At 40.4% G+C, this 144,179-nt stretch overlaps 4 protein-coding genes across 6 annotated transcripts; 2 read left to right on the top strand and 2 right to left on the bottom strand.

Moving 5' to 3' along the window:
- Positions 1-30,505: 30,505 nt before the first annotated feature.
- Positions 30,506-34,388, bottom strand: LOC147575573 (uncharacterized). Its single transcript, XM_086682854.1, has 3 exons — positions 34,271-34,388; positions 33,503-34,172; positions 30,506-31,529 (listed from the first exon to the last, which is right to left on the bottom strand). Exons 1-3 carry the CDS (start codon positions 34,386-34,388, stop codon positions 31,502-31,504), a joined length of 816 nt encoding a protein of 271 aa, XP_086538980.1. The 3' UTR covers positions 30,506-31,501.
- On the top strand, positions 33,697-103,150 carry B4GALT6 (beta-1,4-galactosyltransferase 6). 3 transcript variants are annotated; one of them, XM_025931240.2, is made up of 9 exons: positions 33,697-34,889; positions 57,757-57,873; positions 65,044-65,157; positions 82,241-82,365; positions 88,857-88,973; positions 94,221-94,408; positions 97,777-97,899; positions 98,602-98,703; positions 99,730-103,150. In XM_025931240.2, exons 1-9 carry the CDS (start codon positions 34,775-34,777, stop codon positions 99,875-99,877), a joined length of 1,149 nt encoding a protein of 382 aa, XP_025787025.1. In that variant the 5' UTR covers positions 33,697-34,774; the 3' UTR covers positions 99,878-103,150. The 3 variants fall into 3 exon arrangements, with proteins under 3 accessions (XP_025787025.1, XP_086538807.1, XP_086538806.1); XM_086682680.1 differs by lacking the exons at positions 33,697-34,889; positions 57,757-57,873; positions 65,044-65,157 and adding an exon at positions 80,903-81,310; XM_086682681.1 differs by lacking the exons at positions 33,697-34,889; positions 57,757-57,873; positions 82,241-82,365 and having other exon boundaries at positions 65,051-65,157.
- A 14,604-nt stretch (positions 103,151-117,754) lies between these two features.
- Positions 117,755-134,066, top strand: LOC147575572 (uncharacterized). The gene is made up of 2 exons (XM_086683329.1): positions 117,755-118,560; positions 133,518-134,066. The coding sequence occupies exons 1-2, from the start codon at positions 117,958-117,960 to the stop codon at positions 133,551-133,553; spliced, it is 639 nt and encodes a 212-aa protein (XP_086539455.1). The 5' UTR covers positions 117,755-117,957; the 3' UTR covers positions 133,554-134,066.
- A 997-nt stretch (positions 134,067-135,063) lies between these two features.
- Positions 135,064-142,490, bottom strand: TTR (transthyretin). Its single transcript, XM_025931375.2, has 4 exons — positions 142,340-142,490; positions 141,305-141,435; positions 138,574-138,709; positions 135,064-135,304 (listed from the first exon to the last, which is right to left on the bottom strand). Exons 1-4 carry the CDS (start codon positions 142,403-142,405, stop codon positions 135,197-135,199), a joined length of 441 nt encoding a protein of 146 aa, XP_025787160.1. The 5' UTR covers positions 142,406-142,490; the 3' UTR covers positions 135,064-135,196.
- Positions 142,491-144,179: the final 1,689 nt, after the last annotated feature.

The following is a 144,179-nucleotide window of genomic DNA, read 5'->3' as shown; positions in this document are numbered from 1 at the left end:
TGACCTCTTAGGGAAGACTTTTAAAAGTTGTGAATACTTGCATTGACATAAAACTTTTTATTGCACAACAACAAACTTATTCGAGCCAATTTCATGGTTTCAGTTAACCTTATTAACATTGTCAAACTTTTTGTATTTTGAAATTGTCAATAATGAGAATGCCATCATTGTCTAATCAGAAAAAAAACATTTTAGTTTTTTTAAAAAATTAGTTGGAAGCAAATATGAAAACTATTGACAGGAACTGTGTGGTGGCAGAAATATGTGTTTGTCATATTGTTAGATTACATATTTAAATTTCAAAAAAAATAAAAAGTTTAAAATTGGTTTATTTTTCCAAATTTAATTATTCAATTACAGTCTGCAGTGAGAATATGGGGTGTGTCAGAATTTCAAATCCAACACCATGGGTATTATGCAATTCATTTATATGTCAAAGGCTACCCTTATGAATATAAATGAATAATGATTCTACAATTTTATTTTCTAGTTTTATATCTTTGACCAAAATCGAATAATAAAGAAGTATCAGTGTTTCATTAGTGACTGAAGACCTACCCTCCATTCTGTTTTAATATGTGTGAGTCGTTCCTAAGAGACTTCAGGAGAGCTGTGGTTCATTCAAGTCCTGACTCTTCCTACTGAAATAGCCACTGAATTCCAGCGTTGTGGAAATCACTGCTGCCAGCTGAAATGGAGGCTCATAGCCAGGGGAAAACCATCCTGGGAGCACCCCTCCCTGTGCTGATGATGGAGGCTGGCTGATGAGGGGTTCACCACTGTCATGGCAAGTTCTCAAAATAGCCTCTAGAGGGCAGAGAAATCACAAGCCCGCGAGAAATTCTGTGTTGATAGCTACCCAGGATTCTGCATCCTTTCTTTAAAAATATTATGTGCTGTGCCCTTTTATTTCAAATTGATTTGTTTTCATGATACATGGTACCAAATTTCAGAGTTATAGAAGGGGTATTGTTATTCCCCAGAAACAGCCAATAGAACTCAGTATTACCATTTCCTTATACACTAAAACCTTGGATTGTGAGTAACTTGTTCTGTGAGTGTTCCACAAGACGAGCAAACATTTCTAATAAATTTTAAATTGATAAACAAGTGATGTCTTGCCATATTCATAGTTTGTGATGCTGAACATCACATGATCACAACTGAGCCAATGGTTCTTGAAATTTGCTTTGAAATACAAATGCTTTGGATTACAAGCATGTTTCCAGAATGAATTATGCTCGCAAACCCAGGTTTTACTGTATATCCTTCCAGAGACCACGTGTGTGAATATTACCCTCCTTCCTCCCTCCTTTTATATAAATGGTGGCATCTGCACATCCTATTCTGTGCCTTCACTTTTTTCAATTAATATTATCTTGGACAAAAATTCAATGCAAGAATGCAGAGAGCTTTCTTGTTTATGACTGCAAATTATCCTAGCTATGGGTGTGCCATAATTTTTCAAGCAATACTTTGGTAAAGGGCATTTAGTTGTTTCTGCAGTAGTACAGAAACTTGTACATGCATAATTTCACTTGTGCGTTGATTACATCTGTAGGTTAAAAACGGCATTGCCTCATGCAATTATGGGGACTGGCAAGTCTGAAGTCTCACGGCAGGCCGGCAGACTGGGAACTCAGGCGATAGGTGGTGGTAGTTTTGAGTTTGAAATCTGTAGAGCATCTAGCAGGCTGGGAAGTCAGGAAGGATTAAAAAAATTATATGCTTAATTTATCCATATATTCACTTTTTTTAAGTTTATTTATTGTGTGAGAGAGAGAGTGCTGAAGGGCGGGGGGGGGGGGGCAGGAGAGAGAGAGAGAGAGAGAATCTCAGGCAGGCTCTGCACCATCAGTGCAGAATCTGATGTGCGGCTCAAACTCACGAACCACGAGATCATGACCTGAGCCAAAATCAAGAGTCGGCCGCTTAACTGACAGAGCCACCCAGGAGCCCCTAGACATTCACTTTTAATTCAGTCCACAAATCTTTAACATGTTCCAGGCTCTGTGCTAGGTGCAGCATATACAATGCGAACAAACACAGACCAGATTCAGGCCTGTTCTTGAGGTGCTTTCATATGCTTTTCACAAATCTGTCACACTTCTGGTAGTTGCTGTATTTTCCCTTTCTGAACCAATGAGACACTTGCTTCCTCTCTCCCAACCCTTACTGACTCCAAATTATTTCCCACTGCTCTAGTCCTGCCTGCAATCCTGTTTAGAATGGCTTAGGTGTGTCCCCCACCCCCACCCGCCCCTTCTTACTCCCTCTCAGCAGCTTTCATCAATGGACAGGGCTGCTGGCTGGGTTCTCCGCTCAGGGGCCTCTGCAAACAGGAACGCAGTCCGCCAAGATCTAACTACTGGTTCCTATAAGCTCCGCCCCTTCCTCTGTCTCCGACGCCCAGTGGTCCAGCCCTGCAGATTTCCTCCAGTGATTCTGTGAAATGAGCTCCAAGTGTGTCTCCCAGGAAGGGTCTTGAAATGTTGGAGAAGTTAGATGTCCACCTTGGGACCCCTTTTTCCCACTGGAGAAACCATACACTGAAGGGGCCTTCTTGGTGTGGCTCTATGCTGGCCTAGGGGAAGGGCCATCTGGTCAAAGTGAAATTGTACCTCTTGCCCTTCCATTGTGGTTTTTCTCAGTCTCTGTGGCCCACAGGGGGGCTTCAGCCTTCCCCTTGGGTTCTGGGATTTTCACAATGGCATCTTGCTTATGGGTAGTTGCTAGGTGGTCTTTTTGTGAGGGGGACTAAAATCAAGAATGACCTATATTGGCATCTTGATGACATCACTCTCCAGGAAGGATTTCTGCTACAGTCTTGAAGCAGAATTCCTTCTACTCTGGGAAACCTGTTTTTTGCTCTTAAGGTCTCAAGGGACTGGGTGAATTCCATCCACAATATCAAGGGCAATCTCTTTTACTTTAAGTCAACTGATTGCAGATGTTAATCATGTCTACAAAATACCTTCAGCAACATCAAATGTTTGACCAGATAACGGGGTACTCTAGCCTAGCCAAGTTAACACCTAAAATCATATCAAGTTACTCTCTGCAGATGCGGTACCGATTTTCTCTCTTACCTAGAATGTTTAAGAGTGGCACGCCCAAGGATCAAACCCCACGTCAGGCTTGGTGCTGAGCATGGAAACTGCTTGGGACTCTCTCTCTCCCTTTCTCTTTGCCCCTCCCCTGCTGGTTCTCTCTCTCTCTCTCTCTCTCTCTCTCTCTCTCTCTCTGTCTCTCTCTCTCTCTCTCTCAAAATAAATAAATAAATAAACATTAAAAGAAAAAAAAAAGAGTAGCATGCCCAAGGTAGCATTAGAAGATTATCAAAGCATTTTGAAAGAGGTTCTGGTTTGCTTCTTAAACCACCTTGTGCCATTAGATTAGTAGCAGCAATAGCTCCGCCTGGGTCATCACTTACAAAGTTCTAAAGGCTGTTCTTAATTTTGCTGGTGAAGGTGGGGAAAACGATATTGTACTGGATTTTTTGTTCCCTTTAAATTCCCTCTGAAAACAATGTCTCTCCTAAAGAAACCTTTCCCACTCGGACACTTCTTCCTCTGCCAGCTTCTCAAGGAGAAGTCTAAGTATCTTCTTTGCCCTTGTTTGTCTCTTCCAGATCATTTTACCTCCTCCTTAAACACCCAATTTTGAATCTCATGTCACTAGGCTTTCAACCACTTCTCTTCAGTGTTGGTGTTCGTTACCAACCCCCAGATCACATTCCCTGATTTCTCTGTGTTTTCTAGTGCCTGGACCACTGTTTGTTTCTTCTGTCTCATTCAACTATATTTCTGTCTCCATATCTACATTTTGATATCTGCATAGGTGAAGCTTTCACATTTTGCTCTGCTCGAACTGGGATTTTAAGGGTAAGGATCCAGGCAAACAAGGTGGGAAAGGTCGTTTTAGCTAGATAAGGGCGTTTATATAAAAGCAAGAATGTGAAATTAAGGTTTGTGGATAGGGAACTACAGAGTGAGATTCTAATTAACTAGGGACAAGATTAGGACCAATCATTATTATCATAATTTATTTAGACTATTGAGTAGATAATGAGAGTTCTGAAAGATTCTAAGGGTAGGAGTAATAAGCTAAAATTTGTGATTATAAGTGTAAATCAGATAAGTCTGATTGTAGAAGGTAGATGGGAGAAAAGTGTTGCTAAGAAGGAATATCTCTTGGTGGCACATTATTTCTTAGACTGTTTATTTGTTCAGTGTGGCACATCCTGGATTTGGGAGGCCAAGATAAATATCTCCTGACTGGCATGGTCACCGATGTCTCCTCAGTATGCCCACTGGTAAAATTTCTCCAGGGTACCCAAAAGAAGTTAGATAGTTGGAGCAAAATAGGCCTGTGGGTCCTCTCCTTAAACTGAGTAGGACTATGGGAGAATGTCACTTTAATTTCTCTGAAGACAGGGGCTGAGAAATATAATGTGTGCAGTGCTGGGGCTGGAAAGCCTGGGTTTGAATCTGAGGTTTATTTTCTGTTGGCTGTTTGATCTTAAGCAGCTGCCAAATCTCTAGATGCCCTCTTCCTCATATAAAATATAAAAATGGGAATAAAAATCGTAACTTTGCTACAGGGTTATCACCCAAAGTACCCTTAAAGCAGTGCCTAGCATATCTTAAATAAATACCTTTACCTCTATTTATATCATTTTGTAGTAAGACTAACGCTTTGGGAAAAATCCTTTTTTGGTATTTCAAACTCCTATTTGAAAGCGTAAGTGAAAAAAATCATTTTAGTATATTGCTACAAAAATTAAAGAAGAGGCAGAATATAATGTTGCAATAAAATAATAAAATCACATTTATATAAGCTTTTTTTTTTAGCTTTATCACATAAAGTAAAATGTTTGTTTCATTTATGTGTGTGTGTGTGTGTGTGTGTGTGTGTGTGTGTGTGTGTGTGTGAACTGGATCATCAGGTAAAATGCATTTTTACTCTAACTCCCATCAAGAAAAAATGTAAAACACTATTTCAAAAGAAGCAATGAGGCTAAAAACCCTTAGACACTGTCAAAACAGGAGACTCCCAAATGTTGTTAACTCATTCTACCTTAGGAAGAAGAGGAAAATTCTTAATACCTACATCTCTACCATTTTGCTGGAGGACCTTCCTGGGATCCTTGACTGATCAGCAGAATGTAAAGGGGAGATCTTTCTCCTTCTTCTGTATTGGCTCACTAGGCACGCCTGAATTCCCAGGACTTGTACCAACAGAAAGGCCAGTGTTTATCTCCAGCAGATACTGGGGCCTCTATACTCAGAGGTTTCTAAAAGCCCTCCCTCCTTTCCCTTCTGTCCCCATTCCTGAATGTACTATTTTGCACCAGTCCTGGAGGTCTGGCTCTCACTCTCCTGTGCACATGCTCTTTGTTACCTAGCAACCTTGACTGCCAAGCCTGAGACCATTATTATTATTGTTACAATACCAGAATAAATCCAGTGGGAAATATTTCTCAAAAGAGAAAACATACTTGCTATTTTGTTTCAATACCATTTTATGCTGATCGAGGGGTAAGAACACATTGTTGTTTAAATGTTTTATTTTGGTAAGTATACATTTGCGACTGTAATATGAATCTGGAAGAGTCTGGAAATAACTCGTGAGGCCATCTGATCTTTAACCCTATTGTTTCTATGTAAATCAGCCAAGACATAAATCATAGACTCTATTTTTATCAACTCTGATGTCTTCTTAAATGCAAGAGCCTGATGTTTTAAGCCTGCCTAGTCCAAAGAATTCTTTGGGGTGCCTGGTTGGCTCAGTCAGAAGAGAGTGAGACCCCTGATCTTGAGTTTGTGAGTTCGAGCTCTATGTTGTGTGCAGAGATTACTAAATTAAAAAAAAATAGTTAATTAAAAAAACCAGAAAATAATTTTTTAGGTTGCTTTCCCTGGTCAAAAGGAAAATAATACTTTAGGCTTATTGTGCCTGAAATTATTCGTACGCTTACAAATTCTCAATCTCATTACCATGAAAGGGTAATGAGGAAAGATGATACCAAATCTAAGGATTTGGTGCATTTTTCCATGCAATATAATGCTATTATATATTATTCAGGAGTTCTGTTCAAGTGTTTTTGAGGTGAATAGAGTAAGTTACTTCCAAGATGACTTTGTATCTGAGGTTTTCTCATGGGGGTCAAATGTCTATAACAATAATTCATTTGCTCTGCTACAACTTAAGAAGGATGAATTGTTTAGTTATAGGAATATTAATTGCATTACAACGTGATGGTGAGCATATGCTCTCATCCCATGCATCTGGAGTGGGTACCTTTCAATCAACTGTCAGGATTCAGGGATATTATAATGTTCAGTATATTAATAGCTCATAGAAAAGATTAAACTTGTACTAAAATGGACATGTACCAAAATGGGCAGATGGGGCTATAACTCCTCTACTTGTTTTGGAAATTCACTTTACTAGGTGTATTTTTTAGAGTTGAATGAGTTTTTTTCTGGTAGCATGCTGATGTTCTGTGTAGTTGTGCATGTATGATGACTTGGGGCACTTTCAGGGAATTGCTCTCAACAGCAAAGGGCTTAAGGAGATGGGCTCAGAGGCTGCTCAGTATCTGCCATCGCCCCTGGCAATCAGGTGGGGAAGGGTGGTCATCTCTCCTCAGGAGTCTAAGAGCCTAGATATGTGGTTTTTCTCCACTTCCTCTCTTTCTCTACCAGTGACCCATCTCTGACCCTGTTCACTGCAGCACCGTCTGTGGGATCAGATCAGGTGCTGAGCTACTGTGAAGAAATTCCAGAGTATATACTTGGCGGTTGAGGTAAATTACTGGTATAGTATCTCATTACTCAGTTTAACAACAGTTTTGAGCATAAAACATTCTTTCAGGCATTCTCTGTCATCACTCTCATTACCAGCCCCAAAGCCAATTTCTGCACTATTTTGGTTCTATCACCCAGTTCTGACCTCTCTCTCAGACCCCTAAGTACCTAAGTTCAGGTACATTCTTTACCCGAAACTGAAATTTAACTGAGAATTTTGTATTTTTACTTGTTAATCTCATGAGCAACCAGCTTTTGAAACTACTGACCCAGATCCTGAGTGGGGCCTGCCATTAAATGAGGGAAATGAGCTGAGTGCCTGTAAGACAGGATTTTAGATGCTCCAGGGAGATGATCATGGTCTTTTCCTATAAGAAATCCTGGGGCACCTGGGTGGCTCAGTCGGTTAAGTGTCCCACTCTTGATTTCAACTCAGGTCATGATCTCACAGTTCGTGAGTTTGAGCCCTGAATCAGGATCCTCACTGACAGTGCAGAGCCTGCTTAGAGTTCTGCCTCTCCCTCTCTCTCGGATCCTCCCTAATTCTCTCTCTCTTTCAAAATAAATCGATAAACATTAAAAAAAAAAAAAAAGGGAATAAGAAATCCTGCCTTACCATCTTCTCGGGGCTTACATTTGACTCTTAGAGTTTTATATATTGTAAATATCCTAGGGAAGGGTAGAAACTTCAAGTAAGTATCCATTATTTACACTTAATTGTAGTTGAACAACATAAAAAATAAGTTTTTGAGAGTGAATAAAGAGCATATGAGGCCCTAATCTCTGTGGAAAGGGCAAGATAGTGGCCTGACTTGTAATTCCAGAGCTGGGATGTGGAAGAGGCTAAGGACACACTTTGCCTAGTCCCTAGGCCTGTCCTGGAGCTGACCTGTTCTCAGTTACAGTGATGCCCAGCCAGATGGGTGGCCTTTGAAGCCTCTCTCTACTCAGTACGTGTAAGAGAAATGGTAGGAATGGGCTGGCGGAAGAGTTAACTTTAGCACTACAGTACCAGTTGGCAATCAGTTGGGGATCATGACAGATGACAGAAAAGCAGCCCAGATTTTCTTGTTTTCTACTTCAGTGCTGTCCAACAGAACTTTCTACAATCATGGAAATGCTCTGCACTGTCCATTACATGAGCCACAAGCTACATGTTGCCACTCAACACTAAAATGTTATTAGTGCAGCTAAAGAGCTGAAGTGTAGGGGCACCTGGGTGGCTCAGTCAGTTGAGTGTCTGACTTCAGCTCAGGTCATGACCTCATGGTTCTGTGAGTTCGAGCCCCACATCGGGCTCACTGCTGTCAGGGCAGAGCCTGCTTCACATCTTCTGTCCTCCTCTTTCTCTGCCCCCCCCCCCCTCTCTGGCCCTCCCCCGCTCACGCTCTCTCAAAAATAAATAAAAGATTTAAAAAAAAAAAGAACTGAAGTGCAAATTTTATTTTAATTGATATTAAAATTAAAATAGCTGCCTGTGGCTAGTGGCTACCATATTGGACATGTGGTTTACAGACCAACATGAGCCTATAGTAGAGTCATTCACCAGCCAGCAGCTCGTGGGCCATGTAGACACATTTAGTTTGCACAGTGAGAGAAACAAAAAGACCCGATTTAGTTGCTAACATTTAATAACAGGCAGATTTTAAGTGAAAACCTGAATTCCTGGCTTCCTTGGAAAATGACAAGATATCTGGCAAACAAGTCAACAGTCCTAAAGGCACCAATTAACTTGAGCTTATCAGGGGCTATTTTGCTTTTGTTTTATTTTATACCCCACCTGCTTTCTTCATCTATTTAATCTACCTAGTTGCCACAGGCATTTGATTTTAGGATCCCTGTTTGAAAAACATTCAAGTTTCACCTTTATGAAAATAAATTAACTAAACACCTAACTTTGAGATGCCTTTTACAAATATTAATTAGAAGGTGCTTCTGACTAACAAAGAGGCCCGGGAACAGGAAAGCAGGAACTTCACACTCTGTCAGAGTAGGACATGTTGGAATCATCATGTTCTAAGCAGACAACTTTGGCCTCATCCTTTTGTCTCTGAGAAACTCTATCTATCCACCTGGAACTTAAGCCAATTATAGTACGTTCCTTGTAGTATCCTTATGGGGCTTTACAATAATGAAGTGTATAAAGCACTTAAGATCTATGCTTAATAATAAACTTAAAATTTTAAAAGTAACATTTTCCGAGCACCTGGATGGCTCAGTAGGTTAAGTGTCCGACTTCAGCTCAAGTCATTATCTCGAGGTTCATGAGTTTGAGCCCTACATCAAGCTCTCTGCTGTCAGCACAGAGCCTGCTTTGGATCCTCTGTCTCCCTCTCTCTCTGCCCCTACCCTGCTTATTCTATCTTTCTCTCTCTCTCTTAATCATAAATTTTAAAAAAATTTTAAATAAAAGTAACATTTTTATCTGAATTAACATTTTTATATTCAAAAAATTTTTTAATGTTTATTTATTTTTGAGAGAGAGAAAAACAGTGTGTGAATGGGGAAGGGGCAGAGAGAGAGGGAGACACAGAATCCAAAGCAGGCTCTAGGTTCTGAGCTGTCAGCACAGAGCATGATATGGGGCTTGTACTCACGGACTGTGAGATTGTGACCTGAGCCAAAGTCGGACACTTAACTGAGCCACCCAGGCACCCCTCATTTTTATGTTTAGATAAGAATGTCAATTTTGAAAGAATCCGAGGAGAACAAAATAGTGCATGGAAAAAATGCACTTTTTTGCTAATAAATAAAAAATAAAGTGCTACAGCCTACGTAGAGGAAATAAAAGAAAAGTTTCTTTTCATATGTTTTTGGGCTTAAACTCATTGATCATAATCTAATATATCCTACAAAATAATAACTGCATTTTGAGCCTATCAAGATGAAATTGGCTTATTAACATGCTTTTCCCTGCATAGTGGCAAAGTTAATTTGGAATGGAAAGGAGCCAAAAATAGAAAAAGAAATCAAATTCAGATGAAACATAACATCACCAAAAGTCCTTAAAAATAGGGCAGTGAATGCAAATGTGAGCATAACAAAGGGAATTAGGAAGGGGAAAGTGAAAGTGATTTTCCTGAAAGATGGTATGTCAGGAAAGTAAAAGGAAAGAGGATGTATCATAGAGGTACAAAAATAATGGCAACCACAAACTATTTCAGAAATCCAATGGTAGATATGAAAAAGACTTCATGATATAGCCTATGTCTACATCATCAGTAGAAGTAATGATCAGCAGAACTTGTTTTTTTTTAATAAACATTATTTTATTTTATTTTATTTGAGAGAGAGAGAGACAGAGAGAGAGAGAGAGAGAGAATCCCAAGTGGGATCCATGCTCAGTGTGGAACCTGACACAGGACTTGATCTCACAATCCTGGGATCATAACCTGAGCCGAAATCAAGAGTCCAATGCCCAAAAGACTGAGCCACCTAGGCACCCCTGCCAGCAGAACTTATAAGACTTTTAATGTTACTGATTTTGGAAAATGGCAAGTGTTTAAACTTAAGTGATTATAATCCTTATAGGGTATTTGGTTATGAGAAAAAAAACACTTAGGAAACAAACATTTGAGCATGAGCTAAATTCAGGACAATGGGAACAACCAATCAGGGTTCTCCTGTCAAAGAGCTATTATCAAGCTGGGGAGATATAGGTGAGAAAAGAGGCTAATGTGGGAGATAGATGATGACTGGTAAATTTTGGAGGGGCATTATATAGTCTTTACTTTTTGATAATCCCATTTATTTCATTTTGAAATGTGTTTTGAAAGATAAATAGATGAATAATAGTTTACCTGGTGGACAAGAAGAGAAAGTGATTCTAAGCATAAGGTCCTGCATGTTCAAAGGCTCAGAAATTTAAAATAGTGAAAAAAGATGGAAATAATTTTATTCCCCAGGATATGGTACACAGAGAGTGTTGGTGGGATGGCTTATATCAGTAGCAGAGTTGTGTATAAGTATTTGGAATTTCGGAAAGGAGAGGGTAACATGAGGGAAAAATTGAACATGATGGTGAAGTTGTGGGTTATGTGTATGACATAATCTTTCCTCTGTGCTACTCCCAAACTTCAGGAATCTTCCTAGGCTTAAGAGATGCTTGATATTTGGGAATTATTTGTGGATACCAGTCTTGGAGAAGAGTTGAGACTATGGGACCAGGGGCAAGAGGACAGACAAAAAGAACCACCAAGACCACTGCTGATGTTATGTCATTTTTGTACAAATTTTACAAAGATTATCTCTTTGGGACTGGGTCGCTGATTTGTGCGAAAAAGGAGGCCTTGCACGACCAAGGCAATTGGGGATATCCTTTTAATCTTCCCACAGCAGGGTGCACAGCTTTGAGGGCAGAGCGCTGGTGGACTGCAGCCCTCATGCACCTCCCTGGCTAGATGACCTGCAATACACAGCCTGCACAACGTGACATGGCAGCGCTGACCATGAGGAACTAAGCATGGAAGGGAATTCACAGGATGCCAGGGGGATGGTCTTTGCCTGTTATAGGTCATGGAAGTGGGCTTAGGCCAACATCACCTAATCTGTAAAGGATTTGGGAACTATATTATATGTACATGTGTACAGTGTGTTCAGAGAACTCTGAGATCAGTATTTTTGGAAACTACAGTTGACCCTTGAACAAGAGGGGTTTGAACCACACAGGTCCACTCATACGTGGATGTGTTTGATAAACACAGGACCATAAAATATTTTCTCTTCCCAATGATTTTCTCAACAACAGTTTCTTTTCTTTAGCTTACTTCATTGTAAGAATACAGTATATAATACATAAGATATAGAAAATATGTGTTAATTGGCTATTATGTTATTAGTAATTCTTCCAGTCAATGTTGACATAGGCTATTAGCAGTTAAGTTTTCGATTTTTCTTATGTTTATTTATTTTTGAGAGAGTGCAAGAGAGACAGAGTGTGAGCGGGGGAAAGGCAGAGAGAGAGGGAGACACAGAATCTGAAGCAGGCTCCAGGCTCTGAGCTGTCAGCACAGAGCCCCATGCGGGGCTAAAACTCATGAACCGCAAGATCAAGACCTGAGCCAAAGTCAGATGCTTGACTGACTGAGCCACCCAGAGCCCTAAAGTTTTGGGGGAGTCAAAAGCTATATGCAGATTTTCAACTGCATGGGGGGTCAGCACTCCTAACCCCTGTGCTGTTCAAGGGACACTTGTGTATTTTTAAAGGGGTGTGTTTGTTTCCTAAGGCTGCTGTCACACCTTGTCATAAACTAGATGGCTTAAAACAACAAAAATTTATTTTCTCACAGTTCTGGAGGCCATAAATGCAGAAGCCTGAAATCAAGCTGTCAGCTGGGGTGGCTCCCCCCTCCCATGGCTTGGAGGAAGTATCCATTCAATGGATGCTCATTTCCTTCCTGGTGACTGCTAACAATCCTTGCATTATAGACACCACTCCATCTCTGCCCCTATCTTCACATCATCTTTTCTTCTGTGATAAGCACACTTCATTGGATTTAGAACAATGCACGTTACATTTCCAAAAATGTTTTTTGCAAATAGGGTCACATTCACGAGTTCTGGGAGGGCATATCTTTGGGGGGCCACCATTCAACCCACTAGAAGGGGAGTTGTGGTAAGACATTAAGCAGGTGAGTAGGCAGGACTTCCCATCTGATATTGTGAGATCACAGCATTGCTTGTTTATAACAGTTTATGGTTCACTGATATTCAAATATTTGTCACTTACTTGATGTTTATTTCAGTCTATGCAGTCTTTCCTCATTTTATACTTGTGTGGTTTGGTTTTGTCCTGACAAGACAAGTCAATTGTTTTATTTTATTATTATTTTTTAATGTTTATTATTTATTTATTTAGTTTTTAATTTTAATGTTTATTTTTGAGAGAGACAGAGCATGAGCAGGGGAGGGGCAGAGAGGGAGACACAGAATCTGAAGCAGGCTCCAGGCTCTGAGCTGTCAGCACAGAGCCCAACGTGGGGCTTGAACTTGAGAACAGCAAGACCATGACCTGGGCTGAAGTCTGATGCTCTACGGACTAAGCCACCAAGGCGCCCCAAGGCAATTGTTTTAATCAGAAAAGCACACTTTCCTTTACACATTTCTTTCTTTCTTTTTTTTTTTTAAAGTTTACTTATTTTGAAAGAGAGAAAGGGTAATCAAGGAAGGGGCAGAGAGCGAAGGGGAGAGAGAGAATCCCAAGCAGATCCCGCACTGTCAGCACAGAGCCCTCTGCAGGGCTTGAACTCATGAACTATGAGATCGTGACCTTGAGCCTAAACCAAGAGTCAGCTACTTAACCAACTGAGCCACCCAGGTGCCCCAAACATTTCTTACCTCTTAAAGATGAAAAGTCCCTGAGTTGCTGTTGGTAGTCTTTGAGTTTGAACCTAAATTTTTCTACTTGCCTAGAACTTGTTCTAAATTGTTGATATCTAGAGACATCATTTTCCTACTAATGTCTTTGTGGATTGATTTTCATTGAAGTATTAAAACCCTTCTATAATTAATGAATTCTCTTTGGCCCTCTGTGTTTCAGAATGACAAATAGTATCTAATGTACCTTAGATGAGAAAGATTCCAGTGGGATGTATATTTACAGGCTGTTAATGCTCATTGTCACATATCCCAGAGCCCATGGGTTTTTAAATTAGAATAAAGAAAAGGCTCTTTTTCTGAAATGGGGTTAATGACAAAATGAAATAAATTGCTCTCTCATGGAATTAAAGAATATTAGAGGTGAAGGTTTCTGTTGATTAATCTAATCTAGCTCATACATTTTACAAGCTAGGAAGCTGATGCAAGAGAGACTGACTTGTCAAAGACCACCCAGCCAGAGAGTAAAGCGAGAGCACTAGATCTAGGGATCATCCCATTCACCTTTACTGGTTAAAGGTAAATTTGCAACAGTTTTGCAGATTAGTACATAGGTAGAAACCCTGATGAAATGAAAATTGTATTTAAAATAGGAGTTCCTATTTCATAATGATGCATCTAGAATGACAAACCTGATCTTATCCTTCTTCAGTTGCTTATTCCCAAACCAGAGGATGGCTTCTCTTCCACCACCATTTTGCATCTTTCTAATTAAATATATTAATTGAATAAATGCATCCTTTGCATTCTGATATTATTTTGTATTTCCTTCTGCCAATATCTCCCAATATCTTCTACTGAACTCCTTTCTTGTCATAGTTTCTCTTAACTTTTTATTTTTTCCCCAAAACTCTATTTAATATGTTTACTATTTTCCTTCCATGGAATAAGTGGGAAGGTCAGAGGTTGGGGTGGAATGAAGAAGAAATGTGGAAAAGAATAAAGAGAGAGAGAGAGAGAAAGATTTCTTTCTAACTTTCTATTTCTTTTGTTTTCAGGTGTCATTTTTTCCCAATGTTTTGCATAAACAAATGTGCATCAATAAGAAACTTATGAACTAAGTGTTTCTCAAAATTTGGCTTGTATCAGAATCTCCTCTGAACACTCTTAAAAATATGGTGAGTCCCATGCTGGGCCTTATGAATCTAAATATGTATAAGCTGGACATTGGCAGCAGGGTAATTACTAAATTTACATGAGCGTAAGTAATGTAAACTGAAATTTGCTTAGTGCATTAAAGCACTTTATGATAAATCTGTGTGAAGGAGTACTATATAGCCATCAAAATGTAGAGTGATATTAATTGACATTGACAAATGCCCATAATCTGGGGCATGAAGGTTACGGACAAGCTGGTGCCACTGGTGAAGGTCTCTCTGCTCATCAAGGTTACCTGAAACCTTGGGCAGAAGAGGAAAGGAGGATAGCAGCTGAGGAGAAAAAGCAGGACGAATGGAAACGGAATGAGAGAAAACTGGCAGACGCCCAAGATGACAGCATGCTAAAGTGAGCCTGCCTTTGTCTGGAAGAGTGTGCATGAATAAAGTTTTCCATGTTATGTGATGCTTTCCAAAAAAAAAAAAATCCCATCATCTGTTGAGTGAAAGGTCAAGTTAAAGCATGATCAGGTTTAATATGATCTCATTTATTTTAATGCATATCATATATGTAATATAATATATAGCATATATGCTATGTAGAATATTATATTACATGTATGCATATAAGTATAATGTCTGATAAACTACAGAGCCGGTATACTGTTGTATTGGAGACTCAATACAGTTCTGTTTTCAAATTTTCATAATGCGTCTATTATGAACCATGCATAATTGGGGGAAAATATTAAAATAAGAAGCTGCCTAAAGCTCCTGTCCTTAAATGACAATGTCAAGGAAACTTCTGAGGAGGCTTAAATTAATTAATACCATTTAAATAATTTACTACTGTGAAAAATGTTTTATTCATTTCTTTCCCGAGCTTACTCTTTTCAAACATTCTAAATTACAGGCGGAACATGTTTAACTTAGCTCATAAATTAACCTCTTCATCTAGAACAGGGAGGAATACAAATTTCTGTGCCCACATTTTTTATTGTGGTCAAAGCTGTAACTCTTAATGAGGCCAGTTGATCAACATCTATGAGTGAGAAATTAATAAAATGATCATCGTTCAAGCCAGAAACCTTGTTTGGGTTATAGGTACTAGTGAAATATTTTACTAAGTTCTAACACTATGGTGTCTTGGAACATCAGTGAATATTTTATTAAAGAGGAAAAACAGATTCTGGTTTCCTCAGTGGCATTAACTATTTAAAAACAAGAAATGTAAAAATAAATCCATTAACTATTTCTCACAGATAAGGGTCTGGTTAATCATTTTGGGTCCCTGAGTAAAAAGTTCAGAAAAAAAAAGGACTTTAAGATTCTTATTGGCAAGGAAAGTGGTTTCCTAGATACTGTGCTATGCAGCCACTCTTACAAAGAGAAAAAAAAACACAGACAAGCAGTGACTGTTTATGTTTCTCTGTGTTTTCCTTCTTCCTTTCTTCCACCTCCCCGGTATATACCAAGGTGCACGAAGAAGTGTCCACTCAACATAGATGTTAATCGATAGGCAACTCTTGCAATTTAAGCATGTGAACATGGTTAATGTTTTAGAGTTCTCACGGAACACCCAGAAAGCTTCTCCTCCCGCATTAGTAGAGTCCTCAGATTTATCTTAATGATGCTGCTATTGTTTCTCACTAGGTCTGTTTATGTACTTTCAGCTAAGGGATACTAAGCCTAAAACAGGCGTGAGCATATTGTTATTGGTTATTACCATTAAAGTTTCTAGAAGACATTAATGTGAGTAATAGGAAATATGGAAATATACAGAGATTCTTTTGAAGTTGCATAAGGTTCTTGATAGTAAATGTGTTATGTATATGATATATACATTAATTTTATACATATAATTCATGTACATATATGTGTATATATACATCTAATACATTTATACACACATCTGTGTGTTTCCCCTGTGAACAGCATTATATTTTTTATAAGGTTGGAGGAATTAGGATGTGAACTTCATGAAATCTAATGTTATTGAGCATTTACTGTATTCTATACTTGTCTTATTTAATCATTGTTACTACCTGTCTCTGTATATTTCAAGGAACTAAAAACATGATTCTCATTCCAATATAGAATGAATATATGCTAAAGATTTATTAACTCATTAATGAGCAAATCAACAACACAATAAAGCTGTTCAAAAAGCATTTTGAGGAACTGGGTATTTACAGACACATAAGACAACAGAATAAGACTGATCTCAAGGGCAGTAAAAAAATATCTTTTCTTTGGAGCTATCTTTTCCACCTGACAGAAATTACTTGCAGTTCCATTGTGTCTACCTTCAAATTAACATACCACTTCACAGAGTCTAAGATCTTAATTTATGTACAAGTCAAACACAAAGGTCTGTATGAAAATCAAACAAAGAAATGTTACCTTAGCTCACGAAATAATCCGTGGATAGGCTGGCTAAACAATGCCCAGTAAGATACTGAAAGTGTACCTTCACTTTCCCTGCCTTAGGGCCAAGTTTTAGATAACTTTTAATGTACTCTAATGTGTAAGTACTTTCATTATCCTCATTAATTTGTTAGGAGTTAAGAAAAAATATCAGACTCAAATATGCTAAGTCACATATATTTTACAAGGTAGTAAAAAGATTGGAGTTTGAGGTCAGCTCAACTTTATATTCCCATCTATAAACTAAGAAAAGCTATATTCATATAGGACCATATTTATTACTTGACTTTTGTCTTATTTATCTTATTTGACTGATTTGGTATTGTGTTGTATCATGAATTTTAAATGACAGTCTATGGCCAATTCTTTTGGTAGGGGAATAGAATATTAATATAGTGTTATAACTATGAAGATTTAACTTTGTATGCCTACGTACATTTCTCTATACATCTCTTATACCTCTTTCAAATGGCAAATTAATTACTAATCATGTGACTCTTTTCATGTCCCCAAAACTGTGGGCCAGTCAGCCCACTTGATTATTGTATGTGACAAATGAGGTCATTAGGGGTTGCTTAGCTTTAATATGGAAAACACAAACAAACAAACAAAACAGAAAAAAACCCTCTTCAATGGCCACGGCCTGCGTCCCTAAACCAACTGGTTAAGTCACAAATATGTTGGTCAGGAGAGAGCAAAAGCCTACACATTATGTCTTCTAAAGATGCTATCTGTCATCAGTCTTAGAAAAACAAATCCAGTTTTGTTAATCATATGTTTTGTTAGTTTTTGTAAATATCCTACATCCACTTGAAAAAATGTTTCACTTTTTTTTGGCACTTATGTGGTGTATATATTTCAATAATGCAATTTATTAAAAAAAAAGAAGGCCATATCCAAATACCTATTTATGAGTACAAATATTTGGAAAAGGCATAACAACAACTGTACTGAGAATATATACAGGACTTTGAAAGAAAAAAAGATGTTCTGTGCTGTTTTATGAAAGATCTTGGGTTTGCTTAACCGATTCTATTATTTGTCTGTATCTTGAAGCCCTTTAAATTCTTCAGATTAGTAATTAATTGTAAAATTATCATGAATTATTATTATTATGTGTACTTGATAGTCTATGTATCATTTACCCCAAGAATTTTCTAGGGCCAGCTTTCTACATTCAGTTTTTGTTGCTGTCATTAATGTTGTTTTTGCAGAAAATAGAAACAACAAAGAAGGATTAAAATTCCAGGCCTGGCTATATGATTTATTATGATGGAAAAAGTCTGATAGCCTCTTCTGAATCACAACACACTGGCTATCAATTCCCAGAATATTGAAACCTCTTAACCCTGCTGATATGAAAAAGAGCCAATGCAAAGCAGTTGAGCTCAGAGCTTTACATATTCCTCCATATGAATTCTTAGACATTTGTGGAATACCTGAGTCAGACCTGTCCTTGAATACATTTATTTGCCTCTCCTCGAGTTCTATATATATCACACAGCTCCCCAGGCATCCTAGAGCTCTAGCTGTTTAGGCTCACTCTTTTCTTAACATTGGCTTGGTCTCTGACCTCAAATATGGCAAAAATCAGCATCCCTCCTACATTGCTGAAGACTTTCTAGGGGCTTATGCTTTTCCAAGTCAGATTCTGTCCCAATTTCCGGCTTTGGATGAAATGCATTTTTTGTGTGTCTGTCCAACTGTAATTCTTCTTTATTCTCGGTCCTAAAACAGCCCAAACAGGAAACAGAGTCCTATCCCTTTAATCTCTCCCACCCACTCTAACCACATACCATAAGTACAAGCGGTGAATATGGCTTGTTTTTCTGAAGAATTGGGGTAATACAAAACTGGGTATTAGAGAGCATGTTCTTAGAGTTCTGTGTCATTCTGGTCCTTTTTTCTCCTTAGGTCTTAGCTATCCAGCATTTCCTGTGTCCCTTGTATCTTTCCTCAAATTTTTCACTTCTTTGGGGCACCTGGCTGGCTCACTCAGTCGAGCATGTACTGTTGATCTCAGGGTTGTGAGTTTGAGCGCTATGTTAGGGGTAGAGCTTATTAAAAAAAAAAAAAAATCCTCACTTCCTGCTTTCTACTCATTGCTGGGTTCCCTCACTCTCTTCAAATTATTCTTCAAATTCTTTCTCTCTCTCTTTTGCTTCTCAGACCTCTTTTTCTTCAGCTAGAATGACTTACCAAGATGTTTGCTAAACAAGCGTATTCTCCCTAAAAGAATTTCTGCCACCAGCTGCTTTTTAAATCAAAAAAATAATACACGCATAAGGTTACAAAAATTTCAACAGTTAAATAAACACTCCAGAGAAAATCTGATTTCTTTCCACCTCATATTGCAAAGATCTCCATTCCCATGGCTCTCTTTCTCAAAGGCCCCTCATGCCAGATTCTTGCGTACGTAAGTATGAGTATACTCTCTTTCCAAAACATAGAGTGCTATGTCTCACCCATTTCCCAGATACACTCTCTACCTCTCTTTCCCTGCTCAGAGCTCCATTAGGGATTAATCCACAGACTTGCTCACCTCTGGCTTCATGTGGGAAGATCTAAGGGGGAGAAGAGAGAGGTGGGGCCTCAGTCTGCCTTCCTAAGTTCCCATTGGTGACTCTCCAACTACTCTATCATTCCAATTCTGGTAACTGTGCCTTTCTTTCATCTTTCCAAGTCTATGGTTACCATGCCTTGCATTATCTCTAGAGGTTTCTCTACCCCACCCACATGAATTTATAAACAGTGTCCTTTGAAAACTCAGATTATCCAGTTTGAATGTGGCCTGGTGGAATCCTAAAGATATAAATGAGAGCAGCATTTATGCAATTTTCTGGAGGTTAGATGTCAGGATCTCAGCTCACATGAAATCTACCTTAGGTCTTTATAAATGTAATTTTCAATCACACCTGCTGTAATTTATTTACCTGTTCCTTAATGTTGGCAGTTAGGTTTTTTTCCTGTTTATGACACTGATGCAAACATATACCTTGTGTTTATATCTTTGCACGTATTTGTAAGTAAAAGCGTGGAACAAGTTTTAAAAAATAGTAATTGCCAGGGGCGCCTGGGTGGCTCAGTGGGCTGGGCGTCCGACTTAGGCCCAGGCCATCATATCACTGTCCAGTCTGTGAGTTGGAGCCCCATGTCTGGCTCTGTGCTGACAGCTCGGAGCCTGGAGCCTGCTTCTGATTCTGTCTCCCTCTTTCCCTACCTCTCCCGACTCGTGCTCTGTCTCTGTCTCTCTCAAAAATAAATAAACATTAAAAAAAAATAGTAACTGCTGTACCAAAGACTATAGACACTTAAAATATTAGCCAATTGTATTAATTTATACTGCCTGTGATAGTATCTTGCCAATACAGTTAATTCCTTACCAAACCCATAAGTGAAAGATGGTATTTCATTGTCATTTTAACTTGCATCTTAAAAATTTTGAGTAAAAGCTTAACAACTTTCTATTTTTTTAAACTATTTTTTCCCAGAAAGTTCCTTTTTTCCATCTCTTATTAATATGTGAGCACTTATATATTAAAGAAATTAATCCTTTGTCTCTTTCATGCATTTCAGATACTTGTTTTCAGATTGTCATTGATTTTTAACTTTGCTATGGAATATTCCCAATGAAGAAAATGTATATTTGCTTGGTAACAGTTCTCAATCATTTCTTTTAACGTCTTTGTTAGGAATATCCTCCCCATTCTGAGACAGTCAAGAGATTTGTCTTGTTTTCTTCTAGTATTTTTGCAATGTCAGTTCTTATATTTTCATGTTTAAAGCTTCGAACCCTGGACATTTTTAGTGTAAAAAATTAAGCAGATCTAGTTCCTTCCAGATGTTAGTATTGTTCCTTCACCATTTAATGACTAATCTTGCCCATTCTTATGATTTCAAAAGAGCACTTTAACATATATATTGAATTCCTATATTCATTTAGTTCTGAATTTATATTCTGTTCCATTGTTTTGGTAATGGAGTTTATTAGTTGATAGTAGTCTGCATTGACTCAATGATTACATCATTCCTTTACTGTCATTTCTTTATTCAGTTCTTTGCTAGCTGAAATTCTCTGTACAGAAGGTTTTTCAAGAAGGGGTTCATGGGAAGCATACTATTTGACTTCTTCCATGTTTGAAAGTATCTGTTGCTTTATGCTAAGCAATAATTTCTTTGGATATAAAATTATTGCATGATATTTTTTCTCCCTGGTGACTTCTGGAAATTAATGTAGAATTCAACACCACTGTGGAGAAGTCTGGATCCAGTTAATTGTTTTCCTTGTTGTAATGATTTGATCTTTTTTGCTTGGATGTCCAGAAGAGACTCTTTCTTTTTTGCTGTGTACTGAGTATACTGATCAGTGTTGATTAGTCTGTATTTATTTGCCTTCTGGGACATGGCATGCACTTTGAACATGTTGACTTAAGCCTTCAACCTCCTGTACGATGGTCTCTGAGTTCACAAGACAGGGGCGTCCCTTCCATTGTAAACACATTGAAAAGATCAATAAGAAGAACAGAGAAGCAATGCAATAACTGAATTGAGTATTGCTGAGGCTCTAACTCAGAGATGAAGAGATGGAAAACCACAGGAGAAATTAAAAGACAAGCAGGGGGAATGGGAAGATTCAACATATGCCAAACAGAATTCCTGAAGAAGCACATAGGGAGGATGGGGAATAAGCAATACTCAGAGAACTGATGACTGCAAATTTTTCATAATTTAAGAAAGGCATTACACACTGATTCCCTAGCAGTCTAAATAAAAACATATTTCAAACACATAATAATGAAACCACAGAACATCCCCAAAGAGAGAAAATTGTAACGGTGATGGAGGGAAAATTATCTAGTAAAGAATGATAATCAGTCAAATAGCAACCATAGGTACCATAAGACAATGACACAATTCCTTCAAAGGCTGAAGGAAGAATAATTGTCAACCTATAATTCTATGCCAGGCTAGTAATCATTTAGTACTGAGGGCAAAATAAAGTCATATTTATACACACAATGATTGAGGGTTTAAGACCACAGACTCTTGCTGTCAGAACTATAAAGGATGTATTTGAGCAAGAAGGAAAATGAACTTAGATGAAACAGCTGATGTAAGAAGCCATGGTAAGTAGAGAAATGGATAAAACATCTTAGAAAAAAATACAGAAGTATTAATCCTAAAAGCTGCAGCAACTATAATTTTTTAAAAAAAGAATTTGGATACCGTATGATTTCACTCATATGTGGAATTTAGGAAACAAAACAGATGAACATATGGAAAGGGAAAAAAGAGAGAGAGAGAGAGAGAGAGAGAGAGAGAGAGAGAGAGAGAGAGAAACCATAAGAGACTCTTAATGATAGAGAACAAACTGAGGGTTGCTGGAGGGGAGGTGGGTGATGGGATGGGCTAAATGGGTGATGGGTACTAAGAAGGGCACTTCTTGGGAGGAGCACTGGCTGCTGTATGTAAGTGATGAATCACTAAATTCTACACCTGAAACCAATATTACACTATATGTTAACTAGCTAGAATTTAAATGAGAATTTGAAAAAAAAAAAAAAAAACAAAGAAATTTGATGGGGTTTAAAGCAATAAAAATAAAATGGTAGGCATGGCATATTATATGGAATGTAGGCTGTTTGGAGAAAAGTTAAATTGCTTTGGATCTTTGAGGAGACACTGATAATTTTAGAATTACTTAATAATAAAAATTTGGGGGCGCCTGGGTAGCTTAGTCATTGGAGTGTTCGACTCTTGATTTAGGCTCAGGTGATGATCCCAGGGTGGTGGGATTGAACCCCATGTTGGGATCCGTGCTGAGTGTGGAGCCTGATTGGAATTCTCTGTCTTTCCCTCTGCCACTTCTCTGCTCTCTCTCTCTTTCCCTCTCCCTCTCAAAATAAATATTTAAAACAATAATAAAAATTTTAATATGCATGTTAAAAATTTGAGGATAATCAATAAAGTAATGGAAATAGAATGTAGGAAACAGTAAAGGAGAAAAGGCAATGAAATCAAACTTGATTAACCAAATGCAAGACTTGATAGGAATAAACAAAGCCAAAAAAATCTATAATGAATAGAGATATTCTTTGTTTTTAGTTTGTTCAACTATATTTTTCAATTTTTTTTCTGTTGCATTTATTCTGTTTTCTTCTTCAGCAATACCAAATACCTGATGAATTCTGCTGGCATCTTTTTTTTTTAATATTAGCTTTATTGAGGTTTAATTAACAGAATTATAGTATCTTTAACGTGTATATCATGGTGGTTTGACATATGCATACATGAAAGGAATCCCCCATCTAAACTAACACATCTATCACCTGTCTTTCACATCTACTTTTTCATTTATTATTTCACTTTGCTCAGTTTTCTCAAGCCTGTTATCTCACACCTCTGATTGTATTTTCACCAATATCTGTTATTCATTTATTTCTGCTCTCCATATGGATATTTTTGTGATGGTATTATTCTTCTCTTTCATTTTTCTCCTGAGCTCTGCCGGTTTATTTTGCACCTGCTTCCTTGAGCTCTTGTAAAACCCTCTACACTTATCCCAGATAAGTGTGTATGTGTGTATAAAAATTCTTTGGAATTAAAAAAAATCTATATTGATCTCATTTATGGTATAATTTTTCTGGTGTGTGGTTATCTGCCTACCTTACATCATGTCCTTTTTCCTCTTGTTTTTCTTGTGTTTTATGGCGGCCCCTTCTTGACTATTTCTGTTTGGAATGGAGTTATTCCCAGTGGAGTAGCAGGTAAGGGCCAGGGAGCGCCCCCGCGGAACGGCTGCATTACAAGATGCTGCCTGAGAAAGTGTTTACCACTTTGCCCTGTGGCGTAATTCTTATCCAGCTTAGCAGTTGCACTGGTTTTTCACGAATCTCTATATGATACAATTTTCCAGGATGTTTCCCTTTGCCTTAGCTTTCACAACTGTGCAGTTTCTAGAAAATGGCAGATCAGGGTTGCAGGTCATCCAGGGTTTTGCTTGATACATCCATGATACACTGCTTCTTAGGGACGTAGTGTGTCTGTGCTTTGCTGGTTGGACACTTCCCCTGCCACACGACAGAAGAGGTGAGAGAAGCCCCTCAGGCAGCCTAGCCATCACCTCTCCTTCCAACGGCTCCAAGAGCTCTGTCCCAAATGGTCTGAGTAGGGATCCTCTTCCAGCATTCTCCATGACAATATTCCCAGGCTTCCTTCATATGTAACTGTTCAGAATCTTAGGTGTTTTCTTGCATCATTGAAGATTTTTCTTGTATTACTCTTATTTTCAGTTGATTTCAGGAGGAAGAGGTGACAGAGCTATTTTTTTTTTATGTTTATTTATTTTTGAGAGAGAGAGAGAGAGAGAGAGAGAGAGAGAGAGAGAGAGGCAGAGAGAGGAAGAGAATCCCAAGCAGGTTCCTTGTGCTGTGAGTGCAGAGCCTGATGTGGGGCTTGAACTCACCAACCGTGAGATCATGACCTGAGTGGAAACCAGGAGTCTGACACTTAACCCTGACTGAGCTGCCCAGGCGCCCCAGAAGAGCTATTTTTATTTCATTCGGTTAAACTGGAAATCACCTTTTGCCAGCCTAGCCTTTTTATAACAAGTTACCTCCTGCTACATGTCTACTTTTACTGTTTTAGCCCCTTTCTCTGTGGGAGTGGAGAAGGGCTTACCAGAAAGGTTTTTCTTAGAAGTAGGAAAAATGTCATTCCCACCTTATTTTAATGAGACTTCTATTTCATCAGATCAATATTCCCTCTCCACTGCATAGCATGGTTCTTCAGAACTGCCATACATGATAAAGGCTCCCAAGAGATTTTAAGGTTATTTTACAAGCAGACCCAGAACTCAATCAGGAATGTTTAAAATTAAATGTCTTTATTAATCACAACGCAATTCATATTGCTAAGATTATTCTACCATTAACCGTTTAAAGACATATGGGGTCTGGGGATGACCGGTATGTCAAATGTGGTGGAGTAAAATTTATTTGTTGTTTTGTACTATCAGTTTCACAGTTAATGCATATTGTTTTGGTAAGGTGGGATTTTAAGCTATCTATCATACAGCAAAAATAAGGACTTTTTAAAATGGAAGTTATTTGAAGAAAATTCACAGCAGGACCAGAAGCAAAACGAATTATAACTCAGTAATAATTGCCAGTTGCTGCAAATTATGTGAACAAAAGCCCGACAGATGCTTTTCATTTGACCAGGGGGGAAGATCGTATAGCCAAGGACTCTACCTGAAGTCACTTCATATCCTCTCCTTAGTACACTGGCTCTCCCAAGTCGCTGTGGAGCCTGGAGAGACACTGAACAATCATTCCCTATCTAGTACACGTAGTCCTGAGGAGGTCAGTGTGTTCAAAGGTGTCTAGTATTGTCTGTACACATCTGTGCTCTGGGTAAGCAAAGGGGTATCACGCCGAGTACAAGCATTTCCACCTAGGAAGGCAAGTCTTGCTTATGAGAGCTGACCTTCTCCACCTCAGACGCTTTAGCTGATTAGTCTGGAAATACTTCCTGTTTACCTTACCTCTTCCTGAAGAAACACTTCATTTATTTAAGGATAGGTTAATCTTTTTTCTCACCTTGACAATAACCATATTTTTCATGCTTGTCAGATGAAGAATGCTAGGAACATAATTGGTTATATGTATAGACATATATAGATAGGGAGTTGTCCTTTGCTTTGGAAGCACGTTTACTGCTGTGTGTCCTGTCTCAAACCATTTATTTTTGGGATAAGTGACTGTAACTCTTTAACTTGGTCATTCTCCAGCATTCACGGTCACCTTTGGGGAGAGTCCACATCATTGTAATACTGAATTCGTCCATCCTTCCCATATATATATATACACACACACACATATACATACACATATGTATATATATATACACATATGCACACACATGTGTGCACACACACATATTTATTTATTTAAGTTTATTTATTTTGAGAGAGAGAGAAAGCATGAGTAGGGGAGGAACAAGTGAAAAGAGAGAGTGAGAATCCCAAGCGGGCCCCCGCTACAACACGGGGCTCAAACCCACAATCTATGAGAACATGACCTGAACTGAAGTTGGCCGCTTAACTGACTGAGCCACCCAGGCGCCACCATCCATTCCATTTCTCATTTCTTTTGGGTCTCCATTTTTCTGGAAGCAAATTATTTATTTATCTATCTATTTATTTATTTAATGTTTATTTTTGAGAGAGAGAGAGAGAGAGAGAGACAGATTGCAAGTGGGGACTGGTCAGAGAGAGAGAGGGAGACACAGAATCTGAAGTGGGCTCCAGGCTCTGAGCTTGTCAGCACAGAGCCCGATGCGGGGCTTGAACTTGAGAACAGCAAGATCATGACCTGAGCTGAAGTCTGATGCTCAACGGACTAAACACCAAGGCGCCCCAAGGCAATTGTTTTAATCAGAAAAGGGCACTTTCCTTTACACATTTCTTACTTTTTTTTTTTAAGTTTATTTACTTATTTTGAGAGAGAGGTAAACTCTTCATGTACGGTTTATAATCAGTGTGTAGATATCCATAAAACAACCTGCTGGGATTTTTATTGGGATTGCACTGAATCTATAGATCAATTTGGGAACTTGATAGATCAACTGACGTCTTAGGCTGGAACTGGTTATTTCTCTTAGCCCACATGGAAGGCTAGAGCTGACTGGAATTTGGTATTCCCTCTCCCCTAGGTCAGTTAGGCTCTGATAATGCCCCAGCTAGTTGGGCTGTGGTTAACTCACAGGTTAATATTTGGGATGAGTTGATTGAATTTTATCCATTTTGTAATATAGTTAGGTACATTACATTTCCCATTTGCTATTTGTCCTTATGATATTTTCAAAGATAGAATATGCTATATGAATAACAGTACATTTACATATTCAATAATATATCATATTGCCCTGTTAATAGGCTTTTTCTCTATGCTCTGAGTGCCATCACATGCTCAGCCCATGAGGTTCTAGTGGACTACCTGCTACCAAACATAACCATTGAGTGATGTCCCAGCCCTCCTGAGATGAGTGTTTCTACAATGGGTGTTGTTTTCTCTGCTTTAACCTCTCCTGCATTTTGAGCTCAGTAAATAATTTTGACATAAACCGACTAACAAAGTTATGGTGCTACACAGTGCTTTATCTACTACAAAGGAAAAAGGAGGACCAGAAGCTAGGTTAGAAGACAGATTTTCTGGAAACTTGTGATACTTTCAAGGAACTGCTTGAGGAAGCAGAAAATTAGAGGATTGGTAGGAGTTTTTTCTTTTGACATTTTGAAGGACATCTTAAATATTGCTAAAAGTTGTCAGGATTGAAAAATTGCTTCAGTACAATACTTAAAATACTTCTCCATAGGAACTATAGAACTTCATATAACTAAGTTCAGTTAGAGCTCTGATTCCTAGGAATTAATCTCCATGCTGAACTGGGTAAGTGTGCATATATTGTTTTCATCGGCTCTTTACTGATCTATCCTATTAGAAGAAACAGGTTTTCCAGTTAGTACTTTCTGGTAGTCACAAACCTATGAATAACAATAATTTTTCTCACTTTCTTTCCACTACTTTTACCTCTTCGTATTCTCATCCAAGTGCATTGCTTAATTCTTGCCAGTCCATGTCTTTTTCATGATTTGAATGAGAATAATTCTATATTAATCATACTGATGCTTCTTGGTCTTTTAAAAATAAGAACATTTCTGTTTATCCCTATTTTATGAAGAGTTTTAACATCAGAAATTGCTTAATTGTATCAAATGTTTTTCTAGCCTCTATATAAGATATTGTATGCCAATAAATTTATGACAAATTGCTCAATCTTTTTGGTAGTCCTTAGGAAAGTGCAAATTAAAACCAAGATGAGGCATCACTACATTCTATCTGGAATGCTAATATTTATAGGGTTGATTACACCAAGTGTTGGTGAGAACATGAGGAACTTGAGCTCTCAAACCCTACTAGTGGGAATGTAAATTGATAGAACCATTTTGGGGAAATAGTTGCCATTATTTGTGAAATCTGAGCACACTCATATCATGAAGCAAGAATTCTGACTAGTAGGAATATAGCCAACAGAAATGCACAAATTTGTGTGCGTTATAATAGTTTATAATGTGTGCATTATACTAGTTTTATTTGTAATTGGATCCAATAGCAAAGCAATGTTCATTCACAAATAATAGGATAGGTAATCAAATTGTAGTATATTTATACAATCACCTACTTAAAAATATACTAAATTTCTTTTCTTTGGCCTAATATGTTGGGTTATGCTAATAACTTGCCTAGGTTTTTGCATTTCTGGGGCATTCCTTATTGGTCATGGTGAATTGGTGTTATTCATATTTTTTAACCTTAAAAGACTGGCTTCTTTGTTTGTTTTAAGTTTTTAATTTATTTTGAGAGAGAGAGAGCAAGCATAAGCAGGGGAGGGACAGAGAGAGAGAGAGAGAGAGAGAGAGAGAGAGAGAATTCCAAGCAGGCACTACACTGTCAGTGAGGAGCCCAAGCACAGATGGAACTCACAAACCACGAGATCATGACCTGAGCCTAGCCGAAGTCAGACTCTCAACAGATTGAGTCACCCTGGTGCCCCAAGACTGGCTTCTTTCTTTTGGTTAGCTCTGATATATTTAAACTTAGGTTTTTACATCCCTTGGGTTTTTTTTTTTTTTAGTGTTTTACCATGATTATTTTATTTATTTTTTTACATCCCTTGTATGGTAACTTAAATCCTTCCTGTGACTATGAACATGTGAATTTTAATTTAAGTCAGGACCTCAGTATTCCAAAATTCTCTTCTCAGGCACAGAAGCACTGAAATCCTTTATCAAATTTACCTGAATCCTCTTTCTCACTTCAACATTTATCCATTTAAACTCTAAAATTATGTTAGTCACTAAAAGAATAGATGAGTTAGTCACTAAAAGAATAGATGGAGAAAATCCTGTGAGCCCTATGATGTCACATAGGATAAAAAAAATGGATAAAAAATTGCCTATGAATGTCCTTCATTAAAAGTTTATTCTGTATTTTAAATTCTATATTTTTGATTGCTTTTGGCTGCCACAGGTTATATGATTCTTGATATGATAGAAGAACATTTTAATAATATCCTAGCTTTTATCTATGGATTTTATCTTCTACTTTTATGATTCATTCACCTATGAAAATGGCTCTTTTGATAAAATGCTCCTGGTAAATTAAGGTGAACTAACTTGTACTCCTTGTTACACTACTCAAAGGAATATATGTAAAAGGTTAAAAGTAATGTTGATTGATTCATTCAATAATTATTTATTGCCTTGTTTTTGTACAAGGTTCTGGGGTACTACTGTATGTCATCAAAATAGAATCATGTACAGGAAATGATTTTTTAAAAAATTCAATGAACTGTGTCAAGTAATGAGTGTTTTTTTCTTCCTTCTTTTTAACGTGTGTGTATGTGTGTATCGATAAGAAAGATATCTCTCAAAGTTACCCAGGACTAACTGCTGTTTAGAATTCAAGGTGGCTCTGGGAATGTGGTTATTGCTTTGTGTGTTTAGTAGCCAGGTTTATGGACCCTCTGTCTAGGGTGGGATTGATCAGCTGGTATGTATAATGCCCACTTGTCCTCTGCATCTGTTTCTATGTGTGCTGATACTGTGATTTCCCTCAGCTTTCTGGGAACCTGGGTGGTGGAAGCCTCAAACAGGAAGAGGAAACCTACATTTCACCCTGGTGGGTGCTTAAATAACACCCTTTCCCTTGGAAGGCACAAGGCACTACCTTTTATGTGACCCAGCTGCTCTCTGTCTCTCGTCTTTGCTTTTCATTGTCTGTTCCTCCACCTCCAACCTCAAGTTTTCTGAACACATTCTTATTTCATCTGCCATGGGGAGGTTTTTTTTTTTTCTAGGCAGCCTAGGGGCTAGTTAGGGGCATTGGCTGGCAGCTCAGATTCTCTTTAAAGCAAAACTAGCAATCTGTTGAATAAACCAACATTATGCTGAGGAAAAAAAAAATGGATAAAGCAAACACAATCTATTAATTTTTCATTTTGACCTATCAATTGATTGAACTAGACAGATGGGCCTTAACTTTATGCTTCATACTATAAACTATAAACATAATTTATATGCTTTGTGACACAGATATGAGACGAAATTAGTAAAGATAGTTTGAAAGATTTCTAGAAAAAAATTTTTAAAAATACACTAAATAAAACATTTGCCCCCATAGACAACGTAATCCCTGTGAAAACTGGAGCAGGTGTGGTTTGTGGAAAGGGCACTGAATGAGGCTGATAACATCTTGGCTCTCTGCCCAGCTCTGCTACCTTATTACCATGTGACCTCAGGCCAGATATTGTACCTTACTGAGCTTTAGTGACATAATAATACTTGCCAAACGTACCCCAAAGGGATGTTGTGAAAATGATAGAAAGGTGGTTTGAATACTTGAAAACGCTATAGGGCATTCTTATGATGGGAAAGAATGATTTTGGATTTAGGATGAAAGGGTTAAGGTAATTTGAAAGGAGTATGAAATTTGGGTCAACTGCTGAAGTAGAGATTGTTATTACTACGATGGTTTTCCTTTTAAATGTTAACCACAATACAGTATCACCTTACAGCTTGTATTTTTTTCATATATATAAGATTATTAAAATCTGCCTTTAAAGTGATTGTTTGCTTTCAAATGTAAGGCACTTATTTTAATATTTATTTAATACAACCTAAATAAGATATAGAAAAATCTGCTGATTTTTCTCAGCAGAACTCTGACTGTATTTATAATGAAAATCAGTGGGGAAAACGGGCTTTATTTAAGAGAAGCGTCTGTGCCACAACAATATCTTAGAATACATATTCCATTTCATAAATCACACCAAAGTCTAACTCTTATACAATCTACACCCCAATAATGTAAGTAAAGAATTCAAGTGTCTAAGCATAATTCATCAACCCAACAATTTTCTTTAACTGAATATCAGATGCTGAGACCATGTGTTTAAATATATAAAATTACCATATTTAATCAGTGATTGTAATATAGAGGTCTGAACCTTAACCAACCATAAAAGTAAGATTCTATGTGCTTTCATGCATTCCTCCACCACCACCCCCACCCAGTTTAGAGGAAAAAAACAAAAAACAAAAAAACTTACAGATTTTTATGCTACCAAGGTTGTGAGCAAATCCCAAACCCTTAATGGATATTGTTTATCCTCACTCAGCACAGACCAAGTAAAATGTCACCCACCTCATCAAACAAGTACATTTTTCTATTCTGTTGTAATCACAATCTCAGTAATATATTTCTGATTAATATAAATAGAAAACCATTAGTTTTAACTTACTCAGTTTGACATGCAGATATTTAAGAGCAGGGGGCTCTCATAAACAGAAAATAATAGAAGGAATACTTGGTAGTAATAAATGTAAAACAAAGCAGTTAAATGAAATTTACTTATGTCTTACTATTGTTAAGTTTTGTCTTATTATAAGTTTAAAGTCTTACTGATGTTATAAAATTAAACCTTGATATTATAAAATTAAACTTTCTGCAAGGTCATTCCTCTGCTGTGGGCTTTACCTGGCTCCTGAGGAAGTATCAGTGGATAATCTGGGCTTGAAAAGGTTTGGTTAGCATTTCTTCAGTTCTAAGTATTTCATCGATTATTGCTTTAGAAATGAGCTGAGACCCTGAGGCATCCTTCAGACTACTGGAAACTTAATGGATGACTCAGTAGGAAATTTGGTATTTAAACAGGAAGAGACCGGCATCACTCTTTACTGTTGGCAGAGTGTGATCTAAAAGATAAAAAAAAAACAACCAAATTTAACAAATATTCTAGTCGTGCTTAGTAGGTACCAGGCTCCCCAAAGCTCTTTAGAGGCATTAGCTCATTTAATTTAATCCTTACAACAACCCTAATAGGCAGTATGATTATCTTCTTTAGCTGATGAGGAAATGAAGGCACAGGGAGCTTAAGTAAACTTCAAGGTCACTTGATCAGTGATTGGGATTTGACTCCAGGCTCCCTGGCTCCAGAGGCTTGGCTGCTGACGATCTTTGTGAGTGGTGATAAAAGAGGTAACAGGCACACCAACTAAGCTGATTTTCTGGTACGCTGCTTTACTCCAGAGGAGAATCAACCAGTCTTTTTCTTTTTAGAACTAGTCTTTTTTTTTTTTTTTTTAATTTTTCTATAATGGACTTTTTTTCTTATTGATGTACAGTTGACATACAATCTTATATTACTTACAGGTACAAAGAATGATTCGATATATGTATACTCTACAAAATGATCGCCACAATAAGTCTGGTTACCATCTGTCACCATGCATAAATACAAATTTTCTTTTTCTTGTGATGTGAGCCTTTTAAGATTTACTCTCTTAGCAACCAGTTTTAACAAGTACTGTAGTGAACCTGAAAGAGATACCAGTGGCAGTAATCCATGCCAGCCAGGCACATCTATACATAGACGTCAGATTTCTTAAAATAAGATTCATAATCAATTTCTAAGATGTTAATACTTCCCTCTTCGTTTTATGATAAAGTTTCCTAATAAAAAGCCAACCTCACCTGAGACCCGGCCGTTGCTAAGCCAGCAGTTGAACTGGTGCAAATAAGATGAAAAGTCAGCAGGATCTGAGAAACTACAACTTTGCTTCCTCAACATTCATGGATTTCTTTCGTTTGCAAAGGTATTTTTTTAAGCGAGTTTTATCTTGTATTTAATGGGGCACCATTTGTATTTCACATTTCCCTTAAGCATCTAAAAATGTTACAGAATCGTGTCATTTCCTTTCACATTAAATATCCAATCAACCAGAGAAGTTGAGTAACTTGTAAGTATCCCAAAAAACAAAATGTTAAAAAATGAATTTGAACTTGGCGATTTCATTCAGTCAAGCGTCCAATGGGATGTGAGGGAATCTCTTATGTGCCAGACATCGTCCTTGGCATTTTACAGTTATCTGGTTTAACCCCACAGCCTTGCAAGGTCACACCCATCATCGGGGGGCCGAGAAAAGAGGCTTGCAGAGGGTAGTAGCTTGCTATGAATTTCACAGTTAATAAAAGGCCTTAGTGAATTATAAACTCAGGTGTTTCAGGCTCCACGGAGCATAGTACTATTTAAGAGACGATCCAAGGCCTGGGTATCTTGCTAAGAAGGTACCAAATTTGCTGGCAATCAAATGATGGTTCAATACCACCGCATCTGTAAATAGTGAGCAAATCATGGCGGTAGGATGCATCCAACCACTTCCTACATGATTGGTTGAAATAGAAACACCTTCACATACGTTGCAAAAATGTGACATAGCTAAGGATCCGGACTTCTTCACTTAGCCAGCAGGAAGAAGCAGCTTTTGAACAAAAGGGAGACCACGGCCTGGGGGGGGGGGGGGAATAAAACAATTTGCCTACTGAAGCTGGTTGGTGCTGCAGTACTCAAGGGCCAGTTGGCTGCACGGAAGTCTTTTCCGCCACGCCTGAATGGTTATAGCTACCGTAGGACCACCCAGTGCTCACCTTCAGATGAGAGGGCAAGTCCCATTACAAGGGATATACACAGATCCATAACACATCCTGACAATATGTTTCTATAAGAAGTGCGAGATGGAAGGTTTCATTAATCTGGGACTGGAAAAAACCTTGTTCCCGGAGCGTGGTATTTTGGGAGGAAATTACACCATTGAAGTCCCCTCCTTGAGATACCCTTTTCCCTCCAGGTACATCATCCTTCTTTATCGATCTCCAGGGAGAGGCGTACCCGAAGCTCAAGACCAGTCCCTCAGCCCGGAGCAGCGCGGGGTCCCCGGGCTCGCGGGGGCGGCCGTGACGCAGGAGGCAGCGGCGGCCCAGGTCGCGGCGCGAGGTGGGGGCAGGTTGCTCCGCGCGGTGCGGCGCCAGCCAATCAGGAGGCGCGGTGTTTCGGGCGAAGGGAGGAGAGAGGGTGGGTGGGGGCCTCCAGGTTTCCTCCGGTGCCCGGGCAGCGCCGCCTGCAGTTTCGAGCCCGAGCGCGGAGCCCCGCAGGGGTCTCCGGGTGCGCCCGCCGGTCCCGGTTTTCCGCCTCTTCCCCGCCCTTTCGGGCCCGCCCCCTCCTGCGATCCAGACGCGGCTCCGACGGCGGCCGGCCTCCTCCTCTTCGGGCCCCCGGCTCTGCCCGCAGCGCGAGTCTCCCGGTCGCTCTACGCCTGGTGTCCGGGGGCGGAGTGGGGGGGCGGCGCCGGCGGGGGCGCCTGACCCCGGGCGGGCGGCGGTAATGTTGCTGCGGTTGCCGCCCTTGCGGCCGGGCGGGCAGCTGGCGGTGGCAGGAGCCGGGGTCGGAGCGCGCTCGCCGCTAGCCGGGACGCCGCCCTCGCCTGCGCTCGGCTCCCGCGGCCGCCGCGGGGCGCCGGGGCCCGGCGCGGCATGAGGAGGTGGCTGCGCGTCCGCGAGCGCTCAGCTCCTCGGCCCCCAGGGCCCCCGCGGGCCCCCGCGCGTCGCGCGCGCCGGCTGCGGCCCCGGCGCCCACGCTAGCCCCGCGCAGGCACGAGACGCCGCGGCCCGGACGAGGCGGCGGCGCAGGCCTGCCGAGCGCAGGCGGGCAGCCTCCGGAGCGCGGGGGCTTCGCGTCCCGCACCCCGGCGAACGCGGGTAGCCCGGGCGTGCTGCATTTTGCTGTCCCTCTCCGCAGGGGCGCCGCGGCGTGCAGCCCGCGCTTCTCCCCACCTGCAGCCCCTCCTCCCGCCGCTGCCGGGGGGGATAAAGCGCACGTCCTTGCCCTTCCTCGGCCTCTTCAGGTCCTGCTGTCCCCGGCCCCCACCCCCGCCTTGCCAACCTCCCCCCCTCCCCTCCCCCGACTCTCCGGCCTCCCATTCATTCCGTGCGCTGCCTCCCTCCCCTTTCCTCTTTCCCGCCCCGGCCCTCCCCCAGAGCCTCCCCACGCGGACCCCGTTGCAGTCTCGCTATTCTTAGCCCATTCGTGGAAGTTTAGGGCCTGGATGGTGCCCCCAAGTCCGGCCTGAGAACGCAGCCCGAGCTGCTGGCCGGGAACAGGAAGATGTCTGTGCTCAAGCGGATGATGCGGGTCTCCAATCGCTCCCTCCTTGCCTTCATCTTCTTCTTCTCCCTCTCCTCGTCCTGCCTCTACTTCGTCTATGTGGCTCCAGGCATCGGTAAGCACCGAGACACACCCTCACTTCTCTCGGTCACGCCGAAGGAAACGCAGGATGTTCACTTCTGGGATTTGGAAGGCGTGCGAACAGGGGCCCGGCAGAAAGCGTTTTATTTGAAATATGATTTCAGGAGTGTCAGATAAACTGCTTGGGGGGCATGGCTTTGGTACGTGAGTGAGTTTCGTTTGTGCACGTTTGAATAACTTAAAGACTGCATTAAACGGACACAGCAAAATTAGGTGTGGTGACCCCAGATGCCCTGGTTGCTTTCTTGAGTATTCCTGACAGCGTTATTCACTTAATATAGGGTCCTTTAAGCTTAAACTCAGTGCTTAATCGTAGTTTTATTCACACACTCTCAGATATAATAGCTGATTGTAAAAATATGATGGAGAAACCAACACCAGCGAGTGTGATTGAGTTCAAGAATGTATGTTTTCAAATGTTCTAGGTCACTTTTTTAGAATGGGGTCAGTGAACATTTGTGCCACACACTTCAGGAATTTTTAGGCGATGAGTTTTCTTATGAAAACAATGCTCCATTATTTAGTCTGCTTTTCAAGGGTAGGTAGATTCGGCTACCTGTTAGGATGACTCCTGAGATAAAATAACAATTAAAACAACAATTTTGTGGGATAGTTTGTAGTTTAACTTTATCCTACTTATCATTTTTTGGGCCTTTGGCCTAAATACCCTTCTTAATAATCTACTTGAATTGGCTTATTATATATTCTAATTACTCAGCCCCCTTTGGTTGAAAAGGTGCCAATGTGGCATTCTAGTGACTAAAACCTAGGAACCTCATATGGGATTAAAACACATCGTGTCTCCCAAACTTTTTCTGGGTTTTTCCTGGTTATTATGTAGTTAATGTTAAATATTTATGGTATGTATTTAATGTTAGTGTATTTAGTGTGAAATATGAGTTTAATGTTAACTTAGTATTAATGTGGATCTCCTATTATTTCTCTTTAGACACTGGTAGGCTTTTGAGCCAGTGCCATTTCTCCCTGGTTCAGGCAAAAATGAATGGCCTCTTATACAGTGAAAACAACTGCAAAATTTTGAGATGGAATGGTTATCAGGATATTGTCCTGTGCAATAGTAGATTATATTAATGACTTTCAGGGGAGAGGGAAGAAGCAAACCTTATTGAGACGGTTTTATTTCCTAAAACAGAATCACAGTATGATTTTTTTTCTTGATTAAATTTTTGGATTCAAGTAAGATGTTTAAACTCAGATAATGATGCTTGAGAAGACATAAGTTGTTGAAACCTTGATGTATCCCAAAATAGAAGTTTAGGTTAAAGTTTGAAGAGGTGTGAATATTTTAAAATATTATTTTCCTTTAATGCAGTTTTTTCCTTAGGCTGAATAAAGTCCCTTGGAAACCTGTAGAAGAAATGACAGCGATAGCTCGGTGGATTTGAGAGTAGTTAACCAAAATATTTGGTGGCTGTTCTTAAAATCTTCTGCCATTTTGGAAGTCTTATAAATTAACTCTTAACGGGGCGCCTGATGGCTCAGTAGGTGAAGTGTAGCTGAATCCTGATTTCAGCTCAGGTCATGATCTCACAGTTTGTAGGATCGAGCCCTGCGTCAAGCTCTGCACTGACAGCACAGAGCCTGCTTGGGATTCTCTCTCTCCCTCTCTGTCTGCTCCTCCCCCGTGCATGCATGCTCTCAAAATAAATTTAAGAAATAATAAATTAACTCTTCATTCTATAGCAATTTTTACTTTGTCATGTAGCTCTCTCTTTAAAGGTTGGAAAACTTTGGGTGATGTTATTTTATCAGATATTTAACTTTGAGAGGTTTTGTAGAAAAAAGTTTTTTTGCACTTAGGCAACAGTTTTGTTTCTTGGTATTTTGAGTAACTTGTTGAACTTAGGTTACTCAAAAAGCTAACCAAAGGAAATAAATTCCAGCTGTTGCTTCTTAGTCATCCCTTTTTCTTGGTGCACTGAATCTGTAGATTCTTAGAATTCAGTTGATGTGATATACCAATAGATTTTTGTCACTTACATACTTAATGTTTGCCATAACATGATATGTCATAAAAAATTTGGCAATTTTCATACAGACAATTAGGCTGACACAGTTTAAACTACTGTTCTTGTGGGTCTTATAATTTATAACTTAAAAAAGTTGATTAAAGCCAGTTAAGAATGAAAATCAAAACTTACAAAGTACTATCAATTTATTATATCGTCTATTTCCCAAACCAAGTATTATTTAGCAGGAAAAAAAAAAGTCTTATTTTTCTTTTAAGTGTTGGGAAGCAGTTTTCCAAAATTCACATTTTTGCCTGAAAGCTCAAATTTTACCATTGGCAACAAATACTGTCAGTTTTTTTTTTTTTTTTTTGAAGTGTCCGGCTCACTTTGTTCATTTTTGGGAAAATGTAGGTCAAACACAGGAATCTAACCATAGTTTGTCAGTTCTCTAAAATAAAAATGATAGTTTATGTAAAATGTGGCTAGTTCAGCTCACAATGCAGCAGTCAGTGCGCAAGTTGATTTTTAAGATAACCATGGTACTTTGGTATGCTACAGAGATGCTTATGAACACTTCCCATTTCATGACGCGTTTCTTATTAATGAGATGTACCCCAAACTAATTAGGTTCTTATAACTAACTAATTTGCATGAGGTGTACAGAGAATCTTCTTGAAATAATTCATATTTAATTATTTTTAAGTTTTTTAAATTCATTTTGAGAGACAGAAAAAGAGGGGACAAGAGGACCAGAGGGAGAGGGAGGGAAAATCCCAAGCAGGCTCTGCACTGTCAGCGGGGAGCTGGATGCGGGACTCGAACCCACAAACTGTGAGATCATGACCTGAGCCGAAATCAAGAGTTGGACGCTCACGTAACTGACTGAGCCACCCAGATGCCCCGAAATAATTAATCTCTTAGCCTGAATTACATCTTGGGGCAAAATTTTCATGTGACTAAAATATATGTTGTGTAAGAGGGTGCTTTTTGTTGATCTTAAATAAATGTTTCAAATCTCTTCTGTTAAAAAGTCCAGGGGCGCCTGGGTGGCGCAGTCGGTTAAGCGTCCGACTTCAGCCAGGTCACGATCTCACGGTCCGTGAGTTCGAGCCCCGCGTCAGGCTCTGGGCTGATGGCTCGGAGCCTGGAGCCTGTTTCCGATTCTGTGTCTCCCTCTCTCTCTGCCCCTCCCTCGTTCATGCTCTGTCTCTCTCTGTCCCAAAAATAAATAAACGTTGAAAAAAAAAAAATTTAAAAAAAAAAAAAAAAAAAAGTCCATATTATTCCTATCCACACCAACCTGTTGAGTAGACATTAATTATATTTTCCAGCCTTTTATGTCCAGAGACCTATTTTTGTCATGCGCCTTCCCCCAGGCAATCGGTCTGCCATTTTTAGTTCCTCTTCCTCAGTCTTCTTTACCTGTGTTTCTCCCTCCCTGCCTCTCTTCCCTCTGTGTAGTACCACACAGTTGTAGACAGCCTGATCTGTTTTGTTTCCAGTGTTTTCTGGTGTTCAACAATTTTTTTGGCTAATGGGTGTTAAGCTACAATGAGTTCCATCAAACTCTAAGCTCATTATTCTTGAGAATATTTTGAAACATTTTCCTTGAAATTTCTAATTCATGCTGGAAATACAGGGATAGTCTTTATATCATGAACTTTAGTACCAAGGGAAATTGGTCTGCAGACTCCCCCCCCCCCCCCCCCCCCGGAAGTCCATAGACCGCTTCCCCTAGCCCACCTGGTAGAGTCAGGAACCATTAATTATTTCTCATTCTCTTTCTGCTGTTGTGCAGGATTGCAAAAAGATGAGTGCAGTTTCCCCCCAAGGTCTTGACCTGGCTGGATTGCCAGTGAAATTCCATTTAGCATGAAACAGTTTCCATTGTGATTTCCAACACAACATACTTCTATTTTCCTGCTATAGTATCAAAGGAGAAGATGAGCTGACTTCCAAGTTCATTCAGCAAACACAAGTGGAGTATCTCACATAGGCTGGACATTGTTTGAGGCATAGAAGATAGATGACTAAGACACAGTTACTTCCCTCATGCTACAATGGGATGAACATCAGGAAAGAGCTATAGCCAGTCCTTGGAAAGCATGCCTTGTGGAGTGTGGGCTAGTTAAGGATTTCCAGAAGGTGCTGGTGGTTGGAGCAGGCCATTGAGAGTTTTCCGGACTAAGCAATGGGACAGCATGGGCAAAGGTACTTAAAAACAGAAGTATTTCCACCTGGCTACCACTTAGGATGTGGAGTGGCAGGTCAGCCAGTATTTTGGGGTCGAGGACCCAAAAATTCCTGGCAGAGAGAAGCTGGACTTGACTCGCACAGGTTTATTGAAGCTGTCTATGATTAAGAAAAAGAGTTGATGTGCCTATAATTAATGGGGTAGTATGGCGGAGAAGATTGCATAACTCCTTTGGGAATGGGGTTTCACTGTCTATTTGACTCACCAGAGCTTCTGACCTTTCCTAGACATGCTGACAGGCTGTTTTATTCTTTGAGTAGAGGTGGAATCTGGTTGGGGCACTTTGGTCTGAATTCCTATGGGCCCTTTAAAGAATTACCCGGCAAGTGCTTTGTTAGTTCGGGCCTCTGGGCTGTTTGAGCTCTGCTACTTCTGGTGTAGCTGATGGGTGGTCAGAGTGTGGGGGTCTGTGTGCAGGGGTATGCGTTATGGGAGACGGTGGCTTAGTTAGGTCGTTGCTGAGAGCCCCCTGACATTTTTTTTCTAAATTTTTATAGATTACTTTCACAGTTTTTTTTTTCCATATGAAATCGTCTCAGTTGTTTCTTACAATGATATCCATTTTCAAAGCTTTTATACATTTATCCTGTAGTTGTATTTCTACTGATTTTTCCTGAATGTTTAACATTGATGCCCGTTTAATTTTTTTTTTTTTCCTTGCCTGAGTTCCTCTTGGCTAGCTCAGAAGGTGGCAAGTTGCCCTGCAGCTTTCTTATCATAGCCCTTTAGCCTCCTGGCCCTGGCTGTGTGAGTCTGGTTGTGTTCTTTTTGAGCTGTTGAAGTTTGCTTTGTGTGTCAAAAGTCCACTGGTGTTTTCCTTACCAAGTTCTCTGACCTACATGGCTCCTTTTAGGGTTTCTTTTGATTTGGGTCTTGGTGTCAGTGGTTTCTTTCCTCTGGGCCTTTCTTTTCTGGTCACTCATCCCAGGCTCAAATTTTTGTCCTGGGGGTAGCAGGAAACATCAGAAGTTTTGAAAAGGGGAATGATGCAATCCTTTGTTTTAGAGCATTTCTTTTAGCATGGAGCATGATTGATAAAGGGCAGAACCAGTGACAGAGAGACCAGGTAGGAAGTTATTTCAGTAGCTCAGAAAGTAGAATATTAGAACCTGATCAAGGTCATAGTTGGATCCAGACAGAGTTGAGAGGATGTGAGTAGTGACATTGAAGGAAAGAGAGAGGCTTTAGGAGGATGCTGGTATTCCAGCTTAGACAGCTAGGTGGCTGGTAGGAGGTATAGACAGGCATGTGCTTTGAGGGAGCTATTTTGGTTTTAGAGAGAGTGAGTTAGGGTATCCCAACTCTTTAGAGAGAGTGTGGGATATCCAGGAAGAACATGTCAGTAGGTAGGAAGATGCAAATAAGAACTTAGAGCCTAGGAGAGACGTCTAACGAGAGAGATCTGGCTGTCTTCAGCATATACATAAGTGGTACTTACCTATTTCTCCCCCAACACACCTGAGTGATAAAACTAACTCCTGCAAGTAGAAGTAACTCATCATGTCAGTTACTGGTAAACATGGGGTGCTAAGGATTAAATCAAAATATGGAGGAGGCCTAAGTGTAGTTTGAAAAGTTTCCCAAAAGGCTCTGTTACCCTATTCATTCCCCAGTCTCACATAGGCAGTCAGTGTGGTTGACATCATGGGAAGTTTGGATGGCCACTCAAGGAGAGCTTGTGGAAGCTGAAGAGAAGATAGCCATGGATGGAATCTAACAACTTAGGGCAAGTGGAGAAATAGGAACAGGAAAATGAAGGGAGAGAGAGAGATCATATGAATGAAGTGAGGCCTTTGTGAGTGAGTGAATGAATGAATGAAAAATGATGATTAGCAAGACAAGTGTTGCAATGGGTTAATGCTTAGAAGAATTCCCGATTTGGTAAGTAGGAGGTAAGTAGAGAACGGATTATAACATGTGATCTAGGAAGACTTCATACTGCAAATGTTTGTCTCTACAGGACACTGTGGTTCAGCATTGAACAGGATCCACAGGTCCTTGTCTTCATAGACCATATAACCAGTGAGAAATCCTCACAACTGAAGAATAACTATTCTAGAGTAGAATGAAATGCCATTTGTTGTGGATGCACCGGTTGTGGGGTGGCACTAAACTAATTTAGGCATTATGGAGAAGACAAAGATGAAGCTGCGGCCAGAAGCTTAAATTAGGTACTTAAACGATTGGCTTGGGGGAAAAATATTTCGTGCTAGATTGGAATATTTGAAAGCTAAGAGGTGAGGGGGAAATGGAAAGTTAAAAAAAAAAAAGTTAGGGGCTAAAGCATAGAGTACAGAGAGGAGTGTGGGCTGGAGCCAGAGAGATACACATGGGTCCAGTCGGAGTGATCCTTGTAAACTGGGTATGAGAATTTGGACGCTAGCCTGAGGACAATGTCAAACCATTGAGCTTAAATTTTAAGTAGGAGAGTGACGCAATCAGATTTGCATTTCAGAAATATTTAGGCGGTACCACTATGAATGGATTAAAGGAATTAGAGCAGGTAGAGTGGGATAAAGCTTATAGGTACATTAGTTTTGGAGATGGGAGAAGAGAGGACATAAAGATGTTTGCTGTAGCAAAAAATTAGAGGAATATGGAGAAGGAGGTTGAGGGAGTTCATACTAGATTAGGTAGGTGTTTGAGTTATCTGTTTAGAGTGAGGGGCTCAGTTTATTTGATCAAATCTAAGTATAGAGTGAACTGTTTCCTAAACTAAGTTAAGAGATTTGGTTTCTGCCTTGGGCACATGCTAGAGGCTTACTAAAGAATTGTTGAGTGGCTGAATGTTTCTAATTCAGTCCCTTCTGTTGGTAGGGCGGCTCCTTTGTTCTCTTACCAGCTGACTAATCAATACCATTGGGATGTTGGATGTTAGACACCTTGGGAGTTTATGGAGGGTTGGGCTGGGAATTAGGAACAGTAGAGAAAATTGGATTGGTCAGCATATTAGTTATCTATAACTTTGTGAATTACCCCAAAATGTAGGAGCTTAAAAGAACACATATGTATTATCTCATAGTTGCTATGGGCCAGGAATGTGGACATGGTGTGGCTGCATGCCTGTGGTTCAAGTTCTCTCACGAGGCTACAGAGTATTGAGGGTTGATCAGGGTTGTGGGTGAAGGCTCCACGGGGGAGCCTTCCAAGTTCACCCATGTAGGTTTGGGCAGAATTCAGTTCTTTGAGGGCTGTTGGAGTGAGGGCCTCAGTTCTCTGCAGGTTGTTAGTTGGAGGCTTCCCTCACTTCTGGCCACATGGGCCTCTCTACAGGGCAGCTCACAAAACCTCATCACTTTTGCCGTGTTTTCTCAGAAAAGAGCCACTCAGTTTGGTCTACAATCAAGGGACTAGGAGGCATTCTTAGAGACTGCCTACCACAGTCAGATTGCCATCCTTGGACAGCATACGTAACTCCACTATGTTGTTTCAGTATATGTGAATCTAAATCCTAGGGGCCTGTGGGAATTAGGTTTTTTTTTTTAATTTTTAAATATTTATTGTTGAAAGAGAGACACAGAGACAGAGTGTGAGTGGGGGAGGGGCAGAGAGCGAGAGAGACAGAATCTGAAGCAGGCTTCAGGCTCTGAGCTGTCAGCACAGAGCCCAATGTGGGGCTCTAACCCACAAACCACAAGATCGTGACCTGAGCCGGAGTCGGACACAAGCAACTGAGCCACCCAGGCACCCCGAAATTAGGTATTTTTGAAGAGAAAATTTATTCATTGAAATCTGACAATGCTAAATACCATTCTTCATGTTATTCTTTCATGAATACATTTGAGGTCTGTTAATGTGGCAGAACGAGGTAAGTGATGTATTTATTCTGCAGCAGTGTTTACCATTACTGCCTTTTAATGTTTATTGAAGGTAAAAATAGCCACGTCTGTGGATACTTTTAAAAGGGAAACTCCTAATCTAGGTTGTAGTCTCTGTGTGGCAGGTATTCCAAATACCAGTTGGAATTTAGCTGGGAACAGGATGGATTTTTCTCTTGAGGCAGTGTTATTATATACAGTGGGTAGTTTCCTAGCCCATCGTGTGGCCAGCCTGTTTATCAGAGGATATACTACAAGGCTTATCAGGACACTTGGCTTTGTAGGCCTTAGGCTCTCTGGTGGTCAGAGCTATGGCTGCCTGTTTCCCCACTGGAGCCTCTAGGTTTGCTCCTCTGTTCAAGGGCCGGGGCCATGGGAACCTTGGACCCAGAGGCCTTGGTGTCTCTGGAGCCAAATCTTTGTGCAAAGAAAGAAGTTACAGGAGAAAGATCCCAAATGTAGCCCACTGCTTCACTGTTGGAGCTTCATAGAGTTGTCCTTGCCACACCCCTGGCCCCATGCTAATGGAATAGTCTTGTAAAGAAAGAGAAGGCAAGACTGGCTCCCAAAGATTGTCACCTGTCCGAAGTCTCACACGTTGTTGTTGGAAGAGCTGAAGTAGTTTTCTGGCAGAGCTGAAATGTACATCTTGGGGTATCTGACTCTTCCACTGTGCGTGAGTTGAAGGACCTGATCATTGTTGCCCTGGAAGATGGTTTGGGGGAAATATGAGCTCTGTCTTCTTCAGCTTAAAGGGAGACCATGTAGAAGAGAGACGAAACTTTTTTGGATAGCGTCAGATAGCCATAAAGGTAGTTTAGTTACAAAGAGGCAGATTAAAAAAATTTTTTTAATGTTTATTTTTGAGGCACAGAGCATGAGTGGGGGAGAGGGGACAGAGTCTGAAGCAGGCTCCAGGCTCTGAGCCATCAGCACGAGCCCAATGCAGGGCTCGAACGCACGAACCGTGAGATCATGACCTGAGCCGAAGTCGGACACTTAACTGACTCGGCCACCCAGGTGCCCCATGAAGCAGATTTTAAGAAACCACAGCATTCTGAGTTGTCAGTAAACAATGAAATAAGTGCTTCATAAGCATGTTTTTAATCCGGGGGTAGATGACCACCTGTTAAGGCTGGAGAAGGTGCTTTGCTTGGGAGACTGGTCAGACTTCTAATAGCCTCTTACACTCAGTTATGCTATGCTAACCTCCACAGCACCCTTGCTCACCCAGCCTAGGGGCAGACCTGTTCCTCCTCCTGTCCCCCCACCCCCACATTGCCTTTTATGACTTCCTTTCCCTTTCAAGCCTGCGTTTCATGTTTGTCTTAAGTAAGTGTGGGGGTGGATGGGGAGACTGCAGGGAGACAGTGGAAAGAGGTACATTGCAGTGATTTTTCTAGAGGTTGGATTTCCTAGGTCACTTTTGGGAATTCCCAAGAGCATTGATTTGTGCACTATTCTCCTGGTCAATTTTCCTGGCTGCTTTAGACCGAGCTGGCTGTTGTTACCACTGCCTCAGACTGCAGTTTACCAGTTTAATCAGAACAGCCTGTCCCTGTCATCTGTCATCCTTTTTACCCCTTTTCCCTCTGTATCTGTTTTCCTTTCCTTTTCTTTTCTTTTCTTTTCTTTTCTTTTCTTTTCTTTTCTTTTCTTTTCTTTTCTTTTCTTTTCTTTTCTTTTCTCTTCTCTTCTCTTCTCTTCTCTTCTCTTCTCTTCTCTTCTCTTTCCTCTTTTTAATTCCTGGAGGACACAGTGATTTAATATTTAAAAGACTATTTTTTTCCATTTCTGCCTTTTGTCAGAATAGTAGCAAAGAGAGTACTATACAGGTAATATTGTGATTTATGGTGAAAATCAGGCTGATTCAAGGTTGAAAGTAGGTTTTCCGAGGATACCTACACCACCATTAACACGCCTTTGCAAAATTAAGACTTTACTCCAGTTAGTACTGGACGTTTTTATCTCATGTCTTGGATTCACTGGGCAATTTCAGGTAACACCCCAATTTTATTTTTCTCTAGTATATAAATCCTGTAGTGAGCCAACTTGATTTGTTATGTTTCATCAGCATACTTGTTTTTAGTCATATCAAAACTTGGCAAAGTTTAGTTTAAAGCCACAGCAAAAACCCTCAGTTAAAATAGGAAAGATAGCTTAAAGGGTGTTCATCAGCAGTTATATTTTTGGCTGCGTGGCGTGGTGAAATGTTTAGGAAAACATACTTAGTAATTTTAAATCTGAAATTTGTAATTAACTTGTTTTTTTCTCCAGAGGCATAATAAATATGGCTTTTTGCTTGCATCTGTGTTTTCATGATTAATTACTCGAGTGTGTGAAAGTCTCTGGTTCGACCAAATCATCGTATGATACCATTATACTGGGAGGTAAACTTAGATTCTTCCATGTCTGAATGAGCTGTGCATGAATTAGAAAGCTGTGTAAAGAGGATTTATTTAATATAATTAAACTGATGTAAAAGGACGTTCTAATTTTTTGCTTGTTACAAATGTTATTTTTAAAGAGTTACTACAAGCAGTGGTTTTCAAACATGAATGTGCTTAAGGTGGTTTGCATAAACAAACTTATTTCCTACGTTTTATCACCTGAGATTCTGATTCTGATTCTGGTTCATTTTTAATACACATCTTAGGTAATTCTGGACCCTGGGAACTTTATTTCTGACAAATACCCCAACTGGTGGGTGAAAAAAAGTTAAGTGCTTGACAGGTTTACCTCTCTAAATTAATCATCTTATATCATTTGATCTTTCATAGAAGAAATCTTACTTTTTAAATTTTTTTTTTTTTCAACGTTTATTTATTTTTGGGACAGAGAGAGACAGAGCATGAATGGGGGAGGGGCAGATAGAGAGGGAGACACAGAATCGGAAACAGGCTCCAGGCTCTGAGCCATCAGCCCAGAGCCTGACGCGGTGCTCGAACTCCCGGACCGCGAGATCGTGACCTGGCTGAAGTCGGACGCTTAACCGACTGCGCCACCCAGGCGCCCCGAAGAAATCTTACTTTTTAAAAACTAGATTAACTTGTTTATAGCATCATGTTTTACTGGAGCGGAGATGGCTGTCATGGTGAAGAATTTTTTTCCTCCAGAATAGAAATGGACAGAATGGACAAATACATCCTTTAAGACAACCAGGATCATGTGTTTCTTTGTGAGTCTGCACTGACTATGTGACTGAGTTATAGGTTGATCTGAAATTTGTTAGTGTTTTTAATTATTAGAAAGATACATTGTAATTTACTTAATCAGATCAGTAAAAGGGATTAAAGCAGATAACCTTGCATGTTAGCCAATGATTTAAAAACATTTTATATAGCATTTTTCTAGAAAAGTCTCTTTGTAATATTGTTACACTTAAGTAGGTATATGAAACTTGGTGCTATAATCTCGATTGAAATATTGGGTCTTGTTTTATTTTTAAATATTTGAGGTTTGCTAGTGTTAATGTGACCTTATTGAAACCATGTTATATATATTGCTTTCCTGATAATTATGTTAATACCTCAGAAATTATGATTTATGCAATTTCTAGTTTGACTCAGAGGAAGAGAAATTGGACTTTATTTTTATTTGAATCAAGAGACCTAAAGGAGAGAATTATAAGGTGCCTTGTTTATTGATTTGAAAATATGCTCTAGCTTTGGAAATCTTTGAAATTCATTTCCCACAGTGTTTCCTCTTCTCCTGCTTGTTACAGAATCATTTTCCTTTCATAAATAAGTTGAAATTTCAAAAGGTATTTTAATTGTGAAAACACAAGGAAATTGGGGATAATTATAAAACATATAGTTCAAATACTTTTCACCTTTTTTCCTCATGAGAGAATTAAAAAAAAATTACTTATTTTGAGCAAGAGAGTGCATGAGCAGAAGAGGGGCAGTGAGAGGGAGAGAGAGAATCTCAAGCACGCTCCGTGCTGTCAGTGCGGAGCCGTAAGATCACGACTGGAACTGAAATCAAAAGTTGGACACCTAACCAACTGAGTCACCCGGGCGCCCCACATGATAGAATTCTTCAGTAAAGATTCATTTCACATTCACCTTATGTGTTCTGAAATCATTAATTTTCAAAAATTTAATAATGTTGCCTGGCTGTTTATTTATGGTTTGATCTTTTAGTCTGTAATTTCATTAGATAAGTTTCCTTACCGATTAGGTTAAAAAATCTATTTAATTGGCTACATTCTTTCTTCCCTGATTCCCTCATTTCCTCCTAATTTTCCTTTCCTACAATGTGGTGCATAATGCTTAACTTTTGTTTGTGCTTTAAAGAAATGTGTGTCTATTTTAAGTGAACAACAGTCAACTAAGAAATGTCAGTGCAGATTGATATCTTGTGTTAGTGTTTTCATATTGCTAGGTTCAGAGTCTATTTTTAGAATTATCAGCTGAGTTTAAACGAGGCTTCACTGATGATCTGCAAAAGTACTTCTGATGTTTTAGGTAGTTTATGCTGCTTTAGGATTTTGGTTTTTACAAAGGAACCTCCCTGACCCCTTAATTTCTGGTACTGCTTGGCAAATGGTAAGCGTTCAGTAAATATGTGTTGAACAAACACATGTCTCCACCCTGAACGTCTTTAAGACTGTTGGAAAAGTCCAATTTTATTTAAAAATATTTAATTTTGATCAGTATTCAAACAGAAATAATCTCCAGAAATAACTTAAGACTGCTAAATTGCAGAGTGGAAGTGGTAAAAGCACTAGTTGTAAAGAATTTCTTGTTAATTTTTAGTGTCTGCATCAGCAAAGCTGTAGCTGTTGGCTAAGATCTGAAATAGATCTGTACCTTGTCTAACCACCGAATTCATTATTCCTTGATAAAATGGGATTCTGAATGCAGAAGAAGTCTTTCATTCTCTTTATTCGTTAGTCAGCCTATGACTCACTTGAAAGATGGGGAGGAAGTTATTGTAGGTTGGTAATTATTTGCACTACAGATTTCCTTGAGCCCATACCTGGCTTTGAATTATCATCACCATGGTGAGGTACTCTGCTTAAATAGTACCTTGACATAAAGTGAATTGTTTGTCTCACAGCCTGGCACAGCCTAGAAATTTGTTACTTTTTTGTTTTTAACCCAGGCAGTACTTTGGTCCTAGACAAAGTATGAACAATATTTCACATATTATCTGGCCTAATTCTGGGGTTTACAACATTATTAACAGAGATAATATGTTTAGCTTTACCATCTTGGATGAGTAATTTCTGGGAATTTGTTGAATAAGGGCTAGATGTGGGAAGAAGAAAACCTTTAAGCATCTGAAATAGATACTTAGAAGATTATTGTCAGTTCTTAGAAATTCAGAGCTATCTGATTCAGATATCTGTACTAATATCAAGGGGTGTAATATAAGCAGTATTTTTCTTTTTTCCACATTGTGTTCTGTAGATAATATGGGAAACTATAAGTGCCCCTTCTGATTTCCTCCTCTTCTTCCTTGCACTAGTTGGAATCTGGTTGATCCCTTCTCACTCCCCTCAGAACTTCTTACATTGAAGATTTTTCTTTTTTTTTCTTTTTTGTCCCTCCCTCTGCTCTATGACTTTCAACCATTGCTTCTAACACTTTGCTGCCCCTCAGAGTCCTTCAGACCTGTCCTTGAATCCCAGTTTTTAATACCTACCTATGTAGCTTCTGAGTTTGTTTTCGGATCTTACGATGGGGAAAATTGTACCCACGCCATGTGGTAGTGTATTAGTTTTCTATGGCCGTTATACACATTACCACACACTGAGTGGCTTGAAGCAACAGAAATTTATTATCTCACAGTCCTGGGGACCAAAAGTCTGAAATCAAGTGTTGTCAGGGCTGTGCTCCCTCTGGAGGCTCTCGAGGAGAATCCTTCCTTCCTTCTTCCAGCCTCAGGTGCCTCTTGGCATTCTTTGTCTTCCTAGGCTTGTGGCCACATCACTCCAGTCTCTGCTTCCATCTTTACATTTCTTTCTTCTGTGTGTGTGTGTGTGTGTGTGTGTGTGTGTGTGTGTGTGTGTGTAAATGATCCCTTGCCCTTTTCTTGTCCGTGCCTTTGTCATTGGATTTTATGCCCACCCGGATAATCCAGGATGATCTCCTCATCTCAGGATCCTTAATTACATCTGCAAAGACTCCTTTTCCAAATAAGATAACATTTTCACCCCTTCTGGGAATTAGGATGTGCATATTATCTTTTGGGGGGGTCTCCATTCAACCTGATACAGGCAGTTTAAGAATTAAATATAATCATGGGCACCTGGGTGGCTCAGTTGATTAGGCGTCCGACTTTGGCTCAGGTCATGATCTCGCGGTTCATGGGTTCGAACCCTGCGTTGGGCTCTGTGCTGGCAGTTTGGAGCCTGGAGCCTGCTTTGGATTCAGTCTCTTTCTTTCTCTCTCTCTCTCTCTCTCTCTCTCTCTCTCTCTGCCCCTCCCGCACTCATGCTGTGTGTCTCTTTCACAAATAAACATTAAAAAAACTAAAAAAAGAATTAAATATAATTATATGTATATATATTTACATATATTTGTATACAGCAGGTAGGTTGACCAATGTAGGTACTCAATAAATGTTCATTCACTTCTCTTCTCTTCTCTTTAGAAGCCTGTGCCCCCAACATTCTGCATCCTGGGATGATTTTGGCAGTTAGTACAGGCGTACCTCATTTTATTATGCTTCACTTTATTGTGCTTTGCAGATAATGCATTTTTTACAAATTGAATGTTTGTGGCAATCTTGCGTCGGGAAAGTCGGTTGACACCATTTTTCCAACAGCATCTGCTCACTTCATGTCTTTGTGTCACATTTGGTAATTGTCACTATATTTCAGACGTTTTCATTATTATTATATCTGTTATGGTGATTTGTGTTCTTTGATGTTACTATTGTAATTGTTTTGGGTGTCATGAACCCAAACTTAAGACAGCAAACTTAATAATCAATAAATGTGCGTGTTCTGACACTTTGCTGACTGACCCTTCCCTGTCAGTCTCCCTCTCCTTGGGCCTCCTTATATTTCCTGAGACACAACAATATTGAAATTAGGCTAACTAATAATCCTACAGTGGCTTCTAGGTGCTCAAGTGAAAGGAAGAGTTGCACGTCTCACTTTAAATCAAAAGCTAGAAATGAATAAGCTTAGTGAGGAAGGGATGTCGAAAGCCAAGACAGGTGGAAAGCTCTCTTGCACCAAACAGCCAAGATGTGAATGCAGAGGAAAAGTTTTTTTATTTTATTTTATTTTTTTTATTTTTTAATGTTTTATTTATTTATTTTTTGAGAGAGACAGAGAGTACGAGCAGGGAAGGGGCAGAGAGAGAAGGAGACACAGAATCCAAAGTAGGCTGCATGCTCAGCACAGAGCCCAACGTGGGACTTGAGCTCATGAACCGTGAGATCATGACCTGAGCCGAAGTCGGACACTTAACTGACTGAGCCACCCAGGCACCCCATAAAGTTTGTTTATTTTTGAAAGAGAGCATGTGTGTGCATGCGAGGACAAGTAGGGAGAGGCAAAGAGAGGAGATACAGAATCCTAAGCAGGCTCCATGCTGTCAGCACAGAGCCCAACGTGGGGCTTGAACTCATGAACTGCGAGATCATGACCTGAGCTGAAATCAATGAGTTGGATGCTTTACTGACTAAGCCACCCAGGTGCCCCCAGAAGAATGGTTCTTGAAGGAAATTAAAAGCGCTACTCTGGTGAACACATGAATGATAAGAAGGTGACCCAATCTTATTGCTGAAATGGAAAAAGTTTTAGTGGTCTGGATAGAAGATCAGACCAGCCACAACATTCCCTGAAGCCAGAGCCTGATCCAGAGCAAGGCCCTAACTTTCTTCAATTCTGGGAAGGCTGAGAGAGGTGAGGAAGCTGCAGAAGAAAAGTCTGAAGCTAGCAGAGGTTGGTTCATGAGGTTTAAGGAAAGAAGCTGTCTGTATAACATGGCAGTGCAACGAGAAGCAACAAGTGCTGGTGTAGAAGCCATAGCAACTTATCTAGAAGGTCTAACTAATTAGTGAAGGTAGTTCCACTAAACAGCAGATTCCCAGTATAGACAAAACAGCTTTCTATTGGAAGAAGACACCATCTAGGACTTTTATAGCTAGAGAAGAGAAGTCAATGCCTGATTTCGAAGCTTCAAAGGACAGGCAGACTTTTGTTAGGTAGGGGCTAATGTAGCAGGTGACTTTAAATTGAAACCATCTCTCATTTGCCATTCCCAAAATTCTAGGACCCTGAAGAATGATGCTAAGTCTACCCTGCCTGTGCTCTAGAAATGGAACAACAAAACCTAGATGAGAGCACATTTGTTTACAGCATGGTTTACTACTGAATATTTAAAGTCCACTCTTGAGACCTACTCAGAAAAAAAGGTTTCTTACAAAATATTTCTGCTCATTGACAAGGTACCTTTACTCAAGAGCTCTGATGGAGATATACAATGAAGTTAGTATTTTCATGCCTGCTGACACAGCATCCGTTCGGTAGCCCATGGGTCAAGGAGCCATTTTGACTTTCAAGTATTATTTAAGAAATACATTTCATAAAGCTTTACCTGCCATACATAGTGATTCCTCTGATGGATCTGGGCAAGGTAAATTGAAAACCTGGAAAAGATTCATCGTTCTAAATGCTATTAAGAACATTTATGGAGGGGAAGAGGTCCAAATATCAGCATTACCAGGAGTTTGGAAGAAAGTGATTCTAACCCTCATGGATGACTTTGAGGGGTTCAGGACTTCAGTGGAGGAAGTCACTGCAGATGTGGTGGAAATAGCAAGAGAACTAGAGTTACAAGTGTAGTCATCATGTGACTGATTTGCTGCAATCTCATGATAAAACTCGAGCGGGTGAGGAGTTGCTTTTTATGGATGAACAAAGAAAGTGGTTTCTTGAGATGGAATCTGCTGGTGAAGATGCCGTGAAGATTTCTGAAATGACAACAGAGGATTTAGAATATTACATAAACTTAGTTCATTAAGCAGTGGCAGGGTCTGAGAGGATTGACTCCAGTTTTGCAGTTCTACTATGGATAAAATGCTAGCAAACAGCATTACATTCTCCAGAGAAATCATTCGTGGAGGGAAGAATCATTTGATGTGGCAAACTTGGTTGTTGTTTTATTTTCAGAAATTGCCACAGCCATCCCAGCCTTCAGCACCACCACCCCGATCAGTCAGCAGCCATCAACTTTGAGGCAAGACCCTCCATCAGCGAAAAGGTTATTACTTGCTGAAAGCTCAGATGATGATTAACATTTTTTAGCAATAAAGTATTTTTTAGTTAAGGTATTACATTGCTTTTTGGGGCACCTGGGTGGCTCAGTCGGTTGAGCATCTGACTTCAGCTCAGGTCATGATCTCGTGCTTCATGGGTTCGAGCCCCACTTCGGGCTCTGAGCCTGGAGCCTGCTTCGGATTCTGTGTCTCCCTCTCTCTCTCTGCCCCTCCCCTGCTCGTGCTCTGTCTCAAAAATAAATATTAAAAAAAAAAGGTATGTACATTACTTTTTAAGACATAAAGCTGTTGCACACTTAGAGTACAGTGCAAATGTAGCTTTTGGACACACTGGGAAGTGACAACGTTTGACTTGATTTATTATAGTAAAATAAATAAATAAATAATTAATTAAAAAAGTCTATTGTGGTGGTCTGCAGCAGACCACTGCAGCAGTGTCTCTGAGATATGCCTGCATCAGTTCAGAACCTTCCAGCTCCACCTCCTATCCCACTGACGTCTCTCTTGGTGGCCATCAGGCAGTCTGGTCCTTGTCTTCCGTCCTCCCATGTGCCAAGTCCCCATAGCTGTGACCTGTTCTCCCTTGCACCTCCCCAGTCCACAGTCTTCCTAACCTTATACTTCTGGCACTTTCTCACCATTGTTAACATAACTTCTCATCTTCACAATGACCTCAAGTCCGCTCCCCTTTTTTCTTCTGTGTTTTTTTTTCCCCCACACCATCCATCCACGTGGACCTTTACAAATTATTTTCCATTGCTTCCAAACTCTACTTAAGTTGGGTTGTTTATTCCTGGATATGCTCAACACCTGTGTACCCCACAGCCTCTACGTACACTGTCCCATCAGTGGAAATGTGCTTTCCTGTCCTTTCTCTTCTTTTTGTGCCTTAAATTTAAATGTACTTTTTCTTCCCTCTACTTAGGCCACAGTCATGCTGAGGTTTCTCCTATTCTAAAAAACAAAACCCACTTTCCCTTGACTTTGCTCTCACAATTTTCTCTGAAAATTGTTTTCACTTTGCCACTACCCACTTTACTCTTTCCTGTTTGCCTTTTGTTTCCATTGCTTCCCAGAAACTCTTCTCTTAAAAGATTGACAGTGATCTCCTAATAGCATTTTTAAGAGGCTAAATAGTATGGTGGTAAAGAACTAAACTGCTGGGATTTGAATTCTGCCTCCACCACCACCTGATAACTGTGTGACCTTGAACAAATTACTTAACCATGTCTCTTTTTTTTTTTTTTTTTTACTCTGTAAAATGGGAATGATATTAGTACCTGTCTTGTATGGTTGCTTGTAAGGATTAATTCGGTTAGTGTATGTGAAGCTTTTCTAAGGATGCCTGGTAAAGAGTATGTACTGAATATTAGTGTTTTACTTTTTTAAGCTGTTATTTTTTTTTTAAAGTTTCTTTATTTATTTTGATGGGGGGAGAGGCAGAGAGTGAGAGAGAGAGAATTCCATGTAGGCTCCATGTGGACAGATGCAGGGTGCAATCTCACGAACTGTGAGATCATGACCTGAGCTGAAATCAAGAGCGGGATGCCTAACTGACTGAGCCACCCAGGCACCCCAAGCTATTCTTTTTATTTTTTCTTCTTAGCCTTCCTGGCATTTGATATAGTTGACCATTTCCTCTTTCTCCTGCACTGTGTTCAAGCTCAGACTAATTCATCCTGGGATCTTTTATCTATGTGACCCTATTTGCGGTCTCTCTCCATGCATCTGAATTTATCTCTTCTCTGGATCATTTTTCTTACAGTAATTCACTGCCATATTTCCCACTCTTACTATTTTTATTTTTTTTAACATTTATTTATTTTTGAGACAGAGACAGAGCATGAACGGGGGAGGGTCAGAGAGAGGGAGACACAGAATCTGAAACAGGTTCCAGGCTCTGAGCCGTCAGCAAGAGCCCAACGCGGGGCTGGAACTCACGGGCTGTGAAATCATGACCTGAGCTGAAGTCCACCGCTTAACCGACTGAGCCACCCAGGCGCCCCAATTCCCACTCTTAAATACATGTCACCCCAAGTTGTATTTCTTGCACCTCTTTCTTAGCTCCAGTACTACACTTAAAATGTACCTAACTCACATAATCTTCACTGGGTTACTTTCTGTTAAAGGATCTGTGCTAGCGTGTCGCAAGGTAGGGGATATTGTGTTTGAGGCCTTTGAAGCTCGGGAAACGTTTCCAGATCAGTGCAGACTGGCACATACTCCTTGTCTTTTTTCACTGAATACTGAATACTTTTTTCACTGAACAAAGCTGGATGTGGAAAGAGATGGGGAGACACAGTACATTCCTTAGTTTTCTGATGTTGAGAATGAGGCAAGTTCATAAATTTCTTGCCTTGCAAGCCCAGGGTGAGATGTCTGGAAGTTGTAATCTGTTGATTTTTGAAGTTTTTTTGTTTTTGTTAAGTTATAGGTACCCCCTCCCCACCCCAAAAGCAGAACAATGTAAATAAATTTGTCTCATAAAGCAGAGGCAAATAGCAAATTAACTAGAGAACAGGGCATGATTTTAATTAAGCAGTGGTAGTTTTTAGTGTATTTCTGAGTTGTCTCAAGACCAAAGGGCAAAGCTGAGAAAGATTTTCCTATTTGTTTTCTGAAATGCAGTTTCTTACCCTTGGAATAGAAATTTTAGAAGAGGATTTTGTCGAATTTGTTAGTTTGCCAGTAAGATATTCCATTTTATATTTGTGATAATTAGCAGTCATATGGTTATTTGAGTGTGGTTAATAATGTAGGGTGTTTGGAAATCAGGTAGTTGGAACCATTCTCATGCTGGTTTAGTGTGCCTTGCAGTACTTTGACACCTTGCATTCTTCCCATTAATGACAACTCTAAACAAAACAGCTCCATTCCCTAATGGATTTTGATCTTTGGGGATTAAACCCACGAGGACCATTAACCTAAGGAATGTAACTCAATTAGCTGTAAATGATTTAAGACAAACTAATAGATTTTCCATTTGGAGGGCTTGGTGTCTTGCTTTCCTGAATTTTTTTCTCTATCCATCTAACGAGTAGTAAATGCATTCTTTCAGTAAATGGTTCACCTTTGTCACAGTTGCTGGCAGGCATTTTTTTTTAATTTTTTTTTTATTTTTTAATGTTCCTTAGCAGTTTTGTTACCTGATGTTTTGAAGTTTTTAGGATCATTTGACTTTGATGTTTCTTTTCTATACCAGATGTTTTCCTTGCTGCTTGAATCTGACTTGGCTTCAAGATGTCAGACAATTTTCTGTATATGAGTTGGTGTGTTAAAAGTAAAAGCAATGCAGTTAAAAAAAAAAATCCATTTCTAGGACACATGTTAGTGCATCTACATTCTTACTAGCATATCCTTGCTTAGGCTCAGTACTGTTTCCTGGAGACTAAGACTTTGACAGGGGCCTCAGTCCTGCTGCTTCATGACAGGTCTTTTCCCCAGTTTGGTATGGAACAAGTGTTACAAGGTATTTACATCACGGACAATAAATTTCCTATGTAAGTTCAAGTTTAAATGATCCAGGGTGTTGAAAACCAGTTGGCATTAGTTTTCTATTTGATGGTTTTTCCCTGTATCAATTCAGTTGAAGTTTTGTTTTCCTACATTTGTTTTGGTTGGCTATTCTTTTGTTTTCATTTTGCACTTTGTTTTCTTTTCTTCTTTCTTTTAAAGTCCACTGAAGGGCAAAAATGTAATAAAAACTTGTGTTTGTAAACCCACGGTTGTAATAAATTCAAGCCTAAATGAGTTATATATATATATAATTATAGGACTGCTTTCTAGAGAGGATGTAGACATGCTCTTAAAATGATTGAGGTAAAACTTATGTGAAGCTTGGATTTCTGTTTCTGTCTCTGTTACAGATTGAAGGTAAGAGGAGAGTGTTATTTTACTGTGTTCTCTACTAGTTTTATTTACTTTGCTCCTTTGTATTTCGAGCAAATGAACATTTACATAAAAAATGGGAAAGGAGGTAGTAAACATTACATTTTGCTCATCTTTTTGTATCATCTCAAGGAAGTAGAATAAGACCCAGAAAATTAGTTGGCCTTTAAGATTTTTTCACTTGGCATTCATTTTTTGAGAGTGTCATTACAGTGTTCAGGGTCAGATTATTTTAAAATCCTAGGAGTCATTAGGTGAACCTTGCAGTTTTTTGGTTTTGCCATGAAAATGATCCTCCTCCCTTTGTGTGGAGTTCATGATGTTTTGGCCGTACGATTGGAGAATTTAGAGAAGAAGGGGCTTTAGAGAACAGCCAGGGCAGTACTGCCTTTTTTAGGGGAGGAAGCCAAGATTTGGTGAGCTGTCCAAAGTTATGCCTGCATTGTGCTTGTAGAATCAGGACTGACAAAGAAAGGATCTTTTGATTACTTCTGTGCCTCTCTGAAGAGGCCTGGCATCTCTTTTTTTTTTTTTTTTTTCAACGTTTATTTATTTTTGGGATAGAGAGAGACAGAGCATGAACGGGGGAGGGGCAGAGAGAGAGGGAGACACAGAATGGGAAACAGGCTCCAGGCTCTGAGCCATCAGCCCAGAGCCTGACGCGGGGCTCGAACTCACGGACCGCGAGATCGTGACCTGGCTGAAGTCGGACGCTTAACTGACTGCGCCACCCAGGCGCCCCAGCCTGGCATCTCTTAAAGGCAGAGATTTTTGTAATCTTGGTCAATTTACCAGTTTCTCCCAAAGGAAGAAATTTGGGGCCTAGTTCGAAGCACTTAACCACTAAGAATTAAATGTACCAACTTGAAAATGCACATTGATTTTGATTGTGTCTGCTTTTACAATCCTGGTAGGTAGATTTGTGATTCAAAGGGAGTGTAAACGTTCCAAGAAATTAACTCAGTAGAGAGAAATTACCAAAATAGGTATTGATTCTAGGTCATTCTGCCCCCTAACTCTCCTTCCCCAAAGACACTGAGAATTTGCAAGATCTATTGTGAGATTCATATTCATACTAGATGTGGTGATTTATGATATATTTATGATTAGATAAAGGAATGCTTGCCTTTGTTGGAGTTTTGATTTGAGGGAATTAATATAGAATTAGAGAAAGTATATTATGTGATTGTATATTTGTAGTAAAATGCCTTTTTTGAAATTTCTAAGTATATTTTACGGTAGAAAATAATTTATGAATAAAGGAATTATGATATTCAGTTAGTCTCATTCTATTTGATGGACATCACTACTTAAATTTTTCATTTTTATTGTTTTAAAAAAGCAGTTTGTTTTATGTTTTTGTTTGTTGTTTTTTTTTTTTTTTTATTTTTATTTTTTAAGAAATCTCTATTCCTAACTTGGGGCTCCAACTTAAAACCCTGAGATCAAGAATCCCATGCTCTCCCCACTGAGCCAGCCAAGCACCCCTGTTTTTATAAGTTTTTGATAATGGGAAGTAATCATTTTATATTTCTCTTTTCTCTTTGGACATGCTGATTGAGTCAGTTGGGGTTTGTTGGACAGTTCCTCATTCTGACTATTATTTCATTAAATTAAAAACAAAAGCATACTGAGTCATGATACTTCATCTTTTTTCTTTTGTAGCCAACACGTATCTCTTCATGGTACAAGCTCGAGGAATAATGTTGAGAGAAAATGTGAAAACCATAGGACATATGATCAGGCTGTACACAAACAAGAACACCACACTCAACGGTACAGGTGAGATGGCTAGCTGCTTCCTCCTGCTCTGCTTCTGTTTCTTAATGTTTGTAGCGAAAAGAGGTAAACCAAGTCTCGCAGCCTCTGGTTTTGTCTCTAAGTAACTCTGTTAATGATGAAGGTGTCTCCTACTGACTGTGGGGAGGTTCTTGTACTGCGTGAGCCAGGGCTGTCCCATGTTTTAGGATATGTAAAAGTGTTCTCACAGAGGGGACGGGGGTTTTGTCCAAAGATACTTAATTCTTGCAAACATAAGATGCAAAAAGCTTTTCCAATTCACCTATTGTCAAGAGGAATTAACCACAGAGAGAGTAGTTTATCCATATTAGTCCTTTTGCTGTCTCTCTTTATGCCCATTCTGACTCCTAAAATGTTTTTCAACTATGTCTAGAAAATACTGTTTTTAATTGCAGAAGATTCTTAATAATTGTATGGCTTTTTAAGGGGGCTTCAGGAGAAATTATTGAAGATTGGAAATCCGTAGCTAGCTCTTCTTCTTTAAAAATATTATCTGGAAGTAGACTCTCCATCACAATCACATTTGGTTAAAACTTAATATGCCCAAGTAGTGCTTTAATGAAGGTAGACTTGATGTAAATAGCTTTAACTACTGTGGAAGAATGCTCATGCCCCCATGTGGCAGAGTTTCTGCGGTGTCTCCTGAAGTGTTATTAGAGGTTACTTAAAGGTTTTAATGATTCATTGTCACTTGTTGCATCCTCTATATTTTCATTTTAAGCAGTTAAAATTAAAGATTTGGAGCGCCTGGGTGACTCAGTCGGTTGAGCGTCCGACTTCAGCTCAGGCCATGATCTCACAACTTGTGAGTTTGAGCCCCGCGTCGGGCTCTGTGCTGATAGCTCAGAGCCTGGAGCCTGCTTCAGATTCTGTGCCTCCTTCTCTCTCTGCCCCAACCCACTCGCATTCTGTCTCTGTCTCTCTCAAAAATAAATAAACATTAAAAAAAAAAGATTTAATTTATGTCAGTAGTTCTCCAATGTGCCATTGTAAACAAGAGGCAGATACACACACACACACACACACACACACTCTATTAATAGGAAGTCCCTATCTTCCAACCATAGATCTTCTTAAAATGTCTGTTAAGGTGGGTAATAGTTTTACCCTTCTAAAAAATTCAAGACTGTATTATATTGATTCTTAATTTAATTTCACACGTGCTTCTGCAAAATCCATTCTAGCCATTTGCCTGATTTGTTTCATGATGTCACAAATCAAAACACTCTTGTTTTCTCCCTTTTAACTTTAAAGGAATTTCTTTTAGAAAGACTGTCATTGTACTTGGAATTTTAATAGTATAGTAAAAATCTTGTTAACTGGTCTTCTGCTTTAATTGGTCTTCTGAGTAGTAGGTCAATGTTAGGAGCAGTTTAAACATTATAAAAGCTTCTTTAGGACTTGTTCTGGTTGAATAAGTTGATTGTGAAAGTGTTCACTAAAAGTTCACTCCACTGAACAGAAATACTCAGCATCTTTAGGTTACTGTATTCGTATAAGGGAGTGCTGGACTTCTGTGCATGATCAGGTTCTTTTCCTGGGGCATGAATAAGTTTTATGTGAGAACATTGAGCTTGATTAAGAGAATTTATTACTGAGTCAAGACCCCACAACTGGAAGACAAGAAAGAAATGGGGAAATCCTCTTTTCCCCTTTACCATCTCATATTTTCTTTCTTTTAAAAAAAAATTTTTTTAATGTTTACTTATTCTGAGAGAGAGAGAGAGAGTCAGAGTATGAGTGGGGGAGGGGCAGAGAGAGAGGGAGACACAGAATCTGAAGCAGGCTCCAGGCTCTGAGCTGTTAGCACAGAGCCCGACGCAGGGCTCGAACTCACAAACTGTGAGATCATGACCCGGGCTGAAGTTGGACGCTCAACCGATTGAGCCACACAGGTGCCCCTTCCATCTTGTATTTTCAGTAGTGACCCAACAACTAATGCCAGCTTTGGTAAGAGTTGGCTTACTTTTGTCAACCTTTGAAAACTTTTCACATGGTTCCTTCACTGGTGGTAACACTGTTCTCTGGGGACAGTCATTGTATCAGCTACAGATCGGGATTGGTCATAAGAAAGACCCGGCTGCAGTGGCTTAAGCACATGAGGCTTTATATTCTTATGTCTGGAAGTTGGCTATCTGTGGCTGTGGTGGAGAGTGTCCTCACACGCCTTCCATCTTCTGTTCTGTCACAGAGTTTTAAGTCTGAGGTTGTTATAGGGCCCCGGTCCTTATATTTGTACTTGGGTCAGTAAGAAGGAAGAAAGGAAGAGGGAAGAACAGAGGGACCCTTTTAAGGAGACTTCCCAGAAGTTTCACATGGTATCTTTGTTTAAATCTCATTGGCCAAGACTTTGTTATAACGGGCTATAAATTACAGTCTTTGAGCTGGGTACACTGGTGCTTTGAATGAAATTGGGGTTCTGTTACTTAAGGAGAAAGAGAAAATGGAGTTTGAGTAGGCAACTGTGAGGCTTTTGCCATGTTCACTGATATTGAACAATTGGTATAGTTAGTGTACTTTACTAAATACTGGAGATACAACATTAAGAACAATATCCTCCCTTTGTATGAGGATCTCTAGGCTTTTGGGAGAGATGGAAGCATACATGGTTATTTATAATACTGTTATTTCTTTTCTTTTAAGTTTATTCATTTTGGGAGAGAGAGAGAGTGTGTGCGTGTGTGCGCGTGCAAGCACGGGTGTGTGTGAGTGGGTGAGGGGCAGAGAGAGAGAGAATCCCAAACAGGCTCCATGCTCAGCACAGAGTCTGACCCAGGGCTCAATCCCATGACCTTGAGACTATGACCTGAGTGGAAATCAAGAGTCAGATGCTTAACCGGCTGAGCCATCCAGGTGCACCAATATAATGCAGTTTATTTCTGCACAGACACAGATATAATCTGCAAAAAGGAGATAATGGCCAATAAGGTGTACAAAGAGCTAACTGAACTCTAGGGGAAAATCGATTAACATGTACTGGCTCATTTAAAATTTAACACTTGATCGCAAATAGATTGTGATATTTCTAAGCACACATTTGATTTCAGAAAAGGGTTTTTAACCTCTTACCTGGCTTTCTGAAGCACCAAATGTAAATACATACTGTATGTAATACTTTTGTAAAGAAATTACACACTGTTATGATCAAATGATGCTTTGCCTTATAGCTACAGAGTTAGTCAAGTTTAGAAAACAAGATGTAATCAGTGAATAATTACTGAAGCAGAGGATAGTTGTCATGCAGCGTTGGAAGCGGTAGGTTTGTTAGAAATAACCCAGCACACTTCCTCGTTTGATAGATGCAGGGTCTGAGACACCACAGGCAACATACCATAAGGCAGTGGTAAACAGGCAAGAACTCTCACTGAGTTTCTGTACCTGTTTTAAGCTGCCGTTTGTGGGAAAAACTACGCCCTTGAGGGTCCTTTTTCCATTAGTCATAAGGTCCTATGAGAGCTGAGGAGGGGACCTGCCCAGCAGTTTTCATTCTGTGTCTCTCTTTCCTTCAGGTGTGGCTCTAGAAGAGAGGAAGAAGGCTGGGGGCCCAGAACTCATTGTGTTTTCATCCATCCATTCATTAGATGAAATAATGTCTATATTTTACAGCAGTTGTGGTAGATCAGTCTCAACTGCATCTATCATGCATAACCTTTTAAAACTGCTCCTGATTTTGAAAGCAGTGGTTCTACTTGATGGACCTAAGCACTTTTGTGGGAATAATGATTTTGTGGGTTTATTACAGTATAGTCTCCAAAAGCTTAAATTGTTGGCTGTATTATCAGTTGTGAGGTGTTCATTTACAGTAATTTTTTTTACCATGTTGTAGATACTTTATTAGATACTGGAAATCAAAGGCAATTTGATTTCAAAAAAAAGATATTCAGACTAGTGGCAGGGGTTGAGTGGATGGATTTATACATAATACATTGGGATGACATAAGTCCCACTGGACGCAGTACTCAAGGGGTACAGAGACGTTTCTGTAAGTCTGGCAATGAGTTGAGACCCTTATGATCATTTGTGATGATGTGGCCAAGAATAACATGTTTAGCTCCAAAACTTTGTGTTTAAAGGAAGTGAATATATTCCTGTTGTGTGTCTTTGAGGTTTGTTTTATTTTTAATGGTTCTTTAAAAACTGATGCGAGGGTACTTTGCGAAAGACTCAGTCATTCTAGCACTAAAATAAAAAGTGAAACAATCCTCCAGACCTCCTGTTGCCACCAGGCTTCCCAGGGGGAGCTATCGTTAACAGTTTGTTTTACAGAAATGTCTAGAGAGTTTATAACTTCTGTGAGTTGGATGTAGATTTATAGAATCATAGCATGTGGCTAAAAGAAGGAGCCAGACATTAATTACAAGAAATAATAAATTATGCACAATAAGAAAATACTCTTATTTAAAGTTAACTACATGACATGAAGAAATTGCTTGGGAATTTTGAGAATGTTAATATTTATCTGCCTCAGGATTATAAGAAAATGAATCTTCTGAACACATAAAGGCCAGGGACAACCTTATTTATCTGCTGTTTTTAGCTCCTACAAATGCATAGTGTATAGTAAATGCCTACTGTAGTACGAGTCCCCATAAATGAAGAAAAGTTTTTTGAATATAACTTGAAATTTGATCTATATCTGGATATATTTTTTAAAAAGCATCTTGAGGAGGGGCGCCTGGGTGGCTCAGTCGGTTAAGCGTCCGACTTCGGCTCAGGTCATGATCTCGCGGTTCGTGAGTTCAAGCCCCGCGTCGGGCTCTGTGCTGACAGCTCAGAGCCTGGAACCTGTTTCAGATTCTGTGTCTCCCTCTCTCTCTCTGACCCTCCCCCATTCATGCTCTGTCTCTCTCTGTCTCAAAAATAAATAAAAACGTTAAAAAAAATTTAAAAAAGCATCTTAAGGAAAGAATCAGAACTTTAATGGACTTAACACTTGTTTTATGTTCAGTATCTTAAATCATTCAGATATATATGGGGGACATGTAGGGTGTGGACTGCTAGAGGGGTCTCCATGCTCTTGGTGTGTCCCTGGGCTTACAAAACAATTAATGTCCAGTAAACGCCCCCTCCCCTTTGGGTTGGAGGATTTTCTTTGTTGAGTGCTTTCCAGGGCTCCTCTGGAGAGAGAGGGGCATTGGGAGGATTCTGTCGCTGGGGCTTTCCAGCTTCCTGGTGGAATAGGCCTTAGCAGTTGTACATCTTATCGTGGGGTTTCCTGGCAGTAAATGCACTTCCCTTAAAACCTTCCCCGTGCCCTGCCAAATTCATAACTGGGATTTCCATGTAGTCCTTTAGAATTGGACCTTCTCCTCCAGCTTCTGTCTTCTCCTTGGTACCAGATCCCCTTATACCTCCTCTTGCAGCCTCTGCAGGTCCCGTCCAGCAGGTGTGCCTGGGGGTGGGGAGAGTCTCTTTGCTCGGAAGTGCCATCCTAGAGCCCGGGCTGCATCCCTTGTCAAATTCATTTTGATGATGAGTGAATATCTATGTTAGGCAAAAAGTATGCAGGTGTTTGGTATTTGATTATTCTAATATAATTCATATTCAATTGCCAGGATTCTACCATTTTTCCACAGTAAGAGGGTTTAGCTTTTCCAGTTTAGTGAGGTATGTGATTTTTACCTTTCACCTTTTGCTTGCTGGTCACTGACAGACAGGCCTCTTTTTGCAGTCACATGCCTCTTCTCCTCTTTCTTCTCTCTTTTCATGCAGACCAGTTCAGATAGGAATAACTCTTTCAACAGAGCAGATTACTGGAGATTGAGAGAATGTCTTTGCATTTTCCTAAAGTGTCTGCTAGAGCTTCATTTCCTGTGGGGACACGGTTTATGACCTAGGAGACAGACAGTAGTTTGATGAGCTGTTTCCGAGTCTTGTCTCTTACTGCGTGTTGGTCTCATTCTCTTAGACTGGCCTCATTTTACATAGAAGTCATGGTTCTCAGGCCTGAATCTCAGAACCTTGTTACAGAAAGGGCCGAAACATGATCTCTTTGGTTCCAAGTTCAAAATTCCTAAGGTTCTAACTGTCCCAGGTTAAGTCACATGCACATCTCTGAACCAGTCACTCATAGCTCTAGTCAGTGAATATATATATGGGCTCCAGATTGTTCTGAGCATTTCTCTAACTGGAACCTGAAAATGGCTACATGAGGTAGGCACAGGTGGGAAACTACATTGTCTTGCCCTGTGCCACAAAGCTAGGGCATTTTGGAGCAAGGATTTGAACTTCCCATTTGACTTTGGCACCCTAACTAGTGCCCTGTATGCTGTATAACTTGCAGTATCTAAAAATAATGGACCTAACATGAGATAGAGCTTCACAGCTCCCCAGGGACTGCAACCTGCTATTGAGAATGAGTAATTTAAAGATTTAAAATGGGGGGCGCCTGGGTGGCTCAGTCGGTTAAGCATCCGACTTCAGCTCAGTTCACAATCTCGTGGTTCGTGAGTTCGAGCCCCACGTCAGGCTCTGGGCTGATGGCTCAGAGCCTGGAGCCTGCTTCCGATTCTGTGTCTCCCTCTCTCTCTGCCCCTCCCCCGTTCATGCTTTGTCTCTCTCTGTCTCAAAAATAAATAAACGTTAAAAAAAAATTAAAAAAAAAAGATTTAAAATGGACCGTATTACAGAAGTAACTTGAGTGGTAAATCTCAGTTTCTTAAGTGTGGGGTGGTGAGAAAACATTACTCCCACCCCTCTGCTCCATGGTTACTAGAAGCACTGTGCTGTGACGGTGTGGTTGTCCAGGATACCCTTGGCCATTTGACGGTGGAGAGGATTCCCTGGTATACTTTCACATTCCCTTTTGATCTTGCTCAGCCAGGGGAGGGATGGGAGCAGGTGTTCTCCTATGGTTACAGATAAGCCTGCTCTGTATGTATGCACAAATCTGGCCAGGCTGCTCTCTAGACTTTTCCCCAGTTCCCTTGGGAAATCATGCTGAGAGGTCTTTTCTAGCAGCAGTGAAGGGTGAATGGGAGAGTAGCCACGGCAGCTGCGTTTGCTTTTCTCTAGTTCTTTGTAGATAATTGCTTTTAAGTACTTCTGTAGATTGCATACTGTAGGCCTTCTCACAGTGGTAGTGACATATTTCGTACTAGGAGCAAAGCAAAAGGCAGTTTTTTGGTTGTAACTTTTTTCTCTCTCTCCAAGATTATCCTGAAGGCAATAATTCAAGTGATTATCTTGTTCAAACAACAACATATCTTCCGGAAAACTTCACATATTCACCATATCTCCCCTGCCCAGAAAAACTGCCTTATATGCGTAAGTGTCATCTAATTTTGACTTCACTGTTTGCTTATGTTATAATAAAATAATACAAATCATATGGTTTGAGCACACCATGCTCAGATCATTAACTGTGGGTGCTAATGTTCATGTTATGTAGCATGTTACTTGATATTTCTTTTTTGGACAAAGCATTTTTTTGGGGTGGGAGGGAGATTGAAAAGTTGAAGAAAAAGCTTATCGCTTACCCAGAAGCAACCTCTATTGTGAGTTTGATATGTGTTCTTACAGGTTATTTAAAAAATTTTTTTTACAGAAATAGGTAGACAGTTATAATGTCTCAAAGGTGTTAAGAATTTATATAAATTGTCTTAAGATTACAATTATTTCTAGAATTTGCTTGCTTAATTAAAAAAAATTTTTTTTAAATATTTATTTTTGAGAGAGAGAGAGAGCGCCAGCATGAGTGGGGGAGGGGCAGAGAGAGAGGGAGACAGAATTGGAAGTAGGCTTCAGGCTCTGAGCTGTCAGCACAGAGCCCAATTCAGAGCTCAAACTCACCAACCGTGAGATCATGACCTGAGCTGAAGTCGGACTGAGCCACCCAGGCGCCCTTCCTTAATTTTTTTAGAACTATCCACATTGATACATATAGATCTACTTATTTTCCTTAATTACTGTATTGTACATGTTTGAATAAGGGTACTCCATTTCATTTACCTTTTTCCCTGCTGATGGAAATTTACATGGTTTCCACTTTTTTGCTATCACAAAGTAGTGTTATTGGGAGCAGCACGGTACAGATTTCTCTGCATGTGGTACATATATGCTTGAGGGTTCATCCCTAGAACTGGAGTTGCTACATAGGCTGGCTTGGTTTTGCACCAAAGGAGCTGTACCAGTTTATTTTTATTTTTATTTTCATTTTTTTCAAGTGCTTATTTATTTTTGAGAGAGAGAGACAGAGAGCACGTGAGCAGAGAAGGGCAGAGAGAGAGGGGGAGAGAGAATGCCAAGCAGGCCCTGTGCTGTCAGCACAGAGCCCATTGCGGGGCTCAATCCCACTTACTGTGAGATCATGACCTGAGTCGAAACCAAGAGTCTGACGCTTAACCAACTGAACCACCCAGGTGCCCTGGAGCTGTACCAGTTTATATCCTCAACAGCAAAGCATGAATGTAACTATTTTGATATTGATAGACTTTTAAATTTTTGCTAATGTGATAAAAATATATTTTCTAATTTGTTAGATAAAAAATGACATCTCATTGTTTGGATTTTCACTTTTCTCATTAGTAATGGGTTTGAGTAACTTTTGATGGGTTAGTGAGTGGTTTTGAATTTTCTCTCCTGTGACTCACTCAGTTGTGTGCTTTATTGATTCCATATTGGTTAATTGGGCTTTTGTCCTGATTAATGGAAGTTCTTTACATATATTCCAACAGTGACCTATTGTCTGCTGTATGTATTGTATAACAGCTTTTCACAGTCCTTGGCTTGTCTTTTCATTTTGTTTATGGAATCTTCTGTTTTATAGAAGTTTAAAGTTACAATATTTTCAAGTGTATCAATCGTGTTAAAGTTTTTGCTTTTTCTGTCTCAAGAAAGCTTTCCATATTACTCCAAGGCCGTACAAATACTCTTTTATTTCCTTCTGATAGTTTTACCATTTTGTACTTAACTTTTGTGTATGAGATAGCAACAAAGATGGTGTATTTTAAAAATATGTATTTTTAAAAATACATATTTTTTCAAAATTATGAAAACAGTACATGATCATTAAAAAGCCCACTATAATCACTCAGAAGCTGCAGGGCTATCATTTTGGCATTTTTTTCTTTGTATGTTTCCCCTCCCCCAATTTTAAGCATGCTCTGTACAGATAAGCTTATATGTTGATTTTTATGTAATTAAAAAATTAAATAAATATCCTTTTGAATTGCTTATTTATCCTTGGGTTCTAAAGCACTCAGTATCAAAATGTGTTTTTTATGTCTTTACATAAGTATTCTTTCTTGAAGAAATTGGCCTTTGCCTATCATATTTATAAACTGAAAGTTTATCGTTGGTAAATTGTTGAAATTATATATTTACAATCAAAAGTCTCCTTTCAATGTCATCTAAGGCCATGGGTCTCAAATTTGGGGGTGCATCAGAATCAGCTGGGTAGTCTTAAAATTCAAGTTGCTGTGCTCCACATTCGGAGTTTCAGACTCCATACATCTTGAGTGGGGTCTGAGAATTTTCATTCCTAACAGGTTCCTGGGTGCTGGTGATCCTTGGGCCACACTTTGAGAGCCACCAATCTAGAGTACGTCCTACTCTAGCCACCAACCTAGAGTAGGCTATATCAGGCCTGAGGAACTTTTGTGATTCTTGGTCCCAACCTCTAAGTGATTTTATTAATCTGACAGGGGGCATGGGTATTTTAAAAAAGATTCTCACTTGACTCGAATCTTCCTGTCTCTTTGCTGTCTTATAATAGAGAATGAAGCTATGATTTTTGTGGCCGTGTATTTGTCATTACTTTGTTATTGCAGCCCTGGTTTTCTAAAAATGAATGTTTTTGTCTGTGCAGTACTGAAACCACTAAGTAATGTTCTGTTGAAATATTGATTACAATAATTTCATTTTCATAATTTGCATATTCAAGGGTTTACAGTCTTAGGAAATCTTTCTGTTCTTGGTTTAGTTGCCATTTTCTTAATTACTGCTTTATGGGTACTAATTAAACTCTGTTTAAAAGCATCTGCCTGCCAGGCCTTCCTACTAGCACTGCTCTCCTCCAGCCCAGAACTTGTAAATGTCCCTGTCGTGGTGCTGGAGAGACTCTGTCAGGCCTGCTGCGCACTCACTGCCCTGTCACTGAATGTCCTGCTGCTACTGCTCCTTATCACTGCTTCCGTCAGAGTCTTCTTCACAAGAGAGGATCACACTGGTTGGGCGAGCCACCTTTTCACAGAAGGCCTCCTCATGGGCTGCTGGCTTTGGGTCCAGCACCACCCCCATGTCGTAGTTAGAAGATTGGTCATGTACAAATAACTACTTAGAACGGGGCCGTGGGAACAGCCAATATAATGAGGCTTCTTCCAAGAGGGCCTTACTTGAGCCATCCAGGAGAGCCCCTTCACTGAGTCAAGTGACCTCTGCAAAATAGAGCCTCACTTCACCTATCTGTAAACTAGGGAGTATTGTATCAACTTCACAGTGTTGCAAGGATAAAAAGAAGTGCAGTGCTTTAAGCTTGATAGACATTAGTTTGATATTCTCTTTCTTCCTCACTGCTTTGATGGAGCTACACATTGTGATGATCAAGGGAATGAGAAACCTGGGAGAAATGGGTGGAGTTAAGGGGTTTTGTACTTAACTATGTATCCCTATTTTTTTTTTAAGTTCACAGGATTATTTCCCATTGAAAATAGAGAATGGCATACCAAAATACCTAAGTGCAAAATCTTTTTATAATATCGCACAAAATAATTGAATGCAGTATCTCCCTAAATAATAGTTAAATGAAGTCCGTGTAGGGAGAAGATCTACTTTGATGAAAACTGTCCAAGTATGAATGATACTTAATTTTCCTGTAATTTTCACCAAAAGTGAAGTTGAGGCTTAACATTGGTGTGTTTGATTATCTAGCTGTAGCTTCTTTTTTATTTTTCTCTAGTGGAGCAATGGGACTGCCAGCACTGGATTACCATAGAGATAAACTTGTGGCTTTTCCAGTTGGAATTTAGATAAAATGGATTTCATGGATTTCAGCAATATTTTACATTCAGTCAATTATACCGTAAAATCTATTTTATAAATTTTTTTTAATGTTTGTTTATTTCTGAGACAGAGAGAGACAGAGCATGAGTGGGGGAGGGGCAGAGAGAGAGGGAGACACAGGATCTGAAGCAGGCTCCAGGCTCTGAACTGTCAGCACAGAGCCCGATGCGGGCCTTGAACTCAAAGATCACGAGATCATGACCTGAGCCAAAGTCAGACGCTTAACCAACTGAGCCACCTAGGCGCCCCTGTAAAATCTGTTTTAATGTGTGTTATTTATACAATATGAGTGACTTCTTTGTCACTGTTAGTATTTATAGATCCTCCAGAGGGCTAATCCATTTTCAGCTTTCTTAAATTTATGTGAGACTCTCCTTGCTAACAAAGTAAAGTAGAAATTTCACTTTTTCCAGACCTAAAAAATAACAAGCGCTTAGCGTGGATGGTTTGATTTTTGTGAGTGAAGCAGAGTGGGGAAAATGTCATTTGTGTACTTTGCATTAAAATGAAGGTAGACTTGCCTGGAGTTTTCCTATCTCTTAATTCTTTGAACAGAATACATTTCCAGTAACTTTCATATATTTTGTCCTTACTGTTTGTGGAATATTTCCTTTATGGTTTAACCTTGGTAATTGCTATAGTTGCTAGACTTAGGAATATAACAAAAGCTATAAGGACTTTTTGAGATGAATTTCAATAACTCAAATGAAAATCAGGAGAAAGGGACAAGATAAGTACACTTCAGAGAAGTTCAAAGAATATGTACTATGACAAACCATCATGCACATGTGTACTGTAAAAAGAGATGGGAACCATTTTCGAGTAAACCATGGCTGCACATGTAGTGGCCTTGGGTTGTTCACAGGGGCAGGCAGAGGAGACACGAAGCTGAATGGCCCTGTGTCTAACAGCCAGAGCAGGTAACACGCTCACAGAAAAGCAGCGTCGTAACTATGAATGGGTTATTATGTGATGAAAGGGAACCTATGGTTCATTCGAAAAGGAAAAGGGAGATGTCAGTGAGAGGGGACATTGTAATTGGCTCTTGCAAGATAGTTCACTAGTAGCTGAGGTAACAGTGTCAGAGCCTGAAGGGTTCTGTGAGAATGGAGGGTTGTCTGCTGTGACCAGGGTGGGAAGTGAGGCTGGACGGGGAGGGGAGGGGCCTTGAGGGCCATGTGGGTTCCAGGAGTCCCTGGGCATCCATGAGATAGGCCTCAGAGGGAGCAGGGCCCTTGAGCATATATGCAAAGGGTTGATTTGTGGCCTGTGTGCCTATCCCTAGGATGAGTGTGCAGTTTTCAAAGGGTCTGGGGCAAAAAAGGATAAAACAAAATGAACAAAGACCACTGCTTTAAGCAGATGAATAGTGTGACTAAGATGGTATTCAGAAAGATTATTCTGATGAGAAGTGGAAAAATGGATGAAAATGGGAAAATACTAGAACCTGGAAGACCAGCAAGGAGCTTTCTGCCTGGGCCAAGAGGAATGACAAGAGCATATGCCGAGGCTGTGGCATTGGAGAGAGGACAAGGCACCAAAAAGAAGCTCTAGGGGTGCCATCGGCTAGATGTGGTGGCCAACCAAGGGATCAGGGTTAATGAGCAAGTTTCTGGCTTGGTGATTGCTAACTGAAATAGTAATGGAGGATAAACATCACATTTGGAGAATAAGGAAGTTAATGAGGAAGTTAGGCTTGGGCCTTGTTTAAAGCTCAGGAGAGTTAATTTGGGGTCTGAATTTCATCAAAGAGATCTGGGCTAGAAACAGAGGAAGTGAGACTGGAATGCTAAGGGTGGGTCCCTGGAGAATACTGGCACTTGTGGGGGCAACGGGTAGTCAGTAGCAGAAGAGAGAACTGTCAGGGACATGAAGGAGTCAGGGAGCAGTGTCCCAGAGGCTAATGAGGACACAGTTTTGAGGAGAGAATGTTCTCTCTTGTGACATACCTCAAAGCAGATGGAATGAAGACCTGTGACAAGCCATTGAGTGTGGAATAGAGAAAACAGAGGCGACACCAAATGCAGTCTCAGTAGAGGGGTAGGGTAGGGTGCAAAAGACACTGTCCGGAGAAGTGACTCAGAGGGATATAAAAACTTGTTGGTTAAAAAAAAAGTGTGGTGGGAAAGGGAAGTAGAATGGAGGAAGGTATCTGGAGGAGGTGGGGGCAAGGGAAGAACTCTTTAGGAAGATACGGACTTGAGCAAGTTTTGGGGAATTCCAAAGAGACTCTCGAGATGGTAAATATAAGGAAGCAGAAGGGAAGTATCCATGGAGCCAGATTCTGGAGAAGTTTACAGGAAACAGAAGTAGGTTCAAGTCAAGGAATTAGTCTTGGAAAGCAAGAACCTCTTCTCCCCTGATGCAAGAGTGTATATAGTTCATTGGGAGATGAGGTGGAGAAAGTTAAGGGGGTTCATGCCTATTCAGTGTTCCTGATAAAGTGGGAGGCCATATACATATGAGAGGTTGGCCAGGAAGGCGGGACTCAGTGGTGGGCAGTTCCCGCAACTGAAATGTGTTCATGTCCAGCTGTGTGGCCACAAACATGATTCAGGGGTGTCTACTGACATAGGAGCTTTGAGAATGGGTCCAGTAACCTTCATTCTAAACAGCTATGCCTCGTGATTCTTAGCCACATGACCAAAATTACTGAGCTGCTTATTAGAAGACCAGATAGACCGGGCAAATGAGGATATAGCAGAGAGAAATTTAAGCCAGAGCTGACTGGCTTTCAATTCTGACACTGCCAGTCCTCCTAGGTAATGGTGATGCTTAAGGTATGAATACAGATCAGAGTTTATAAGGATGATGTACTAAATAAATAGAAAGAAAGAAAGAAAGAAAGAAAGAAAGAAAGAAAGAAAGAAAGAAAGAAAGATAGATATACAGGGGAGGGGAGAGTACCTCCTGGTCAGTAAACAAGGCTGGATATTTGAAGGTGGTACAATTAAAAATCACAAACTTCAAAGGAGGTGAATTCATGAAAGAAGGAAGTAAGTGTGTGTGTGTGTGTGTGTGTGTGTGTGTGTGTGTGTGTGTTTGTAGAGTGTAGCTGTAAGTCTGCAGAATACTTTCTTTTATCCCCGGCTCCAAGACTGTAGACCTAGGAAAGCAAGCATTTGGCACAGTTTGAAAGGGAGAACACTTTTTCATTTAAGATGAGGAGTAGGGTGGTATTCTAGGGAAGACACTGAAGTACAGTATATGGAAGCTTCTTGGCAATGAAATGGTTCCAGGAAACATTTGAAATCACGGGAGGAGTATATGATATACCATATTTTCTTGACAAGATACATTATAAATTTCATAACAGCTTTTTGGGAACAAGAAAGAAGCAGTACATTAAATGCACACATTGTAGGGTGTGTCCCTGTGTCAGGATGCGAAAACATAAGTCAGTGCATATCTCAGAGTTGAGGAAATACAATAATAGTTGTGGATTATGACACTAAAGGAGATGGTCAGTTTATCAATAGCTGGGGACTAAGAAAACAGTGTGGAAGACGTGATAAAGGCTGCGGGGCTTTCAAGGGGGGACCAAAGGTTCATTGGGTGGTTTATGAGGGAAGGGTGAGGACAAAAAGCAAAGACTGTTAACTGGAGATTCAGGTAGTCATTCAGAGTAAAGTGAGAGAAAACTATAAGCAAGGGAAGAAATTGGGTGTTAAGAGCTGTGTGTTGTGACCAGGATTAGGAGATGAGAACTTGGGCTGTATGGAGGCTGTTTTTTTGGGTCATTTACGTGTGGGACACCTGTTGCACAAATGGCTTACAGGCATATTTTAGTACCTGGTAGAGCCAAGGGGTGGAAATAAAGTAGGAAGGAAGCAGAAAGAGAGGTGAGACAAGATTGGACATGGCCAGCTTTGCCATTCCTACCCATTCATCCATCCATCCATCCATCCATCCATCCATCCATCCATCCAGTGTCCAGGCATTGCACTTCGCATTGGTGATGTGTGGCTAAAAACCACTCTATGTTTAGAATACTTAGATTTGGTCACTTCAGGAGTAGTTGAGTAAGAAATCGTGTGTGTAAGTAGGCATAAAATTCCAGAAGTTGAGAAGCCTAAGTAGTTCCCTATTGGGAATAGGCAGTTTCTAGTGTTGGCCTCAAAGGAGGCAGTGGGTGACTAGGGGGGTGTGATGCCTGATGTAGCTGTTTAGCCTTGAGCTGTGTGTGCTCAGGCAGCAGCCCAGTGGGAGTGGGAGAGAATGTGTATCTTAACATAACAATCCATTTTTTGACTTTGGAGAGGAATTCACCCGATGGGATATTTCTTTGGGAAATTCATGTCTTTCTCAACACTGTCAATCAGATCTTTGGGTTGTGCACATTTGAAATCCTGAGGGCAAAGTGGTGATAAAAATCAGAGTATCCAGAATTAGGCTTTAGATACCAAAAAATAGGTATAGGCCCTGAACTCAGTTACAGGAAGCTGTGGATTTTTAGAGAAAGCAACTCTCTGGCTAGAGATAATATGCCTTACATTTTACTTGAAATGTAAGAAAATGTAAATATAGGTAATTCATATGCATTGACTATTATTTTAAGAATTAGTTTTTTTTTTTTCAACATTTTTTTTTTTTTTTTTTTTTATTTTTGGGACAGAGAGAGACAGAGCATGAACGGGGGAGGGGCAGAGAGAGAGGGAGACACAGAATCGGAAACAGGCTCCAGGCTCCGAGCCATCAGCCCAGAGCCCGACGCGGGGCTCGAACTCACGGACCGTGAGATCGTGACCTGGCTGAAGTCGGACGCTTAACCGACTGCGCCACCCAGGCGCCCCAAGAATTAGTTTTAATAGAAAAAGTAATATCCTAAGTCATGTGATATGTTGTAGTCCACACTACCATGAGCATGTGGTTTGGGCCTGCACACACCTAACGGACCCCAGACCCATTTAGGTTTCCAAACTGGGTGGCATTATCACATGTCTTGCTAATTCAGCATTAGAAAATTATAGTAAATACCATATATAACCAATGATGCAACTAAGTTTTTCTCAACACATAATAGAAGTAGTTTGGCATCAGGCTTTGTTGACAAGACTGATGGGTACCTTACAACTGACTTTTGTTCTTCCACTTGACCTGACCCTCTCATGGACTGGCAGCCCCGATTCTATTCAGGCACCGAGTTCTGCTCTTTCCTTTTAACTCCATCCAGTTCCACCTTCCAAATAGTGACAATCAAGATTTGATAGATTATGTTATTTACACTTGTGTGCTGATTGGTGGCACTGCTGGATAAATTGATTTCAGAGACTATATTTTTGACTTTTTAATTTCTTTTTTATTTTTTTAAAAATGTTTATTTGTTTTGAGAGACAGGGAGAGAAAGCGTGTGTAGGGGTGGGGCAGAGGAGAGGGAGAGAGAGAGAATCCCAAGTAGGCCCCATGCTGCCAATGCAGAGCCCAACATGGGGCTTGATCCCATGAACTGCGAGATCATGACCTCAGTCGAAATCAAGAGTTGGACGCTAAACCGCTTAACCGACTGAGCCACCCAGGCGCCCTGACTTTTTAATTTCTAATTGGGGAGAGAACATACGTTCTCACTGGAAAAGCTCAGGTTAGCACAGGTGCTGAGTGAAGATTGGGGGTTCTCTGTGGAGTGCAGCGGGTCCTTTTTCTTCAGTTGGCCTTGGCATCTCAACAAGTGAAATAAAGGGGGGCTAGTCTGGCTGATTGCTTACTTTTTTACACGTAGAGAAAGTTTTATCCTCTTCTGGTTTTAAAGCACTGGAATGCTTCTTTGAGTGAAACCTGAAGGGGACATCCAGTATGTAAAGGAGGTGACAGTCACTTCAGTGGGTGCAGTGGTGGGAGGACCCCAAGTCCTCCCTGAGAGATGTTTTTCTACTGAGGATCGTTTGGAAACCATGTCACCAGTAGTTCTTCTGCTTCGTGCCACTTCCTGGCCATTCTCTGTAATGTTCCCTTTTCCCTTCACTTTCTGTGCATGGCATCTTTCCCCTAACATCTTGTGTTGAGAAGTGAGCTGGTGTATTGAATTAAGAATATGCAGATTAGGGGCGCCTGAGTGGCTCAGTCATTTAAGCATCCAACTCTTGATCTCAGCTCAGATCATGATCTCAGGGTTCGTGGGATTGAGCCCCATATTGGGCTCTGTGCTGACAGCATGGAGCTTGCTTGGAATTCTCTCTCTCTCTCTCTCTCTCTCTCTCTCTCTCTCTCAAATAAATAAGTAAACATTTAAAAAAAAAAAAAGGAATATGCAGATTATGACCCGCTGGATGAGGTTAACACAAGCCATTCACATGGGGTAGGCAGGTAGTCCCTCAGCATCTGAGCTCCCACTTTTGGGGAAATGAAATTCAGGCAGTCATTTTGACTGGAGTTACAGTTTCAGTACACCCACTCACAGGAAACAGAGTCATAGGGTTTAATTACAGATCCCAGAAGCAGGGGGGCTCAGTGAGCTGGGGGAAGGGCAGTCTTCTGTTCCAGGTTGAATGAGCAGGAGATAGAGAAAGGTAGCCGGCACCTATCACTTATAGGATGGGACAGAGGTCACTTAACTTTTTGGTGGGCTTAACTCTAAGTGATTATTTTAAAAGATGCCCTGGCAAAAGCAAAAAAGAAATTTATGGCGGAAATCCTAGACTCAAGTCCTTATCTAAGTGACAGACTCTGGGTGTGAGCAGGGTTATCATAGTGTGAAATGCCTAGGCAGCAACTCAGAAAAACAAAGTTGTTTTTGCAGAAGAACAATAGTTGTTTTTCTCATCACAACTGACCCCGTGATGCCTAGGCATTAATCTTTAGGGATAATCATAGGCACTATCTGAACGGTGGAGGTATTATAAGCCACTGGCAGGGTTTTGATCACCCAGCACATGAAGCACTTAAGCAAAGCAAAAATGCCAGTCAGCAATATCTATAGACAACAATTGGAAATGCTGTTTGTAATGACCCTCTCCATTTGTTGAGGTCCAGCCAAGAAAATAAACCAAAGCCCTTGGATAAGGTTAAGGTAGGTATTTGTTTAAAAACTTGGGTAAGATGATGGAATACATATACTTGTTGGGCTATCTTTTGTAAATGTGTCTGAATGTTTCCAGAATTATTAATATTCATGCAGCAGATGGGCCCTTTACAGCACATATAGCTTCTTCCCTGGCCAGTAGATAATCTAAAACTAAACGGTTATCCAAAACTGTCTGCTGCATCAGGGCTGGGCTTTGGTGTAACAGTCCAGTGTGTTTGGCAGGGTGGCTGACAGGTTGCTGTTTATCTTAATAATTTGTTGTCGTGTGCCTAGTGGGGTGGCAGCTAGCCCAGTCCCAGTGAGGGATAACAGCAGACCTGTGCCCAATATAATGGAGTTGAATACTGTATGCTTTTCACGTGAGGGGGCAGAGATACGGATTGGGGGGTCCTGTTCAGCAATGTGTAAGGGTGTCTCCAGAGAGACTGAAGTACACTGGTAGGAATAGACAGGACTCGTGGGGGCTGGCGCGGAGGCAAATGCATTGGAGGTTGAGGGAAGAAGTGCACATATGGAGAGCCATGTATCTATGACAGCCCCAGGGCATTGGACCCACAGTGGACACAAACTGCTTAATCAGGGAAGCTAAAGTAAGTTGGAAGTCCCTCCTGGATGGTTGGGCATTGAGGCCCAAGGCCACAGGGGTGGTTCTCCTTGGGACAGGGTGTAGATCATAAGCATCCATGTGGTGTTGGTTCCTGGGCAGATACGGAGGATTATAAAAGGCACTGGGGGCTCCTGCCAAGCATCACATAATGTACTGCAAAATGTCCTGCATGAGAGCAGTTGAGCACCATGGACAGAGGTCAGGCAAGCCACAGGGGCGTACAGGGAGAGCCTTTTGCTGGTCAGATGGGGGCAGGATCAATATATCAGCTTCGTAGGCCACTAACTCGGGAACAGCCTTTGTTGAGCCTGGTAAGATGTCTGGCAATTCTAGCACTCTCAAAATAAGCTGTGATTTCTGCCTATTGTATAAAAAATATTTAAGACTGTCAGAAGACTTGAATAGGAGGATTGTCTATTTTGTGTGTCCTAGTGGATAATTAGGGAACTGTATGGGTAATTGTCCCTTCCAGAAGAGAGACAAGCTCTGGGGAGTTGCTGGGTCCCTAGGGCAGAGGCCTTGGCAGCTTCTACTCTCAGAGGTCAGAGTTTGGGAGCCCAGATCCTGGTGCCAGGGCTGGGACATTCCAAGCGGTAATGACATTTGCCTTCAAGGTGGGCCGGTGGTCTCTTGAAGAGCCCACAGTGCCTGAGCAAAGGCTTCCGGCTTGTATTTGAGCTGTCCTGGATTAGGGGCCCGTGATCTCCAGAACCACTCACACAGAGGGACCTTTGGTCATCTAATGAGAGAGTGAGCTGAGTTGAGGTGCCACTCCTCCATGGGGACTGAGAAGGGGCCTGGAAGCCCTAGTATCTCCGGGGGCCCTCTGTTGGGTTCCTGGCTGAAGGGGGGAGAGGGGCCATTTGCCTTTACTGGCAAACAAGATTTGGGCTTCAGGAAAATTATCTTTTTCATGTCTAGCTATAGCATTAATGTGGTCTAATGCCTATTTTGCCATATCTAGCATTGCTGTGAATTGTAACAGTATGGCCTTATAATTGGGTGGGGGTGCTTTAAGAAGAACTCCTTAGATTCTGGCCCCGAGGGCACCCTCTGGGTTGGAAGTAGCCAAGGGGGTCCGTGGAAGCATGCCCATTAGCCCATCCCAATTTTATATAAGCGGAGGCATGCTTCATCTAGGCTTGTCTACGCGCAGGGAACCCGAGCTGTAATAACTGTGATGGACGGACGGGCCTGGTGCCAAGCCATAGAAACACACATCCGGTGAGGCAGCTTCTTCCTCTCATCTCTGTGGACTCCGGAGGCTTGTGGGGGAGGTCTCTTCCTGAGAGTCTATTCCTGTTTTTGTCTGCATCTCCTGCCCTGGTGGCTCGACCCATTTGGGAGTACTGTCGCTGTGGTGACAAGTCCAGAGGCTCCTCCAGGGTGTCTGTAATAAAATAGGCCCTCAATACCTTGGGTTGTTTTTTTGGTTCAAGTTATGAATTTTGAGGACTTTGGCCAGTCTGGCCAGGGCACGCATCTCAGCCACTGTAACCAACAGTTCAGAGCCAGTTCCAAAGACCTGTAAGAGCCAATTTGCACCCTTCTCCCCCTTCCTATGGGCAGATTTTTCTAGAAAACCCTTGCATTTCTATTCTGTATAATTAACTTGTCTCCATTTCTTTTCACCCTGGTGGTTGGGCGTTTTGGTTGGAAGGATAGCGACAGGGGACACCTGGGATGGAGGTTGCCTCTTCCCGGACTCGTGCTGCCACACCTGCCTTTCTAGGTTGTTCCAACCAACCCTCCAAGTGGTCGGGGTTCCCCTCCACCAGTGCAGCAGTAGCTGAGGTACTGGGGAAAGCTCCCAAGCCTCAGGAACGTAGCACCGGTGATTAGGCGTGTTGATATGCCATGCTGTTCGGTAATGAACAGGCCATCTGAGCAGGGGTCTTACAAATGTCTAGTGGTTTTTCAACCTCCACTGGGAACTTGGGAGGAGCCGGTACCGTGTGTTCAGGGGCCCTGCTTTTGTAGCGAGAATGTGTCCTGCTGTACCACACCAAGGATGGGACTCCTGACATCCCATGGGGTTGGGGGGTGATTTGCGACAGCAGCAAGCATTGTGGCAGCATAGGAGGTTGTTGACCTCAGCATTGTGTCCACCCAGAGGTCTGTGATGCCCCTGGTAGAGTCACCTCTCTCATGTGTTAGGGCTGGCTTTCCAAGCTCAACACCCTAGTCCCAGCCACCAACAGCGTGGGCCCAGCAGCTGGCCACACCTGTGGCACTAATCTAAAAGAACTCCCTTCCGTGTCCCTGCCACTGCCCTGCCCTGTGCACTGTCCCTGCCTGGGGAAAGGCGGCAGGGTCCTGCTATTTCCGCTAACTCACCTTGGCCTGGTGCTGGGACTCTTGCATGTGAGTATTGCAGATTACCTCCAGACCTGACACACAGCAGGGACTTGTTTAGGGACTAGTGGGAAACACACCTACTGCTGACTGGAGCCTGCTGGTGGTCAGCTTTTCAGGGGAGTCTGCCTTTCACTGCATCGACAATTTAGGGTGGGGATTTGTGAACAGTACGCAGCGGTGCAAAAACAGTGCCACAGACTGCAAGCAAGCAGTGGGTTCCTTCCCAGGGAGACTGAGTGGTCTGGGAGAGGAAGTTAGTAAGCCATTTGTAGCTCCAGGGCATTGTATGGGGGTACACACTGCACCCACAGTCCCATCATTATCACCGGTTGTGTTGAGAAGTAGAACTGGTGTATTGAATTAAGAATACCCAGATGCCACCCACATGGGGCAGGCAGGCGCTCCCTCAGCATCTGAGCTCCCACTTTGGGGAAATGAAACCCAGGGAGTCATTTTGACTGGAGTTACAGTTTCAGCACACCCACACAAAGGAAGTCGAGTCACAAGATTTAATTACTTCCAGATCCCAGAAGCAAGGGGGCTTGGTGAGCTGGGGGAAGGGCAGTCCTCTGTTCCAGGTTGAATGAGCAGGAGAGAGAGCACCTATCACTTACAGGGTGGTTGGGGCAGAGGTCACTTAACTTTTTGGTGGGCTTAACTCTAAGTGATTATTTAAAAATTTTTTTTTTTCAACGTTTATTTATTTTTGGGACAGAGAGAGACAGAGCATGAACGGGGGAGGGGCAGAGAGAGAGGGAGACACAGAATCAGAAACAGGCTCCAGGCTCCGAGCCATCAGCCCAGAGCCCGACGCGGGGCTGGAACTCACGGACCGCGAGATCGTGACCTGGCTGAAGTCGGACGCTTAACCGACTGTGCCACCCAGGCGCCCCGCTAAGTGATTATTTTAAAAGGTGCCCTGGGGAAAAGCAAAGGAGGAAGTGATGGCAGGAATCCTAAAGTTGCATTCTTATCTCAATGGTGAGACTCTGGGTGTGAATATGGTTATCATACTTTGAAATGCCAAGGCAGCAGCTCAGAAAAAAAGAGTTGTTTGTCTCATCGCACCCCACCCCACTAATTTTGTGCCTCTTCTTCCTCTTCTCTTTCGGATCACGCTTTTACTGTTCCCAGTGGTGGCCATCCTATCTTGGAGGCCTGTCCCTTACCATCCGTCCCCCCTCACCCCCCAAATAGTACTGTTGCTGTGACCACTGACATGACAACTTCATGCCACTGGGTTGTCTTTGGCCTTCAGCCAGTATGAGATTAAGATTTCAGAGGAAGGAGCAGCAAGCACATAGGAAGGCAGCTGAGGGCCTCTGAGGACGGTGCGTGGGGGGCAGGCAGAGGGAGGTTGGACTCTGGATGCCTCATGCATTAGAGATGGTTAAGTGGTGGGCACCGGAGGCCCCGCCCATTGAGGAGAGAGATGTAAGACTTGCCTCTTCGTTTGCCAGTGCCAGTGCGTGTGTGTTTGAGATGAAAACGCAACAGCAAATGAGACTGGAGGACCCTGCTGACAGTAATGATGATTACAGCTGTTAAAGCAGTCAAGCTGGAAAAAAGGCCGAAAAAATTGGTTTAACAGTGCATATAGAATACCAGCCTCAGTTACTCATATGAACTGCCTATTATTTATAATGACTATCATTTTAGCAATCATGCATACCATTAAGTGCATCAGATTTATTTGTGTGAATTTTATTTGATTACAGTGGTAGATTCAGTCTTTGTCAGCTAAGCTGGTACTTATATTGATCAGTCTTACGCTGTGACCTCCCCTTTCTCTTTGAGTTCATACGTTACTCTTTCCTTTTAGGTGAGCCTCATCTTTCTAAGATTAGCTACTTTGCATATCTTACCACCCAAAAGGCAGGGTAAAAGGCCACAGACGTAGTCAGGAGAACTGGCAGACATTAGAAGGTTGCACTTTTTTCCCCCCGGCTTACCCTTTGAAATGTAGACATTTGTATTGTATTTTATTTTTATTTTTAAATTTTTTTTTAAAGTTTATTTATTTTGAGAGAGAGACAGCATGAGTGGGGAGGGGCAGAGAGGGAGAGAGAATCCCAAGCAGGCTCTGCACTGTCAGCGCAGAGCCCTACGCCGAGGCTCGAACTCACAAAACCGCTAGATCAGACCTGAGCCAAAACCAAGAGTCAAATGCTTAACCGGCTGAACCGCCCAGACGCCTGGCATCTGGTTTTTACAATGCTTCTCGCTGGCATGCCTGAGTATTTAATGGAAGCTACTGATACTCCTGCCTAGTTAGGAGGAAGGGAGGGAGGGGAAGAGACGCAGTTGTGAAACCTTAGGATACAGAACGACAGGAGGAAAGGAGAGGGCTCTCTCAAAGAGGAATTGAAGGTTTTCTATGTGGAGTCATGGCCAGTCAGGCTCAGATGACCTGAAATGGGAAACCTCATTTGTTGGTATGTATTTTATGAGATGAAGAGGTTAGACCTAACTTAGTTCTGTTAGTTCTCAGTTCTGTTTCCGACTGAGTTAATGGAAATGACTTTCCACCCAAGAGTCATTTGTCATTTCAGTGGTACAAAACAAAAAAGCTAGTAGTAAAAACACCTCCAGTAATATATTTGTTAACTCAGAAAGTGAGTGCCTGGTAGGCCGGGAATATCTTAAAAGCCTGTAGTTTTCCAGTTTTGCAAATCATGGGGATACTGGGTAAGTGCTAAAAATATAAATTGCTTAAGTTGTGTTTGCAAATTCTCTCTCTTAAATATCAGTAGAGGACAGTAGGAACAGCTAACGTATATTGAGTGTGTACCTTTGTGGTTGATGCTGTTGCTTGATCCTTCTCATGGCACTGTTTCATCTAGTGGACACAACCACACGGGGAGGCAGGTGTTACCATCTGCTTTTGCAAAGAAGGAGGCTGAGGCACAGAGAAGTTAAGTAGTGTCCCCAGTACACAGAAGGTAGGATTTGGCAGTTTCCTGCCAATCTAACCGCTTAATTAACACTTACAGACTGTGCTCTCGTGCTACCTAGGTTGACTATGTGGAAATTAAAAGTAGTTTTAAAATATGTGACTAAATTGTCAAATTACAATAATAAGCTAATCTGTAATGACGTGCAAACGTTTCCCAAAGAATATTAAAAATATTTGCTGTATTAAACAATTTGATTTCTCTTATCTTTGGCTGATTTACCAAAGATAGTGGAGTGATTTTATAATTTATCATCCAAACTAAAACTGAAAGGGAATGATACTAACAGTTATGTGGTGATAACAGGAATAAACTGTACTGTCCTGGCAACTAAGTTATGCCATCAGCCCTACCGATTGTTGTTTGTCTTGCTTCGTATTAAAACAATTCTTCACGTGTTTGACCTTCTAGGGGGATTCCTCAATGTCAATGTAAGTGAAATCAGTTTTGATGAAATTCATCAACTCTTCTCCAAGGATTTAGATATTGAGCCAGGAGGTCACTGGAGGCCTAAAGACTGTAAACCCAGATGGAAGGTGAGGTAAATTTTTTCATAAGTTATATAATTGTTACTGTGCATTTGAGGAAAAGTGTGCTTGATTCAGAATATATAGTGAAATATATTTGTCTTGAAAATGTAAGGCAACAGAATTTTTGTATTTAATGTATAGGTATTGACAGTTCAGATAGGATTTAATAGTGTTGCCTGGGAAGGCTGTAAACCACACCTCTGCGTATATACAAAATATGTGCTCGTGCATTGTCTCTTGGAGATCCTGGTAGTAAATGCCTCATTTGAGATTGGCTTGGAAAACAGATTTTTTTGTCACCATTCTGTTTGGAATGGGCAGAGGCTCTGACTTTTCTGCCTCCTGCTGCTGTCCGCAATGCTCATTGTCACCTGTAGGCATGGCCCTACCGAGTCCTGGAACTGTGACTTCCAGTTGGGTCTCACACTGGGGTGTTCTTAGAGTCTCAGCATCCTCAAGAGGCTGCTTGCAGGTCACAGCGGGACACAAAAAGGAGAACTTTGGGTTCTTCACCTCTGTTTCAGAAGGCAGAGCACAAGCTTCTTATCTTTTTGACTTGTCAGACTTCTTCTTAATGTTTTGTTTGAAAAACTAAGGGAATGGTCTGCCTCTGCGGTTTAAAATCAGTTGTAAACCCTGATTTAAATCAGAGTTGCTCACAGTACTGTGAAATTCGCGAGTGGGTGCATATATGTATATATGTATATATATACATATATGCATATATATGTATATGTATATATATATATACATATACACACACACACACACACACACACACACACACACATATATATGTTCCTATAAGGTGGTTATGTTTGAGTAGGAAATAGCATTTACAGAATTCAGGTGAAAACTACAGAGGATTGAATCAATAGTTATATCCTAGAGGATTGTGATATAGCCTTAGTTTGGGAAAAGTTTTCAGTTCCTCTTTTGAATATTAGTATTTTGCTAAAATATTTGTCTTTTGGTACAAAGAAAAATCACTGCTGTGAAGGAGAATGTAGATAAAAGCGCTCTGACTTAATTGGCCTTGAACTCTTTGTGTTGGGGAAGTGTGTTATTTCTATCTGCATTCCTAACACCAGATAACACTATATTATCTTGTCTAAGGTAAGCACTAAACCCAGTTTTGCTGAATTGAGGTTACAAGACAAATAAATGTCTTGTTACATTTTTTTTTAAGTTTATTTATTTATTTTGAAAGAGAGAGCATGAGCAGGGGAAGGGCAGAGAGGGAGAGGGAGAGAGAGCCTTGCTCTAAATTATTAAATAAATGTTAGGGTGGTTTTTTTTTTTGTTTGTTTGTTTTTTTGCCTCAAAGAAGTTGTGAAACTACTTAAATGGATTCCAGTACAAATTTTGGCAAATCATTTATTTTACAGTTGTCTGGTCAGACTCCGTTAATAAATGAATCTTCATATTTCATGATTGATTTTTTTCACATTTGTATACAAAATAGGACCTAATTTACACAATTCTACTTTTAATTTTTTTTTTCAACATTTATTTATTTTTGGGACAGAGAGAGACAGAGCATGAACTGGGGAGGGGCAGAGAGAGAGGGAGACACAGAATCGGAAACAGGCTCCAGGCTCTGAGCCATCAGCCCAGAGCCTGACGCGGGGCTCGAACTCACGGACCGCAAGATCGTGACCTGGCTGAAGTCGGACGCTCAACCGACTGCGCCACCCAGGCGCCCCACACAATTCTACTTTTAAAACAAATTCTGGGCAAATAAATTATTTTTCTTGGGTGATGAGTATGTTGAATGCTAATAAGAGAAAAAAACATCATTAATCTCAACAGCTGTGGGGTAGCAAAGAGGTTGGTCTTCTGACGTGTTTAGGTGGGGTACAGCATACTGCTTAGATGTGCATTGTGCGCTGTGGTAGAGTAATTTGGGATTGGGAACATTAAGTGTTCTTGTTCTTCCTTCATTGGTCTATATCAGACATTGGATTTAAAATTTTATGGTTTGCTTTCTTCTTCTCACTTTCCGGGAGAAAGGTATATCACACACAAGTAGTTCTATTTAAAGATTTTAGTAGACTATAAACTCCGTGTGAATGACTAGGTAACAATATTGAAAGTGGAGTTCCCAAGAGCAAGCTAATTCAAGGATCTAAAAATAAGCTTATTTTATTTAGGAACCGTATGGTAATGCTGTTGTTATTTCAACTTGATGCAAACCCTTCTCAGAATACAGTTTCTGGTTCTGAGCTATGCAGCTAAAAGTATGAGAAGAAATTTGGACATGATTCAGAGGTGACTGGTACTTGCCGTGTTTAACTAATTAAGGACATTCCCCTTCTGTCCCTGCCCCCAACCTGTTTACATTCTAATGATGTCCCATTCTAATCTTGGAACAGAGTTGAGAGAGAGGGAAAGAAGGAATTACTAGATTTATGTTAAACATCTGCTACCAACTTGATTCTTAATATTTGAGGTTCTTTTTCTTAAAAAAAAAAAAAAAAAAACAACTAAGTTCATTAATGGCCAATTAATTGGAACTGAGATCTTTGAAACCGAGTGATTTCAGCAATTCTCAGGTATTTTGAACACTACAGGTTCCCATGGAAAACGGGTTGGAGCACAGATTGGAGGCCTTATACAGGCAAGCTTATTTCTAAAGGGGTTTGGAAGAGGAAGATGATAATGCTTTTCTGGACATTAAAAGGTGAAGTGTTTACCTGTGACCTTGCTTTTCCATGCAGGGGTCAGGTGGAGGTCTGGACTGGAGGTCTAAAGCCTAAAGACTTAAAGAAGCAGGCAGCTGCCTGCTGTGGGTGTCTGCTCAGAGGCAGGGTTCCATATCTAGTCCTCAAAGATGAGTCTTAGCATCTATTTCAGAACTACCCAGGGTGTTTGGTAAAAGTGAATATTCTTGAACTTAGTCCTCAGATATTCTGATTTTATTGGTGGAAAGGGACAAGAACCTGCATTTTTTTTTTTTTATCAAGTGCCTCCTGTTTGAGAAGCTCCCGCAGACACTGGAAATGGGGAGGATGAGGATGATGGACCGGAAACCACTGACGAAGAGAGAGCACAGCAACTTCTACTGTGTTCCATCTTCGTCAGTGGCACAGAGCTACCGCACCCCTCAAGTAGGCAAGTTTGCAGCCGGGTCGTCTAGGGACACTGTAGCCGGTGGTGTGCCTGAAGTTTGAAAGTAGGACAAAAACTTAGTGGGGAAAATGTATGTAGTAAACACTTTTCTTGCTAATCTCATGGTGAGTATAAGAGCACATAAGCAAGCAAGAAATGTAGGTGCATAAATTCAGTAAGATTAGTGGCTTAAAGTGAGAGCAAACTGAATGGGATAATTTTGCTTGAACAAGAGGTGGCGAGGAGGGATTGGTGAAGATGAAGTGCTGTTTTGCAGAAGATAACGACCAGATGTTGTCTGTCTCTACTGGAGATGCATCAATGGGAGAGTGGCTCGCACAGCAAATTAGGGCACATGTGAGAAATGTCCTGAAACAAAGGTTATTAAACCTCAAATATATTCTTGCAGAACCCTGAGATCTTCGTTTTCTAGACAATAATTTGTAAACTGTTGAGAATGTCATTCCACCGCCACAAGAAGGGACATGCCAAATGAATTTTTAAGATACTGTTTTGCTTTATTTTAATAAAAACTTTGCTTTAGGCATGTTCAAAATATTTGATAATGGTCTCATTAAAATGTGGCCATTTATTTGCTATTAAGACAACAGTTTACTTATTTTGAATTTGCCAAGACACTGGTAGTTTTTTTCTTTTATAATATTCTCAGTTTCCTTGTAAGGTTAAGAAAAAAACCCACAAGTCTTGATATTTTAAATGCTTCATTGAACAAATTGCTGATTTAGAGGCTACGACCTTGTCTATTCTTATATATTCAACCCATCACTCAGCATAATTGTATTTAATTAATGTGGACCATCTTTATTTATTTATTTATTTTTAATTTTTTTTTTTTCAACGTTTATTTATTTTTGGGACAGAGAGAGACAGAGCATGAACGGGGGAGGGGCAGAGAGAGAGGGAGACACAGAATCAGAAACAGGCTCCAGGCTCCGAGCCATCAGCCCAGAGCCTGACGTGGGGCTCGAACTCACGGACCGCGAGATCGTGACCTGGCTGAAGTCGGACGCTTAACCGACTGCGCCACCCAGGCGCCCCAATGTGGACCATCTTTAATGTGGACTCGGCAGCTACTTAATAGCTTCTTCCTTTAAATATCTTCCTTTAAATAATTCGCCTTAACTGCTTTTGTAGCCCATTTACATTGTCACAGGCGGCTGCCTTGTGGCCAAATTCAGAATGAGGAAGGGCAAGCTTGACCCTTACTTCTGCAGAAGTTACCACACTGTTCACATCTGGTAAAGCCAGTGGTAGGGGTTTGTTCTTGCCATCTGACTTCTTCCCCTTCTTTTACTTTTCATAGTCGTTTGCTCTCCTAAGAGTGAACGTAGGGGTCCCTAGCTGCCTTGGGAGTTGTGTTGCTTTGGGAGTTCTGTGACTATGCCAGCAATGAATACTGGACACCCACCAGCAGGTCCCCAGTCAGTGGGATGTGTGTAGAATGAGCAGTGGCCGCCATGTTGGGGGTAGGCAGACTCTTGGATGTGAGTTAGCCTTGCTCCGGCAACCTTGTGGTCCTTACATTCAAGAGGTACCTTACGGGTGAACCAGAAGGGAATGGGATTAAGAGTGCGGCTGGCAGAGAGGCACCAGAACCTCTTTAGTTCTTACAACTCACTGAAAATAAAATAGTGCACACATGAAAATATCAGTGTCATAGCAGCCATTGTCTCTTTTTCTGCTGTCTCATCAGCATTTAGGGAAAACTAGTGGTGGTGATTCTAGTTTAGACATCTTCAGTTTTGCTAAACTATCTTTTGTGGGTTTTTTAAAATGAAATTATTTTAATAATTTAAAAATTTCTCTATTTATCCTGGTAATGTAAAATACATTCGTAAATGTTACCATTTTCTGTTGACTGTGTCTAACGTCATGACCTGATTTTACAAATAGGACCAGGTCCTGAACCTATGCCTTCTCAATTATTTACATTTATTCATTCAGTAGTAAAAATTATTTGTTATAGGTGAAATTTTAGTAAATCCCAGATATAATGTTCCTACAAAGTTTTCTCTTATAACCAGTTTAAACTGTATTTTAAAATCCAGAATATAAAGTGACACATAGATACTGTAATTAGATATATTTTGACTGTTATGTTCTTTGAAAATCTAATGATTTGGGGATTTATAATCTGTACAAAACATTTGTTTTTATTTCAATTTGCATTAGAAAATTCACAATTATAATAAAGCCAGTTTAGCTAAGAAAAGCAATGTTTAGAAAACATTTCATCATTTTCAAGGACAAAGTCTAAATCATAGGGTAATTTAGCTTGTATGACAAATCTTGGATCCAAGAAATAGAGGATTTGAGTAAGTGGTGGTTAATAATTATTCATTTATTCCTATTTTATATATAGATGGTGTTTTTTAGTCTTGCTTTTAAGAGCCCCAATAATTTTTCTTTCCCCCTAGGAGAAACATCGATTTACTGAAAAACTACTTAATTTCCATATATGTGTTTTTTCTTTTGTTCTTTACATTAGGTAAAAAAAAAACACATTTCTTTGGACGAATTTCTTTGTTTTCTACTGCTTACATTACTTTTTCTTTGTTAAGCTTAACATTTTAATGTAATTTTACTATCAATTTCATTTTAAACTCAGTATTATCCTACCACTGAAAAACATAAAATGTATCAAAAATTTAATTTTACATTTTGATTAAATGAAAAATAACTAATATTATTATGAAACTTCTATGATATATCTGTTATATTTCTCAAAAATAACTCTAGGCTGAATAAGCCATGTGTAAGATAGTAGATATTCAAATGGAATGTCTTTTAAATTCAATTTTAAAATCATGAATTTATTATTTACGATCCAATTTAAAACCTAGAAGTTACTCTTGACACATCCCTTCCCCACCCTCCTTATATCCAATCCATAAACCAGTCCTGTTAATTCACTTCTCACATGTTCCAAAAATTCATGTACTTCTCTTCTTCTCCACCCTCACCTCAGTTCAAGCTTCCATTACCTCTTAGCTTAACCAGCTCGCTGAATCGATTTTTGGCTTTCTCCAGTCTACTCTCCACAGTAGTCTTTGCCGTCCCCAAACCTGATTTTATCAGGCCTTTGAAGTCTTTCTAGGACTTCCATGGTGACCATACGATAAATAAATATCACAATGTAAGGAATGGCCCTCAGAACCCACTTACACCTTCCAGGTTCACAAGACTGGAAATGGAACAAAGGCAAAGGCCGGGTCTGTTTTTTCTCACTGTTGGATCTCTAGTGAGAAAATCTATGAAGGTTTGACTTTAAAATTTTCAGAAATTTTTAAGGATCAGTTTTTATCTTTACCTCCAGGGCTTGCTGTGCAATATTTATCTACATATGTGACTATTTTGTTTTTAAGGTGGCAGTTCTCATTCCTTTCCGGAATCGCCATGAACATCTCCCAATTTTTTTCTTGCATCTGATTCCAATGCTCCAGAAACAGAGGCTGGAATTTGCCTTTTATGTCATTGAACAGGTGAGAATATTTTTCAGAATGGTAAGTATAGTGGAACTTGAACTCTTCGATACGGTGGGATTAAAAATGTTTAGTTTAGGGTGAATCTTTGGTTTTATATCTTGGTAAAATCTCATTTGGGATTAAGCGTATTATATATGACACATTTTGTTAATCCATTTATCAGTTGATATGCTCCTATCATTTTTAATCATCATGTCTTACCTATTAAGGTGAAATGTTGTTCTTGAATTATTTTTCATATTATCAGCTAATTTTTTTCTCCATAAATATTCTTCATGTCTCAGTATTCCATATATACAATTTCTTTCAGTCTCATTTGAACCCTTTGGAGATATTTGCCATACTTTTGTTTTTTTCCATTCCTGTCATTACCTAGTTTTATATTAAGGTATCATCTTGGATTTCTTAACTTATCTTTCCCCCACCCCACCTCCCAAACACTAGGGCATTTGCTGAATTTTATCAGTGATTTCTATGTAGCATTTCTAACATGTGTATTTTGTTTGTATTTCAAATATATTGTAATTTGGCTACTTTGGGCTTGATATTGATAACCTCATTTTATCCTGATACTCCTTCTTTTTACTCACATTAAACCTGACTAAAAATGTATTTCCTTATTTATCAGTAGACATAAAGTGACCTAGCTTATATTATTAGATGCTTATGGGTATTTCGTGTGGAAAATATTCAAGTTTTGTTCCTAAGATTATTATATTTAGTATGTTTTTCCAGCTCCTTTGTGGCTTATTTTAGATCTGTTCTTAGCTTTTTGCCTCTATTTTTACCCCTGTGAATGCTTGCTATTTATTAGAATTTACACTTCCCTGTGTGTAAATTACCCCTGTCAGGTTTGTTCCTGTGCATATGATGATGCATATAGTACATCTATGTACTTTTTAATGTAACAACCTGTACTATGAAAATGGATTTTTTTTTTTTTTTACATGATAACAAATCACAATTTCTAGCTACTTTCAGGATAGCCATAAGTAAAAACTTCTAGGTCAGTTTTACCAACTGCTAGTTTCCTTTATTGAAATTTCAGTCTCCTTAATGTGTTGGGAGGTGAGACGTCTGCATCCGTGTTTTCATGGTCCTCCACTCTCCCAGCTGAGCTATCGAAGAGGGCACAGTGTCAGTGTTTGTAAAGGGATATTCTTCCGAGAGTTCAGAACCACTGAATTATTTTGTGTGTGTGATAGAGCAACCTTTGCAAAGCAGCTAAGATCCATATTTTATAAACTTCTTAAGTCTAAGTCTCAGCCTTGATCGATATTAATTCAGGCCCATGTAGTTGATAGTGGGTGGTTTTGAGGTAGTAACATCTTTACCACATATGAAATAGAAGAGTGGCTTTTCTGCTGGACTGGTGCCCAGAAGTGCTAAGCAGTTGAAGTTCGGCTCAGAACTTCAGTTAAACGTGGGAGGTTATACACATATTTACCACTTCTCCTTTCCAAACACCAAAAATGAGAGTGAAAGAAAAAAAGGTTTTAAACCAGAAGGACAAAGTGATGGTCATCGAGAGATTTCAACACATTTCTGGAAGTCGGGGAGTAGATGGAGCACTGATGACTCCCTTAGCAAAGCCGGGGATGTTCGAAGCCCCGTGCTTGTTGAGGGTGATTGTGACAAGAATGGAGGCAGTCTGCTGGACAAGCTCCTGCAGGTCCCGGCACTTGAGAGATGTCACAGACGGACCGTAGCACTGGCCATAAAGTCACGGGATTGATTTAAAAAGTTTGATTACAAAACAGTCACATTCCCAGTTCCTCATCTTTGCTCGTGCTGCCAGGTGATTGTTGTGTCTTGTAAGAAATGAAAGTTTATCCTGTGGAGAAACCACACCAAAGTCCTGACTGTGCCAGCACAGCCAGGCTGTGGGGCCTCGAAGCAGGAGGGGTTGAGTGAGTCTGCATACGGACCCTGGGGATCCTCAGGCCTTTTCTCTGTCTGGGGTTTTTGAAGCCAGCAGGGGATTCAGAAATGAATCCCCCCCCAGCCCCTCCAGCTGACAACAGAGCATAATTTGTGTCTTTATTAGAGAAATAGATTAGCCTCAGAAAGGAGATGCCTGATCTTGTACTTAGACATCTCCAAAGGAAAAGGCCAGCTCATCGCTTTATCACCTCCATGAAGCCCTTTCATTCATTCAACAACAGGGATACAGCAGGGAACAAACCAAGGCAAGGCCCCTCGTTCTGGTGAGGAGAGATGGGCAGTGAATCGTTCATGATGTGGCAGGTGGTGCTCGGGGCTAAAGATCAGGGCAAAGAGAGCAGTAAGGGCATGGACACGTGTTCTTTTGTATAGAGTGTTCAGGGAAGGCCTCTCAGAGGAGGTGAAGTTGGGGCAGCCCTGACTAGAATAATGGGGAGTGGATTCCAGGCAGGAATACGATCCAGCAAGAGGGAGAGTAGATAATAGAGACAGTGAAGGAAACAGATAAAATCTTCAGAGAACAACAAAAACTCATAATCAGTATCCACAGAGAATAAAGATCATGAATCTGCAAAAATAGGACATCATGAAGAACAGTCAGAATAAGGAAGTTACTATGAAAGAAAATGTCATTATTAAAACAAAACGTAGAATGCTGGAAGATCACTAAGAAAATAACTCCGAAAATAGAACTAAAACATAAGAAGTTAAGAAGATCAATCAGGACAGAATGTCACGGGGGTAACCACTTCCAAGATGGCCCGCAGGGATTTTGCCTCTGTGTAACTGGGCCCCTGAGTGGTCTCCAGTGAATACGGGCTGACTTGCGTGGGCAACCAAGCTGCAGAAGGACAGCATGTGGCTTTTGAGGGCAGGTCATAAAAGACCTTGCTGCTTCTGCCTTGGTCTCTTGGATTACTTTCTCAGGGAAGCCAGCTACCAGGTCATGAGGACACTCGAACAGCCCTGTGGAGAGGAAACCACATCATCTTGGCAGCAGCAATTTGCCGGCTGGGGGAGTGAGCCACCTTGAAAGTGGGTCCCCCAGCTGAGGCCCAGACGTCCTGGAGCAGAGATGAGGCGCCGGTGCAGTGCCGTTGGCATTCCCTATTCACACTTGGTGGTAGACTTGCTGAGCAGAGTTCTGGAAAAATAGAGCAGAAAAAAATTGGGGAGGGACTGGGAAGAAAATGACCAAAGAAATAATACAAGAAAATTTCCCAGAAGGAAAGACATGTCTTTGGATTAAAGGGGCTCACATGTGTATGCAAATAAAATACTGACCTGCTGTGAAGCATTTTATTTCAAAATTTTAGAATACAAATTAAAAAGACAAGATATCGAGAAGGTTCTATAGGAAAAATTACCAGTGATTATGAATCTTCTTGGTAACACTGATAGCTAGAAGATTGTTGAGCCATGACTTTATAATTCTAGGGGAAATTGATTTTTTAACCTAGAAGTTTTTACCTAGCCCATACATCAATCAGATGTGAGGGTAGACGGATGGCATTTTTAAGCATTCATTGACTATATATATATATATTTTTTCATGCACCCTTACTTAGGAAGCTGTTGAAGGGTGTACCTTAGCAAATAGAGAAAGCCAAATCAAAACGGGTGATGTAGGGGACAAAGTCCTAGGATGAGAGTCACATGTTGTCAGACCAGTCCAAACTGGAGCAAGAATCAAGGGCAGCGGGAGCTGGAGTCGGGCTTGAGGGGGTGGAGAAGGAATTGATAGGTGACTTGATGTGTTTGAACTACATCAATTACTAATAAGTAGAGGACATATCTATTGAGGTTTTTGTACAGAGTAATAATAGTTACATAGAAAACTAAGAAAACAGAAGACGGTCATTAATCCCAGTTTGAAAAAGAAAGTGGAATCCTAATTCACTCAACACTCCAGAAATATTTATGCAGTCCTAATAATGCAGATACTATTGCTTTTACCAAAAATTATTATATAACTACATTGGGAAAATGGATGGAGGGGCAGTGAGCGTGGTGGTGTGAATCTTCAATGACCACGGTATGAAGTCAGTGGACGGCTTCTAAAGTTAACGAAGCAGGGAAACATCAGAACTCTTATTACCTTGCAATATGGAGAAAAGTACTAGTATAAACTACTAGAGCAGGGGAAATGCTTTACTTTTGGAAGATGAACTTATTTTTATGATAAGCTATTAAATATTATGTCCACATTTAATAAAAACAAAATTTTAAAACCTTGAAGGAAAGGAGTTTGTTCAAGCTGATGTTGATGTGCCAGTAATGACCTTATAATTTAATTCCCTTTCCTGTATGTTCTCTCCTTTTCATTGGTGAAGAAGGAAGCTATAAAAAGTAAAGGGATTTCTGTTACCTCAAGTTAGTGTGGGACTCGGGACTAAAAATTCATCATTTCTCACTCCTGAGGCAGCACTCTGGTGGTGACCATGTTATGTGTCTCATTTGCTCCTGTCATTGTCCTTTTTTGCTGTCTTTGGAAATGATTTTGAGAAATATTGCTAAGGCATGGATAATGGCTCTTTAATTTTCCTCAGATGTAGAATGAAACTTTTTACTGCCGATGCACCTTAATAAAACTTTCCTCGTAAATAAAGGGGAGGTGGTTATTCTGTAAGAAGTTGGGTTCTGTGTAATAAGTTCCCATTTTCTTGTCCCTTAAAGTGCCCTTGGTCTTTATCATAAGCAAGAATAATAAAAACAGAAAGTGGTTGTTGCCTGGGAACTTTAATATACTTTTCTTAATAATAAAAGAAAATGGTTGTAATAAAGAAGTTGGGTTTCGTGTAATAAGTTCCGATTGTTTTCGTCTCTGAATATGTCTGTGTCTTTATTGTAAGCATTAACAATAGGGACTTAGCTCTCTTTGGCCTTGTTCTAGAACAGAAGGGCTACTGCATGCCGAGTCACAGTTCATTTCCTGCTTCTCTTAGACTTGACACACATGGAAAACTTCACTAAAAAATAGAACCTGTATTATTTTTCATGGCTTTTTTTCCCTCGTCATAAATGATCTATATTCTGATATATTTGGAGTAAAACAGAAAGATGAATTACATCATTCTGTAAATCTGGTGATCTGACAGTACACTAGATAACAACAGTGTTTTCTTCTCTGAACCAAAGCACAAAAGAACATAGTGTATCTGCATATTTGAAGATCCTGAAATATTTCATTTTATGTAGTTGATTTGGATGTATTTACAATTATTATCTCACCCTGAATCAACAAGTTAGAAAAAAGCCAGATGACAAAGGCTGACCGTATTTGTGTTTTTCTCTGCAAAGACCGGCACACAGCCTTTTAACCGTGCGATGCTCTTCAATGTGGGCTTCAAAGAGGCCATGAAAGACAGTGTCTGGGACTGCGTAATCTTCCACGATGTGGATCATCTACCCGAAAATGACCGAAACTATTACGGTTGTGGAGAAATGCCGCGTCATTTTGCAGCAAAGCTGGATAAATACATGTATATGTGAGTAATACGCAGTCCTCCTGATGCCATACAGTAGACTCACAAAGTCGTATCATTGACGTGGGAGTTCTGTTACTGTGCCTGGATCTGAGAGGGCTCAGAAGCCTAAAGAGTGTCTTTAACTCCACTTCGTCCTCACAGGGAGCCAGGATATAGAGTCACTTGCCTGCCCTCTGGGTGCTTCCTCACTCAGAAGTTTGCATGTGGGGTGGTGGGAGAGAGAAACCTGTGTTCTACATCAAGCAAATGTGGACTTAACTTTTGGTTCCCCATTTAGCAGTGATAGGACTTGGTTAGTTTCCCATACCTCTGCTGCTGGTGTTCTTGTTTCTTGGAGTCAGCCCTTCCCTAGGGCTGTGTGAGATCACGGATGTTGGGCCTGCCCTGTGTAGGCGCACATAGCACATGACGGCTCCCTTCTGCTTCCGCTTTTCCCGTGGTTTCTTTTAGTGCAGGGAAGGCCCTTTCTCTGCAGTGTGTCATTCTCTTTCTGAGTTCTGGGTTCTTGTCTTGCCTTTAATAGTAGAAGGCAGGGTTTTTATGGTGGGTTTTTTTTTTTCTCTCTCTGACTTCATGTACCTTGAAATGAAAAGTCATCGGCGCTGATAGTAACTGAAATTGACACAGAAGCATTTACGTCATCACAGTTTTCCTGGCTGATGGAAGTGGAGAGAAGACAGGCAGCCTAGAGCAGGGCAGATGGTTCCTACAACACAGTTTTGCCTGCTCCCCAACCTGCACACTAGAGAAGGCAGACAGTCTCCTGGACATGACTAGGTTAATCAGCACTAGGATAGGAAATGAATGCCTTTTTTTTTTTTTTTTTTTTTTTTTTTTCTTGTCATTATTAAAAAACCTTTTCCTTACTATTGCAGTGTCTGAACTCCAAGTCCGACATTACCATGGGCTTGGGGAAGATCATCCAGGTTCAGGATCTGGTTGTTGGAAACTCCGTTTTGGTTAGCCCAATACAGTCAAATTAGATCCAGAGTAACTGATTTTCACTAAAAAACATTATATAGATCATATAAACTAAAAATTTTAAATTGATTGTTCTTACTTGAAAACATTAACTTTTAATGTAATATGATCCTCAAATCTACCTAGACTGACCCCACGGTTAGTAGGGTATCTTGGAAGTTTGAGTAGAGATTAGAATGTACTTTAGGGAGAATGGCAGCAGATTAAGGAATAGGCCTGATAGTGGGTAGACTTCAGGCCATGAGATGAAGCCTGATGAAGGATCTCTGCCCCTTAATGGTGCTCACACTCTGGTGGCTGCTGACAGAAAAGCCCAGGCCCCCAGATTAGTGACTCTCTCCCTTTGGACAGTGTGAGGTAAATACTACTAGATTTTTTTGTTGATCTTCTGTTTCCTCTTCTTTAGTTTATTTGTTCTACCTTCATTTTATCTAATCTTTCTCCATCTGGTTATAGTACAGTTGATTATTTCCACTCAAGCAGAACAATAAGTGGAATTAACGTACTTGCCAATTTGTACATGTTGATCAATGCACAGACACACACATTTATCTATATCTGCCTCTCTGCTGATCTTCAGGTTTCTCCCAGACCACTAGCCTGGGGAACAATAACTGACTGGTATGGGAAACACAACAGTGCCATGAATGCCTCTTGACCCTGTTGAACCCCAACTGGTGTTATAACTATGGAATCCTTACTTCCCAAGTGTGAGCCTGTGCAGTCTCCTGGGGCAGTGATTGTCTTTGGAGTCAGTATTGCTTTTATTGTCTTTGGGTGCTTTTGGTCCATGGTGGGGCCAAGATTGCTTTCTCCTGCAACCAGTGAGTTCCATGCAGGAGCTGCTTCTCCCTTCTTCCGTGGCCACACAAGATCTCACCTGGCACACAGCACTTCTTCCCCGCGGGGAATGAGGTGAGAGTCCCTCCGACAAAAAATGAGATCTGCTCTCTCCCTCTGTCTGAGGCAGCTTTGCTATAGTCCTGGCCAGATTTCCCTTATCTTGATTTACACAAGCTATGCATGGTCGTGTTTTCCCTACTGGCCCTCCACATTTTCCCCACTGGCCCTCCCTGGCCTCTGTAGGGGCTGTGGCATGCTGCTTCCCAATAGCATTTTGGGGCCACAGGAATTTATTCAGAACTAAGTCTAAGGATGCTACCTTGAGATCAGAAAAACAATATGTAAATGAACAACTTAGTTTGACAAATTCCTTGGAATATGAGTTAAAGAAAGATAAGGAAAATAAAATCCAAATTAAAAACTACCAGGTAGTCATTTCTCAGAGAAAGGCAATTACTGTATGATCTCAGTTGTATGTGGAATCTAAAAAATAACCAAACTCACAGATACAGAGGACAGATTGGTGGTTGCCAGAAGTGTGTGTGTGGCGGGGGGGGGGGGGGGGGGGGGGGATGGGTAGGCAAAATGATTGAAGGGGGTTAAAAGACATAAACGTTCAGTTGTAGGATAAGTAAATATTTGGATGTAATGTACAGCATGGTGACTGGAGCCAATGATACTATATTGTATATTTGAAAGTTGCTAAGAGAGTAGATCTTAAAAGCTCTCATCACAAGAAAATGAAGAATTTTATAACTATGTGGTGATAGATAATAACTAGATTTATTGTGGTAATCATTTTCCAGTATATACATATGTGAAATCATTTTGTCATACATCTAAAATGAGTATAATGTGTTATATGTCTACTATATCTCAATAAAGTAATTTATATATATATATAAGTATATTAGTACATTATCTATATATTAGTACATTAGTACATACATATTAATATGCATTTATATATATTAGTACATTAGCCATATATTTGTAAATACCCATGAGTATTATGGTATCATATCAAGCAGGTATGATTATCATAAGAACAGGCAGCTAGTCATTTCAAAATTAAATGCTAGAGTTGTCTTTATTAATTTATTTTTATCCCAGCCTCTGTAATAACACATTTATAATTAAGTTCAATTAATTTAGGACATTTTATTAGCTTAACAACATCTAACATTTCATGAACAACTATTGATGTATTTAAGCAAGTTTACTTTGGTGTGGAAATCTCATACAATTTTTGAACACTGGGTTTTGAGTCTGACAGAGTAACAATATTGAATATTAAATTTCAGTTATCACAAGTGTTTTATTTTGCATTTTACCTCACACATTTAGATGCTTCACTAGAATATAAAAATGTTTTGTTTCTTGGTGCACTTTATATTTCCCAGAATATGATTTAATCAGCACGGTTGTTTATATGGAAAATAAGAGTGTATTTTGCAAAGCACATATAAGACTGAAAACTTGATTTCATATGGCAAACTGTTTTGATTTCATTTTTAGAATGCTGTATTGTGCTTTCTTTTTAGTCTTCCATATAAAGAGTTTTTTGGTGGTGTAAGTGGACTGACAGTGGAACAATTTAAAAAGATCAATGGTTTTCCTAATGCCTTCTGGGGATGGGGAGGAGAAGATGATGACCTTTGGAATAGGTATGTTGAGGTACAAACTGCTTAATAGAGTTTTCTGTAAATTTCCTTTTAGTAGTTAAATAGCACTTTGCCATTCTGAGGAAAGATTTTGTGGGGGTGGAAAATTTTTGAGGTTCCTAAATCCTATTTTGTATTTGTCCCTTTCTTCATGAAGAATGCCTTCTGTCTTCACTTTACAGAACAAACTGATGGTGACTGGAGGGGAGGTGGGTAGGGGGTGGGTGAAGTAGGTGATAGGTATTAAGGAGGGCACTTGTGATGTGAGCACTGGGTGTTGTATGTAAGTATTGAACCACTAAATTCTACACCCGAAACTAATATTACACTGCATGCTAACTAACTGGAATTTAAATAAAAATTTGGAGGAAGAATAAAGAGTGCCTTTTGAAATTGACAACTCTGTAATGATTTCATTCTGTTGCATTTTAATTTTTTTTTTTTTTTTTTTTGAGAGAGAGAGCACAAGTGGGGAAGGGGCAGAGGGAGAGAGCAAATCCCAAGCAAGTTCCACACCCAGCACGGAGCCTGATGTGTGGGGCTCAGTCTCACACCCGTGAGATCATGACCTGAGCCAAAATCAAGAGTCAACGCTTAACTAATTGAGCCACCCAGGCATCCTTCTTTTGCATTTTAACTTGAACTCACGTAATCAATTTTATGTCAGATTTTATTCCCTGATATTTTCATTTCCATGTATTATAGAGTTCACTATGCTGGATACAATGTAACAAGACCAGAGGGAGACTTGGGGAAATACAAATCTATTCCTCATCACCATCGAGGTGAAGTCCAGTTTTTAGGACGGTAAGTTTAATATCACTTTCAGATAACAAAGTTTCAAAATTATTTAATGTATGAAAGATTTTTTAAAAAAGCATTGCACCCCACAAAAAAAATCTCCAGGGAATTGTCTGTTGATATTATTTTTCTTTATCTAAAGAAAAGAGATATACATATGTATTTATGTTATATTAATGAGAAAAATCTTCTCCAGGGACTTGTCTGTTGATGTTATTTTTCTTTATATAAAGAAAAGAGATATACATATGTATTTATGTTATATTAAAAAGCCCAGGTTACCATTTATATAAAAACTATTTCCTGGAGGCGCCTGGGTGGCTCAGTCAGTTAAACGTCCAACTTCAGCTGAAGTCATGATCTCCCGGTCTGTGGGTTTGAGCCCCGTATCGAGCTCTGTGCTGACAGCTCGGAGCCTGGAGCCTGCTTCAGATTCGGTGTCTCGTTCTGTCTCTGCCCCTCTCCCGCTCACACTCTCTGTCTCTCAAAAATAAATAAACATTAAAGAAAAATAAAAATAAAAAGTGTTTCCTTAAAACATATTACTTCATAAAGCATTAACATAAAATATTTTATTTCTTAAGGATGCCTAAGTTGTAAGTGTGCAAAATAATTTTTTCAGGAGGCATTTTAAAGCTAGTAAAAATGCTAATTTAGAATGGTTTAGAATGTTTTTTTTTTAAGTTTATTTATTTATTTTGAGAGAGAGCACAAGTGGGGGAGGGGCAAAGAGTGAGGGAGAAAGAATCCCAAGCAGCAGGCTCCATGCTACCAGCACAGAGCCCAATGTGGGGCTCAAACCCGTGAAGCTGTGAGATCATGACCTGAGCTTAAACGAAGAGCCAGATGCTTAACTGACTGAACCACCTAGGTACTCTGGTTTAGAAGGATTTTTAACTATGCATGAAGAATTAAAATTGTACAGAGCTTTGAGCACTGTAATTACAAGAATGACCTTGAGCATATTCATCAGCAGTTTTTTCTTTTTAAACATGTTGCCGTTATTTTTCATTTTCTTCTCTAACACTGTAGGTATAAGTTACTGAGGTATTCAAAAGAGCGTCAGTACATCGATGGGTTGAACAATTTAATATATACGCCAAAAATACTGGTTGATAGGTTGTATACAAACATATCTGTAAACCTCATGCCAGAGTTAGCTCCAATTGAAGAGTATTAAAAGAAGTAGCTGTCCTGGCAAAGCTAGACCACAATGCTGATCACAGACTTGGAGTGTATTCTAAATGGAGGTCAGTGAATGGACGTGTCACAGTGCCCTGATCCGTGAGAAGAGCCAGCTGTCCTTAGTGTTTACGGTGTGAGATTATATGCTATCACCCATCCTGGACTCTGAGACACTCGCCCACGGCAAGCACTGCGGAGACTCAGTGCCGTTGCGGAAGTCTGGAAGTTAAGAGGGCCTCCCTACAAAGAGAAAATTTTTATACTAACATATATAATTTAATTCAAGAGAATGCTTTATTTCTGTTTAAACATGTTTTGTATATATGTGATGTAAATTAATGTGTTCAAATTGTTGAAAAAGATGTGTTGCAATTTTGCATGTAATTGGTCATGCCTTTATTGGACTTTTCTAGACATTTTTATTTGCATGGAAAAAAACAATGCAAATTTATGTCACTAAACAAAGGTTAACCCTTGTGTGAAATGAAGGAACTGTCAATAATTGACAGCCAACTAATACAGTAAGTGGTTATACTAGTTTTGAGCTTTAGACCTTCAGCCTCTTGTGTGGAAGTCACAGCTTTCTTAGGGTTCTAAAGGATAAGAAGAAAGGAGTTAAACAGCTCTTCTTCCTACCAGGATTACCTGTTTTTTTCCTTGGCTTGCAATCTCATCAGATTTTGCTAAGTCACAGCCATATTGTTTATGCACATTGCATGAGTATTACCAAGAAAATCGTAAACGTTGTGATGTAACACGATATAAAGGACCTCTTTATGTTAACTGTCTTTCATGTATCTTTGGTGTAATTGTCAGGGATTTTGTGCCTCAAAAAATGTTCCCAAGGTTGTGTGTGTTTGTACACTGTATTTTTTTTTTTTAATTCATAGTGAACAGCACTTTTATTATTTCTAGTTCAGAAGAGCCAAAAAACAATTTTCATTAAAAAAAAAATCAAAATGATTTTTTTTAAAAGAATGAGCTATGGAAAACCCAGTAGTACTTATAATATACAAATGAATTATACTATTAGATAAGAAATTAAATGTTCTATTTTTATGAAGATAAATGCTTAGTTAGATGAAAACAAATTTTAAGTTTAATTCTGGGACTCAGAATTTCAAGTTTTGAAGGGAACCTTTAATGCCGGCCAGTTTTATTAGAACTATATATTTTTTTCACTTTTAAGAAATTACATTTCTGGTATTCTTAAAATTGCCTCACTGAAAGCATAATTTAATAGAATTATTTTAAAATACATAATCAGTTATTTAAACGCGGTGACATTATAGGACACTGCTCTGAGAACAGGTCTTACTATCTGACATCCAGTGTATTGCTTTATTAAAGTTGGGTGAAGTTTTCATGGCAAACCAAACTGTATCCTTACTTTGAAAATTATCCACTGTAGTCAACCAAAGAGTCTACAAAAGCTTAACATTTTCACAAACTTAAGACAAAAAATTATGCATCTCTTAAGTGAGTCTGCAAAAACAATGAAGAACAAAAGAAATCTATCTATGAGGGGTGTTAGGATAACATTTGCCTCATGGATTGTTCCCCTAAAACAGAAACAAAGTTATTTATCTCAGCTTGAAGTTTAATTGTGAAGTGTTATTTTTTTATGGCAGTATTGGCAATACAAATGACCACAAACCAAATCATAAAATAATTGAATTTCTTATACTTTGAAAAAATGGATTGCTCTCCCTTTATGATACCAAACAGAATTTTCCATATTTATTTCTTAGAATTATTTCCAAAATATTCGCCTTCCTTTTTTTTTGGTGGTACTCAAAATAACAAAAAAATCGAACCTTCCAACAAATAAGAGATTTGTTCTTAATTTGTGTATCTGTTCGTTTTGGTCTCATAGCCAACGCAGTTTGTTTAATTTGGTGAAATGCAAGACGGTTGGGAATGTTAACATTTGTAATCACTAACAAGATAGTAGGGGCATAGGAGCATAATTAATCCAATAATACTTAAATATTTTTTTAATACTTACATATTTTAATTGTGGGGAAAATTAGGGCTGTTTCTGAGTCTTATATGTAAAACATATATTTTGCTTTTGAAAGTGAAGCTGCCCACATTTTGGAATCTTCATTTTGATACACACTCCACAGTTTCAGGAGCTCTCAGTTCTACTAGTATCTGCCTTATTTTCTTGGAAGTCTAATAGCAAGTTTTGTTTCATGAGTGAGCCATATTACTTAGCTTTCTTCAGTTTTGAATATGCTATGTCATCCTGTGAAAATCATCTCATTAGTTTCCTTTCTGTCTTTTCCGTTTCCTTTTTGTTTTGTTTTGTTTTGCTTTGTAAGCGCACACCAAAAATTGATTTTTGCCTATAAAGAATGACTTTTATGTGTTTCCGTAAGAGTGATATATACACTTTGCTCAAGTATCTTTATTTTATGAAAATAAACCTATTCCATAAAAATTAACAAGTCCATTGCAAATGCAAATTCTCTGTCGTTACGTTTGGTGGATTTATTAGTGAACGTGTATTGATCGCCTGCTCTGTCAGCGTGAGGTGTGTCTACAGAAAACATATTTTATTTCTGAACACATCCAATCAAGCAAGTTGAAACCTTTCGAAAATTATGAAGACATCCTCTGATAACTTATCGGTTGTATTTCTTAGTTTCAAAGTCAAGAAACTTATGTACGTAGACATGGCACTCTTACAAGGTCCCTATGGCACTACTGGGAAAGTTACATAGTGCCTTTCAACTCCAGAGAGAAGTAATGATTAATGGATCTGTTGGTAGAAAAGAGATGGAAAAGTGTACACATGAGTATTTTTTTAAATCTACATTTAAATTTGTATTTTGCGAAAAGGTGTTCAATAAGAAAACTTACTTACAGTGTTATGCAAACACGTGATTATGTATCAGAAACTTGCTTAGATTCCCTTTCCAACCAAAATACTGCTACCCATTTTAAAATAAAATGGAAGAATGACCAATACAAAATTCTCCTTCTTTCGGAGGCTTCCTACAAGTGAAAGCAGATTTTGTGTCATTTTATTTGGCCTTTCCTTGTATCTGTTGTATTTCTGTATGTGCTCGTTAGACAAATATTAGCACTCTGGATTTATTGCCTTGTATTTGCAAGTATGCCAACTGAGAGATCTAAAATGGCCAGTGTGGTTTATCTGAAAGAGGAAGTGTACTTAAGATGTACTTAAGATCATTTTATTTATTAGATCTGAAAGGCTTCTACATAAATGCACTGAAATAAATGCTAGTAATTTCTTGTACTCTCATTTTTTTTTTTTTTTTGCTTCTCATGGAAATGTTTGTACTTTTTTATCATTGTCTTTTATGAAATACAATGTTCTAAAGACTTCGTGTGACACTGTAGTTATTTTCACTCAGGAACTTTTTGGGGGTTTTCTAGGGTTGTTGTTGTGTTAGTTTTCCTAAATTTAAGGTGAATTGTTGATAAATACCTTGGTTGCACTAGGATTGCAACAGAAGCATGAAGTGACCACAGTGTCTGCCTTTGGAACAGTTTTAGTTAAAAATAAACATTTAGTGATCTCCTCATAGCCTTTAACACAGAAAAGACACAGCGATATTTAAATATTTTTCGTCAGGGGCACCTGGGTGGCTCAGTCGGATAAGTATCCAACTTCAGCTCAGGTCACAATCTCGAGGTCCGTGAGTTCAAGCCCCACGTCGGGCTCTGTGCTGACAGCCCAGAGCCTGGAGCCTGCTTCAGAATCTGTGTCTCCCTCTCTCTGACCCTCCCCCGTTCAGGCTCTTTCTCTATCTCAAAAATAAATAAAAGTTGGAAAAAAAATAGTAAAAAAAATAAATATTTTTTGTCAGTACAGTTAGTAATCTATTGTATCAAGATTAATTTTTTTTTTAATTTTTTTAACGTTTTATTTATTTTTGAGACAGAGACAGAGCATGAACGGGGGAGGGGCAGAGAGAGAGGGAGACACAGAATCTGAAGCAGGCTCCAGGCTCTGAGCCATCAGCTCAGAGCCCGACGCGGGCCTCGAACTCACGGACCTCGAGATTGTGACCTGAGCTGAAGTCGACCGCTTAACCCACTGAGCCACCCAGGTGCCCCTCAAGATTAATATTTAAAAAGTCTTTCTGAACTTTTCTTCTACCTACACAACCTGAGTAAATTAAGCTGGTGTGTTGTGGTCAGTCCCCTTCTTGTTTTTCAGGTTCTCGGGTAGTAGTGAAGAACTTTAAGGCAAATAGTTCCTAGGGACTAGATTTGTATTTGGGCCTGGATTGTGAGATCATGACTTTTCTCAACTTAAATTGTCTCTGTAATGAATTCTAAGTATTATAAATTTTTATGCCTAGTATGAGCTGCCAGGATATTGCCACTGTATGTCACAAATCAAGCCAATCACTAAATAATAATCAGTTAGTCATTTAAATCATGCAGAGCCGTAAAATTGAGTTGGCTTAGTCTGCCCCAGGTTCCTATCTTTGGTATTAATGTGTCCTCTGATGAAACATGCCCACTCAGTTTAATGATCTTGTATGTATATGTTTTTGTCGTGTCTTTAAACCTAGAGATTTAAAGTTGCAGAGATCTTCTGGACCAAAACTTTTATTTAGAGAAGGCTGTTCTTGAGGAGCATATACTGTTTTGCTCTTAGCGTAAGTGACTTCAGAAAAGTGCTACAGGGGCGCCTGAGTGGCTCAGTCGGTTGAGCATCCAACTTCGGCTCAAATCAAGATCTCACGGTTCGTGAGTTCGAGCCCCGCGTCGGGCTCTGTGCTGACAGCTCGGAGCCTGGAGCCTGCTTCAGATTCTGTGTCTCCCTGTGTCTGCCCCTCTGTTGCTTGCACCCTGTCTCTCGCATTGTCTCAAAAATAAATAAATGTTAAAAAAAATTTTTTTAAAGAAAAGACAGTCCTATAGCACTCAAAATTATACTACAATTAAAAGAAAAAGATAAAAGTTATAAAAATAGAACTTGTGTATGTTTCTTAGCACATTCTTATATTTTCATGGACCTGAATTCAATTGCTTATTTAATCTTCCTAACTCCATCAGTTGAACGGTATGCTCTGGAGGCTCTCTAAGAAATAGCAGACATTACCTACACTCATGGAATTTAGTGTCTTCCGTGGGTAAAATCGATATGGAAACAACTGAAAAACCTACATACTGGCAAATGAGGTGCTCAATTGTGTCCTCTGTAAGTGTTGGTTTTGTGTTCCCTAATGCAGGGTTAGGCCAATAGAGTATCTGTGTAGGAGAAACTTTTCCCAAGGCACAGAATATTTCTTAGCAGTAAACCCTGTGCTTCAGAAGGATAGTTGAGATAATTGTCTACAATTGATCTTGAGGATTTGTGGTTAACTTTTTCATAGGACTGTATAAGCAAAGACTCTGGAATCAGATTGACCTGAGTGTGAATTCAGAGGTCCCCTATTATTAGCTGTGAAATTTTAGCAAAATTTTAAATCCCTGTTGTCTTCAATTTCCTGATCTTGCAGTTGAGGATCATAGGAACTACCCGAGGATTGCTGGAAAGATCCAATGAGCCAATCCTAACCGAGCACTTAGCACAGTGCCTGACATGCTGAGCAAAAACTTGGCTTAAATTAAGCCAGTTTTCAGCTCAAGGCTAACAAGCTTTTCTTTCATGCAAATTGTCTTGGATCATATGTATTTTTTTTTTAATTAATTAACTTATTTATTTTGAGAGAGGCAGAGCATGAGTCGGGGAAGGGCAGAGAGAGAGGGAGAGAATTCCAAGCAGGCTCCGTACTGTCAGTGCAGTGGGGCTTAAACCCACGAACTGTGAGATCATGACCTGAGTCAAAACCAAGACTCGGCCGTTTAACCAACGAGCCACCTAGGCGCCCCTCTTGGATCATATTCTAGGAGTGATAAACTGCGTTCTTTGATTCACTAGGAAATGAAGTCAGTGATTACCCTCTACATGACAATGTATGTAAACAATTAGTAAAACTGGCAAAGGGCCACAATTAAATTTTAGCAGTAATAGTCATGAGAATAAATACAGCATATGGGAATCAGGCTCTGTTTCCTCAGAGGGTTGTGTGATTTAAGTAGCTGATGTGGAAATCACCTATTATGATACTTCTCTTATGGAAGTCATTCAGTAACTTGAAGCTTCTCTCGGTATTGCTACTGAAGAAGTTACATGTCCACGTGGGCCTGTACTGCTTTTTCTCTTCTACCTTGGCTTTGGGGTTTGGCTTTTTCACCTATCTTTGTCCCAGTGCTCTCAGAAGACTCTTCTTCCTCTGCCTTCCATTCTTTCTCCCTTCTCCCCTCTTTGGTCAGTAACACTTTCTAGGACCACTGACTAGCCCTGTCTAGTAGTATGTTCTATGATGATGGAAATGTTCTATGACTGTGCTGTCCAGTATGGCCACTAGCCACATGTGGCTGTTAAGCACATGAAATGTGTCTAGTGTGAGCAAGGAACCAGATGTTTAATTTTGTGAAATGTTATATGTTTAAAAACAAATTTTTTTAAATCTTTATTTTTTAAAGAGAGAGAGAGACAGAGTGTGAATGGGGGAGGAACAGAGAGAGAGGGAGACAGAATCCGAAGCAGGCTCCAGGTTCAGAGCTGTCAGCACAGAGCCCGACGCGGTGCTTGAACCCACGGACCGTGAGATCATGACCTGAGACGAAGTTGGATGCTTAACCGACTTAGCCACCCAGGCACCCCAAATTTTAGATAAGTTTAAGCAGCCACATAAAGCATGTGATCTCTACACTTGCAGAGCTTCAACTTCATGGTCTCCCCAAGTACATGCAGGAGACTCTCAAGTCAAATCTCCAGCTTAGAATTCTTAGCTCCTGACCCGCATTGTCAACTTTGGACCCATCTCTACCTGCTTGTTCACAGAAATGTCCTCAGCTGAATTTATCGTATCTCCCTTCAAAACTTAGTCTTCCTCTTGTTTTCCCATCCACTTAGTAACTCAAGGCCAAATCTGAGAGTCACCCTCCCCCTTCTGCTCAGCACAGTCAACGTGAGCTCCACCTTTGAAGTCTCTCTGGAATCTATATGGTCTTTTGTTTCTGCAACCATTGCCTGGATCCTCCCCAGTCTTGTCTTACTGCAAAGGTACGCCTGTTTTGAATCTGTCTAAAATATTGCCACAAAAATTGTGTCTTTCAAAATACTACCTTGCTTTAAGTCTTTCAGTGGCTCCCCATTGCCTACAGGAAACAGTCCAAATATTTCTGTTTGTCATGTAAGGCCTTAAGATGACCTATCTTCCGCTTGACTCTCTAGGACCAACACCTCACTTCTCATCCCTCTTGCACCCTTTTCATTCCCCAGCGGCCTGTGAAAACTCCCACCGGCCCGGCCTTTGCTACCCTCCTCCATGAGAGGGTCTCCTGCGTATCTCTTAAGACACTAGCTCCTCTGGAAGCTGTCTCTGGCCAACCCAAGTCAAATGTGCCACTCCCTTACATTCCTACCCTACAGTACTACCCTATTAAAGCATGTCTCCTGCCATTACATTTATTTGTTTATGCATTTTCTTTCTCTCTTGAAGACTGTTCACTCTTTGAGGGCAGCGGTCTGTATCAGTTGTTTTTGGACACGGAGCATCTAGCACAGTGCTCAGCGAAAGAATGATTCTGCCTGGGCAACACTATTTGCCATCTGTTCAGGCAGCACACTCCATAGCATTCTAAATTACTGTGCTGTTAATACATATGCCATACCTACTTAAAGCTGTGTTCAGCAGGATCAGTGCCTTAATTAGGACCATTAAGTGCCAGGGCACCTGGGTGGCTCAGTCGGTTAAACGTCCAACTTCGGCTCAGGTTGTGATCTCACGGCTCATGGGTTTGAGCCCCGCATCACGCTCTGTGCTGACGGCTCAGAGCCTGGAGCTTGCTTCAGATTCTGTGTCTCCCCAACTCTCAGCTCCACCCCCGCTCACACTCTGTCTTTCTCTCCCAAAAATAAATAAACGTTAAAAAAAGGACTATTAAGTGCCATCATCAAAATGTGTTTCAGCCTAACCACAAATGTATCTGAATAGGGAGTCAGGCCCAAGTTTTTACTCAACATATTTTTAAAATTTAAAAGTACTTATTAAGCTTTAGATAATTAATATAGATGAGTGCATAAAAAGAATAGAATAGTGAAGAATTCACTGCCACGACAATTTTTATTGACGTTTTAAAAATCCTAGAAGGTGGAAATCCCCCCTCCAGCAAAATAAATGTCACAAGACACTACTGTGTTGATGAAAGAATGAGAGCAGATCCTGGGAAACACCTGGCTGACTTAACACCAGAGAGAAGGTGTTAATTTATCTCTGGAACATAATTTCTATCTTGAGGCAGTTTAAAAATGTATTTACTTGATTTCCAAAGACTTTATTTTACACAGTTATCCCTCCCCTTGTCTCTTTCTTCATCTGTTTTTCCTTCTTCTCTTCTACCACCGTTAGAATCCATAAAAAATCATGGTGGCAATTCGTTTTACTTCAGTCTTTATGAAATCCTGTGAGTACTTTTGTTCTGGCGGAACAGGGTCACCATGGTAACCAGATTTCCCCTTCATTATTCTCTTAATCTCTTATCCTTGGACCTTGTGTAAACATCATTTTGCATAGGGTAATTATGCAGTCTTCACCTATCTGGCAACTTCTGGCAGCCTTGTTTCCGGTATCTCCAACCCCAATATTTCTGGGCATTTATTAAGCACCTGCTGTGTCAGGCACTGTGCTGTGCTGGGCACATGGGAGGGAATAAGGCAGTTCCTTCCCCTGAGTGGTCTACGGCCAAGCAGGGGAAATGTTTGCCAGGGCCTTCTCATGGGGGCCACCCCTTTGCCTCTAAATACTTTATAACCTACTCGGAAACCAATTAAAATATGGACAAAGTCTTGGACAGGTCATATAGAAGAGGGAGTTCACAAAGAGTTGTGTCCACAGGGCCTGTGGGAGGAGAGCATCACCTTGCTACCACGGAGAGGGCAGGGGTGGGGAGTGGTAGGGACAGGGTTTGGCCACTGCTGCTGCCAGTTGGGGGTGGAGAGGGCCCCGGTTTTTCTGTAGTGCCTTCTGGAGAATAGACAGGTATAATTGGAAAGTGCCTGCCTGATGGCCTTCGCTCTTCCTGGTTCTTGGGCTACAGTGAACCAGCTTTTCTTGGGGGGCTCTTCTGGGGGTATCTGCTGTCAGCATTTCTGAGCTGCACACATCCCTAGCACCCAGGCTGGGATACTGAGGGGGCAAGAAAAAACTCTCAGAACTCACCCCTGGGTTGTTTCTCGTCAAGTCCCCATGTCCCCAAGGAGTTGGCCTTCTTTACTGCTCCACCTCTCAGTCTTCTGGTAGGGTTTCGTTGTTTGGCGATTCGTGGGAGAAACGAATGGGATGCATCTACCCCATCTTGTCCAACTCATAGAAATGTCACATAAAAAGAAAGATCAGGAACTGTTGTACCTTGACTGTGTGTCAGCACAGTAGTTGTGACATGGCGTTATCACTTTGCAAGATGTTACCACGGGCAGCAGGACTTGGCAAAGGGGACAGGGATCTTTCTGTATTGTTTCGAACAACTGCATGTGAGTCTACGGTTACCTCAAAATTAACGATTTCATTAGAAAAGAGGTAAAGGGCCCTATAGGAAAGATGATCGACTCTTCTCACCAAGAGAAGGACAGATGAAAATCACATGGAAGTACCACATGGAAGACTGGCAAAAACCCAAAAGTTTCACCGACACTTTGGGGGGGCTGTGGAGAACCAAGTGCTCTCATACACAAGATGCAAAATGTCACAACCACTGTAGAGAAGAGTTTAGCATATCAAACAAAATTACTAAAGCATTTACCCTTTGCCCCAGAAATCATTTTTGAGGCATCTATTCTAAACACATTTCTACAGATATGAAACAACATGCCTACAAGTTTATTCATGGAGGTGTCACTTCGAATAGCAAAAGATTCAAACTAAGCAGAGGGAACTGGTTGAATAGTCACCCACACACTAAAGCGCTTTGCAGCCATATGAAAGAGGGCACATCAACTCTCTGTTCTGATATGTACTGCTTTCCAGGCTAACAGTGTCCTGTGGGAAAAAATAAAGTTCACAAACGATATAAAGTGCTGCCTTTTGTGAATGAAAGAAGGAGAACTAAAAATGTGTGTTTGCTTCTCTTTTTACAAAAGAGCGGCTGTCAAGACAAACCACCGACTCATAAAAATGGTGGTCTGTGGGGAGAGGGAGGGGAACAGTGGGGCAAAGACCATGGGGTTGGCAGTGAGACTGATTCTTTAGGTGTGATTGGTTTTATATAGTTAGGAACTGGAATCGTGTCAATGTTTTTACAAACTCCAAAAATTAAATTTAAAGCAAACCCTAAAATAGATTTTAAAAAGAAACAAGTTGAAAAATGTATTTGGACAAAGCAGAACAAATGTTGTTTTTCATTAGCTAACAACTAACCTTAGCAATAAAGAAAATAATTCTTGTTTGGTCATTGTTTTTGCTACATTGGGTAAATGTCACTGCTACCATGTTTGCATGTTTTACCAGCTCTTTTATTCTTCCCATTTTTACTGTACATTTTTCTTTTTCTTTCTTTCTTTTCTTTCTCCTTCCTTCCTTCCTTCCTTCCTTCCTTCCTTCCTTCCTTCCTTCCTTCCTTCCTTCCTTCCTTCTCTCTCTCTCTCTGTCTCTGTCTCTTTCTTTCTTTCTCTGTAGAGTTTACTTTGCATTGTTTTTTTTTTAATTTTTATTTATTTTTGAGAGAGAGAGAGAGCGTGCGCGAGCATGGGCACGAGTGGGGAAGGGGCTGAGAAAAAGGGGGACAGAGGATCCAAAGTGGGCTGTATGTTGACAGCAGAGAGCCTGATGTGGGGCTTGAACTCATGACCCCTGAGATCATGACCTGAGCCAAAATCAAAAGTCAGACACTTAACCAATTGAGCCACCCAGGAGCCCCTACTTTGTATTGTGATTGTGACAAATATAATAACTTCTCTTTTGTGGCCGTCTCAGTGGGTTTGGCAGCCCTGCCCAAGACCCTTTCCCAGGGAACCTGCCTTAGCCAACTCCTCAAAGGAGGATTTCCACACACCCTGTAGCTCTCCTGGCCACTGCGCCCTGGACAAAAGGTAGAGCCTTGCCCAGAGAAAGCACAGCAATACACAAACAAAGCCAACCAGATTCTCTGAAATTTGAAGGGACTTAAGCACTGAGGCAGGTAATTTGGGGGTGGGGACCAAGTCTAAATTTCCTTCCACACGGTTAAGCGAGCAGAGAAGCTGGTCTGCAGAGAGAATGAAGAAGACTTCTATTGGGAATCTTGCAACCCAGAAGTAGATAAAAAGGTAGTTATTTCAGTTCCCAATGGCTTTCCAGACCCAGTCCCTGGTGAGGCCCAGCTGTGCCCATTCCATTTGTGTTCTGTGAGAAACATATGAATCCTTATGTAAAATCCCTTGTCATTCAAGTTTGCTGGGCTGAGTTTGTGTTTCTTAATCAAATGACCCCTAATTGAGACATCCATTTCTCTTTTTTAGAAAGTATTCTTTAAATTTTTTGTAATGTTTATTCTTTTTTTTAATGTTTATTTTTTTAATTTTTTAAATTTACATCCAAATTAATTAACATACAGTGCAACAATTGATTTCAGGAGTAGATTCCTTGATGCCCCTTACCCACTTAGCCCATCCTCCCTCCCACAACCCCTCCAGTAACCCTCTGTTTGTTCTCCATATTTAAGAGTCTCTTATATTTTGTCCCCCTCCCTGTTTTTATATTATTTTTGCTCCCTTCCCTTATGTTCATCTGTTCTGTGTCTTAAAGTCCTCATCTGAGTGAAGTCATATGATATTTGTCTTTCTCTGACTGACTAATGTCACTTAGCATGATACCCTCCAGTTCCATCCACATAGTTGCAAATGGCAAGATTTCCTTCTTTTTGATTGCCGAGTAATACTCCATTGTATATATATACCACCTGTTCTTTATCCATTCATCCATCGATGGACATTTGGGCTCTTTCCATACTTTGGCTATTGTTGATACTGCTGGTATAAACATTGGGGTGCATGTGTCCCTTCGAAACAGCACACCTGTATCCCTTGGATAAATACCTCATAGTGCAATTGCTGGATCAGAGGGTAGTTCTATTTTTAATTTTTTGAGGAACCTCCATCCTGTTTTCCAGAGCAGCTGCACCAGTTTGCATTCCCACCAGCAGTGCAAAAGAGATCCTCTTTCTCCACATCCTCGCCAACATCTCTTGTTGCCTAAGGTGTTAATGTTAGCCCTTCTGACAAGTGTGAGGTGGTATCTCACTGTGGTTTTGATTTGTATCTTCCTGATGGTGAGTGATGTTGAGCACTTTTTCATGTGTCAGTTGGCCATCTGGATGTCTTCTTTGGAGAAGTGTCTGTTCATGTCTTTTGCCCTCTTCACTGGATTATTTGTTTTTTGGGTGTTGAGTTTGAGAAGTTCTTTGTAGATTTTGGATACTAACCCTTTATCAGATATGTCGTTTGCAAGTATCTTCTCCCATTCTGTCGGTTGTCTTTTAGTTTTGCTGATTGTTTCCTTCGCTGTACAGAAGCTTTTTATTTTGATGAGGTCCCAATAGTTATTTTTGCTTTTGTTTCCCTTGCCTCCAGAGACGTGTTGAGTGAGAAGTTGCTGCAGCCAAGATCAAAGAGGTTTTGCCTGCTTTCTCCTCAAGGATTTTGATGGCTTCTTGTCTTACATTTAGATCTTTCATCCATTTTGAGTTTATTTTTGTGTATGGTGTAAGAAAGTGGTCCAGCATCATTTTTCTGCATGTCGCTGTCCAGTTTTCCCAACACCACTTGCTGAAGAGACTGTATTTATTCCCTTGGATATTCTTTCCTGCTTTGTCAAAGATTAGTTGGCCATATGTTTGTGGGGCCATTTCTGGGTTTTCTATTCTGTTCCATTGATCTGAGTGTCTGTTCTTGTGCCAGTACCATACTGTCTTGATGATTACAGCTTTGTAATACAGTTTGTAGTCTGGGATTGTGATGCCTCCTGCTTTGGTTTTCTTTTTCAAGATCGCTTTGGCTATTCGGGGTCTTTTCTGGTTCCATACAAATTTTAGGATTGTTCTAGCTCTGTGAAGAATGCTGGTGTTATTTTGATAGGGATTGTATTGAATATGTAGATTGCTTCAGGTAGTATCGACATTTTAACAATATTTGTTCTTACTATCCAGGAGCATGGAATCTTTTTCCATTTCTTTGTGTCTTCTTCAATTTCTCTCATAAGCTTTCTATAGTTTTCAGTGTATAGATTTTTCACCTCTTCGGTTAGATTTATTCCTAGGTATTTTATGGTTTTTTGTGCAACTGTAAATGGGATCGATTCCTTGATTTCTCTTTCTGTCGCTTCATTGTTGGTGTATAGGAATGCAACCGATTTCTGTGCATTGATTTTATATCCTGCAACTTTGCTGAATTCATGAGTCAATTCTAGCAGTTTTTTGGTGGGCTCTTTTGGGTTTTCCATATACAGTATCATGTCATTTGCAAAGAGTGAAAGTTTGACCTCCTCCTGGCCGATTTGGATGCCTTTTATTTCTTTGTGTTGTCTGATTGCAGAGGCTAAGATTTCCAATACTATGTTGAATAACAGTGGCGAGAGTGGACATCCCTGTCTTGTTCCTGACCTTAGGCGGAAAGCTCTCAGTTTTTCCCCATTGAGGATGATCTTAGCATTGGGTCGTTCATATATGGCTTTTATGATCTCGAGGTATGCTCCTTCTATCCCTACTTTCTTGAGGATTTTTATCAAGAAAGGATGTTGTATTTTGTCAAATGCTTTCTCTGCATCTATTGAGAGGATCATATGGTTCTTGTCCTTTCTTTTATTGATGTGATGAATCATATTAATTGTTTTGTGGATATTGAACCAGCCCTGCATCCCAGGTATAAATCCCGCTTGGTCGTGGTGAATACTTTTTTTAATGTATTGTCAGATCCGGGTGGCTAATATCTTGTTGAAGATTTTTGCATCCATGTTCATCAGGGAAATTGGTCTATAGTTCTCCTTTTTAGTGGGGTCTCTGTCTGGTTTTGGAATCAAGGTAATGCTGGCTTCATACAAAGAGTCTGGAGATTTTCCTTCCATTTCTATTTTTTGGAACAGTTTCAAGAGAATAAGTGTTACCTCTTCCTTAAATGTTTGGTAGAATTCCCCTGGAAAGCCATCTGGCCCTGGACTCTTGTGTTTTGGCAGATTTTTGACTACTAATTCGGTTTCCTTACTGGTTATGGATCTGTTCAAGTTTTCTATTTCTTCCTGTTTCAGTTTTGGTAGTGTATATGTTTCTATTTCTTCCAGATTGCCCATTTTATTGGCATATAATTGCTCATAATATTCTCTTATTATTGTTTTTATTTCTGCTGTGTTGGTTGTGATCTCTCCTCTGTCATTCTTGATTTTATTTCTTTGGGTCCTTTCCTTTTTCTTTTTGATCAAACTGGCTAGTGGTTTATCAATTTTGTTAATTCTTTCAAAGAACCAGCTTCTGGTTTCATTGATCTGTTCTACTGTTTTTTGGTTTCAATAGCATTAATTTCTGCTCTAATCTTTATTATTTCCTGTCTTCTGGTTTGGGGTTTTATTTGCTGCTCTTTGTCCAGCTCCTTAAGGCGTAAGGTTAGGTTGTATATCTGAGGTCTTTCTTCCTTCTTTAGGAAGGCCTGGATTGCTATATAATTTCCTCTTATGACTCCTGCGTCCCAGAGGTTTTGGGTTGTGGTGTTATCATTTTCATTGACTTCCATATACTTTTTAATTTCCTCTTTAACTGCTTGGTTAGCCTATTCATTCTGTAGTAGGATGTTCTTCAGTCTCCAAGTATTTGTTACCTTTCCAAATTTTTTCTTGTGGTTAACTTCGAGTTTCATAGCTTTGTGGTCTGAAAATATGCACGGTATGATCTCAATCTTTTTGTATTTACTTAGGGCTGATTTGTGTCCCAGTATGTGGTCTATTCTGGAGAACGTTCCTTGTGCACTGGAGAAGAATGTATATTCTCCTGCTTTAGGATTAAATGTTCTGAATATATCTGTTAAGTCCATCTGGTCCAGGGTGTCATTCAAAGCCATTGTTTCCTTGTTGATTTTTTGATTAGATGATCTGTCCATTGCTGTGAGTGGGTGTTGAAGTCTCCTACTATTATGGTATTACTATTGATGAGTTTATGTTTGTGATTAACTGATTTATATATGTGGGTGCTGCCAACTTTGGTGCATAAATGTTTACAATTGTTAGGTCTTCTTGGTGGATAGACCCCTTGATTATGATATAATGCCCTTCTGCATCTCTTGATACAGTCTTTATTTTAAAGTCTATATTGTCTGATATAAGTATGGCTACTCTGGCTTTCTTTTGTGGAAGTAATCATGATAGATGGTTCTCCATCCTCTTATTTTTCAATCTGTAGGTGTCTTTAGGTCTAAAGTGGGTCTCTTGTAAACAGCATATAGATGGATCTTGTTTTCTTATCCATTCTGTTACCCTATATCTTTTGATTGGAGCATTGAGTCCATTGACGTTTAGAGTGAGTACTGAAAGATATGAATTGATTGCCATTATGATGCTTGTAGAGTTGGAGTTTCTGGTGGTGTTCTCTGGTCCTTTCTAATCTTTGTTGCTTTTGGTATGTATTTATTTATATATATATTTTCATCTTTTCTCCCCTCAGAAAGTCCCCCTTAAAATTTCTTGCAGGGCTGGTTTAATGGTCACAAACTCCTTTAATTCTCGTTTGTCTGGGAAACTTTTAATCTCTCCTTCTATTTTGAATGACAGCCTTGCTGGATAAAGAATTCTTGGCTGCATATTTTTCTGATTCAGCACACTGAATATGTCCCACCACTCCTTTCTGGCCTGCCGCGTTTCTGTGGATAGGTCTGCTGCAAACCTGATCTGTCTTCCCTTGTAGGGTAAGGACTTTTTTCCCTTGCTGCTTTCATGATTCTCTCCTTGCCTGAGTATTTTGTGCATTTGACTGTGATGTGCCTTGTTGATGGTTGGGTTTTTTTTAATCTAATGGGGGTCCTCTCTGCTTCCTGGATTTTGATGTCTGTGTCTTTCCCCAGGTTAGGAAAGTTTTCTGCTATGATTTGCTCACATAACCCTTCTACCCCTATTTCTCTCTCTTCCTCTTCTGGGACTCCTATGATTCTGATGTCGTTTCTTTTTAATGAGTCACTGATTTCTCTAATGCTTAAATCGTGCCCTTTTGCCTTAATCTCCCTCTTTTTTTCTGCTTCGTTATTCTCTGTACATTTGTCCTCTATATCGCTGATTCTCTGTTTTGCCTCGTCCATCCTTGCCGCCGCTGCATCCATCCATGATTGCAGCTCAGTTATAGCATTTTTAATTTCATTCTGGCTATTTTTTACTTCTTTTATCTCTGCAGAAAGGGATTCTAATCTATTTTGAACTCCAGCTACTATTCTTATTATTGTGATTCTAAATTCTGGTTCAGACATCTTGCTTGTATCTGTGTTGGTTAAATCCCTGGCTGTCGTTTCTTTGTGCTGTTTCTTTTGGGGTGAATTCCTTCGTTTTGTCATTTTGAAGGGAGAAAAGGAATTAATGAGGTAGAAAAATTGAAATAAAAATAAAAATTAAAAAAAATTAAAATTAAAAATTAAACACACACACACAAATTGAATAGATGATGCTAGGTCCTAGGTGTGTTTTGGTCTGGGTGTTGAAGGTGGTTTGACAGACTAGAGAAAAAAGGGGGGGACTGGAAGAAAAAAAAAAGGAAATTGTTTGAGAATTTGAAAAAATCAATACACTGAAGTAGACTGAAATGAGATGATGGGGGTAAAATAGAATTTGAAAAAATATACACAAATGTAAAGAATATAGTAGAAAAAAATTAAATAAAAATATTTTTAATAAAAATTAAAGATAAGTATGAAATTTTTCTTTTTCTGTATTTAAGAAAAAAGAAAAGAAACGAAAAGGAGAAAAAAGATAGAAAAAGAAATTGTTTGAAATTTTGAAAAAGTGAGTACACTGTAGTAGACTAAAATCAAATGATGGAAGTAAAATAGAACTTGAAAAAATTTACATAAAAGCAAAAAATATAGTAATAAAAATTAAATAAAAATATTTTTAATAGAAGTTGAAAGTAAAAATGAAGTTTTTCTCTTTCTGCATTCAAGAAAAAAGAAACAAGAAAGAGAAAAAAAGAAAAAGAAAAAAGGAAATTGTTTGAAAATTTGAAAAGGTGAATACACTGAAGTAGACTAAAATAAAATGATGGGGGGGCGCCTGGGTGGCGCAGTCAGTTAAGCGTCCGACTTCAGCCAGGTCACGATCTCGCGGTCCGGGAGTTCGAGCCCCGCGTCGGGCTCTGGGCTGATGGCTCAGAGCCTGGAGCCTGTTTCCGATTCTGTGTCTCCCTCTCTCTCTGCCCCTCCCCCGTTCATGCTCTGTGTCTCTCTCTGTCCCAAAAATAAATAAACGTTGAAAAAAAAAAATTTAAAATAAAATGATGGAAGTAAAGTAGCATTTGAAAAAATTCACACAAAAGCAAAACATATAGTAATAAAAATTAAAGAAAAATAGTAATAATAAAAATAAAATAATATATATAATATATATAAATAAATATATATAATATATAATAATATATAATTATAATACAATTATAATTATAATATAATAAATAATAAAATAATAAAAAGTAATAAAATTGAAAATAAAAATGAAATTTTTCTCTTTCTGTATTCAAGAAAAAGTAAAGAATTGTAAAATAGAAAAAGAAAAAAGAAAAAAAAGAAATTTGAATAGATGGACCTGCTAACAGATTGACGTAGGACTGAAATTGCTTCATTTTCCCCTAGAAGTCAGTCTATGTAGCTCTTTATAGTCCATAAATTAAACCAGCAGTGAGACTTGTGTTCTTGAAGAGGGAAGTTGGCCCAGTTGGGCGGGGCTCCGTGTAACAGCTCCACTCTCCACTAGATGGCGCTGCTAGCCAACTGGAGTGGGTTGTTGCGGTGCTCCTAGGTGTGTATGCGCATGTGCGGGAGCGGTGAAAATGGCGTCAGCCCTCTACCCAGTCTGGTCTCCCAGATCAGCAATCGCACACCTGTCCTTTGTCTTCAGCTCTCGTCCACTCCCCGCTTTTTCACTCTCCGAGACCAGGCCCCAGGCAGTACCTCTCTCCCGAGTTTTGTCTCGGATGCGTCTGTTTTCCCCGACCCCTCACTTCCGACGGACTGTGGCTTTGACCCGTTCCGCCCCTCTGTGGGAGGGTCTCACCAAGCAGTGGCCGAATGAGCAATGGCCGAATATCGGTTGCACCCAGGAACACCTGCTGGATCCTGCTGCTGCCGGTGCCCTGAGTCTGCGGCCAGGTGCCAGCCCGCTGCAGAAAAACTGCGCGAGACAGTGTAGCAGCAGCATTTCAGGGATTGTGGAAGATCACAACACACATCTGGCACCAGGCTTCACCCTTAACGACCTTGCCCAAGCACCAGCGAATGTGGCTGCCTTCTGGGGTCTGCCGGGACCAGGTGGCTTCAACAGTCTCTACCAAATGCCCTTCCAGCAGTGGAACCGCTTTTCCCAGTGTGGCCCAAGAACCTCCCGGACCCCACTCTGTTCCTGGGGATTCGCCCTTCCACCAGAGCACCGCCAGGTATGGAGCTGCGGAGTTGCAGCCTTTGCTCTCCCCTGTTTACAGTCTTAATGGAATTTAAACCCTCTCCTTTCTCCTTTCTCCCTTTTTAGTTTAGTCCCTGAGGCTGTTTCTAATTTTCCACTTTCTCTCCAGCTGCTTTTGGGGAGGGGTGCTTTTCCCGTATTCTTCCCCCCCCCCCCAGTCTCTGTCCTCTCTCCGCCTGCAAAAACGGTTCCCTACCTTTCACGGCTTCTCGCTCCCCAAATTCACCTCTTGGCGCTGTGTACCTGCTGAATTCTGTGGTTCAGGTTGTGCAGATTGTTGTGTTAATCCTCCAATCGGTTTTCTAGGTGTGCAGGTTGGTTTAGTGTTGGTCTGGCTGTATTTCATGGATGCGAGACACACAAAAAACGTCCATGCTGTTCCACCATCTTGGCTCCTGCCCCCTAAAGTGCTAGGTGCTTTCTAAGCCCGTTTTATGTCATCTACCTCATTACTCCTCCTCAGAATCACTCTGAAGGAGTAGAAGTAGGGATCAGTTGAGAAGCCACAGGAAAGAGATTCAAGGCAGAAGAGAATAAATTAAATGCTTCCCATTCAAGATTAATCAGAGAGCATATGAGAAATTTTATAAACCCCAGAAATTTACAGGCCTCAGAAAAATCTTTCTAGAAATTGATTCCTGACTCTAGACTTCAACCTTCAAGTCCAACAATTTATTAAAATTAAGAAAAAATGACCAACAAACATTTATTGTTCTTCTAAGTCTGCAGTCTGCTTCTAAGTTACAAGCAATATAGCATTGCTTTTATAATGTGCTTTTGTAAGGAAATAAAATTTATCCAAAGGCTTATGAGTATACACTGGGAAATAATTGAGTAATTTTTTAATAACACTTTTTAGTAGGTACTTATCTAAAAACATCTTTTGTAAGTCATTTCCTGGGAGTAAATGTAATTTTTTACTCTAGGCCTCGTATCAAAAGTATTGTAATTACCACTCCCATGGGGAGAACAAATTGAATAGGAATCATAAGACCACAGAACTTAGGTCAGGAAGGAACTTTAATCGCCTCTTGGCCTTATGACTAAGATCAAGTAAGGTCAGGAAGGAGCTTCAAAATCATCTAGCTCATTTCTTTTTCTTTCTATTTATTTTATTAGATATAAACTAAAACAAAGAAGAAATATAAATGGAATTTACCACTCCTCCACCAGACGCTTGTAAAGTTCCTGTCATTCAATCTACTCCCTGGCCAGGAGACTGGGTTTAAAACTCTGATCGGATCAGTCCATTGCCTTTCTTTACCTTTATTTACCCTAGCTTCCCTTTTACTCATGGGTCCTTTAACTTCTTAGCATAAGCCTTCCATCCTCAGCTACTCTATATGCAATATCTAGCCTCTAACTAAACCAAGTTGCTTGCCTTTCACTGAATATTTAATATGCTCTCAAATCTCTGTCCCTGCGCGTTCAGTCTCTTCGCCAGGAATGGCTTTTTCTACTCATTTGCCTGGCGTCTCCTACTTAGCTTCTAAGGATGAACTCAGGGGGTCACTCCTCTGTGAGGTCTCTAGGTCCCCAGGAATCAGGGCAAGTTTTTCTATTATGCCCCGATAGCATTTATATCTTTCAAGGTCAGTGCAGACTCTCTTTCCTTCTCTTTTTTCTTTCCTTCCTCCCTCCCTTCCTCCCTTCTTTCTTTCCTCCCCTCCTTCTCTTTCTCCCTCCATTTTTCTTTCATACCTGTCTTCAGGTGATCAATACGTGTGTGTGGAATAACCAATACATGTGTGTTGTTACAGATTGAGTAATGTTTTTCCTCCCAAGATATGCACGTGCTAATTCCCCTAATCTGTGTGAGGCACTTTGCAGATGTGATTAAATTAAGGATCTTGAAATGGGGAAATTATCCTGGATTCTTTGAGTGACCCCATCTGATCACAAGGATCCTTGTAAGAAAGGGCCAGGAGCCAAGGATGCAAGTGGCCTCCAGAAGCTTAAAAAGGCAAGGAGAACCACTCTTTGAGGTCAAGCATCCAGAAGGAACACAGCCCTGCCAATACTTTGATTTTAGACTTCTGGCTTCCAGAAGTGTAAGAGAATGAATTTGGGTTGTTTTAAGCCACTGGATTTGTGGTAATTTGTTATAGTGGCAATACACTAATACAGTAATACTCATGCCTAAATGCATTAACAAGTCAGACCTTTTAACCTATTAGACATATTTTTTAAAATGGTTTGTTAAAGGGAATAGACAATACACATTAAAAATAAAATGGAAGGGCCTGTGTGGCTCAGTCAATTAAGCTTCCAACTCTTGATTTTGCGTCAGGTCATGATCTCAGGGTTTGTGGGTTCGAGCCCCACATGAGGCTCCACACTGATAACATGAAGCCTGCTTGGGATTCTCCTTTTCCCTCTCTCTCTGCCCCTCCCCTGCTCACTCATGTGCTTTCTTTCTCTCTCAAAATAAACGTAAAAAAAAAAAAATAGAGGACAAACGTTCATCCTTTGTAGTCAAAGAATAAAAATTAAAGCAATCATGAGATATAATGATAGAAACATTTCTATTAAGCACAACTGGTAAGGCTTCAGTGTGATAGAATTTTTTACATTAATATGCTCATACTCCAATATTACTCCAAGCAATATAGTTCTTGAGAACTTAATATTACCATGGATTGCTTTAAGCCTTTTTACATTAATGGTGACAATTGGTCTTTAAAATAACATTTTGGAGGAGGTGCTGTGATTATTCCCATTTTACAAACGAAAAAACCCCAAAAAACAAAAAGACAGCCAGGCATGGAAAGCTGATGTAATCTGTGCAAGATCAAACAGCTGGTGAAGCCCAGACTACTTCCCAGGCAATTTGATGCTCAGGGTCCCACTTCTACTAAGAGATCCTTCTAGAAAATGTCAAGTCATTCACATAATTTAACAGAAGAAAAAGCTGTATGCTTCATAAAGGTGTTCGTTGTGGCCCTAACTTCGAGTCCCCCAAATGGAGACTATCGAAGTATTATTACTTTTTGAAAGTAATTTTGAGGTGAAAATTACATTATGAAAATTTCAAAAAGTACAAATTGCAATTATTTTATATGTAAATATGAGAAATTGTTCATGATAACATAATTGAAGCATGCAAATAATTTTACGTGATTGCAACTTTATATAAATATGTTTATAGTATTCTACTAATGAAAATCATTCTATTGTGGTACAACTATGTGTTAACTATAATTTTAGTTTTCTAAACATTATTAAGTTCCTTTCAATAAAAGTATAATAAAATAATTATCCTTGAAAAAACTCAGCCAATTTTATTCTCAATAAATCACAGGATTGAGTCTTTCAGTTTAGCAATATGCATGAGAAAGCCTATTTTAGAACCATTATTGATTTTTTTGGTACATTTTTATCTTAACAAGAGAAGATAAATATTTCTATAGCTGTATCATTTGAGACATTCTTGGTCACAAGTAACAAAAGAACTAAATCGGTAAATCCAAAATTGTTTTAAAATTAAAAGTTTATTTAAAAAAACTTTTTAAAAAGTATGTATACTTTTTTTTTAAAATTTTTTTTAACGTTTATTCATTTTTGAGACAGAGAGAGACAGAGCATGAACGGGGGAGGAGCAGAGAGAGAGGGAGACACAGAATCGGAACCAGGCTCCAGGCTCTGGGCCACCAGCCCAGAGCCCGACGCGGGGCTCGAACTCACGGACCGTGAGATCGTGACCTGAGCTGAAGTCGGACGCTTAACCGACTGAGCCACCCAGGCGCCCCTACTTTTTTTATAAATAAAATGAATTTTTTTTTATAAATAAAAATGGATTTCAAAAAGAACGCTGCATCAAACACACTTACAAAATAAAGAAACTATTGGTTAATGCCAATGAAAATTCGAGAAATATTAGATGTTTTGGCTGCTCCAAATTGTCACCAAGTCTTACTTTCTACCTTTCTGGAACTGGTTCCCCCCTGAAGGTCACCCCTCATAGTTAGGGGACAGCTACCAGCACCTCCCAGGCTGCACTCTTTTAGGGGGGCATATCACTTTCTTTTTTCACCATGGAAGAGAAGTCCTGGGTTTCCCTCTAATTGGACCATGTTAGCTGAGCACCCCTAATCTAAAAGATGCCAGAATGTTCATGGATTTTCCTGTGTGTTTGCCTCTTTTCCCCAGGCAGGAAAAGCCTTGATTCCTGACCAGACCCCAAATTCTTATGCAGGACCCTGACTCCCCATGGGGGATCCTCACTCCCTGTGCAGGCCCTGACTCCCCACAGTGGGGGGCTCCCATCCCATGATGCTTCTCTGTGGGGTAACCTGTAATGGAAAGGTCTGTCTTTCAAGATGCTGAAGCAAAACCCACTCAATAGGCTCTAGTTGTAATTTGAACCAATTACAACAAAAGGGACTCTTGTTCTTTTGGCCCTGGCCCTAGGCAGAAGAGCATTTTAGACAGGCTGTTTCTATTTTTAAACATTCTCAGTGCCTAAGTTCTTGAAGTCACTTCCTGGATGCAGAACCTGTACTCAGTATTTGAACTTGGTTACTCCCAGGAGCTGGTGGTCTTTCAGTGTTTCTCAACAAACTGGTTCCTTTCGTGTAGATCTGGTAGGGTCATGCTGCCATTTCTCATGTGTCTGTGTGAGAGGAAAAACCACCTGGTAAAACCCAAAGACCTCGTAAGGGCCCACACGAGAACTATCTGCCTGTTCAGAGCCAAGCCTTTCACTTACTTCTTCAGCAAATATTTATCGAGCACTGACTATGTGCTAGACACTGTTCTGCAGATACTTTGAAATATATTCCATTGTATTTTCCAAATACTCTTTCCCAGGGAAGGCTGTAGTAGTGTTCATTCAGCACGGGTCATCTAGACAGCTGCTGGGGGCTCTCAGGCCAGACCCAGAGTTCTCTTCCTAAGCCCACCACTGTATTTCCACAGCAGGCTTTATACCCAGTTTCACACCCTCTGGCCTCCTGGGGAGTGACATTCGTGGCAGGGACAGCAGGTGGTGGCTGCTGAGCCTGGAGGGGAGCACCACATCTCTAGTGTTTATTTAAGCAGGCTTCTCATACCCCTCTCTCCTTACTAGCTGACAGTGGTTCCAGGACAGACCGTCAGCATTTGCATTGATTGCCAAAGATGAATGACCATCTGCCTTGGCTTGAAATTAACTGGGGCAGTACTAACCCACAGCAAATGGGGAACTGGGAAATGGAATTGATTAGGAGCTTATTTCCATTTTGAGAGGCAGTAAGAAGTAATGGGGCTGAGGGAGGAGTGTGTTCTACGAACTGTGAAGTAGAAAGAAGGATGGTTGTAAAACTGAGGGTTTGGATGAGAAATAAAATCCCTAGGAAGTGCTGCCTCTGTGGATAAAATGTAGTTTAAGGCATAAATACTCTAAATGTCCTTGTTTGGCAGGTGCCATCCAAATGTTTCAGAAGCTATTTTAATATTGGTGATTTTTGCTTTCTGCCAGCTTCCAAGGTATAAGATTAAAAAGCTTGATTACCTCAAGTTCAGCATGGTAGAAGTTGAGCTCAACATCTCTGCCTACAAATCCGCCCTTCCATTCATATTCCCGGGCTCAGTGACTGGCTTGTTCACTCAGTCTGCTAACCATGATCGCCAAGATCATGCCTGAGACTTCATGGACTCCTCTAATTCTCTCATTCCCACAACAAAGCCACATTGCTACCTGCGGATTTTCTAAATACCTCTATAGACATTGGGGAAAAGGGGGAGGGGGCTGGGAAGTAGCTCATGCACCGAGGAACTGGCCTCAATGTCATCACAAGCTAGTTTGGGGCTCACATCTGGGCAGTGTCATTCCATTAGACGTGACAATATCACAGAACATCAATATCATCAAGGTTGCTCTGAGGCCATGATAAAGTAAGACAAAAAACCAAGTCACCATGAAACCCACAAAACACCAAATGTCCCCTCTCACTGAAAGGAGTAACTGCTTCTGCTTTATTACCAAATTGCAGTTCTTTCTCTTCTCTAGTCTGCCCTCCCTACAGATGGTCAGACCCCTGAGACACCACAGAATTGCATCCATTTTCTGACAGCATCCAAACTAGACGAAATCCCACTGCCTCAGACTCTTCCTCAAATCAGTTGAAGCCCAAAACCTACAATAGGTTCTTTTCAACACTCTGAGACACTTTATGGTTCCCCCTGGTATGTGTTCTCTCTTCCTAGAAAAGGCAATAAACCCAAGTGGTTCAACTACATAAATGTGTTCCTGGTGGATTTGGGCTGGAGAGTATTGACACCATTCTCTTCTCTCTGTTCTGGTTGCATCATGTTCTTTATTATCACCAGTTTATAAAGCTGTAGCAACGTCAAGTGTGTTATTCCAGATCCCAAGGTTCTTTCTCTCTGATTCCTCTTTCAAGCAGCCATGAGATTACCTCTCCCACCCTCAGCAGCACATTGCACGAGACTTTCTGTTTATCAAAAATGGGGCATAGTGTTTGACGTTTTGACAACATAAACCCCTAGATGTAATACACTCAGAAGGGCATGATATCACTTCTGTGGTATTCTTACCAAAAATGTATAGTCTCATTTCAATCATGAGAATACGTCCGGTGAATCCAAATTGAGAGTCATGCTACAAAATGACTAGTCAGTACTCTTCAAAAATGTCAAGGGCATGAAAGGCAAATGTTATGGGTTGAATCGTGTTTCCCTCCAAAAAGATATCTTTAAGTCCTAACCTCTAGTACTTCAGGATGTGATTTTATTTGGAAATAGGGCTATAGCGATGTAATTAGTTAAGATGAGGTCAGACTTGTCAGAAAAAGATAAATACTGTATGATTCTGCTTATATGAGGATCTAAAGTCGTCAAATTTATAGACACAGAAAGTAGAAATGGTGGTGCCAGGGGTTGTTGTGTTGAGGGGGGAATGGGAAGCCATTGTTTAATTGGTATAGAGCTTCAGATTTGCAAGATGAAAAAGTTCTAGAGGTCTGTTTCAGAATGATGTGAATATACTCAACCCATTGAACTGCTAGCTAAAAAATGGGTAAGCTGGTAAAATTTATGTTATGTGCTTTTTACCACAATACAAAATATATAAATTAAAAAAACAAGATGAGATTACTCCTGTGTATGGTGTCCGGTAAGAAGACAGCCATAGGAAGACAGAGGTAGACACTGGAGAAATACAACTGCAAGTCAACGACCCCCAAATCATCAGCAAGTCACCAGAAACTAGGGAGAGGCAAGGAAGGATCCTACCCTACAGATTTCAGAAGGAACATGGCCCTGCCAATGTCTTGGTTTTCGACTTCTGGCCCCCAGAACTGTGAGACGATAAATTTCTGTTGTTTTAAGCTACCTGGTTTATGGTGCTTTTTAATGGCAGCCCCAGGAATTTACTACAGCAAGGAAAGACTGAGAAACTTACAGACTAGAGGCCACTAGCAAGGATTAATTATATCAATGTTATTCTCCCAGTTTCGAATATTGGACTATGATCACGTAAGATGTTAGCATTAGGATCTGGGTAGGGAGCTCTATGTGCTATTTTTTCCAACTTTTCTTCTCTGAGGCTAAAACTAGTTCAAAATAAGATGTTAAAACAACAGGGCATACATAGCAACAGTTTTCTAGATATGTTTCCTGAGGCAAGAGAAACAAAAGCAAAAATAAACTATTGGGACTGCATCAAAATAAAAAGCTTATGCACAGTGAAGGAAATAATCAACAAGACTAAAAGACAACCAGTGTCTTTTAGTGTGAGAATATATTTGCAAATGATATACCCGATAAGGGTTATTGTTCAAAATATATGAAGAACTTATACAACTCAAAAAAACAAATAATGCAATTAAAATGGGCAGAAACCACGAACAGACATTTCTCTAAAGAACACATACAAATGGCCAAGAGACCCATGAAATGATGTTCAACATCATTCATCATTAGGGAAATGCAAATCAAAACCACAACGAGAGGGGTGCCAGGGTGGCTCAGTTGGTTGAGCACCCGACTTTGACTTAGGTCATGATCTTGCGATTCATGAGTTTGAGCCCCACATCAGGTTCTGTGCTGACAGCTCAGAGGCTGGAGCCTGCTTCAGATTCTGTGTTTCCCTCTCTCTCTCTCTGCCCCTCTTCCACTCACACTCTCTCTCTCTCAAAAATAAATAAACATTAAAAAAAAAAAAAAAGCAACACAATGATCTAGCATCACCTGTCACAATGGCTTAGACCAAAACACAAGAAACAACAAGTGTTGGCAAGGATGTGGAGAAAAAGGAACCCTCGTGCACTGTTGGTGGGACTGTACATTGGTACAGCCACTGTGGAAAACAGTATGGAGGTTTCTCAAAAAATTACAAATAGAATCACATATGATTCAGTAATACCACTACTGAGTAATTACCCAAAGAATATGAAAACACTAATTTGAAAAAATATACACACCCCTATGTTTATTGCAACACCATTTACAATAGCCAAATTATGGAAGCAACCTAAGTGTCCAGTGACAGAAGTCTAGATAAGGAAGAAGTGGAATACACACACATATACACACCTCCACCACACATGTACCACAATGGAATATTATTCAGCCATAAAAAAGAATGAAATCTTGTCATTTGCAGCAACATGGATGGATCTAGAGGGTATAATGCTAAGTGAAATAAGTGAGGCAGAGAAAGACAAATGCCATATGATTTCACTTACATGTGGAATTTAAGAAACAAAAAAAAAAGCAAAAAAAAAAAAAAAAAACAGACTCTTAACTATAGAGAACAAACAGATGGTTGCCAGAAGGAAGGTGGGAGAGGCATGGATGGATGAAATAGGTGAAGGGGATTAAGAGTACACTTACTGCAGTGAGCACTGAGCTCAGCTATGGAGCTGTTGAATCGCTATATTGTATACCTGAAACTAATGTAACACTGTATGTTAACTATCCTGAAATTAAAAAAAACAAACACACACACACACACAATAGGACATAGAGGTTTTTTCCTTAAATAAGAAATGCATTCTCACATTCTAATTTAATCATGCCACTTTTCTGCTAAAAACCTTGCATTTGGGATGAGAGGAACAAGTCCTCTATGCTTGTTTTCACTAGCAATTGCTTGGGGTGGTGCATAAGGGGTCTCACAGGCTGTCCGCCATCCTTCATGCTGGCCTCCCTGCTCAGGCCTGTTCTCCAGCAATACTGACCTCACTGGGCTCATGTCCATGGCTTGCTTCCCCACTGTTGGAATTTATATGACTCCATTAATTTGTTATCTTTTCTTTGATACTTTCCTTCTTGTCCTCAGGTCACGTCAATCCCCAACCACTCCCTCATATTCCAGAGCACAGCCCTGGGCCCTGGGGAGGAGAGGATGCCAGAGAGACACAAATATATGTAGAAATAGTACAAGTGCACATTCCATTTATTTTCTCTATTTATATCTGAAACCATGAGAAAAATATTCCTTTTCTCCTTTGCCCCTAAAAGCGCTGACTGGCTGGTCTTACCTCAGAGATGAGTCTCCAGGCTTTAGCAGTGTAGCACTTTGAAATATAAGAAAGGTTAAATGGGGAGAAAAATGTACTAATTAATTCATTGACATGTGACCGGATTAATAAATTTTGCCTATGAAGTCTGGGTTCAAAGTCTCAGGACATTGAATTGATTTTAATGATGATCTCAGGTTCCCTACAGGTATGATACATGGCACAGAAAAGACTTCAAACAGAGGCAATCTTAATCCTTTTTTTAAATGTTTATTTATATTTGAGAGAGAGACAGAGGCAGAGTGTGAGCGGGGGAGGGGCAGAGAGAGAGGGAGACAGAATCAGAAGCAGGCTCCAGGCTCCGAGCTGTCAGCACAGAGCCCGACGCGGGGCTTGAACTCACGGACCGTGAGATCATGACCTGAGCTGAAGCCACCCAGGTGCCCCTAATCTTGAAATAGATTGCTGCATATAAATGTCTCATTAAAATTATATTTATTTGAATACGCTTTATGTGGACATTATAGCAGTATATTTTTTCTTCTTTTTAAAAGGGCAGGGACATTTTAGGAGAATGAATACCTGCCCTTTAAAATGACACTGTTTGGGGCGCCTGGGTGGCGCAGTCGGTTAAGCGTCCGACTTCAGCCAGGTCACGATCTCGCGGTCTGTGAGTTCGAGCCCCGCGTCGGGCTCTGGGCTGATGGCTCGGAGCCTGCAGCCTGTTTCCGATTTTGTGTCTCCCTCTCTCTCTGCCCCTCCCCCGTTCATGCTCTGTCTCTCTCTGTCCCAAAAATAAATAAAAAACGTTGAAAAAAAATTAAAAAAAAAAAAATGACACTGTTGTTTACATTTACCCTCTTCCCGGTCCACACTCATCTACACTCACAGTCAAATGACATTTGAAAGGAGTCGTGACAGAGGATTTAAGCACGGCTGTTCTGGGGCCAGCATGTGATACCTGATGTAAAGTCTTCAGGAATTTTATGAGTTGATTATCAAACACAGCATTAAAGTCTATTAAAATAAAGGTAATAAATACTCAAATCTCATTACCTCCTAATCATCTTATCTATGCTCTTGAGGTTACTTATGTCTGTGGTGTCTGCATGGTGGAGATACTGTGCTGTCCAGCTGTGCTGCTTTTTTCTTCTCTTTCCAGCTCTGCGTTCAGTGACACCATATTGGCTGCTTGAAGTTGGCCATGGTGGCATTATTAATGCCACAGAAATTGGCAAACACTACAAATCTGGGCTGACGTTTTTTTCTCTGAAGAGCCAGTTGTTAAATATCTGCTATCAAACACATATACACACATGCTTTCAAAGACTGATTTTATGTTTTCGTGTATGGAGATAAATTACTGTTTCAAATATTAGGAAGTCGACATGGGCCAGAGGGATAGTTTCATTCGACTCTCCTTTAAAGCACGAGGTATTTTTCAATCCACCTTGTAATTTTCTTCTGGAAAAGGCAAGTGAAACCCATTCATCATGTATATATTTTCTAATCTAATATTCATTCCTTTTTCTGAATTCCCATGGGTACCGCACTTGTCCAAATCACGCTAATCTACACCTCAAACATTCATTTCTGCAAATGAATTGGGCTGGTTCCCCTGCTTCTGCTTCCAATCAATCCCACCAGTCTCATTCCTTATAAGCTTTTTTAAAAAAATTTTCTTTCTTTCTTATTTAATGTTTCTTTTCTGAGAGAAAGAGTGCAAGTGGGGGAGGGGCAGAGAGAGAGGGGGACAGAGGATCCCAAGCAGACTCTGCGTTGACGGCAGAGAGCCCGATGTGGGGCCTGAACTCAGAACCATGAGATCATGACCTGGGCCAAAGTCAGACACTTAACTGACTGAGCCACTCAGGTGCTCCAAGCTTTGTTTTCTTAAATTCAACTTTCACCATGTCATTCCCCTGGTCCAGACCCTACAAGGCCTCCTTATTACCATACACATGTTTTTCAAAGGATGGATATAGTCCCTATATTAGGGTCCTCCAGAGAAATATAAATATAAATATACATTTATATTAAATATAAAATGTTAATTTATTTATACTTAAATATACATATTTAGAGAGAGAAAGATTTATGTTAAGGAAATGGGCACACGTGATTGTGGGGGCTGGCAAGTCTCAAATTTTCAGGGCCAGCCAGCAAACTAGAGATCCAGGGAAGAGTTGATGCAGTCTTGTCTCTAAAGGCAGGCTGCAGGTGGAATTCCTTCTTTCTCTGGGGGCCTCGGTATTTTTTTAAGACCACCAACTGATTGGATGAGGCCCACCCACATTATGGAGGACAATCTGCTTTACTCAAAGTCCACTGATTTAAATGTTTATTACATGTAAGGTGGTCAAAGGGTACACACTTCCTATTATAAGATGAATAAGTTCTGGGGGTGTAATGTACAGCATGGTAACTATGGTTAACAATACCGTACTATATACTTGAAAGTCACTAAGAGAGAAAATCTTAAAAGTTCTCATCACACACATACACACAAGAGGTAACTATGTGAGGTGATGAATGTGTTAACTAGCCTCATTGTGGTAATCTTTTCACAGTATATATGTATGTCAAATCCTCATGTTTTACATCTAAACTTATACAATGTTATGTGTCAATTATATCCCAATAAAGCTGGAGGAAAAAAATGTTAATCATGTCAAAAAAAAAACCCCAAAACCCCCAAAAAACAAAAAACACCTTCACAGCAACATCTAGACTGGTGTTTGACCAAAAACTAGGTACCTAACCAAGTACTTATTCCTGAAGTTATTGGGAAATTGATCAAACATGATGAAGATCCTTCTAGATTTAGGGAAGTCGGAGACGTGTGTTTCTTATTAGTGAGAAAGGCCATGAATGGAATTAATTAAAATACTCATTTATCTCTTGGGTGTTTTTATGGGAAAGAGAATGGGGCTGATTGGAGGCCACCAAGGTTGATATGTTACAAGCAGATATCATTGCTTTTGTAGGTTTTTGGCAGGACTTTCTAATTAGCATTCGTTGCTATTTCAAGCGTTTGGGTAAGCAGCTCTTTTCAGGCTGAGTGAATTAGGAGCCGACAGACCACTGTAGCAAGTCTGTTTCTGTGCCTTTCAGGGCTTTTCAAAGCTCTCTGCATGGCTTTGGGCAAGTTACTGAATCTTCTGTAGCTCAGCTTTCTTATCCCCAAAAGGCTTCCAAAACCTAGCATTCAGTGATTCTATAACCCAACTTACTTACCGTCCAGTTTTCCCCCATGATTTTTTATCTCTCTGTTTGTGACAACCCAGTTCCCACCCTCCTCTATGCAATCATCACACCAATTTCCATCAAGGTATCTTGGCTGATGTAGTTTTCTACAACTTAGATAACTTTCCTTTATCTGTCACATCTAATTTTCAAATATAACTTGTAAATATCTTTAATATACACAGTACTTTTATAAATCAATATTCAGTAAACAGACTGCCTCCAAATGAGGTGAATATGCAGTTCACAAGAGGTTCAAATGGCCAATAAACACAAGACGACATGTTCAGCATCACTAAGTATAGAAAAGAAATCTAAATACCTATTAAGTGTAAATTTTCACTTTCGGAATGTTATATTTCAGTGAATACAAACCCAGGATAAAATCTGGAAGAACGCCATAGGAGACTTTATTAGTTTCCCAGGGTTGTAGTAACAAAGAACCACAAAGTACCAAAGTACCACAGCAAAGTACCTGGGTGGCTTAAAATAACAGAAATTTATTGTCTCGCAGTTCTGGAGGCTAGAAGTCCCAAATCAAGGTGTCAGCTGGGGCCATACTCCTTCCAAAACTTAAAAAGTAGAAGATATCTGTTGAAGGTGATTAATTCTTGTCCTTGGTTTACAGCCACAACACTCCGTTCTCTGCCTCTGTCACCACATGACCTTCTCCCTGTGTGTCTGAATTTTCCTCATTTATTCATTCATTCATTCATTTTGAGAGATTGAGAGCATGTGCATGCAAGTGGGGGAGGGGAAGGGAGAGAATCCCAAGCAGGCTCTGCGCTGTCAGCATGGAGGGGCTCGATCCCATAAACTGTGAGATCATGACCTGAACCAAAATCAAAAGTCAGATGCTTAACCCACTGACTGAGCCATTCAGGTGCCCTTGAATTTTCCTCTTCTAAGGACACTAGTTGTATTGGCTTAGGGCCACCCTAATGACTTCATCTCTACTAATTACATCTGCAGACTCAATTTCCAAATAAGGTCACATTCACAGGTACTGGGTGTTGGGACTTCAACATACCTCTTCAGGGGCCACAATTCAACCCTTAACAGTGGCCATGAAAGGCATAAGCTGAGATATTAATACATAATAGCAAAGAGCAAAGGATAAAGCATCATTTCAGTGGAGGAAGCATGGACAGAGGACTATCAGGGACCAGACAACACATGCCAAGATGCTACATAGCATCCAGAAGGGAGAGGACATTCAGAAAGGAAGGAGAAGGCTGAAAGTTAAACTAGAAGTCAAATGGAATTGATTTTAGTGGACAAGATTAGGTTTGTTGATACCAAGAAGACATGAGCCAGGAAAATTAAAAAGTTAAATTCAATTCAGGTATATATGTGGCAGATTCATATTTTCAATCTGCTTGGGCTATAAAAATCCATAGCTATTTAACAGCAGCCAAATTGAAATGTAGCATTTTATAAACATGCAAGTCGGTGACCAATACAATCATTTTAAGTATTAGATTGAATCTTACAAAAGTGCCAATATTTGGTCATTTAATCTATAAAAATGGCAATTGTATGTGGATTAGCTTTAATATACATGAGAAAAGGACTTGCTAACCTCATTAACAGAATCAGAGGCATTGATTTTGCCACATATATTTGGGGGAAAGCTTAATACATGTCAAAAAGCCGAAACCTACATTCCACTTTCTTCAAATTTCTGACTCCTTCTACACAGTCAGCAAAAGCATGGCAAGGTTTTAGATTTGAGTTTGGAGGTAAATGGAATGGCTGCTTAGGTATGTTGAGGCCTATCCCTTGGGTCAGACCCAGGTGGTCCCAGGGAACCCTTGTTGGAGCTTGTGCACAAGAAGTAACTACCTCTGCCCCAGCCACACAGGGGTGGGGTGGGGGGTGGGGGTGTTGCCTGATGTCAAGGTTCCCAGCATGGATCCACATTGTCTAGAAGATGAATTCATAGCTCTAGCAAGTGCCATATAAAGCCCACCTTCACTCCAACCTCCTTTCCCTCTGTTTCCAGTCTTACTGTGGCAGAGATGGTTCTTGACCAACCCAGATCAGTGCTTTTCTCCAGAATGTAGTCATTCTGGGAAATGACTCCTGGCCAGGAACCACATTGCTCAGTGCATCTAGATGAGACCATGCCACAGGTTCTGGCCAGTGAAATGTCAGTGGGAATCACGTGTGTCACTTCAGCACAGAGGGGATTAAGACCATACTTTCTCTATTCTTCCAGTCTGTTGATCAGGTATCCTTTGAAGCCACAAAATAAATCAAACCTGGGCCCTGAGTCACCACAGAGGAAAGCCACCCTGGGAGTCACCAGACGAAGAACTCCTACATCGGACTTGGCGTGAGTGAGAAATAAAGTTTGGTTTTGTTGAGCAACAGAGATTGAGATTGTCAATGTAGCAGCACAACGTAGCCCACCCACCTCAATACCTCCTACACGTCAGCATCCTCACTCACCATCTGTTCCCTCACGAATCACGTTGTTTCACTTGGTCTGGCCTTGCAATCTCTGCTCTTCTCTACCTAGAATAACTCCTCCCTTTTGGAGCTGGTGAGTCGCCAAGATTCAGAAGTGAAATTTATTCTGAGTCCTTGTCTGACTTCGCCAGGCTTTTTGCTACCCCCTTTTACCTCCCCTCGCTGTGCCTTGTACCGTAGCCTCTGTCAAATCATGTTGACGCAGTCATCTTCTCAAAAGGCCATGAGTTCTTTAAACACAGGCACTAGATCATATTCTGTATGTTCAGAGCACCGAAAATAGCGTTTGGCATGTAGTGGCTTCTCCATGCATGAATTTTGGATTAGTCTGAGTGAACTGAGGGTGTGAGTGCTCTCTGATTACATCTTTCAGTCAGCTGACTTGGGGTGTAGTTGGTCAGAACCGGAGGACTTGAGCCGCTGCAGGTCTGTCCTTGTACAGCTGTGCTACTCTGAAAATCAGTAAAGCGCTTAAAGGGAAGGCACAGAATAAAGAAGTGGGTCCTCAGAGCTTATCTTTTGCTATTCACTGAAGGTGAGAGGAAACTCAAGCTTTCTCATTTTCAGAATGTGTTTTTTTTTAATGTTTACTTATTTTTGAGAGAGAGAGGGAGGGGGGGGGAGAGAGAGAGAGAAAGAGAGACTGTGAGCAGGGGAGGGGCAGAGAGAGAAGGAGACACAGAATCTGGAGCAGGCTCCAGGCTCCGAGCTGTCAGCACAGAGCCCAGCGTGGGGCTGGAACTCGCAAACCATGAGATCATGACCTGAGCCAAAGTTGGATGCTTAACCAACTGAGCCACCTAGGTGCCCCTAGAATGTGTATGTGTGTGTGTGTTTGTGTTTGTGTGTGTGTGTGTGTGTGTGTGTGTGTGTGTGTTTGAGAGAGAGAGAGAGAGAGAGAGAGAGAGGGAGGGAGAGAGAGAGAACATGTGAGCTGGGGAGGAGCAGAAGGAGAAGGAGAGAGAGAGAATCTTAAGCAGACTCCACACTCAGCACAGAGCCCATTGTGGGGCTCTATCCCACGACCCTGGGATCATGACCTGAGTTGAAATCAAGGGTCAGATGCTTAACTGACTGAGCCACCCAGGTACTCCATCAGGATGTATGCTTTTAGTGGCCACCGACCATGCAGAATATGTGCTTAGCTTGAAAGACATTAGGAATTGGGATTTCTCCCAGAATTCAGCCAGAGACTTTTTTGAGTTCTTTTGCTTCTCTCTAAAGTTTGAAATTTTGTTTTTGTTGAGAGGACAACAAGGGAATAAAACAGTGAGTCCAAATGAAACAGGAAGTGCTTTAATAGGAATGTTTTATTGTCTCTGCCCAAGTTTCTACCATAGCGTATAAAGTGAAAACACTGCATTAATAAAAATGGAACACTATCGGTTACACAAAATCCTTCAAACCCACCCAAGGGGGAGTCCCTCATTCTTTGGGGCTGCTGACGAGGGCCGTGGTGGAGTAGGAGTAGGGGCTGAGCAGGGCAGCGATGGTGTAGTGACGGCTGCCAGAGTTGTTTGCTGTGAACACCACCTAAGAGAGAGCAAAGACAGCGTCCATTTCTCACAGAGCCTAAAATGCGAGTCACGGGGAGAGAGGTCACTGGAAGTCCAGTGCCAGTTTAATCCATTTTATTTTATTACTTCTTTTTCTGAAACACCTTGAGCAAAAGGCAAAAGTCCAAATAGGCTGGTGAGACTCCACGGGGGCCTGGCGCAGCCCTCGGAACAAGATTTCTTTAACTGCTGCCTGTAGAATCAGGTCTCTCCTTTTTGTTTCATGTCGTTTTTTTTTTTTTAAATTTTTTTTTTCAACGTTTATTTATTTTTGGGACAGAGAGAGACAGAGCATGAACGGGGGAGGGGCAGAGAGAGAGGGAGACACAGAATCGGAAACAGGCTCCAGGCTCCAAGCCATCAGCCCAGAGCCTGACGCGGGGCTAGAACTCACGGACCGTGAGATCGTGACCTGGCTGAAGTCGGACGCTTAACCGACTGCGCCACCCAGGCGCCCCTGTTTCATGTCGTTTTTACAAATTCACACTAAAAATCAGGGTGGCTGTAGCCTGACTGAGAGAAATCACAGAGAGCCTGGATCCTCTTGTCCATTTTCTTGGTTTTAGAAAAAAAAAAAAGGAGAAAAGGCAGTAACGGGCATTCAGTGGCGTGAAGACTGAAGAATGGTGACTGCCATTCCTGCGGAGATACCCGGGGACCTAGAATTTTAGAGCTGCCGGGGAATACTCTTCCTACTTGATAGATAAGTAAACTAGACCTCTGAGTTAGTGTTTGTCCCACGTTTATACAGGACAGAGCCAGGCTAGGAGTTAAGTCTCCCATCTATAAACCCAGAAATTTCTCTCTCTCTCTCTCTTCCTTTGCATTTTTTCACAAGTATATTTTTATGTGGATAACAAGCAATGAATTTGAAGTAAAAGCATCCTAGGGTTCTATTTACAATAACAGAGTGTGGAGGATCATGTGGGACTTTTGAAATAGACACACATAGGTTGGAGCTCGTTTGAGCTTTCTACATGGACAAATTGTTAACAAAAGTGTTGTTCTATTTAGCCATGTACTTCAGGCAAGTTTAGTAGAGCTTCTGAGACTCAGGCACTGGAATAGTCTAGGAGGGATGGATTTGGCTCAGGAGAGTGATGAGGGGCAGTGAGGAGGTCTTTGATTTTACTCATTGTGTACACAGGCCTTGGAATGGACTTGGGACACATCCTGGATAAATATGTTTTGTTCCTAATATGCAAAAAGAAGGCTTGATTATTTGGGGACAGGAGAGGAAAGATCTGATTAAACTATACTGAAAATAAAAATAGCATGAGGGCAAGAGAAGGTGGGTGAGAATCACCTGAGAATCTCTCTGAAAGGAGAAAAAAAACATTCCTTAAAGGCCAAGTGTCTAAAAGAACTAGGGAAAGCTTGTTCTTTCTTATACTGACATTGGCCTCTAGCCCCACTTGATTCTTCCTGAAAACTGTAGATGGCATAATCTGTGCTCAAAATCCCATGAAATGAAGAGGCCTGATAGTTCCACAGGACATCTCCCAACTTTCTCAGTAAGTATAACATGGCCACCTGCGTCATTGGCTAGGGAGAAGGTGACTAATGTTGAAGAATAGCAGCTGTCTGGGGAGGTCTTGATCAGAAGAAGCTGGCAGGGAAGGAACTCCTGGCTGGACCCGCAATCACCAGTTACTGAACTCAGGCGTTGGGCCTCACTCTTGCCTAACTGCTCTCTCTCACTCTCCATATCCATGCGAGCTCCAGGTTGGGCTGAATGTCTGACCTAATATGTCTTACCTCAGTCCCTTTCCTTCCACACCAAGGGCAGGAATGTGTTTTCACTTCTGAATTTCTAGCACTCAGCAGTGTGTTTGACACATCAAAGGCTTTTATTTTCAAAATGTTAGTTGAATGAATACTAAGAGGGTAAATAATAGACAAGGAAGCTAACATCTAGTGACTAGGAACAACATATCATGGGCAGTATGGCAGCGAATGTTCTCACATGGTCTCTTTACGCTGAGACCAGAGCAGACACGGGTTCCAAGGAGGCTGATCTAGGGCAAAGGCTGAGACTCTAGGGACACCTCTAAGCCCTGTACTGTCTAAACTAGGCTCTTTGTCTTGCCGCCGCACTGAGAAGGAACAGCCAAAGGCAAGCTTCTTGGTGGATGGGGCTCCCTCGATGCTTTGTGAGTCAAACAGCCCCCTGCCCCAGTTATTCTGGCAACACTGTCTACTAAAAGAACCCCTTTCTGTCGACTGAAAGTCTCATCCATGACTAAGCCAGAGAGAAGTGTTCCCTTTCGTGCTGAGCTATTTTTGATGCAATTATTTGATCTTTGACTCTGACCAACATGTCTGGATTGTATTTCCATGACAGCCATCTGTTTTAAATGATTTAAGGAATTACATACAAGGAGGCGGCAGCAAGAGTGGGCCCATATATAACTCTGAGGTTCCTACTGCCTCATAGGCAAAAAACAGAGTATGAACCAAGGGTTGCAAATGTGGCCTTATTATTATTTTTTTTAGCCTGACTTCTTACTGGAAGAAAGCTGAGGCACACCTGAGGCTAAACCCAGTCTGGGACCTGTCGGTAATGATTTCTGCCCCTCCCTTTACTAGCCTGTGACTTTTGGCAACTTGTTGAACTGCCCTCTGCCTCATTTTCTTTCTCTGCAAAATGAGGGTAATAATAGGACCAACCCCAGTGGGCTGTTCATGAGGACTGAATAGGTTAAATATAGAAAACACAATAGCCTGGCAGGGGTACATGCTTGATAAGTGGTATCTATTGTGTTGCCCTTATTATTTTGAATTTACTGTCTCTATATGCCTTACCCCAAGTCACTTACCCAAACCTCTGGGAGCCAAGCGTGTTTTGGAATAAAGCGTGTTTTCAGATTTCAGGAAGTAAAATGATGTATCGATGATTTGTTTCCCTAGGTAGGGTCTGGAGAGCTGCCTAGTAATCCAACATGCTAACAGTTCTTCAGCTAGCAAATATTCAAATATTCCCATTCGGTGGAATGAAAGAAGACGGTAAGGAGCATCATGTAAATTCAGGTCATGTTACTCAATGAGTTTCCACCAAACTTAAGAATAAACTTTGCTCTTCAGAGTTTTCTAGATTTCTGACTGTAGAAACAGGAAAGGGAACCTGTGCTAGTTCAGTTTCCCAGTGACATTTCCATGGTATGTGGTGTGCAAACTGGGCATTGCCTGGGATGAAAAACAAAAAAAATAAAAATAAAAGACACTCATGTGTCTCTATACTCTCACCTCTGCATATTCATGGAACGGGGAAATGCCAAGTGACTTCCAGTAGGACTTGGTGTCTATTTCCACTTTGTATACCCCTTCTACAAAATTCTCAGCAGTTGTGAGCCCATGGAGCTCTCCAAATTCACTGGTTTTCCTAGAAGGTACAAAATTACAGGTTAAGTTAGGCATTAGGGGAATAAATGCCATGGCAAGCATGGCAAGGTGACATCACGCACATACGCGCGCACACACGCACACACACTACACTACACATATGTGCAGTGTGTATAAGTGAGGGGAAATATATATATATTTATATGTATTTTTATTTACAGCAAAACCTTGGATTGTGAGTAACTTGTTCTGCGAGTGTTCCGCAAGATGAGCAAACATTTCTAATAAATTTTAACTTGACAGATAGGCAATGTCTTGTGATACAAGTAGTACATGATGCCAAATGTCACATGATTACAACTGAGCCAATGGTTCTTGAAATTTGCTTTGATATACAAGTGCTTTGGATTACAAGCATGTTTCTGAAATGAATTATGCTTACAAACCAAGGTTTTACTGTGTGTACACACACACACACACACACATACACACTCACACACACACACACACACACACACACACACACACACACATATTCAGGAAAGGGAGACGAGAAGGAAAGGTGAAATTCTGGTAACTGGTAATTTCAGTTATTTCTGAAATTAACTGACAAGAAATTTGTCAGAAATGTTTCAAAAAGCTTATTGCAGATTTTTCTTAGGAGAACAGAAGATATAGGTGTAATGTTTCACTTCAAAAATAGTCATTATTGGGTGCCTGGGTGGCTCAGTCGGTCAAGACTTCGGCTCAGGTCACGATCTCATGGTTCGTGGGTTCAAGCCCCATGTAGGACTCTGTGCTGACAGCTTGGAGCCTGAAGTCTGCTTCAGATTCTGTTTCTCTCTCTCTCTCTGCCCCTCCGCTGCTCATGCTCTGTCTGTCTGTCTCTCTCTCTCAAAAATAAATAAACATTAAAGAAAATTAAAAAAAAAAAGAGTTGTTGCGATTCACGGCTGGTGTTTGGGTGAAGGTTTGTAACTACCCCTTGGAAGTGTCCATAAGCTGCTTTGACTCTGCAGTTCCCCATGACATCAGGGTCTCACTGCTTCCCTCCCTGGTGTCAGGGTGTTTTTCAGAGGCAGTATCATTGGAACACACTGGGGAAACCCCAAAGTATAATGCATCTGAATTTTTTATTATTTACTTATTCAATCTCTTTGGTAACACTTTTCCAACAATAAATACTAGGCAGCTCCTTTTAAAGAAATGACTAGGGAACTTCTATTTCCCTTTATGTACCAGCTCAGTTGCTGATGTTAGAAATTGCTCTCCATTAGACCTCAAAACTGACAGATAAAAATGGAAATTGTCTTCACTAATTTTCATCACTGCCTTTCCACCTTTCTTCTTTTCTAGGAAGAGAATATTTAATTTCTTTTTTTTTTGTCTTGTCATAAAAAGTTTCACATGAACATCTGAATATTTTATGTGTTCATTCTATCTCTTGCTTAGAATATTCCCTTAAGTACTTTCCACATAGTGCTTGGCATTTTAGATAAACATAAATGGAGTCACAAATGAAAACTCAATTGAAACTACACCAATGAAAATGGTCTTCCCAGTGATGGGTGAAGAATCATAATGTGGTTCTTGAGATTCAGTGAAAACCCACAGAAATTTACCATCCTGGAGATATAAACGCTGAGCAGTATTGTTTGGTGCTGAGGGTTTCTTGGTTGCCCTTTCTTTCAATTAGTTGGTTTAGGTTTACTAATGTGCATTTTCTTTGCTATTCTTGTTAATGGAGGTGGAAAAACTCTATGAGAATTGTAAAGTGGCCAACGAAGGGGAGAAGTCATTGTTGTACCCTGTGTTGGGCGATGGCTCTGCTTTGCATATGCGTCTTTCTTTTCTGTGTCTTTTTGTCACTGAGTGTGACAGTCCCAGCTTTTCACAGAGTAGGTGCTCCATAGTGCTTGTTAGACATAAGTGCTGGATTCTGGATGATCCAGGAAAAATGCAGAGAGCTGCCTCATCAGTGCTGTCCCTTGATTCCTTTCCTTTCCTTTCCTTTCCTTAATAAAGTAACACAAATTGTACATCTTGCCTAAAATTCCAAGACACGGGAGCCTGGCTGGCTCAGTCAATGGAGCGTGTGATTCTTGATCTCAGGGTCGTGGGTTCAAGCTCCATGATGGGGATAGAGATTACTTAAATAAATAAATATTAAAAAAACAAAATTCCAAGACAAGGACCCCAGCTTGAATGTTATGCAAGGGCACCAGGGAATCTGTGACACTCCTGAAATTCTATATATGGTGTGTGCGTGTGTGCATGTGTGTCTGTGTGTGCGTGTGGGTGTGATTTTACTGGGCGCAGAGGACCATAGTTTTCATTACCTTCTTAAAGTGGCCTGTGACCCAAGAAGGCAGTGAACCACTACTGGAGTAGACGAGGTGCTGGCTCCTTTTCCCTGCTACTTGCCCTGAATGCTGCTCCCCCTCTTGGACACTTCCAACCTAACTAAGCAAAGCGAGAGGAGGGCATCCTCCCCAGGGCCCACTTGATCTCTGCCTGTGTTTTCAATCTACCTGAAGATTCTTCAACGAATGATGTGAGCTGCTCTCTCTAACAAGTGGCAGGAGAATGAGGAGCTAGAATGAGGTCCCATGTCTGGGTTTCTTGGGCAGCTTACCCTGAGGCGAAGGGCTCCCAGCTCTCATCAGCAGCCTTTTTGAACACTTTCACGGCCACGTTGACAGCAGGGCTTCCTTGGACAGCATCTAAGACTTTGACCATCAGGGGACACTTGGATTCACCAGTGCCCTGGGCATAGAGAAGACCAGTAAGAGGTCAACAAAACTGGTTAAGAGTGAAAGGAGCTGTTCTTTATGGTGTTAGAAATCTGGAACAAGGCAAGAAGTCCATGCCAAGTCCATTTCCAGCATTGTAAGTGTTGACAGTTAATGAGCTCCCCTTCTCAGTATATAACACAGACATGATTGTTCCCAAAGAAAGACTGGTTTCTGCCTCCGGACATGCTGCCATTGACCTGGAACATGTATAATGAATTTTAAAGGAGAAAATAGGCCCTCTGAGAACAGTTGCTTTGTTAAGCCTTGCCATTTGAGTGGAGTTACTAAAAAGATGCAATGTGCCACAGGACCAAATAGCTTGTTTTTCCTGAGAACGTTTTAGTCAGCTGCTGTTGTAGTAATTCCCTCTTACTGGTTGTAAAATAATGTCGACTACTTAAGGATACATTTTATAGTATTAGTTAATTCTTCTAGAGGACTTAAGCATTCAGTATTCGACTAGAATGTTGTCCACCCAGCCTTTCAGAGATTAATCAATAGATACGTTTTGATGAGCTGAAGGGAAATAAACTTTATAAAAGGATGCACGTCTGACAACGCAATATTGGTAGCTTCATGAATATCATATTGTTATTCCTACCATATATTCGAGGAAATTGAGGCAAGGAGCCAGGCACCGTAAACCCAGTGCACCGAAGCTATAGTGGGGAGCACCCAGGGTCCAAGCTCCAGGTCAGTGAGCTCTGCAGAACTTCATTCATTTTGCAGTTTGAATCGATGATATTTAAAAGTCGATGCTGGGTACCCTTGTCCTAGTAACACAAGCTGACTGGCAGAGCTGGGAGAGGGCCCTTCTACTTCATCAGGTGTACACAAGAATCATCTAAAAGGACTTCACAGAATCAAACACTCACCGCAGGGCCAGCTTCAGACACAAGTACCAGTCCAGCAAGGCAAAGGAGGAGCAGATGAGAAGCCATCCTGCCAAGAACGAGAGAGCCTCTGTCTGTGCTGGCTGCCCACAGCTTGGGGCTTTTATACTCACTTCTCCCAAGCCATGATGCTGATCCCTGCCAACATGACTCCAAACCTGCTGATTCTGATTATTGACTTAGTCAACAAAGAGAGAATAAGTAACTCATACAAATATGAACCTTGCCTAGAGAGATTAGAGCGTAGGAACATTAGCTCTATGAAATATTCTTATTCTTAACAGGTCATTTGACCAGCTTGGTCACCAAAACAAAAATAAGCAAAATCAAACAAAAATATTCTTCCTCCTTGGCAGGATGCAGCAACATTCTTGAGATTTTTTTTTTCCTCCCTGACCGATTTCTCTGCATGCTTTTTCATTTTCTATATATTTTGTCTTTTGTTTTATATGCTGGATGCAAGTTGTAATGATTTATTTCACTTAGAATGACATTTGGCCACACAGGGTTAAGTACAGTGCATTCGAAAACATCATTGCACTGGATATACGTCCATGGGTCAATAGGAGAAACGCTTGACAGTGCTTATATTTTAAAAAGCCTATGTTTTAGCCAAACTAAGTCATCTGGAACCTTTGCTTACTCAGCAGTTTCTCCACCAATTTTGTGTTCTTCCCAGACAAGGTTCATCTCAACTCAAGAAATAATGATATATTTCAAACTGGCATCAAAGATCCTGAAATACAGAGAACTAGATATACTTTACTCCTTCTCCTGCACTAACGTGCAAGAACCAAGCTGCCCAGCTGGTTATGAAATCTCAAGAATCAAAATCCAGGAGCACCTGGCTGACTCAGCTGGTGAGATGGAGCCCTGCATCCGGCTCTGTGCTGACAGTGTGGAGCCTGCTTTGGATTCTCTCTCCTTCTCTCTCTGCTCCTCCCCCACTCGTTCTCTCTCTCTCTCTCTCGCTCTCTCTCACAATAAATAAACTTAAAAAAAAAAAAAGTTGAGACATTGTGTAAAAATTTGGATTCCTGGATTTTCTTGAAAAATCAGAAAAGATGGCAACACTAGGCCCTTATTGACACATGGCAGTAAGCTCTCACTCTCAGACATCACAGCTCACGAGGCCTCCCTCCAGCTCTGAAGCTAAGCAATACTTCCAGTGGCACTATCAGGCTCGAGCTTTTTTCTTTCCGTATCCATGCCCTGTTTGACTCATCTTCCTGGAAACTTGGGTCAGCAATCGCTGGTCTTCTGACAGCCATTTAGATAGTGAATGACAGCTTAGTTTTTAGTTTTTGTGTTTGTCTTTTGTTTTGTGTTGCCAAACAGATATTCCCCTTCTTTGAATGAGTCCTCTTCAGACACAATTCCTGAAACCGTCATCACCCAGAACTCCCCTCTCTGACATACTCTGTTTGGCCAGTGTTTCTCTTCAAATGGGAGCATCCCAGAGAAGCAGCTTATGGTACCTTTTAGGTGAGAGAAGAGCAAGTAGGAAGGAAAAAGAGAAAAGGAGTGGAAATGCGTTCTTGGTCAAAGGAACCCTTGTATGGAACCAGTGGCAATGAAAAATACAAGAAAAGTCCAGTGTTTCCTGCCTGAGTAGCAATCTATGATAACTGAGGGTCACATGGATAAACACAGGCTCACTGAGATAAGAGGACCTGCCTTCCCCATGATTATTTGAGTTTGTGAAAGCTCTTTTAGAAAGATGGTTACATGGGATCCACCAAGAGGGGTGAATTAGGGTCAAAGGTCACCACATTCCTGGAGTCCTAAGTGGTTGTTGTGGAAACTGTGCCCTAGGGCAAAT

The sequence above is a fragment of the Puma concolor genome, chromosome D3 (assembly GCF_028749965.1).
Source record: "Puma concolor isolate L17-30 chromosome D3, mPumCon1.1.hap2, whole genome shotgun sequence".
NCBI classification, from domain to species: domain Eukaryota; kingdom Metazoa; phylum Chordata; class Mammalia; order Carnivora; family Felidae; genus Puma; species Puma concolor.
The sequence above is the reverse complement of the archived record's forward strand: the minus strand, read 5'-3'. Positions and strand labels throughout refer to the sequence as shown.

Bases quoted from the DNA above. Each gene is read 5' to 3' on its own strand.
- LOC147575573 (XM_086682854.1), bottom strand. From the start codon at position 34,388: ATGCAGCACGCCCGGGCTACCCGCGTTCGCCGGGGTGCGGGACGCGAA. The intron at 34,173-34,270 runs GTCTCGTGCCTG...CGAGGAGCTGAG, and splicing joins CGCCTCGTCCGGGCCGCGGC to CGCTCGCGGACGCGCAGCCA. The intron at 31,530-33,502 runs GTACGCCTCTCC...TTTATCTTTTAG, and splicing joins GGACTGGTCTTGAGCTTCGG to ATCACACTCTGCCAACAGTA.
- B4GALT6 (XM_025931240.2), top strand. From the start codon at position 34,775: ATGTCTGTGCTCAAGCGGATGATGCGGGTCTCCAATCGCTCCCTCCTT. The intron at 57,874-65,043 runs GTGAGATGGCTA...TCTCTCTCCAAG, and splicing joins CACCACACTCAACGGTACAG to ATTATCCTGAAGGCAATAAT. The intron at 97,900-98,601 runs GTATGTTGAGGT...CATGTATTATAG, and splicing joins GATGATGACCTTTGGAATAG to AGTTCACTATGCTGGATACA.
- LOC147575572 (XM_086683329.1), top strand. From the start codon at position 117,958: ATGGCGTCAGCCCTCTACCCAGTCTGGTCTCCCAGATCAGCAATCGCA. The intron at 118,561-133,517 runs GTATGGAGCTGC...CTATTCTTCCAG, and splicing joins TTCCACCAGAGCACCGCCAG to TCTGTTGATCAGGTATCCTT.
- TTR (XM_025931375.2), bottom strand. From the start codon at position 142,405: ATGGCTTCTCATCTGCTCCTCCTTTGCCTTGCTGGACTGGTACTTGTG. The intron at 141,436-142,339 runs GTGAGTGTTTGA...CTCTATGCCCAG, and splicing joins TGTCTGAAGCTGGCCCTGCG to GGCACTGGTGAATCCAAGTG. The intron at 135,305-138,573 runs GTGAGAGTATAG...GCTCTCTCTTAG, and splicing joins CGTTCCATGAATATGCAGAG to GTGGTGTTCACAGCAAACAA.